Raw genomic sequence first — 132,282 nt, 5'->3', positions numbered from 1 at the left:
CTTTTGATGTGTATTTTGGTTGGGTGGGAAATAGTTTTGGAAATACTACTTTTTTTGGGCAAGGGGTTAGCCCACAATTTTCTCGAAAAACTGAAGAAAAATAACTATTGACATTTATGCATCAATTGAAAGGTGGGTCGATGCTCTGTATTTTAGTGAAAACCGCATCATGTTTGGAGGCTTGGTTCAGGAAATAGAGCAATCGAAAGATAATTTGTGGTGGGCTGGGTCGAAATTCTGTAATTTTACTTTTTGACGAATTTTTCGGAAACGAGAGATCGTAGAACATTTTGGTTTGCAGTTGTGGGTAGAGCATTTAAATACTTTCTTTTGATGTGTATTTTGATTGGGTGGGAAATAGTTTTGAAAATACCACTTTTTTTGGGCAAGGGGTTAGCCCACGATTTTCTCAAAAAACTGAAAAAAAAAATCATTTTTGAGATCTATGCATCAATTGAAAGGTGGGTCGATGCTCTGTATTTTAGTGAAAACCGCATCATGTTTGGAGGCCTGGTTGAGGAAATAGAGCAATCGAAAGATAATTTGTGATGAGCTGGGAAAGGGTCGAAATTCTGTAATTTTACTTTTTGACGAATTTTTCGGAAACGAGAGATCGTAGAACATTTTGGTTTGCAGTTGTGGGTAGAGCATTTAAATACGTTTCTTTTGATGTGTATTTTGGTTGGGTGGGAAATAGTTTTGGAAATACTATTTTTTTTCGGCAAGGGGTTAGCCCACGATTTTCTCAAAAAACTGAAAAAAAAATCATTTTTGAGATCTATGCATCAATTGAAAGGTGGGTCGATGCTCTGTATTTTAGTGAAAACCGCATCATGTTTGGAGGCTTGGTTGAGGAAATAGAGCAATCGAAAGATAATTTGTGATGAGCTGGGAAAGGGTCGAAATTCTGTAATTTTACTTTTCGACGAATTTTTCGGAAACGAGAGATCGTAGAACATTTTGGTTTGCAGTCGTGGGTAGAGCATTTAAATACCTTTCTTTTGATGTCTATTTTAATTGGGTGGGAAATAGTTTTGAAAATACTACTTTTTTTCGGCAAGGGGTTAGCCCACGATTTTCTCAAAAAACTGAAAAAAAATCATTTTTGAGATCTATGCATCAATTGAAAGGTGGGTCGATGCTCTGTATTTTAGTGAAAACCGCATCATGTTTGGAGGCTTGGTTGAGGAAATAGAGCAATCGAAAGATAATTTGTGGTGGGCTGGGTCGAAATTCTGTAATTTTACTTTTTGACGAATTTTTCGGAAACGAGAGATCGTAGAACATTTTGGTTTGCAGTTGTGGGTAGAGCATTTAAATACCTTTCTTTTGATGTGTATTTTGATTGGGTGGGAAATAGTTTTGAAAATACTACTTTTTTTCGGCAAGGGGTTGTTAGCCCACGATTTTCTCGAAAAACTGAAGAAAAATAACTGTTGACATTTATGCATCAATTGAAAGGTGGGTCGATGCTCTGTATTTTAGTGAAAACCGCATCATGTTTGGAGGCTTGGTTGAGGAAATAGAGCAATCGAAAGCTAATTTGTGGTGGGCTGGGTCGAAATTCTGCAATTTTACTTTTTGACTAATTTTTTGGAAACGAGAGATCGTAGAACATTTTGGTTTGCAGTTGTGGGTAGAGCATTTAAATACCTTTCTTTTGATGTGTATTTTGATTGGGTGGGAAATAGTTTTGAAAATACTACTTTTTTTCGGCAAGGGGTTGTTAGCCCACGATTTTCTCGAAAAACTGAAGAAAAATAACTGTTGACATTTATACATCAATTGAAAGGTGGGTCGATGCTCTGTATTTTAGTGAAAACCGCATCATGTTTGGAGGCTTGGTTCAGGAAATAGAGCAATCGAAAGATAATTTGTGATGAGCTTGGAAAGGGTCGAAATTCTGTAATTTTACTTTTTGACTAATTTTTTGGAAACGAGAGATCGTAGAACATTTTGGTTTGCAGTTGTGGGTAGAGCATTTAAATACCTTTCTTTTGATGTGTATTTTGATTGGGTGGGAAATAGTTTTGAAAATACTATTTTTTTTGGGCAAAAGGGTTAGCCCACGATTTTCTCAAAAAACTGAAAAAAAATCATTTTTGAGATCTATGCATCAATTGAAAGGTGGGTCGATGCTCTGTATTTTAGTGAAAACCGCATCATGTTTGGAGGCTTGGTTGAGGAAATAGAGCAATCGAAAGATAATTTGTGGTGGGCGGGGTCGAAATTCTGTAATTTTACTTTTTGACGAATTTTTCGGAAACGAGAGATCGTAGAACATTTTGGTTTGCAGTTGTGGGTAGAGCATTTAAATACCTTTCTTTTGATGTGTATTTTGATTGGGTGGGAAATAGTTTTGAAAATACTATTTTTTTTGGGCAAGGGGTTAGCCCACGATTTTCTCAAAAAACTGAAAAAAAATCATTTTTGAGATCTATGCATCAATTGAAAGGTGGGTCGATGCTCTGTATTTTAGTGAAAACCGCATCATGTTTGGAGGCTTGGTTCAGGAAATAGAGCAATCGAAAGATAATTTGTGGTGGGCTGGGTCGAAATTCTGTAATTTTACTTTTTGACGAATTTTTCGGAAACGAGAGATCGTAGAACATTTTGGTTAGCAGTTGTGGGTAGAGCATTTAAATACCTTTCTTTTGATGTGTATTTTGATTGGGTGGGAAATAGTTTTGAAAATACTACTTTTTTTCGGCAAGGGGTTAGCCCACGATTTTCTCGAAAAACTGAAGAAAAATAACTGTTGACATTTATGCATCAAATGAAAGGTTTTTCGATGCTCTGTATTTTAGTGAAAACCGCATCATGTTTGGAGGCTTGGTTGAGGAAATAGAGCAATCGAAAGATAATTTGTGATGAGCTGGGAAAGGGTCGAAATTCTATAATTTTACTTTTTGACGAATTTTTCGGAAACGAGAGATCGTAGAACATTTTGGTTTGCAGTTGTGGGTAGAGCATTTAAATACCTTTCTTTTGATGTGTATTTTGATTGGGTGGCAAATAGTATTGAAAATACTACTTTTTTTGGGCAAGGGGTTAGCCCACGATTTTCTCGAAAAACTGAAGAAAAATAACTGTTGACATTTATGCATCAAATGAAAGGTGGGTCGATGCTCTGTATTTTAGTGAAAACCGCATCATGTTTGGAGGCTTGGTTGAGGAAATAGAGCAATCGAAAGATAATTTGTGATGAGCTGGGAAAGGGTCGAAATTCTGTAATTTTATTTTTGACGAATTTTTCGGAAACGAGAGATCGTAGAACATTTTGGTTTGCAGTTGTGGGTAGAGCATTTAAATACCTTTCTTTTGATGTGTATTTTGATTGGGTGGCAAATAGTATTGAAAATACTACTTTTTTTGGGCAAGGGGTTAGCCCACGATTTTCTCGAAAAACTGAAGAAAAATAACTGTTGACATTTATGCATCAAATGAAAGGTGGGTCGATGCTCTGTATTTTAGTGAAAACCGCATCATGTTTGGAGGCTTGGTTCAGGAAATAGAGCAATCGAAAGATAATTTGTGGTGGGCTGGGTCGAAATTCTGTAATTTTACTTTTTTGACGAATTTTTCGGAAACGAGAGATCGTAGAACATTTTGGTTTGCAGTTGTGGGTAGAGCATTTAAATACCTTTCTTTTGATGTGTATTTTGATTGGGTGGCAAATAGTTTTGAAAATACTATTTTTTTTGGGCAAGGGGTTAGCCCACGATTTTCTCAAAAAACTGAAAAAAATCATTTTTGAGATCTATGCATCAATTGAAAGGTGGGTCGATGCTCTGTATTTTAGTGAAAACCGCATCATGTTTGGAGGCTTGGTTGAGGAAATAGAGCAATCGAAAGATAATTTGTGGTGGGCTGGGAAAGGGTCGAAATTCTGTAATTTTACTTTTTGACGAATTTTTCGGAAACGAGAGATCGTAGAACATTTTGGTTTGCAGTTGTGAGTAGAGCATTTAAATACGTTTCTTTTGATGTGTATTTTGATTGGGTGGGAGATAGTTTTGAAAACACTACTTTTTTTCGGCAAGGGAGCCCACGATTTTCTCGAAAAACTGTAAAAAACAATTCTGAGATTTGTGCATCAATTGAAAGGTGGGTCGATGCTCTGTATTTTAGTGAAAACCGCATCATGTTTGGAGGCTTGGTTGAGGAAATAGAGCAATCGAAAGATAATTTGTGATGAGCTGGGAAAGGGTCGAAATTCTATAATTTTACTTTTTGACGAATTTTTCGGAAACGAGAGATCGTAGAACATTTTGGTTTGCAGTTGTGGGTAGAGCATTTAAATACCTTTCTTTTGATGTGTATTTTGATTGGGTGGGAAATAGTTTTGAAAATACTATTTTTTTTGGGCAAGGGGTTAGCCCACGATTTTCTCAAAAAACTGAAAAAAAAAATCATTTTTGAGATCTATGCATCAATTGAAAGGTGGGTCGATGCTCTGTATTTTAGTGAAAACCGCATCATGTTTGGAGGCTTGGTTCAGGAAATAGAGCAATCGAAAGCTAATTTGTGGTGGGCGGGGTCGAAATTCTGTAATTTTACTTTTTGACGAATTTTTCGGAAACGAGAGATCGTAGAACATTTTGGTTTGCAGTTGTGGGTAGAGCATTTAAATACCTTTCTTTTGATGTGTATTTTGATTGGGTGGCAAATAATATTGAAAATACTACTTTTTTTGGGCAAGGGGTTAGCCCACGATTTTCTCAAAAAACTGAAAAAAAAAATCGTTTTTGAGATCTATGCATCAATTGAAAGGTGGGTCGATGCTCTGTATTTTAGTGAAAACCGCATCATGTTTGGAGGCTTGGTTGAGGAAATAGAGCAATCGAAAGATAATTTGTGATGAGCTGGGAAAGGGTCGAAATTCTATAATTTTACTTTTTGACGAATTTTTCGGAAACGAGAGATCGTAGAACATTTTGGTTTGCAGTTGTGGGTAGAGCATTTAAATACCTTTCTTTTGATGTGTATTTTGATTGGGTGGGAAATAGTTTTGAAAATACTATTTTTTTTGGGCAAGGGGTTAGCCCACGATTTTCTCAAAAAACTGAAAAAAAATCATTTTTGAGATCTATGCATCAATTGAAAGGTGGGTCGATGCTCTGTATTTTAGTGAAAACCGCATCATGTTTGGAGGCTTGGTTCAGGAAATAGAGCAATCGAAAGATAATTTGTGGTGGGCTGGGTCGAAATTCTGTAATTTTACTTTTTGACGAATTTTTCGGAAACGAGAGATCGTAGAACATTTTGGTTAGCAGTTGTGGGTAGAGCATTTAAATACCTTTCTTTTGATGTGTATTTTGATTGGGTGGGAAATAGTTTTGAAAATACTATTTTTTTTGGGCAAGGGGTTAGCCCACGATTTTCTCAAAAAACTGAAAAAAAAAAATCGTTTTTGAGATCTATGCATCAATTGAAAGGTGGGTCGATGCTCTGTATTTTAGTGAAAACCGCATCATGTTTGGAGGCTTGGTTGAGGAAATAGAGCAATCGAAAGATAATTTGTGATGAGCTGGGAAAGGGTCGAAATTCTATAATTTTACTTTTTGACGAATTTTTCGGAAACGAGAGATCGTAGAACATTTTGGTTTGCAGTTGTGGGTAGAGCATTTAAATACCTTTCTTTTGATGTGTATTTTGATTGGGTGGGAAATAGTTTTGAAAATACTACTTTTTTTCGCCAAGGGGTTAGCCCACGATTTTCACGAAAAACTGAAGAAAAATCATTTTTCACATTTATGCATCAATTGAGGCTTGGTTGAGGAAATAGAGCAATCGAAAGATAATTTGTGGTGGGCTGGGTCGAAATTCTGTAATTTTACTTTTTGACTAATTTTTTGGAAACGAGAGATCGTAGAACATTTTGGTTTGCAGTTGTGGGTAGAGCATTCAAATACCTTTCTTTTGATGTGTATTTTGATTGGGTGGGAAATAGTTTTGAAAATACTACTTTTTTTCGGCAAGGGGTTAGCCCACGATTTTCTCAAAAAACTGAAAAAAATCATTTTTTAGATTTATGCATCAATTGAAAGGTGGGTCGATGCTCTGTATTTTAGTGAAAACCGCATCATGTTTGGAGGCTTGGTTGAGGAAATAGAGCAATCGAAAGATAATTTGTGATGAGCTGGGAAAGGGTCGAAATTCTATAATTTTACTTTTTGACGAATTTTTCGGAAACGAGAGATCGTAGAACATTTTGGTTTGCAGTTGTGGGTAGAGCATTTAAATACCTTTCTTTTGATGTGTATTTTGATTGGGTGGGAAATAGTTTTGAAAATACTATTTTTTTTGGGCAAGGGGTTAGCCCACGATTTTCTCAAAAAACTGAAAAAAAATCATTTTTGAGATCTATGCATCAATTGAAAGGTGGGTCGATGCTCTGTATTTTAGTGAAAACCGCATCATGTTTGGAGGCTTGGTTCAGGAAATAGAGCAATCGAAAGATAATTTGTGGTGGGCTGGGTCGAAATTCTGTAATTTTACTTTTTGACGAATTTTTCGGAAACGAGAGATCGTAGAACATTTTGGTTAGCAGTTGTGGGTAGAGCATTTAAATACCTTTCTTTTGATGTGTATTTTGATTGGGTGGGAAATAGTTTTGAAAATACTACTTTTTTTCGGCAAGGGGTTAGCCCACGATTTTCTCGAAAAACTGAAGAAAAATAACTGTTGACATTTATGCATCAAATGAAAGGTTTTTCGATGCTCTGTATTTTAGTGAAAACCGCATCATGTTTGGAGGCTTGGTTGAGGAAATAGAGCAATCGAAAGATAATTTGTGATGAGCTGGGAAAGGGTCGAAATTCTATAATTTTACTTTTTGACGAATTTTTCGGAAACGAGAGATCGTAGAACATTTTGGTTTGCAGTTGTGGGTAGAGCATTTAAATACCTTTCTTTTGATGTGTATTTTGATTGGGTGGCAAATAGTATTGAAAATACTACTTTTTTTGGGCAAGGGGTTAGCCCACGATTTTCTCGAAAAACTGAAGAAAAATAACTGTTGACATTTATGCATCAAATGAAAGGTGGGTCGATGCTCTGTATTTTAGTGAAAACCGCATCATGTTTGGAGGCTTGGTTGAGGAAATAGAGCAATCGAAAGATAATTTGTGATGAGCTGGGAAAGGGTCGAAATTCTGTAATTTTATTTTTGACGAATTTTTCGGAAACGAGAGATCGTAGAACATTTTGGTTTGCAGTTGTGGGTAGAGCATTTAAATACCTTTCTTTTGATGTGTATTTTGATTGGGTGGCAAATAGTATTGAAAATACTACTTTTTTTGGGCAAGGGGTTAGCCCACGATTTTCTCGAAAAACTGAAGAAAAATAACTGTTGACATTTATGCATCAAATGAAAGGTGGGTCGATGCTCTGTATTTTAGTGAAAACCGCATCATGTTTGGAGGCTTGGTTCAGGAAATAGAGCAATCGAAAGATAATTTGTGGTGGGCTGGGTCGAAATTCTGTAATTTTACTTTTTTGACGAATTTTTCGGAAACGAGAGATCGTAGAACATTTTGGTTTGCAGTTGTGGGTAGAGCATTTAAATACCTTTCTTTTGATGTGTATTTTGATTGGGTGGCAAATAGTTTTGAAAATACTATTTTTTTTGGGCAAGGGGTTAGCCCACGATTTTCTCAAAAAACTGAAAAAAATCATTTTTGAGATCTATGCATCAATTGAAAGGTGGGTCGATGCTCTGTATTTTAGTGAAAACCGCATCATGTTTGGAGGCTTGGTTGAGGAAATAGAGCAATCGAAAGATAATTTGTGGTGGGCTGGGAAAGGGTCGAAATTCTGTAATTTTACTTTTTGACGAATTTTTCGGAAACGAGAGATCGTAGAACATTTTGGTTTGCAGTTGTGAGTAGAGCATTTAAATACGTTTCTTTTGATGTGTATTTTGATTGGGTGGGAGATAGTTTTGAAAACACTACTTTTTTTCGGCAAGGGAGCCCACGATTTTCTCGAAAAACTGTAAAAAACAATTCTGAGATTTGTGCATCAATTGAAAGGTGGGTCGATGCTCTGTATTTTAGTGAAAACCGCATCATGTTTGGAGGCTTGGTTGAGGAAATAGAGCAATCGAAAGATAATTTGTGATGAGCTGGGAAAGGGTCGAAATTCTATAATTTTACTTTTTGACGAATTTTTCGGAAACGAGAGATCGTAGAACATTTTGGTTTGCAGTTGTGGGTAGAGCATTTAAATACCTTTCTTTTGATGTGTATTTTGATTGGGTGGGAAATAGTTTTGAAAATACTATTTTTTTTGGGCAAGGGGTTAGCCCACGATTTTCTCAAAAAACTGAAAAAAAAAATCATTTTTGAGATCTATGCATCAATTGAAAGGTGGGTCGATGCTCTGTATTTTAGTGAAAACCGCATCATGTTTGGAGGCTTGGTTCAGGAAATAGAGCAATCGAAAGATAATTTGTGGTGGGCGGGGTCGAAATTCTGTAATTTTACTTTTTGACGAATTTTTCGGAAACGAGAGATCGTAGAACATTTTGGTTTGCAGTTGTGGGTAGAGCATTTAAATACCTTTCTTTTGATGTGTATTTTGATTGGGTGGCAAATAATATTGAAAATACTACTTTTTTTGGGCAAGGGGTTAGCCCACGATTTTCTCAAAAAACTGAAAAAAAAAAATCGTTTTTGAGATCTATGCATCAATTGAAAGGTGGGTCGATGCTCTGTATTTTAGTGAAAACCGCATCATGTTTGGAGGCTTGGTTGAGGAAATAGAGCAATCGAAAGATAATTTGTGATGAGCTGGGAAAGGGTCGAAATTCTATAATTTTACTTTTTGACGAATTTTTCGGAAACGAGAGATCGTAGAACATTTTGGTTTGCAGTTGTGGGTAGAGCATTTAAATACCTTTCTTTTGATGTGTATTTTGATTGGGTGGGAAATAGTTTTGAAAATACTATTTTTTTTGGGCAAGGGGTTAGCCCACGATTTTCTCAAAAAACTGAAAAAAAAAATCATTTTTGAGATCTATGCATCAATTGAAAGGTGGGTCGATGCTCTGTATTTTAGTGAAAACCGCATCATGTTTGGAGGCTTGGTTCAGGAAATAGAGCAATCGAAAGATAATTTGTGGTGGGCTGGGAAAGGGTCGAAATTCTGTAATTTTACTTTTTGACGAATTTTTCGGAAACGAGAGATCGTGGAACATTTTGGTTTGCAGTTGTGGGTAGAGCATTTAAATACGTTTCTTTTGATGTGTATTTTGATTGGGTGGGAAATAGTTTTGAAAATACTACTTTTTTTCGGCAAGGGGTTAGCCCACGATTTTCTCAAAAAACTGAAAAAAAATCATTTTTGAGATTTATGCATCAATTGAAAGGTGGGTCGATGCTCTGTATTTTAGTGAAAACCGCATCATGTTTGGAGGCTTGGTTCAGGAAATAGAGCAATCGAAAGATAATTTGTGGTGGGCTGGGTCGAAATTCTGTAATTTTACTTTTTGACGAATTTTTCGGAAACGAGAGATCGTAGAACATTTTGGTTTGCAGTTGTGGGTAGAGCATTTAAATACCTTTCTTTTGATGTGTATTTTGATTGGGTGGCAAATAGTATTGAAAATACTACTTTTTTTGGGCAAGGGGTTAGCCCACGATTTTCTCGAAAAACTGAAGAAAAATAACTGTTGACATTTATGCATCAATTGAAAGGTGGGTCGATGCTCTGTATTTTAGTGAAAACCGCATCATGTTTGGAGGCTTGGTTCAGGAAATAGAGCAATCGAAAGATAATTTGTGATGAGCTGGGAAAGGGTCGAAATTCTATAATTTTACTTTTTGACGAATTTTTCGGAAACGAGAGATCGTAGAACATTTTGGTTTGCAGTTGTGGGTAGAGCATTTAAATACCTTTCTTTTGATGTGTATTTTGATTGGGTGGGAAATAGTTTTGAAAATACTATTTTTTTTGGGCAAGGGGTTAGCCCACGATTTTCTCAAAAAACTGAAAAAAAAAAATCATTTTTGAGATCTATGCATCAATTGAAAGGTGGGTCGATGCTCTGTATTTTAGTGAAAACCGCATCATGTTTGGAGGCTTGGTTGAGGAAATAGAGCAATCGAAAGATAATTTGTGATGAGCTGGGAAAGGGTCGAAATTCTATAATTTTACTTTTTGACGAATTTTTCGGAAACGAGAGATCGTAGAACATTTTGGTTTGCAGTTGTGGGTAGAGCATTTAAATACCTTTCTTTTGATGTGTATTTTGATTGGGTGGGAAATAGTTTTGAAAATACTATTTTTTTTGGGCAAGGGGTTAGCCCACGATTTTCTCAAAAAACTGAAAAAAAAATCATTTTTGAGATCTATGCATCAATTGAAAGGTGGGTCGATGCTCTGTATTTTAGTGAAAACCGCATCATGTTTGGAGGCTTGGTTCAGGAAATAGAGCAATCGAAAGATAATTTGTGGTGGGCTGGGTCGAAATTCTGTAATTTTACTTTTTGACGAATTTTTCGGAAACGAGAGATCGTAGAACATTTTGGTTTGCAGTTGTGGGTAGAGCATTTAAATACCTTTCTTTTGATGTGTATTTTGATTGGGTGGGAAATAGTTTTGAAAATACTACTTTTTTTCGGCAAGGGGTTGTTAGCCCACGATTTTCTCGAAAAACTGAAGAAAAATAACTGTTGACATTTATGCATCAAATGAAAGGTTGGTCGATGCTCTGTATTTTAGTGAAAACCGCATCATGTTTGGAGGCTTGGTTGAGGAAATAGAGCAATCGAAAGATAATTTGTGATGAGCTGGGAAAGGGTCGAAATTCTATAATTTTACTTTTTGACGAATTTTTCGGAAACGAGAGATCGTAGAACATTTTGGTTTGCAGTTGTGGGTAGAGCATTTAAATACCTTTCTTTTGATGTGTATTTTGATTGGGTGAGAAATAGTTTTGAAAATACTATTTTTTTTGGGCAAGGGGTTAGCCCACGATTTTCTCGAATGACTGAAAAAAAAATCATTTTTGAGATTTATGCATCAATTGAAAGGTGGGTCGATGCTCTGTATTTTAGTGAAAACCGCATCATGTTTGGAGGCTTGGTTCAGGAAATAGAGCAATCGAAAGATAATTTGTGGTGGGCTGGGAAAGGGTCGAAATTCTGTAATTTTACTTTTTGACGAATTTTTCGGAAACGAGAGATCGTAGAACATTTTGGTTTGCAGTTGTGGGTAGAGCATTTAAATACCTTTCTTTTGATGTGTATTTTGATTGGGTGGCAAATAGTTTTAAAAATACTACTTTTTTTGGGCAAGGGGTTAGCCCACGATTTTCTAAAAAAACTGAAAAAAATCATTTTTGAGATCTATGCATCAATTAAAAGGTGGGTCGATGCTCTGTATTTTAGTGAAAACCGCATCATGTTTGGAGGCTTGGTTCAGGAAATAGAGCAATCGAAAGATAATTTGTGGTGGGCTGGGTCGAAATTCTGTAATTTTACTTTTTGACTAATTTTTCGGAAACGAGAGATCGTAGAACATTTTGGTTTGCAGTTGTGGGTAGAGCATTTAAATACCTTTCTTTTGATGTGTATTTTGATTGGGTGGGAAATAGTTTTGGAAATACTACTTTTTTTCGGCAAGGGGTTAGCCCACGATTTTCTCAAAAAAACTGAAAAAAAATCATTTTTGAGATCTATGCATCAATTGAAAGGTGGGTCGATGCTCTGTATTTTAGTGAAAACCGCATCATGTTTGGAGGCTTGGTTCAGGAAATAGAGCAATCGAAAGATAATTTGTGATGAGCTGGGAAAGGGTCGAAATTCTGTAATTTTACTTTTTGACGAATTTTTCGGAAACGAGAGATCGTAGAACATTTTGGTTTGCAGTTGTGGGTAGAGCATTTAAATACCTTTCTTTTGATGTGTATTTTGATTGGGTGGGAGATAGTTTTGAAAACACTACTTTTTTTCGGCAAGGGAGCCCACGATTTTCTCGAAAAACTGTAAAAAACAATTCTGAGATTTGTGCATCAATTGAAAGGTGGGTCGATGCTCTGTATTTTAGTGAAAACCGCATCATGTTTGGAGGCTTGGTTCAGGAAATAGAGCAATCGAAAGATAATTTGTGGTGGGCGGGTCGAAATTCTGTAATTTTACTTTTTGACGAATTTTTCGGAAACGAGAGATCGTAGAACATTTTGGTTTGCAGTTGTGGGTAGAGCATTTAAATACCTTTCTTTTGATGTGTATTTTGATTGGGTGAGAAATAGTTTTGAAAATACTATTTTTTTTGGGCAAGGGGTTAGCCCACGATTTTCTCGAATGACTGAAAAAAAAATCATTTTTGAGATTTATGCATCAATTGAAAGGTGGGTCGATGCTCTGTATTTTAGTGAAAACCGCATCATGTTTGGAGGCTTGGTTCAGGAAATAGAGCAATCGAAAGATAATTTGTGGTGGGCTGGGAAAGGGTCGAAATTCTGTAATTTTACTTTTTGACGAATTTTTCGGAAACGAGAGATCGGGTTTGATTGGGTGGCAAATTTTGGTTTGCAGTTGTGGGTAGAGCATTTAAATACCTTTCTTTTGATGTGTATTTTGATTGGGTGGCAAATAGTTTTAAAAATACTACTTTTTTTGGGCAAGGGGTTAGCCCACGATTTTCTAAAAAAACTGAAAAAAAATCATTTTTGAGATCTATGCATCAATTGAAAGGTGGGTCGATGCTCTGTATTTTAGTGAAAACCGCATCATGTTTGGAGGCTTGGTTCAGGAAATAGAGCAATCGAAAGATAATTTGTGATGAGCTGGGAAAGGGTCGAAATTCTGTAATTTTACTTTTTGACGAATTTTTCGGAAACGAGAGATCGTAGAACATTTTGGTTTGCAGTTGTGGGTAGAGCATTTAAATACCTTTCTTTTGATGTGTATTTTGATTGGGTGGCAAATAGTTTTGAAAATACTATTTTTTTTGGGCAAGGGGTTAGCCCACGATTTTCTCAAAAAACTGAAAAAAAATCATTTTTGAGATCTATGCATCAATTGAAAGGTGGGTCGATGCTCTGTATTTTAGTGAAAACCGCATCATGTTTGGAGGCTTGGTTCAGGAAATAGAGCAATCGAAAGATAATTTGTGGTGGGCTGGGTCGAAATTCTGTAATTTTACTTTTTGACGAATTTTTCGGAAACGAGAGATCGTAGAACATTTTGGTTTGCAGTTGTGGGTAGAGCATTTAAATACCTTTCTTTTGATGTGTATTTTGATTGGGTGGCAAATAGTTTTGGAAATACTACTTTTTTTCGGCAAGGGGTTAGCCCACGATTTTCTCAAAAAAACTGAAAAAAAATCATTTTTGAGATCTATGCATCAATTGAAAGGTGGGTCGATGCTCTGTATTTTAGTGAAAACCGCATCATGTTTGGAGGCTTGGTTCAGGAAATAGAGCAATCGAAAGATAATTTGTGATGAGCTGGGAAAGGGTTGAAATTCTGTAATTTTACTTTTTGACGAATTTTTCGGAAACGAGAGATCGTAGAACATTTTGGTTTGCAGTTGTGGGTAGAGCATTTAAATACCTTTCTTTTGATGTGTATTTTGATTGGGTGGGAGATAGTTTTGAAAACACTACTTTTTTTCGGCAAGGGAGCCCACGATTTTCTCGAAAAACTGTAAAAAACAATTCTGAGATTTGTGCATCAATTGAAAGGTGGGTCGATGCTCTGTATTTTAGTGAAAACCGCATCATGTTTGGAGGCTTGGTTCAGGAAATAGAGCAATCGAAAGATAATTTGTGGTGGGCGGGTCGAAATTCTGTAATTTTACTTTTTGACGAATTTTTCGGAAACGAGAGATCGTAGAACATTTTGGTTTGCAGTTGTGGGTAGAGCATTTAAATACCTTTCTTTTGATGTGTATTTTGATTGGGTGAGAAATAGTTTTGAAAATACTATTTTTTTTGGGCAAGGGGTTAGCCCACGATTTTCTCGAATGACTGAAAAAAAAATCATTTTTGAGATTTATGCATCAATTGAAAGGTGGGTCGATGCTCTGTATTTTAGTGAAAACCGCATCATGTTTGGAGGCTTGGTTCAGGAAATAGAGCAATCGAAAGATAATTTGTGGTGGGCTGGGAAAGGGTCGAAATTCTGTAATTTTACTTTTTGACGAATTTTTCGGAAACGAGAGATCGGGTTTGATTGGGTGGCAAATTTTGGTTTGCAGTTGTGGGTAGAGCATTTAAATACCTTTCTTTTGATGTGTATTTTGATTGGGTGGCAAATAGTTTTAAAAATACTACTTTTTTTGGGCAAGGGGTTAGCCCACGATTTTCTAAAAAAACTGAAAAAAAATCATTTTTGAGATCTATGCATCAATTGAAAGGTGGGTCGATGCTCTGTATTTTAGTGAAAACCGCATCATGTTTGGAGGCTTGGTTCAGGAAATAGAGCAATCGAAAGATAATTTGTGATGAGCTGGGAAAGGGTCGAAATTCTGTAATTTTACTTTTTGACGAATTTTTCGGAAACGAGAGATCGTAGAACATTTTGGTTTGCAGTTGTGGGTAGAGCATTTAAATACCTTTCTTTTGATGTGTATTTTGATTGGGTGGCAAATAGTTTTGAAAATACTATTTTTTTTGGGCAAGGGGTTAGCCCACGATTTTCTCAAAAAACTGAAAAAAAATCATTTTTGAGATCTATGCATCAATTGAAAGGTGGGTCGATGCTCTGTATTTTAGTGAAAACCGCATCATGTTTGGAGGCTTGGTTCAGGAAATAGAGCAATCGAAAGATAATTTGTGGTGGGCTGGGTCGAAATTCTGTAATTTTACTTTTTGACTAATTTTTCGGAAACGAGAGATCGTAGAACATTTTGGTTTGCAGTTGTGGGTAGAGCATTTAAATACCTTTCTTTTGATGTGTATTTTGATTGGGTGGGAAATAGTTTTGGAAATACTACTTTTTTTCGGCAAGGGGTTAGCCCACGATTTTCTCAAAAAAACTGAAAAAAAATCATTTTTGAGATCTATGCATCAATTGAAAGGTGGGTCGATGCTCTGTATTTTAGTGAAAACCGCATCATGTTTGGAGGCTTGGTTCAGGAAATAGAGCAATCGAAAGATAATTTGTGATGAGCTGGGAAAGGGTCGAAATTCTGTAATTTTACTTTTTGACGAATTTTTCGGAAACGAGAGATCGTAGAACATTTTGGTTTGCAGTTGTGGGTAGAGCATTTAAATACCTTTCTTTTGATGTGTATTTTGATTGGGTGGCAAATAGTATTGAAAATACTACTTCTTTTGGGCAAGGGGTTAGCCCACGATTTTCTCGAAAAACTGAAGAAAAATAACTGTTGACATTTATGCATCAAATGAAAGGTTGGTCGATGCTCTGTATTTTAGTGAAAACCGCATCATGTTTGGAGGCTTGGTTCAGGAAATAGAGCAATCGAAAGATAATTTGTGGTGGGCTGGGTCGAAATTCTGTAATTTTACTTTTTGACTAATTTTTCGGAAACGAGAGATCGTAGAACATTTTGGTTTGCAGTTGTGTGTAGAGCATTTAAATACCTTTCTTTTGATGTGTATTTTGATTGGGTGGGAAATAGTTTTGAAAATACTACTTTTTTTGGGCAAGGGGTTAGCCCACGATTTTCTCAAAAAACTGAAAAAAAATCATTTTTGAGATCTATGCATCAATTGAAAGGTGGGTCGATGCTCTGTATTTTAGTGAAAACCGCATCATGTTTGGAGGCTTGGTTCAGGAAATAGAGCATTCGAAAGATAATTTGTGGTGGGCTGGGTCGAAATTCTGTAATTTTACTTTTTGACGAATTTTTCGGAAACGAGAGATCGTGGATCATTTTAAGATTTATGCATCAATTGATAGGTGGGTCGATGCTCCGTATTTTAGTGAAAACCGCATCATGTTTGGAGGCTTGGTTGAGGAAATAGAGCAATCGAAAGCTAATTTGTGGTGGGCTGCTTGGAAATTTTGTAATTTAACTTTTTGACGAATTTTTCGGAAACGAGAGATCGTAGAACATTTTGGTTTGCAGTTGTGGGTAGAGCATTTAAATACGTTTCTTTTGATGTGTATTTTGATTGGGTGGGAAATAGTTTTGAAAATACTACTTTTTTTCGGCAAGGGGTTAGCCCACGATTTTCTCGAATGACTGAAAAAAAAAATCAATTTTGAGATTGATGCATAAATTGAAATGTGGGTCGATGCTCTGTATTTCAGTAAAAACCGCATCATGTTTGGAGGCTTGGTTGAGGAAATAGAGCAATCGAAAGCTAATTTTTGATGAGCTGCTTGGAAATTTTGTAATTTAACTTTTTGACGAATTTTTCGGAAACGAGAGATCGTAGAACATTTTGGTTTGCAGTTGTGGGTAGAGCATTTAAATACCTTTCTTTTGATGTGTATTTTGATTGGGTGGCAAATAGTATTGAAAATACTACTCTTTTTGGGCAAGGGGTTAGCCCACGATTTTCTCGAAAAACTGAAGAAAAATAACTGTTGACATTTATGCATCAATTGAAAGGTGGGTCGATGCTCTGTATTTTAGTGAAAACCGCATCATGTTTGGAGGCTTGGTTCAGGAAATAGAGCAATCGAAAGATAATTTGTGGTGGGCGGGGTCGAAATTCTGTAATTTTACTTTTTGACGAATTTTTCGGAAACGAGAGATCGTAGAACATTTTGGTTTGCAGTTGTGGGTAGAGCATTTAAATACCTTTCTTTTGATGTGTATTTTGATTGGGTGGGAAATAGTTTTGAAAATACTATTTTTTTTGGGCAAGGGGTTAGCCCACGATTTTCTCGAAAAACTGAAGAAAAATAACTGTTGACATTTATGCATCAATTGAAAGGTGGGTCGATGCTCTGTATTTTAGTGAAAACCGCATCATGTTTGGAGGCTTGGATGAGGAAATAGAGCAATCGAAAGATAATTTGTGATGAGCTGGGAAAGGGTCGAAATTCTGTAATTTTATTTTTTGACGAATTTTTCGGAAACGAGAGATCGTAGAACATTTTGGTTTGCAGTTGTGGGTAGAGCATTCAAATACCTTTCTTTTGATGTGTATTTTGATTGGGTGGGAAATAGTTTTGAAAATACTACTTTTTTTCGGCAAGGGGTTAGCCCACGATTTCCTCGAAAAACTGAAGAAAAATAACTGTTGACATTTATGCATCAATTGAAAGGTGGGTCGATGCTCTGTATTTTAGTGAAAACCGCATCATGTTTGGAGGCTTGGTTGAGGAAATAGAGCAATCGAAAGATAATTTGTGATGAGCTGGGAGAGGGTCGAAATTCTGTAATTTTACTTTTTGACGAATTTTTCGGAAACGAGAGATCGTAGAACATTTTGGTTTGCAGTTGTGGGTAGAGCATTCAAATACCTTTCTTTTGATGTGTATTTTGATTGGGTGGGAAATAGTTTTGAAAATACTACTTTTTTTGGGCAAGGGGTTAGCCCACGATTTTTTCGAAAAACTGAAAAAATACCATTTTTGAGATTTAAGCATCAATTGAGAAGTGAGTCGATGCTCTGTATTTTAGTGAAAACCGCATCATGTTTGGAGGCTTGGTTGAGGAAATAGAGCAATCGAAAGCTAATTAGTGGTGGGCTGGGTCGAAATTCTGCAATTTTACTTTTTGACGAATTTTTCGGAAACGAGAGATCGTAGAACATTTTGGTTTGCAGTTGTGTGTAGAGCATTTAAATACCTTTCTTTTGATGTGTATTTTGATTGGGTGGGAAATAGTTTTGAAAATACTACTTTTTTTGGGCAAGGGGTTAGCCCAGGATTTTCTCAAAAAACTGAAAAAAAATCATTGTTGAGATCTATGCATCAATTGAAAGGTGGGTCGATGCTCTGTATTTTAGTGAAAACCGCATCATGTTTGGAGGCTTGGTTGAGGAAATAGAGCAATCGAAAGCTAATTAGTGGTGGGCTGGGTCGAAATTCTGCAATTTTACTTTTTGACGAATTTTTCGGAAACGAGAGATCGTAGAACATTTTGGTTTGCAGTTGTGGGTAGAGCATTTAAATACGTTTCTTTTGATGTGTATTTTGATTGGGTGGGAAATAGTTTTGAAAATACTATTTTTTTTCGATAAGGGGTTAGCCCACGATTTTCTCGAAAAACTGAAAAAAAATCATTTTTGAGATCTATGCATCAATTGAAAGGTGGGTCGATGCTCTGTATTTTAGTGAAAACCGCATCATGGTTGGAGGCTTGGTTGAGGAAATAGAGCAATCAAAAGATAATTTGTAATAAGCTGGGTCGAAATTCTGTAATTTTAGTTTTTGACAGATTTTTCGGAAACGAGAGATCGTAGAACATTTTGGTTTGCAGTTGTGGGTAGAGCATTTAAATACGTTTCTTTTGATGTGTATTTTGATTGGGTGGGAAATAGTTTTGAAAATACTATTTTTTTCGATAAGGGGTTAGCCCACGATTTTCTCGAAAAACTGAAAAAAAAATCATTTTTGAGATCTATGCATCAATTGAAAGGTGGGTCGATGCTCTGTACTTCAGTGAAAACCGCATCATGTTTGGAGGCTTGGTTGAGGAAATAGAGCAATCGAAAGCTAATTTGTGGGGGGCTGGGTCGAAATTCTGTAATTTTATTTTTGACGAATTTTTCGGAAACGAGAGATGTAGAACATTTTGGTTTGCAGTTGTGGGTAGAGCATTTAAATACCTTTCTTTTGATGTGTATTTTGATTGGGTGGGAAATAGTTTTGAAAATACTATTTTTTTCGGCAAGGGGTTAGCCCACGATTTTCTCGAAAAACTAAAAAAAAAAATCATTTTTGAGATTTATGCATCAATTGAAAGGTGGGTCGATGCTCTGTATTTCAGTGAAAACCGCATCATGTTTGGAGGCTTGGTTGAGGAAATAGAGCAATCGAAAGCTAATTTGTGATGAGCTGGGTCGAAATTCTGTAATTTTACTTTTTGACGAATTTTTCGGAAACTAGAGATCGTAGAACATTTTGGTTTGCAGTTGTGGGTAGAGCATTTAAATACGTTTCTTTTGATGTGTATTTTGATTGGGTGGGAAATAGTTTTGAAAATACTATTTTTTTCGATAAGGGGTTAGCCCACGATTTTCTCGAAAAACTGAAAAAAAAATCATTTTTGAGATCTATGCATCAATTGAAAGGTGGGTCGATGCTCTGTACTTCAGTGAAAACCGCATCATGTTTGGAGGCTTGGTTGAGGAAATAGAGCAATCGAAAGCTAATTTGTGGGGGGCTGGGTCGAAATTCTGTAATTTTATTTTTGACGAATTTTTCGGAAACGAGAGATGTAGAACATTTTGGTTTGCAGTTGTGGGTAGAGCATTTAAATACCTTTCTTTTGATGTGTATTTTGATTGGGTGGGAAATAGTTTTGAAAATACTATTTTTTTCGGCAAGGGGTTAGCCCACGATTTTCTCGAAAAACTAAAAAAAAAAATCATTTTTGAGATTTATGCATCAATTGAAAGGTGGGTCGATGCTCTGTATTTCAGTGAAAACCGCATCATGTTTGGAGGCTTGGTTGAGGAAATAGAGCAATCGAAAGATAATTTGTGGTGGGCTGGGTCGAAATTCTGCAATTTTACTTTTTGACTAATTTTTCGGAAACGAGAGATCGTAGAACATTTTGGTTTGCAGTTGTGGGTAGAGCATTTAAATACCTTTCTTTTGATGTGTATTTTGATTGGGTGGGAAATAGTTTTGAAAATACTAATTTTTTTTTGGCAAGAGTATTTGCAAATACGTCCGTAGTGGAAAATCTCATACAACTTTGCATTACGAACAAATTTTCGGAATTCGTAAAAGTTTCTCACAGTCTCATTTGTCGTTGTATACGAAAATGGTACCATAGGCGCTTTTGGTAGCCTACCGGACTTTGCATCTGTATATACAACAGAAGCTTGCTATTCTGCAAGCCCCAAAAACAGCAACCAGAAAACGAAATAAGCTCGAAGAAAACGAAGTTACCAATCCCAATAACAACACTGACCTTTTTTCTGAAATAAGTTATGAACTTACAAGGTCCTAAAAAATTTTAAATTGACGTGAAGGTGGACTCCTGGAAATGTTGAAATCATAATTTTCTTTGGACCGGAAGTCATTAGTATCAAGTGTAGTTTAACTTAGAGTGGCCGTAAGCTGGTTGTAAGTTATGATAGTCTGATTTTATGAATTTTTCTCTAGTATTAAGATTGTTTTAAGAATGAATTAAAAACATAGTTTAAAAAAATGTCTCAGCCAAAAACTTACCCGTTTACAATTTTAATGTCTTCACTAAAATAAAAAATCAAAGCTAAATACAATCCATAACTGCTACCACTATCAGTATAATAAAGTTATTCCCAAAAAAGCCGCCATATATCTCACAAAACAAGGTCTATTGGCTATACGAGTATAAGAGCTTATAGTCCCAAAAGCTAAGTTCGCTTTTATGCCATGTAATTTTTATAACTTGTTAATAAATAATATTTTGAAAATGTTTCAAATCCTGTGAAAAAAATACTTGAAAGATGAATTTAAAGACGCTTCTAGTGAAAAGGAACAAACTCAGTTGATTTCCGACACTTTTTTAACCAATAAAGGTAGTTAGGTCGTCAGACCTGTTAAGTCCGTTTGAAACCCTTTAAGGGGCATAGGGCCTCTACTGCGCCTACGCGCCATCGTGTACGACGTTTTCCGGAGATGTGACGCTCATTCCGCCTTGACTGTCCTGCTCCATGTGCTTCTCGGTCGTCCAGCTCTTCTTCCTTCTTGTGTGGGTGGATTCCACTGCATTGCTTGGCCTGCAATGCAGTCGTTACCTGTTTAAAGCGTATGTCCAATCCATTGCCAATTACGTCTTCGTATTATAGATTTTATAGGTTCCTAAACTGTCCTTCTATGAAGGACCTCATTTGAAATACGATTTGGCTAGAAAATCCTTAGGATGTTACGAAAACATCTATTCACGAAGTTTTGCAGCCTTCTTGGCTTATGGCTGAAGTAACCTTCCAAGTGCTGCACCCATAAAGAAGCACAGATTCGATATTTGTGCGAAACAGTCGTAGCTTTGTTCTTAAGCTTATAGAGTTATTCCTATAAATTTTTGACCGATGTCTCTTTGCCGATGCGGCAGATGACGTCTTGTTCGGTTTCGCCTACGATGAAAACGATACTTCCAAGGTATTGAAAGCTCTCCAATTTTTTCACCGGTTTCGAGAAAATATTTATTTGAGAGGATGGTCGGGTTCCGAAGCTTTTTGTTTTGCGGGAATTAATTTTCAGCCCCACAACTTTCGCTTCTCTCTCCATCCTTGTTGTCATTTGATGGAGATCCATGATCCTATTAGAGAGTAAGCAAACATCATCCGCGTAATCCAAGTGCCTTCAATAGGATGTCAAAGTCCATTGGATCCCTCCGCTACCTGACAGAGCTGAGTGCAGTACATTGCTTATCACCAACAAAAACAATATTGGCTACAAAATGCAGCCCTGACTGACTCTGCTTCGGATTTCAAATTCATCTGACAACTTACCATCGTGCAGAAAGTGACACTTGGATCCATCATATGCTGCTTCAATAATAGCAATTAGTTTTCCTGGAATGCCTCTCCTCCGCAAAGCTAACCAGATGCACTCCCTGTTAACGCTATCAAAGGCCTTCTCGAAGTCGATGAACAGCAGGTGTAGTGGTGAATTTAATTAACAATTAAAATTCCTAAAACTTACATTTTAAATACTTTGGCGTGGTATCAAACAACTTTTATTAGATTTGTTGTCGATTTTTCGATTCGGTGAAGCGGTTGAGAGATCTGATGACATCTTAATTTAAGAAGGTTTAATATAAATTTATGTTCAGCAGTCTTATCGAGGCAGTTCTTTATAGTGGCAGATATTTCCTACTAAATGCTAACTGTCTACACTTTCCACAAAAAAGGTTTAAAATTTGGATGTCCATGGATTTGGACAAATGTATAAAAAATATAATTAAATAAAACTTATTTTCAATTATTTATTTATCTTAACTACGTCTATTTCAACAATTTTAAAAACTAAAACTAAGAAAATATGTATAATACGCTTTGGAATGTATCTTCTCTAATGAATTGCTCCAGCGAGATTCCTGATGCGTCGGCTCTTCGATTCCAGCATAGCATGTTCCAATACATCAATAATATGCAAAAGATTATTAATATCTGTTTGGACTATAATATCCTTTCGATTTTTCGCCTCATTCTCATGAACTATTTTACTGTCTTCAAAGTTTATCAATTCGCGATTTTCACTTTTAGGTTCTGTGTGTAAATTAAGCTTCATTGTTACCATAACTGTATTCTGATTTAACAAACTCCTCGATGATATTTTTACTTCAAGTCTCCATTCTAAATTTATCAAGCGATATGCTTTTATATTGGCCCATTTTATTGAACTCTCAACAAAAGATCTTTTGCTTGTGACGAATTGCATTAAAATCGCAACATGATCAGAAGAAAATCCGTCCTTTCTCAAATTGTCAAAGTCTTCATCGGTTACATTTGCTTTGGTTGCATCAATAAGGAGGCATATAAGAGCTTCGATCGATGCACGTACTTTCTCTGCGGAGGTTGAGTGCTTTTTGGCCAACAAATCGTACTTGGTGCTGTTTGGACCATTTGTTAAATATTCGAAGGCAGACTTGCATAGTTCTACAACATCTTCGGGCGATTTTTCACGTACAAGCTTAAGATGTTCACGTTGTTCGTTTTTGAGATAAAATGCCGACATTATTTTTAATTTAATTTTATTACGGAATCAAAAAAAGAAAATTATTTTAATAATCGGCTATTTAACACCCACAAAATTGTTGACATTAAATTTGTGTGTTTATGTTGACATTTCAAATGTCAATTGTCAACTTACTTATGAACTGTTCGATTAGAACTTAATTATGAAAATGCCTAGGGATACCATGAGTTCGTTTTCTATAATACATAGGTACAAGAATATAATAAAACTAATTACTTAAAACAACGAAAAACCTGGACAGTGGAGGATGAAATCGTTTTGTTGGAGTTGTGGGCCGACAAACAGGCTGAATTTATCGGCCAGAGAAAAATCTCTCACGTTTACAAGGAAATTGCAGAGAATTTTGTGGAATATACTCCAGAAGAAATTAAAGTGAAAATTCACAACTTATCGAATCGGTTTAGGTAAAGTTCTTTTTTTGTTTTCTTTTTAGAATTTATTATTACATTTAGAATTTATTATTAATTCACTAACAGAAAGGAAAAGAAATTGGTTGGCCCTTCTGAAGGTTCTCCGTCTCAATGGGGTCTGTATTTGCAAATAAATGCAATACTGGGAGAAAGACCCCTGAGTAACCTTGAAAATCTACAAGAGGACATCCATATGGGTAAAACAATATAACTTCTTTAAAAAAAATCATTTTGTTAAAATTTATTATGTATTTCAGAATCAATTTACTCCACTGAAGATTCATCTCAAAACTCATTGCCACTGCCGTTGTTTCGTCGGCTGCTTTGTCCGCGTCAACTTCAACCGCTGCTTCATCCACTACTCCTGCTGCATTATCCAGTCCGGATGTTCCATGTTCAACAAATTCAACAGCTGGAAAAAAGAGGTAGGGAATTCAAAGGGATGAGGAATTTCAAAAGCAGGATGAAATAATATTGGAAAATTTCAAACTAATAAGAGAAACTGATGAAAATTGATTTTGATTGAGGAGAAAAGAAACGCAATATTGGAAAGAATTGCAAAATCTTGCGAATCTCTTCAACAAGATGTTGCACTTTCAACCCAGAGGAGTTTCTTGGGATACATTTAATACTTATTTGTAATGTTTTTTAATTATGTTGTGTAACAAACGTTCTATATTGAATTAATAAATTTATGTTATTTATGTACGAGTATGTATGCAATTTATGTATATTTTTTTAAGTTCTCGCTTGTTTTTGTTATGTTTTTTGTACCTACATTTTTATGAATTAAAACAATGAATTAAAAGGCAAAGAATATAAACCAAATTAAGTGTTTTACTTTAATGAAAGGGGTGTGGGAAAACTTCTTGTCGGCTTTGTTAATGCTTTTGTTATTAAAAAAAAGAGATTTTTTGAAGAAGACGACGATTACAGTTAAAGTACTTGGAATGGTGGGCCACAGAAAATAATTAAATGAAATTTATTACTCACATAAGTAGGCACTTATTGCATTTTCTAATGGTTCCTGCTGTTGGGTTGGTATCGTTGATGTGAATAGTAAACTCTGGCTGTTCCCTCACAATAATTTCCTTTGAATGTTGTATCCAATGGTTATTAATTTCATCATTATGGACATTCAAAAAATTGTGCAGTACGCAACAAGATTTGATGATAAGGTTTGTGTTTTCAATTTGATTGTCTAGCCCTTTTCCGATTTTCCGAAACCTAGCCTTTAAATGACCAAAGGCATTCTCGACAACTCTACTGTTCTTTGATAGATAGTAGTTGAAATTTTTTTCAACTGGAGTTAAGGAAATGCTAAATTTAAATGCCGAATCTCCGATAAGAACGACAGGAGCACTAACATTGCAAAGGTTCCTTGACATGTTCTTCAGTAATGGATTCTCATGCTGTATTCTAACGGAAGAATTTTCAAAAATTTGGGAATTGTTGCACCGGCCTGGACTACCAACATTTATGTAAAGGAATCTTTATCTAAATTAATTGAACATAAGAATAAATGAAGGTTCTTTTATTAAATGTTTACCTAAAATCGACAACAGCTAGCAGTACCGTCGAGTACCAAAACTTATAATTATAGTAATCGACGGCATCTTCAGCAGGAGGGTGTATCTCTATATGACAGCCGCCTAAGAAATGGTAAAATTCATTTATTCGTTATTAATCTTTAGATATTATTTTTTTTTTCAAAGATTTGTACTAATCTATTGCTTCAAAACACTGTGGAAGACCAAGTTCATAATTAAAAAATATTAAATTATCAATCAATAAAATCAATGCAAATTTTATATTTTTTTTTCGTTTCGAAAGGAGAATTATTTGACGTTTGGTTGTTATGACATTAACCAAACGCCAAATTAATCTCCTTTTCTTTGGTGGAAACACTTCATGATTTATTTTAAATCACTTGCCCTGAATCTCGGATTCTTTTTTGGTGGAAACGTGCTATTAGATAAACATTCAAAATAGCTTCATTTGCTCAAACAGTTATACTATATTCCTTGAGTAGCCAGGATTCGGTTTCAACATTAATATGTCAGAATTTGTCTGTCAGATACAGTGTAAAGTGAAGTTAGGTATAGTTTTATACAGAAATGTGTGTTAAAAAGTATTTTAAGAAATAAATTGTTTATTATTTTTAAAGTGGGTATGTTTTATTTGAAAAAATTAATTCTAACACACTGAGGAAAACTATATTTCATGGATTTTTGTTCCATAAGAAATAAGTTCATTACAAAGTAATTTGTGAAATGATCTGAACGGAATTCATGCACCTTTTTATGGAAGAGGAATGCTATAAAGGGTATAGCGAAGAACTTCAACAGGACTCTATAAGTTAGATTTAAAATTCATGAAAAAACACAATTGTCATTCCTAAAATATTTGAAGGGTATCATGATAGATAAAAATTGATCTCAGTGAGGGGAAAGTGTTATCAATCGACATTTATAATTAAATGACTCACATGTGTCATATACTTATCCACAACTTACGTCAGGATGCGAGTTGTGCTTAACTGTTAAAGTGAATGGTTTGTTAGAAACCAAATATTTTGTTCACTTTTAAGAAAACAATACAATTAAGAAACACAAATTATTGTCATTTCTTTTTATTATGGAGTGCTTTAATTATGTATGGAACAAGATATCAGCTAAATGACCCTTGGGACCTTGGCAGCACACCTAAATCCTATGGTCTAAATTTTCGATGACGCTGAGGTATATTTCACACCCATTTTCATAATAAGCCCGAATAACTTTAACGCGTTCATCGATTGTGTATATTTACATAGTTCAAATTGAATTAGTCTAAAATTGAAAAATGTCAAATGACATACAGACAAAAAATTTACTTTTAGTTGTGGTTCACATTTAACATCAGTCCTTAAAATTTAACCACACTTAAGTATACAAATCAACATTTTGTTTTGACATAACAACAATTATAGTTAACTGCAGTTAAAGATAAAGAACGACCCACAGTTAGATTGTGCCAAAATGCTGAACGATCTTCTGAATGTTACGAAAATTAGGTTGAAGTTAAATACTTTTAAAAAAATATAAACATTTCAAACAAAAGTTCAAATTCCAAATTCAAAAGAAGTTTCGAATCAAACATACTTTGTTATGATCTAGCCCCTATTAGTCTAAAGTGTAAGCACTGGTAACTGATTTTGTTGTGTTTGTCAAAATTGACAGCTGTTTCAGTTTGGACTAAACATTTTATAAATTTGCATGTTTTTTGTGAAAAATTAACAATATTTTGGAAAAGGAAATGGAATTCGATAGCCCAGATGTTGAAAAAGATTTTCCTGGACTCTATGCTTCGGAAACAGGAGCTGGCAAAAAGAAAGAGGAAAGCGATTGTAAGTAAAACTACGTTTATCTTTTTGAATACCTTCTAAAAATAAATGTTATCAACTTCTGTAGTCAGCGAAGGAGACCATGATAAGTTAAGTAAAAAAGATCTCCTAATTGGGCGTCGAAAGGACAAAAAAGATAAAAAAGATCGCGGCTATGCTGCTCTTGAGGGTGAGAGTTCCCCCGAGGACGACTTGGATGCTAAGTAAGTGTAAGGTTTTTCCATTTTCTAACAAAATTCGCTAATCTGGGTTTTCATGAGGAGTCCATCGAAATCTTCAAAGAAATCCAAGGCCTTTAAGTTTTCATCTTCGAAGAGCAAAGAAAAACGCGAAAAATCACGGGACAAAGAAAAGGTTGAAAAAGATGTTAAAGACAAAGATGAGAAAGAAAAGGATAAAGACTCCAAGGAGCCCAAGGACAAAAAACGTGATAAAGATAAAAAGGAGAAAGACAAGAAAGATAAATCAAAAGATAAGGAGAAGAAGGACAAAAAGTCCAAGGCCGCAGTGAGTGAAGAGGTCCTGGAGCTTGGCGATGTTCAGCCAGTTTTTAGTGTATCAGTTAGTTTGGCCACTGAACGAAGTCGATGTCATGATGGAATTGATTTGCCCCTTGTGGTTCGAGATTGCATCGACTATCTGCAAGAGCACGGTTTGCGAAGTGACCAAATTTACAAAGTAGAACCGGTCAAAACGAGACTTCAACATTTCAAACGACTCTACAATAATCGAGAATCTCAAGGAACTGATGATATGGATGTTCCTACAGCATGTGGATTGTTGAAACTGTTTTTAAAGTAAGTAATTGGCATTTATCCTAGGAACTTCGTAACTATTTTGTTTTTACTATTTAAGGGAATTGCCTGAACCCATCTTGACTACAGACTTAATAGCACGTTTCGAAGAAGTTTCCTCGCATCCGCAAGTCACCCAGCAAGAGAAAGAACTCAAGACACTTTTGTATCAGCTTCCTAATTGCAATAAGACTTTATTGTCTTGGATTCTCTTGCATTTTGATTCAGTTATACAAAATGAGAAACAAAACAAGATGAATGCGCAAAGTCTGGCCATGCTGCTCAGTCCACCTTTGCAAATGTCACATCGTTTATTGGTTACTTTGCTGTGTCATTGCCCAAATTTGTTTGCTGGAGTTGAACTAAAAAAGTAAGTAGATTATTATATGGTTAAAAAACATTAAAAATTTTCTAAACATAGTTTGCTATGGCATGCAAAAGTCTGCAAGGATTGAAACAAAAATGTACGTAAAAATCGGTGCTTAAAAAACTTGTATTTAGTCCATTCTTTGAGTCGGGACTGTTTTAAGCACTTAATTCAATTGAGTAGATGTTGTGGCTTGTGCAACTTCTGTTTTTTTTTGTTTGTTATTTTTCAAACGAGTGCAGCTGCCTGTATTTTATTTATAAGTTTGCAACCCACAATATAAAGGTTGGTGTACCCAAAGGCTTCTTATTATCCCTGATTTTGTACTTATTTTTTTAGAGAAAACCTCATGAAATGTATTGCCTCGAATCCCAATGCTGTCTTGTATCGTTAAAGCTTGATTTATCTTTGCCATTATGCATTAGTGGTACTTGCATCTACGAAACTAGACATTTCAATATTCTTGGTATGTTCATCATCAACCACCTGTTGTGGAACATCACATATCATTTATGTGTTGTTGTTAAAAACTCTGCAAGACGTTTGATTTTTCTGAAACGATGATCTGGCTACAATTGCCATCCCTTAACTCAATAGTCGTAATGTTTTTGTCCTTTCCCATTCAAGAATTCAAACCCGATATAAATCTCGTTTTCACCTCTCCCTTTTTCCAACTGCACAGTATGTTTTAGACATATAAAGGGTATAAACAAAACTTTTGAAGCTTTAGGTATAAATAGCTGTAAGAATTGTAAATAAAAATAATTCCTTACTTGAAAATCTTCGGGGTAAAATCTAATTATTTTAACTGCGGCTCTCTAGACACTGTTTAAAGCGAGCTGCGCTTAATAAAGCAATATAAAGCGTGCTACGCAACATAGCTTAGGAATTATACCACAGAGTCCTCTACCCAATCATGACACAAGATGTTATTCTGCCTTAAATGCAATAAGTAGAACTGTGTAATGTTTGGTTTCACTCATAATCACTAGAGTTGACTGAATTGCGTTCCACCAACACTTGAAATGAGTTGTGAAATGTACCAGCAATTGAATTTTTGTATGCTACTAAAAAAAAACATTAATAAACTTACGATTCGTTCTATATTTGTTATTTTTTGACCGTGGAATACCAAATAGCTGGGTCTACGAGTGTTTTGAATACAATTTTTATCATACAAACCAGAATCGAAAGTGATATATGGGACCTCCTGCCCAGCTTATAAAAACGAATTAGTAATAAAAAGTGCACCAACTAACAAGTGTCTTATTTTTGCCCTAAACAATTGCAGACAGTTTAAATAAGCGATCAAAAACATCAGGAAAAGCCTTTGCAAAATATAATTCTATATTTTAACAAACCTGAACCAAATATACTTATCAGGTGTTACCTTTCCAAACTATAGACCTGTTAAGCTCTTACATTTTGATTCAAGCTTAATGCGGAATAAGAGTATACAATCTAAATACTCTTTAAAATGCCCTAAAAAGTGTATTACTAACTTTGACGAAGAGACTAAGCTTTTTTTTGCAAAGAATTTGCTGAGAAAACTAAGGTATCAAGACGCAGAAAAAATATCTTTCCTCGTTTGAGAGAAAATGTTTTATAAGTAGACCTTTGTGTATAAAATTTTTAGGGCAAAAGATGCCGAGCTATTGGCGCTAGTATCGAAATTGGAGACATTTCGGGGGAGCGAGAGAAAAATATTATTTCCATTTCCATAAGCAGCCAGCAGAATAAGGGAGATAATAATTGATTCTATGCTGACTATGAGTTTTGTTCAGTTCAATGGAATCCGTAATAGTATTGGCCGTATTTTAGACTAAGTATATACATATGAAGACTTAATTTTAACTGAAGCTACTTTTTTATTGTCAAATAATAGTATTCATCATAAAGCGTTGCTCATCTCTTTTGATATTTCTTTTTTAAATTGTTATTCTGACGATTCTAATCAATATGATTGTATTTATGATTTTTTGAAAGCAGATTATAACTATATTAATTATTATTTATCCTTGATTGATTGGGAATTAAGTTTATCGGGATCATCTGATTTAAATTATATGTTTGCCTTGTTTATGAATATAAAGAAGACGTTTTCTCTAAGTGTGTACCTCTCAAAAGAGTGGTGAGATCAAATAAGCCTGTATGGTTTAATAGAAGATTGGCCAACTTAAAAGGTGAAATGAAACGAATGTATAAGAAAAGTTTAAATGATTCATCACATCATGTAACATTTTGTCGACTGAAAAAAGAATATGAATTTTTAAAAAGATTTCTTTATCGCCAGCATATTTTATCTGTAGAATCCAAAATTAAGAGCAATCCTAAGGCTTTTTGGACTTTTCTGAATACAAAAAGGAAATCGCTCGGTATTCCTCTATCTATGAAATACAATGATGTTCTGAGCAACGATTTAAAAAATATTTGTAACATGTTTGCGAACTTTTTTCAATCTAACTACGTTGCTGAGGCAGAATCTGCTTTTGAACCAATTCGTGATGTCTCGTCTGTAAAGTTGGGAAATCTTTATGTCTCTAAAAATGATATTTTATCTGAACTATCATCTCTTGATGGCTCTCCTACTCTTCCACCTGACAACATTCCAGCTATTTTTGTTAAAAATTGTAGATATAATCTAGTAATCCCGTTTCATATAATCTTTAATCTTTCGCTGTCTACAGGTGTATTTTTGGATTGCTGGAAGTACTCATTTGTCACCCCAATTCATAAGTCTGGTTCTAAGCAAAATATTGAAAATTATAGGCCAATTGCGAAACTACAATTGGTCCCTAAAGTCTTCGAAGCTATAGTCAAGCGAAAACTCTATTCTGTCACTCGGTCTTTTATATCCGAAGATCAACATGGGTTTGTAAGTGGTAGATCTACGGTAACAAATTCGGCAATTTTTACCAACTTCTGTCTTCACAGTATGGAACGACGCTTTCAAGTGGATGCTATCTACACAGACTTTGCTAAGGCCTTTGATCGTGTTCAGTTTCATATTTTAGAGCGTAAATTATTGTCCAAGCTACTTTACTGAGTTGGGTAATGAGTTACTTAAAAAACCGTAAGCAATATGTGAAATTAGGTTCGCATTTTTCGAAAACGATTTTCAATCATTCGGGTGTTCCACAAGGAAGCCATCTAGGTCCTCTTTTGTTTCTTTTATTTATCAATGATTTGCCAAATTTTATTTTAAATTCAAGTGGATTACTTTTTGCGGATGATTTTAAGATTTTTAGACAAATTTAAACTGTGTCTGATTGTACTCAACTTCAACTTGATATTGACAGGCTTACAAATTGGTGTGATATAAATTGCTTGTATTTAAATATTCGTAAATGTTCGGTGATGTCATTTACTCGAGCTAGAAATCCAATTTTGTTTGCATATAACATCTCTCAGAGTGATCTTAATCGCGTTACGGTGCAACAGGATTTGGGGGTTATTTTTAACTCTCAGTTGAGTTTCGCCTTGCATATGGACTTTTTGATCTCAAAATCGAATGCTATGCTTGGTTTTATGTTTAGAAATTCTAAGGAATTTAGCGACCCTTACACGTTAAAGACTCTGTTCGTATCCTTAGTTCGGTCTAATCTTGAATATTGCTGTACAATATGGTCACCCTACTACAACAAAGGATCATTACGGCTGGAACGTATTCAAAAAAGATTTACAAAATTTGCTTTGCGTAGAACTTACTTGCATTCTGATATGCCTAGCTATAATATAAGATGCCAATTAATTCAATTAAAGCCACTCCAAAACAGACGAGATTGTTATTTCGCAATTTATGATATGTTTGCCAGGGACATTCTGTGTAACCACATTGATAGCCCTAAGTTGCTGTCTTTATTTAATATCTATGCTCCTGCGTGTTTCCTACGACCTAGAGAAAACGACTTCTTTTATATCCCAAGACACAATACTAATTACGGTTTGAATAATCCTATATGCAATGCTGCTTCCTGTTTCAATCAATTTGAGGATTTATTAGATTTCCTTTTAAGTCGAAATGAATGTAAGACTACTTGTAAATAATATATAATTAATTAGATTTAAGTTTAGCTTATAAGATATTCTATGAAAGTCAAATGTGCTTTTTAGAGTTAAATAAATAAATAAATTATTTTTCCACCCAAAATATCTACACAATTTCCTTCATTCTATTTGAGTCTATCCTTGTATATGTTTTCATATACAAAGCTTCCATATGAAGGCCAATGAATTTGTTTTTGTTTTTTCTTTACATCAATGCACTTTTATATGAAAAACGATAGAGTAAAACAAAAATGGCTGAACATTATGTCCAATAAGGGGATGAATGAAATTTGTGTTTGCTTACATCACCTGTTAAGGATCTTTTAGCGATTTTTGTTTTTACTTACATTCATAAGGCTGCTGCTCCTAGTGTGCGATCTTTATACATACATATATGCACAATGGTTTGTACTATGAATACAATGCGATGCGATTTTTGTATTGCAGATCTTTGTAGTTTAACTAATAACTTTTTTAACAAAACACCAAAAAACTACAAGCATTTTTATGAGAAATCAAATGGCATTAACATTTTTGAAAACAACATTTTTCAACAGGTGGTTCAAAATGACCAAGGTGCAGAATTGGCTTTGCTAGCAATTTAATGCCTTAAATCTTGACTTAATTTAAAAAAAAATGAATAAAATAGTAAAACTAACCTGTTTTGTGTGTCCATCAAACAATAAATTTATTAATAAGGTGAATTTCAAATGTAATCAACATACACGCATAGAACATAATTTTGGAAACGCGCCTTAATTTACAATCTTCAACAACAAGTCCAAAATATAATTGAAAAAGTTAAGATATTTAACCCCGTTCATTACTTAATACACCGTATATATTTTCTGTGCGCTGCCTTGTCAAAGTTTATTAATATACAAATTTTAAAATAGTATAAGGTAAAAGCCATCATTGCAGCTTCAATGATTTAATGATCTATAGCATCATTAAATGTGTGCTTTTTTCGTAAATTTCTCTTGGAGTTAAATTTTATTATTAGTACCTATATTTTAAAACAGTAGTTAAACTTTATGTTTATTCCAAATGTATAGACAAATTACCCCAAATTTAAAAACTTTGCTCTGACAGAAAAAAATTGCATTTGCTTAAATTTAGATATGTTACGACTGAGACAAAGTCATCAAATTTATGTAGGTATGTAAAATTACAAAGTCTAATATTTCTCTAAAAAATAAAGACCTAAACAAAGTTTATGTAAGTTTAAAAATGAGCCAGGGTAGGTTAGGTTATAGTGGCTGTCCAAGATGGAAACGGACACACTTAGGCCAGTTTAATGGCCCATTGTGATACCACATGAATCTTGAGGCTTCCTCCTAAGCTCAATGGAACCAGTTAGAGTCCCTTACGAAACGTGAGAGGCTGATTATACCGATATGATTTAGATCGTTTAGATCGTTAAAGAAGAACTCTCCTAGGTAATTCTTGCGTTTTCGAGCTAGAGCAGGGCATGTGCAGAGAAGATGAAGAACCGTTTCTTCCTCTTCCTCGTCCATACAGCTTCTGCAAAAGTCATTTGAGAATACGCCTAGTCTCGTGGCGTGCTGTCCTATTAGACAGTGTCCGGTTATGACACCTATTATCGAGCTTATAAGCGATCTGCTTAGAGAGAGCAAGCACCTTGAACGTTTTAAATCCATTGTTGGCCAAATGTTTTTTGTGACTTGACACGTGGTGATGTTGTTCCACCTGGTGCCTGCCCTCCTCACAGCGTCTTGCATTAGCAGCAGTTTACAAGTAGCGATTGATATGCCAGTACTTGCCAAACGTGGTAGGATGGGCTGTACTGTACCGTTCCTGGCGAGTTCATCTGCCTTACAGTTTCCTGGAATGTCTCTATGGCCCGGCACCCAGCAAAGGTGAATATTAAACTGTTGCGCCATCTCCATTAGAGATGATCGACAGTTATGGACTGTTATAGAGTTTGTAGAGACAGAGTCCAGAGATTTGATAGCGGCTTGGCTGTCGGAGAAAATACGGATATCAGATGTTGATATCACGTTTTCTTTGAGCCAAGACAAGACTTCCTTAATCGCCAAAAGTTCCGCCTGGAACACGCTACAATGATTGGAAAGGCGGAATGAGAGACTTAATTTCAGTCGTTCAGAGTACACACCACCACCAACCCCTTCTTTGGTTTTTGAGCCATCTGTGTAAAAGTGGATTGACTCATCCTCCAAGAATGTCCTATCCTCCCAAAAAGATCTGGTAGGTATAGAAATCTGGAAATTCCTGTCGAATTGTAGTTGGGGGATGGTGTAGTCTGTGTGCTTTGGAATTGATTCTAAGCACCTTAGAATTACGGAGTGGCCAATGTTGTTGTTAGTCCACTGCGACGAAGCAATGAGGCGAATAGCAGAGCTTGCAGCTATTTGTTTACTAAATATGTCAAGAGGTGTAAGGTAGAGCAAGGTGTCCAGTGCCGCAGATGGGGTCGTGCGAAGCGATCCGCTTATACATAGGCAGGCTGAACGTTGGACATTATTTAACTTATCCCTGTTTATACCTTTCTCTAAAGCAGTCCACCATACTGCTACACCGTACGTTAAAATTGGTCTGATTACTCATGTGTATAGCCAATGCGTGATTCTGGGTTGTAAACCCCATTTATTACCAATAGCTTTTTTGCAAGAAAAGAGAGCTACAGTAGCTTTTTTGACCCTTTCCTGTGCGTTGCGTTTCCAATTAAGTTTTTTGTCTAAGACAAGACCCAGGTATTTAGCCTCGTCTGAGAATTTTAATTGTATTCCTTTAATGCAAGGAGGGTTGACAAATGGAATTTTGTATCTCCTCGAAAATAAGACCAGATCGGTTTTATGTGGGTTAACACCCAGTCCACACCGATCAGCCCAAAGTATTAGTTTGTTCAAGGCATTTTGTAAGAGTTCTTTTAGGATATTAAGATGCTTTCCTGAAACTGCTATAGCAACGTCGTCCGCATAGGCTATCACTGTGAAACCCTCCGCATCCAGACTAGTTAGGATTTCATTCACTACTAGGTTCCAGAGGAGAGGGAATAGAACACTACCTTGCGGTGTCCCTCTACTAACGAATCGTCTGCAAGAAGAGTTGCCCAGTTTTGAGTTAATTATTCTGCTAGTAAGCATTAAATGAATTAACTCCCGAAGCGAACTCTCTACATTTAGAGATGTCAGTGCAGAAGTGATTGCAGATGTGTCCACGTTGTTAAAGGCACCTTCGATGTCAAGGAAAGCAACCATAGTGAACTCTTTATAATGGACTGAATATTCGATGGTGCGTACTAAAGTGTGTAACGCTGTTTCCACTGATTTACCCTTACAGTACGCATGTTGAGACGAAGACAGAAGCGAACTTGTATCTTGTATCGATACGTGCCCTTAAATGGATATCAATCAATCTTTCCAGGGTCTTAAGAAGGAATGATGATAGACTTATAGGTCGTAAATCTTTAGGATTGACTTGGGAGCATTTACCTGCTTTAGGTATAAAAACAACTTTAACTTCTCTCCATGCCGAGGGAACATGGACCAGGTAAAGACAGCTGGTAAAAATTGCCTCAAGGATTGGTGCAATTATATCAGAAGCTTTTTGTAATTCTGCTGGTATTATTCCATAAATAAATCTATAAAAATAAAATTATAGGAAAAGCTTAAGATCTATAAATAACTAACATACCAAATGTACACGATTGAAATATTCATTAAATCACATTTTGTTAATTATCTCAGCAAAAATGTGACTTCTGTTCTTAGCCAGCTAAATAATAAACAAAAAACATTGGTCGAGACGGTTTTCTTCTTCGATGGCCTTAATTCAAAAAATAAGGTATTTTTATCTAATATATAAAGTTCCCCTGTCACAGTGTTAGTTGCCATACTCCTCCGAAACGGCTTAACCAATTTCAATGAAATTTTGCATATACATTCGGTAGATCTGAGAATAGGTTATCATCTATTTTTTATATTCCTGCTATGGTTTAATTGCATCAACATCGTACACGGTGCAACGATTTTCATTGACGCTATGTAAAATGACGCATTGATTGCTATTGAGAATCTCTGCATTATCGTTGTCAACTTATTACTCAGTCATTTCGGCAGTCATTCACCAAATCAAAATGCGTCTGATTTAATAGGCACTAAATTGAATCGTGAACTACAGACAATACAATAATGGAAATGGCAGCGATTGTTGCTCGCAATGTCCCACTAAAGAATGAAGAACAAAGAACCATTTATGACCACATTATGCTAGCAGTTTCGGCAGGACAAGGTGGATTCCTTTTCTTGATGCACCAGGTAGACATTCCTTATTTTGCTAATTCCTGCTAAAATACTATTAAATAATGATATCGCATTGGCTGTTGCATCTTCTGGTATTGCGGCAATCATCCAAGACCACAGTGCTGAAACAGTGTAAAATTATTATCTTAGATGAATGCACTATTTCACACAAATATTCGCTTGAGGCGTTAAACAGGACATTTCAAGACATACAAAACAAGGCAGACTATTTGGCGGCACTCTGTTACTCCTTTCAGGTGATTTCAGACTAACGCTTCCCGTTATTCGGTGTTCAACGAACGCTGATGAGATCAAGGCGTGCTTAAAATCATCGCTACTGTGGTGTTATGTACAACTGGAAGTAAATATGCGTCTTCAAATGTTTCAAGATTTATACGCTGAAACATTCTCAAAACAACTGTTAGATATAAGCGACAAAAAAGTTACTACAAATAAAACTCGATGCATAAAATTACCGGTCGATTTCTGCACGATTTTAGATTCACAAGATGCTCTCATTGGCCAGATATTTCTCGATATACACAGACAATATGCAAATCATGAGTGGCTGGCAGAAAGAGCAATTTAAGCAGCAAAAAATGTGGATTTTAACGAATTAAATCTCAAGATACAACATTTGTTACCAGAAGACTTGATGTCATACAAATCTAATAATACATTTTGTGCTACCGAAGCTGTAAACTATATAACTGAGTTTTTGAATTCGTTGGAGTTACAAGGCATGCCACAAAATAATTTACAACTGAAGGTTGAATCTCCGGTAATTTTGCTTCGTAATTTGAACCCACCACGGTTGTGCAACGGCACGGTGTTCGTAGTTAAAAAATTATGAAAAATGTTATCGAAACCATAATTCTAAATGGCAAATTCCGGGGTGAAAATATATTATTACCGAAAATTATATCCACAGATGTGATTCAAACGCTCTCAATTTCCAATTAGATTAGCATTTGCAATTACTATCAATAAGTCTCAAGGCCAAACGATGTCTGTGTGCGGCTTAAATTTGAGCACTTTATGTTTTTGACACGGACAATTATGCGTGGCGTTCTCTCGGGTGGGCAAAGCATTCAGTTTGTTTGTATTAGCAAAAGATGGGATACCAAAAAATATTGTACACTCTGTTGCAGTCAGCTAGTATTAGATATAATATAAATTTAAAATGTTTACCTTCAATTTCGAGAACGTTTCTCGTAAAAGATAAAAGAACTCAATTTTGAAATTGCTGCTGTTACTTTTTTGTATATGACCACTTAGTCTAAAAAACAAAAATAACAGTAGTAATATCCAACATTCATCTGCTTCCAGATTTCTATACCTTCCAGATCTTTCTGGGAGGATAGGGCATTCCTGGAAAACGAGTCAATCCATTTTTACACAGAGTTCAAAAACAAAAGAAGGAGTTGTTCGAGGTGTGTACTCTGAACGACTGAAATTCAGTACCTCATTCCGCCTTCCCGATAATTGTAACGTGTTCTAGGGAACTTTTGGCGATAGAAGAAGTCTTGTGCTGGCTTAAAGAAAATGTGATATCAATATCTGATATCCTTATCTTCTCAGATAGTCAGGCCGCTATCAAATCTCTGGTCTCTGTCTCTACAAACTCTAAAACAGTCCATAACTGTCGATCATCTCTAATGGAGCTGGCGCAACAGTTTAATATTCACCTTTGCTGGGTGCCGGGCCATAGAGACATTCCAAGTTACTGTAACATCCGCTTTACTCGCCAGGAACGGTACATTGCAGCCCAAATGCTGAAATACCAATCGCTACTTGTAAACTGTTGCTAATGCAAAACACTATGAAGAAGGCAAACACCAGGTGGAATAACATCACCACGTGTCACGTCACAAAAAACATCTGGCCAACACTAGAAGGCAGAAACTAGCGAGCCTCAAGACTCATTTGGTATCACAATGGACCCATAAACTGGCCTAAGTGTGTCCGATTCCATCATGAACAGCCATTTCAACCTAACCGAACCTACTCAATATTATGTGGATCAGCACCACTGGACATGACACCCTGTATATACAATGTAATAATATAAGTATTCTACTTTTTTCAATGTCTAATGTGTTTGTTTACTAAAAAAACCCAAAAAGGTTAAAATTTAAGTAGAGCAAATTAAAGACGCAAAGCTAAGAGATAAACGCATCACTTAAGATTATCATTCAATGTGTGTTATCTTATTTTTATCATGTTTGAGATAATTTTTGATTAATGCCCTACATGTGATTAGAATTGAATCTAGAACTTTGTGTAGCTGCTAAACACATCATTTAGAATAAAATATTTCTATTTATAAGATATTAAATAATATGTCAGGTCGTTTTGGAAAGCTAACTAAATTTCTTATGAAGTATGAACAAAATAATAAATAAAAATATATACAATGTTTTTTGTTTGCAGATATATCCCACCGATTACATCGACAAGTCCCAAACTACCAGAGACGCCAAATGACATTCAAGCTGAACTATCTAAACAAGAGAGTCTTCTCGCACAAATTCATTCCGAAATGAATGCTGGGTTTGTCTCTAAGAAACGCGAAGAACAACTCTGGGAAGTACAACGTATCATCACACAACTCAAAAGGAAACTAAGAGTCTTTGAGAAACGTTTGGAAAAAAGCATAGAAGATCCAGCTGCGGAAATAGCAGAATCATGCACTTCCACTATTATTCAAGCTCATGCACAAAATCGAGAGCAAATTTCTTGTGCCGCCACCACAACCGCCGCAACTAAGGCAACTTCAGATGACGAATCAATGAAAACATTAACCATTCCCTCAACAGAATCCGGAACAAACACTGATACAAAAAATACTCCACAAGACACAACCGACTATCCGTCTATAATTCCTGAAGAACAACCTCCCATTAAAGAGATCACTGCCGCCGACGAAGGCATGTACCTTCACGAGAACGGCATGCTTATGCTACCCAAAACTCATCCAGACTATCACACCTTGATACGTTTACAACTGGAAAATCAAGAACTAATGAATTGGAAGAATCAGTTGCAAGCAAGAATCAGTGCTGAAAGGGCAGAAATCTTACGCTTAAAGAAATTCCTTGTCGTCTCGAATACAGATCAACCGAAAAAGTGCTGCGTGAATGACGAAGTTGGTGACTATGATAAGATAATTGAAAATTATATGAAAGAAAATAATTTGCTTGAACAAAAGAAGAATATTTTGGCAAAGCAGATTTTTGAAGAAAACAAAGAATTGATTGCATTGCAAGTGGAATACGCAATGCAGAAATTTTAGTATTAACATGAATGCAAACGAATTTATTTATTATTTTAAATATTACATGAATGCATGTATATGGTTGAAATGGAATTAAATTCCTATATTAAACTATTTATGAAAGCTTATTGAAATAACGTTACTTACCTTTACACAAATTAAGTGTTAAAATAAAATTAATTTATAACTAAATGTATTTATGTATATTTTTCATTTTTTGGGAGCAAAATCGTTTCAGAAAACAAAGAATTGTTCTCTTTATTAGTTATGAAACATTTCAGAAATTATGTCTCTGTTCTTTTTCGACATGATATGATATTTTTAAAGGAAATTTTGTCCTGGTATCTAAAATTGTATTTACTTACTTTAGGTGGCGCTTCAATCTCATGTGAACTGAGACCCTACCCAACCATCTCATTCATTTAGCTCCGAAACTGGCTTGATTCAGTTTATCTCTGAATTAGTTTTTTTTATAGTTAGCGAACACTAAAAGGGTATACCTTTAATATGCCAAAGACACAGTGTGAGCAGTAGGAAAAGAGGGAAGGGTTGGATAGGAGGTGTCAGTGTACATTAGTTTTAAATTTCTGAACATTGCAATGACAGGGAAAGATAGAGCGTGGCAAGGCTTTCCACATTCTCGCGTAGTACGGCTTAAAAAAGAATCTCTGTACTTCATAGTAGCCGAAGTTGGACTCACGGGTAAACTGATGGGCATTCTTAGAAGCGCGGGTATTACGGTTAAATTTTTTAAGGCGACGAATGCTACTGGCTATTTCACTAGAGCATAGTCCGTTAAAAAAACGGTAAAAAAGGGTGAGGCAAGAAACCTTGCGTCGATGTAATCAAGTTAATGATGTTAATGTCACCAATCATTTTAAAAGCTCTTTTTTGAATACTGTCCAAGAGGCTTAAATAAGTTACTGGAGCACCAGCCCAGAGATGAGAGTTATATTCAAGTTTCGGACGTATATAGGTTTAGTAGATTGTAGCCAGATCAGACGGAGAGACAAATTTCGAAACAAGGTATCGGATTAGAAGTAGCAGACAGAAGATCATTTTAAAAATGAAGAAGATGGTCTGAGACAAAACGGAGCCCTGGGGCACACCAGAATTTATTTAATGAGTTTTAGACTTGAATCCGTCCAAAACAACTTGTATTTAACGGTTCGAAAGAAAATTTCTAATAAAACGAAGAAGAGATTCGTCGATACTGAAATCAAGCATTTTCGATAAGAGAGCAAGATGCTAGACTTTATCAAATGCCTTTGGAATGTCAAGTGTAATAATCTTACTTTCTCCAAAACGATGTAAAGATTTGTTCCACTGTTCGGTGAAATGAACCATGAGATCACCAGTGGACCTATTGCTACAAAAGCCGTATTGCCTGTCATTAAGAAGATATTTCTTAAGCTGATAAATAATCAGCGTTTCCATGACCTTAGAAAGAAGGGACGTTAGTGCTATCGGTCGGTAATTTGTGGGAGAAGAAGATTCGCCAAATGCAGTTTTCCAACTACTCGGAACGAGCCCAGAAGAATAGGATAGATGGAAAAGCTTACGCAGTGGTTTTGCTAGCGTGGAAGAACACCTCTTCAGAATAATAGCGGGGATACCATCTGGGCCAGCGGATTTATGAATGTTGAGATCTTAAAGAACTCTCGCCATAGTTCGAGTACGAAAAAAGATGGGTCCCATAGAATCATTTTTGCGTTAAAGAACTGGGAGAATCATGACACTATCTGGTAAGGTGGAATTTTCGGCGAACTGCCTTTATCAATAGAGCTAACTAAAGGAGTGTCATTGACAACAAGCGTAGAAGTCGAGGAAGAGGAAGAATTCCTCATGTTTTTTTACAAATGACCAAAAATTCTTACTGCCTTTTTGACATTGCAGTATTTTTCGCCGTAATTTTAGGTCATGTACAAATTTGGTCCTTCGAATATAGGCGTTGCAGGCCTTCCTAGCTTGCTTACACTTTTTCCGGTTTTCCTAAGTTAGGTTGGCTTTAAAACACCGGAAGCTCACCTCTTTCTCCTTGATAACCTCTTTGCAGCTCGAATCGAACCATGATTTAAACTTGGGTTTAATACTTTTAACCCTATTCGGGATAAACGTTTCCATTCCCAGATGAATCATACTAGACATCATATCTGCACTGGAGCCTACGTCGCTACCGAGGAAGCAAAGCGATCAGTTAAAGATCCTGAAGAAATTATTGAGACCGTCCCAGTTGGATTTCTAGTACTGCCAAACGGTTCTCTATGGAGCTCTTTCTTTACCTGGATTTGTTTGACACGAGAAATTAGTAGATATGACACTGTGGTCCGATGTGCCTAGAGGCGTCAATACAATGATTGTGTACTTATCAGGATCAGAAGTGAGAAACAAGTCAAGTGTATTTTCTGCTCAGCCGTTAACGTCTGATACACGAGAAGGCTCATTGACAAGCTGAGTAAGATGGTTAAACTCAGCAAAAATCTCAGAACACATTCCTTCGGGCGTTGTCTGGCCCTGGAATGGCGAAGCCACGAAGTATTGTGAACATTATAATCGCCCGTTATAACGATTTCAGTGTTAGGATACAGGGAGGCAATTCCCGAGAAGTTGAAACTCTGTCCAGGTTTGGGCTCCGATAAAGAAAACAATAGTGAATGATGTGCTTATTCCAGGAAAGTTTTAACCACATGAATTTAAAAAGGGTAAAAGTTGATATACAACATCATTCTTAATATATATGGCGAGACCATGGTGTGAGAAGAATAATGGCAACAAGCAATACCCATGAATATAAAAATTAGCAGGATCGAAATCTTCACCCACTTGGGTTTCACTCAATGCCAAAATAGCTGGTCTGTTATTTTTAATAAATATGATTTAAAATCATGTTACCGCGTTTACAAGAAGAATTGAATCCGAATTGAATCAGGATTTAACGCCTTATAGACCTGGATCGGATCGAAATAGGATTACTCGATCCAATCCCACTGAAATAGGCGAATCGAATCGAAAATTTGTTTGTAAACCTGAATCGGGGAATCGAGTTATTGGTGTGTGAGGTTTTGCTTGTGTGCGTGCGATAAGACAAAAAGACTCCATTTAAATCGAGTATTTTTGGATCTAAGCTGAATTTAATTTGGCGCTCGTCTTTGTGTTTAGAGCATTGTTCCAAAATTGTAGGTTTATTTAAAAATAGCAGTACGCACACAAATAAAACCGAAATGTCATTTCGATTCCATTTGAATTCGATTACTCGATTCAGTGCCACCATATACCTGGATCGAAATCTCAATTCGATTCGAATCCTCGATCTCGTCTTGTAACCAGCGTATGTTAGAATTAATGTGGGTGCATACAGACAGAAAATTCGATCTCAGCCCACAAACATTGTTGAGCTTCTAGCTGCGAAGAACTACCCCTCTATAATTAATTTTATACATATACATTTATATAATGGTTTCAATTTCTAAGAGAATATCATTGATCTTAATTATATTTAACAAACTTGGGTATCTCAGCGTTTGGATAATGTCGTTTCCGTTTAGAATTTTCTCTATGATTGTTCTTAGTTTTGGAGCAGGTATATATATTTATTCGATGAAAATGAGTGGCATTTTTTACTGCTTCAGAGTCAACTAAGCGCACACGCCCTTATCTATTCGAAAAATTATAGTCTGCGAAAAGCTCAGTCTTTGTAAGCGCCGCGAAATCGATTTCTGTACTCATTTGACGACAGATGCAATGTTTCAGGTTAATATTGTGGGTGCGGATTCAAAGACTTTCCGGGCCGGAGCATTGGTTTCCATGCGCTCTACGTGACCCAGCCATCTTAGTCGTTGGACTTTTAATCTTTTTGCTAAGTCTACGTCGCTGTACAGCCCGTACAGTTTCTCGTTCCATCTTCTCCTCCACTCCCCTTCGATGCATACGCAACCGTAGATCACACGACAAAACTTTTCTCTCGAAGCGACCCAAGGTGCTTTCATCCGCTTTTGTCATAGTCCATGCTTCTGCAACGTATAGCAGGACGGGGAGGATAATGGTCTTATATAACGACACTTTGGTCCCTCGAGAGAGGACTTTACCACTTAATTGCTTTCTTAGCCCTAAGAAACAGCGGTTAGCAAGAGTTATTCTGCGTTTGATCTCAGCGCTGGTGTTGTTTTCTGCGTTTACAGCGGAGCCTAGGTAGACGAAGTCCTTGACTACCTCAAAGTTACGTCTGTCGATTGTGACGTTTTGACCAAAACGTCGGTGTTGTATGTCCTTTCTAGACGACAGCATGTACTTTGTTTTTCCCTCATTAACCGTTAAACCCATTTTTGCCGCCTCTGCCTCAATACTCACAAAAGCCCCATTGCTCGACCGCACGCTTCTCATGCCCTCTCTTTTTCCTTCTGAGAAGTCGGCGTTCCTCTCGCCTCTTCTGCTCATAGAGCTCACGAGCAGCTCTCGTCCTTTTATGCAGCGCTGCCTTGCGTGCCTGTTGTTTGGCTTTATTTGCCTGCCGTAATTCCTCATCAAACCAGGGGCTCCTTGTTGGTGGCTGTTTGAAACCCAGCACATCATAGGCGGCTTCTCTTATTGCATCTTGGCAATGTTACTTCGAGAGAGGTTACTTGTAACTCGGTCGGAAAAGGATTTGGCGATCTCTGGCGATTGTAGCCGTTCGACGTTGTATCTTCTCCCAGCACCTCTCTGTTTTGCCTTGGGTCTGGAAATCCGAAGTGCTACCTTGGCTACAACGAGGTAGTGGTCCGAGTCGATGTTAGCTCCTCGGAAAGTTCGTACATCCATAATGCTGGAAGCGTGTCTGGCGTCGATCGCAATATGGTCAATCTGGTTGACGGTAGATTGATCTGGAGAAGCCCAAGTTCTTTTGTGGATGTTGAGGTGTGGAAAACGCGTACTGGCTACCATGACGTTTCGCCCCGCAGCAAAATCTATGAGCCTGAATCCATTGTCGGAAGTGTTGTCGTGCAGGCTGTTCCTCCCGATTATTCCACCAAAGATGTCTTCCCTTCCTAGCTTGGCATTAAAATCGCCCAGGACTATTTTAATATCGTAGCTAGGGCACTGCTCATATGTTTTGTCTAAGAGCTCGAAGAACATATCTTTGGTGTTGTCGTCTTTCTCTTCTGTGGGGGCGTGCGCGCATATCAGGCTAATGTTGCCGAATTTAGCCTTGATGCGTATGGTCATGAGGCGCTCACTGATGCACCTATAGCTCAAGACTTCTTGCCTAAGTCTGGCTCCGATGACGAATCCGCATCCAAATAAGCGCTGTTGGTTTTCGTGGTAGCAGTCACCATAATAAATATCGCAGTTTTTCATCCTCTTTTTGCCCGGCCCATCCCATCGTATTTCCTGGATGGCGGTGATATCTGCTTTATATCGTTCTAGGGCCTCCGCTAATTCTTCGGCCGCACGTGGTCTGTTAAGGGACCTAACATTCCACATGCATATCCGAAATCCGTTGTCCTTTATTCGTTTGCGTTGGTTGTCAACAGTAAATCCGTCCGTATCCGAGGCTTGTTGGTGCTTCGCAACTTTGAAAGCTTTTACGTGGCCAGGAAGTCACCCCGACGCACAAACCCCAACCTGGAGGGCCAGATCCTAAGTATAACTCCAAGCATGGGGAGCCGGATAAAACCGCTCCTTACAGGCCTGGGCTCCGAATAAGTCGAAGAAGCCCTATAAGGTGTTCACTAAGTAGTTCAACCTTACTGGAACTGTAGACGCCACCGTTGATTCCATCTCGGGAATTCCTCCGCTGCCGTCTGGATAAGGAGAGGAGCCTTAGTGGAAACACCTCTCCCCACCTCTCTCGTTTGCTGCCCCCAACAACTTTCCACTAGGGTTGGAACCCAATCTCCAGTTGAGGTACTAGGCACCCGATGTTCACCACGTGGAGGTCAGAGTAGGAGTTGATAGACAGAGGTTGGTTTTAAGAAAAACCTGTGGACGCTTGTGTCCTCTTGAATGCACATGTCTACCATTTGAACATCAGACTATACTTCACAGTTACTAATCCAGTGAACTCAAATTTGTTCATCGTGATTTTGATGAAGAGTGAGGCACGTTAGTTGAACAGAACACCCATTTTGTTAAAAAACAATTTTATAATAATGTGAATGCGAGATTGACTGTTCCGTTTCTTTTTTTTATAATAAACGTGAACTCAAGGGGTTATTAATACCCTTAACATGTTTAAAGTTTAAACACAGTGCGAGCTTTAGGAAAATAGGGAAGGATTAAAGATGAGATACACATTGGTCTTAAAGATTTGAATAACAAAATGATAGGGAAAAAACAGAGCTGGGTAAAGCATTCCACATTCTCGATGTGCGGTTAAAAAAAGAATTGCTATACTTGACAGTACGTCCGAAAAAGAGCTCAAGGTTAAACTGATGTACATTCCTAGAAGTACGAGTATTAAGGCTGAATTGTTTGAAGGGAGGAATGGAATTGGCTAATTCGACAGAATACTGTTTATAAAAATATCGGTAGAACAACGAAAGGCATAAAACATTGCGGTGGTGTTCAAGTGACGTAATTGTTTCGGTTATAGTTCTATCGTCTATGATTTTCAAAGCTCTTTTTTGGATCCTGTCCAAAATACTTAAACTTGTTTTATGGGCACCTGCCCAAATATGCGAGTTATATTCAAGTTTTGGACGAATGAAAGCTTTGTAAATTACAGCCAGATCAGAAGGGGTGAAAAATGTCTTGCACCGTCGGAGAAATCCTAAGCACCTATTTTTGGCAATATCGAATATGTGATCATTCCATAAGAGTTGATCTTTGATACACATACCGAGTACTAAAAGTTGATTAGTTTCCTGGATGCAAGTGCCGCTCATGGATAGTGGCATCGGGGAAGGGTTACGCTTTGACGACAGGACACAGCATTGAGTTTTCGGAACGTTAAATTCTACACGGTTTTTGATTCCCCATTGTACAATGCTGTCGAGAGCAGAATTTAATGATCTTATCATACGCTGCCGTTGAAGTTCCACATCCGAAGGACAAGGATGAGAATCTAAAAACGAATATGAAAAGATGAGGGTACTGTCACCCGAAAATCAATTTAGTGGGTTAGATGTTTCAGACAAAAGATCATTTACAAAAATAAGGAAAAGTGTCGGAGACAAAACGGAGCCCTGGGGTACACCAGCGTTTATTTTGTGAATATCAGATTTGAACCCGTCCAATACTACTTGAATTGAACGGTCCGAAAGGTAATTTCCAACCCAACGAAGAAGGGATTCATCAATACCAAATGCACGTATTTTCGATAAGAGAACTTGATGCCAAACTCTATCAAATACCTTTGAAATATCAAGCGCAATAATCTTACTTTCTTCAAATCAATCTAAAGATTTGTTTCACTGTTCGGTAAGATAAACTATGACATCATCAGTGGATCTATTTCGAAAGCCATATTGCCGGTAGTTAAGAAGCTTCCGTTCTTCAAGATATTTCTTAAACTGATAATTAATCAGCGTTTCCATGACCTTTGAAAGAAGGGACGTGAGTGCTATTGGACGATAGTTAGAGGGGGAGGATGATTCGCCTTTTTTAGGGACAGGCTGTTTTCCATCCACTCGGAAAGAGACCTGTAGAGTAGGAAAGATGGAAAAGCTTAAGCAGTGGTTTTGCCAGCGATGAAGAACGCCGATTCAGAACAATAGGGGAATACTTTTGAGATGCTAATGCAACTATAGCGTTTTAAGGAAAAATCAACTTTGCTCAAATATTTCTAGAGAAATGATTACATTAAAACCAAATTACTAGTTTAGATTTGTTTAGTTTATTTATTTTTAAATGCTCTATAACATTCATTATAATATTTTATTTTAACCCTTTGTTGACCGACGGTACTTTGAAGTACCACAATGTTTTACATGAACTAAAAACTATATAGCGGTAAATTTTGGTTCTGTTGACCAACCGTAATTACAAGTACCATAATAATCTCTATACATTTTATTGTTTGTGATTTTTTAATTTATTTTAGTGAGTGTTATAACTGTTTCTTTAATAGATATTAAGACTTAGAAGAGAGTAGTTTTAGTTGATTTTTGCGTTTGAAGATCTTAGTTGGCTTGGTAGCTTTTTTTTAAATTTATAAGCTTATCTGCATATCTAACTTTCTAAAAAACAATACATCAATTGAATTTATAAATATTTTTTATATATTTTCGACAAAAAGTAAAAGTGGACTGGTAAGTACCGTCGGGCTGTGGAGTGTGTTTGTAGTGTTTTGCAGTGATACAATTTTCATATAGGTATATCCAGATAAATTGAATTATGTCGGGTGTAAAGAATGTTTTATTCAACGATGATGAAATGTTGGCTATGGTTGAAGATTTGCCATCAGATAATAATGAAAACACTGATCTTGAAGATGATGATGAAGTGGATTTACTAACGATACGTTCAAGAATACGCGCTAGAGCCCAATTCAATATGGATCCTAATGAAGCTGTGCTTCAAGATCAGCTTGAAGACCTACCGGGTGAGGAAATTTTAGACAATCGTCCGGGATGTAGCCATTGGAAGAAAAATATACGCGAAGACGAAAAACATCGCCAATGGAAAGCTAAGGATAGTGTTTCACAAATTCCTGAATTCTCATTACCCGAGGGTCCTGTTCCTGGTCTGTTTGAAAGCTGCGTAACTACTACTGATTTTTTCGTCAGTTTTCTTGAAGGTGCTCTTGATAATATTGTTTATCAGTCCAATCTGTACGCCGTTCAGAAAAATAAGTTACTAGATTTGAAGAAAGGTGAACTACTGGCTTTCATTGGTATAAACTTCCTTATGGGATACCATAAATTACCAAGTTGGAGGCACTTCTGGAGTGAAAGTCAGGATTTGGGAGTTTCCTTAGTGGGCAAAGCGATGAGCCGTAATAGGTTTGACGCTATTTTGAGCAATTTGCATGTAAACGATAACAGCTGTATACCAAAAGATAATAAAGATCGTCTTTTCAAACTTCGCCCATTGATTGAATACTTGAATGAAAAATTCGGAACTGCCTACCATGGAAGAAGACAACTCTCTGTTGACGAGTCAATGATTCTTTTCAAGGGCAGAAGTTCCATGAAGCAATATAATCCAATGAAACCAGTAAAGAGGGGTTACAAGCTTTGGTGCCTGGCTGATCAATATGGATACATAAAAAAAATTTCCATTTACCAAGGAAAGGACGAAAAGCTGGAAAACAAATATGCAACGTATGGGCTCGGTGAAAGAGTTGTTCTGTCATTGACTGAAAAGGAGTGGGGAAAAGAGAAAATTATTTGCTTCGATAACTACTTTTCTTCAGTCAAACTGCTGGAAAAACTAAAAAATGAAAATACTCTAGCTTGTGGTACCATTCGTGCTAATAGAAGAGGCAACCCAACAAATTTGAGGGATGAAAGAAAAATGAAAAGGGGAGATTTCGACTACCGATCTTCGACACATGGAATCAGTTTTTACAAATGGAAAGACACAAAAACAGTACTGTTGGCTTCAAATTACCATGGCAATGAGCTTACAACTGTTGCTAGAAGAGATAAATCAGGAGTGCAACACGAAGTCAGTTGTCCTACAGTCGTAAAAGACTATAACACATATATGGGTGGAGTGGACCATGCTGATCAACTTCGGGCTGCATATGGCCTAGACCATAGGTCAAAAAAGTGGTGGCATCGGCTCTTTTGGGGAATTATCGAAATATGTTTTGTTAACTTCTTTATCGTTCACGGCCAAATGAATGAAAAAATATCTCTTCTGGAGTACAAAAGATGTGTCACCCTTGGACTTTTAACGCAAAAGGATTTACCTGTTGACAAACGGAGTCTGAGCAGAAAATCTAATAATGACGAGCCTGCGCAATGCACCAAAAAACGAAGGGGCAAAGGAGAATCCGTTTCAAAGGACGTGCGACTGGGAAACCTAGGTGTTCACTGGCCAAAATTTGTTGAAACACGGGGAAGATGCGAAGTCTGTAGCATAAACAAAATACAATCAAAGCCTCATTCAAAATGCAGTCATTGCAATATTTACCTTTGCTGCAATGATAAAAAAAATTGTTTTACTCTGTACCATGGAATTAATTTCGGAAAATAATGTGTGTGCATACATTCCATTTTATATTGAAATAGAAACGAAAATAAATTTTAATTTCTTAATACTTTTTTTCTGTACCCTACAGCCCAACGGTACTTTTGAGTACCACTATCATCTATGGTCCTTTGAGGGCCTTGGAAGAAAAAAAAATGAGCTATACTTTTTAAGAAACCCTAAATTTAAAAACATATCGACAAAAAAATATTTTGTGTACCATTTTTAATAGCTTGGTCCCCATTGTACAATGCTGTCGAGATCAGAATTTAATGATCTTATCATACGCTGCCGTTGAAGTTCCACATCCGAAGGACAAGGCTGAGAATCTAAAAACGAATATGAAAAGATGAGGGTATTGTCACCCGAAAATCAATTTAGTGGGTTAGATGTTTCAGACAAAAGATCATTTATAAAAATAAGAAAGAGTGTCAGAGACAAAACGGAGCCCTGGGGTACACCAGCTACTTGAATTGAACGGTCCGAAAGGTAATTTCCAACCCAACGAAGAAGGGATTCATCAATACCAAATGCACTCATTTTCGATAAGAGAACTTGATGCCAAACTCTATCAAATACCTTTGAAATATCAAGTGCAATAATTTAACTTTCTTCAAATCAATGTAAAGATTTGTTCCACCGTTCGGTGAGATAAACCATGAGATCAACAGTGGACCTATTGCTACGAAAGCCATACTGCCGGTCATTAAGAAGCTTCCGTTCTTCAAGATATTTCTTAAACTGATAATTAATCAGCGTTTCCATGACCTTGGAAAGAAGGGACGTGAGTGCTATTGGATGATAGTTAGAGGGGGAGGATGATTCGCCTTTTTTAGGGACAGGCTGTACAAATGCTGTTTTCCATCCACTCGGAAAGAGACCTATAGAGTAGGAAAGATGGAAAAGCTTAAGCAGTGGTTTTGCCAGCGATGAAGAACGCCGATTCAGAACAATAGGGGAATACTTTTGAGATGCTAATGCAACGATAGCGTTTTAAGGAAAAATCAACTTTGCTCAAATATTTCTAGAGAAATGATTACATTAAAACCAAATTACTAGTTTAGATTTGTTTAGTTTATTTATTTTTAAATGCTCTATAACATACATTATAATATTTTAATTTAAAATAACATACTCATGTTTAATTTGTTTTAATGCATAAAGATATAGATTGCATATAATATGTTATTTTTTTGCCCGTATATTTAAATTTTTAATTGCTTATATATAAATTTTAATTTATTTATGTATACATAGATATATCTGTGTAGAATTAATAACATTGTTTCGTTTTTAGTTGAAAACACGACTTTTTTCCTACTTTAAATAAAACAAAAAAAAATATTTAAGAAAATTAAAATTAATCACAAAAGAAATTTGATGACCAGCTCTATTGCACTTGGAGAATGTTATGTATTATTTCCATACAACAATAGGTAGGTCTTTAATGCTAATAAAATTATGTTCAATTTTTGTTTTCCACTTTAGGAAAAATTACTAAAATCTGTCTTTAGCTTGATAGTTGGTTTCTGAACATTTGATCCCGGCTTATTACCATTCTGAATATCATTGTTGTTACGATTCGTAATTGACACTGATTGTTGGTTATTTATGACGGCAACTTCAAGTTTTTGACGCAACTCAAGTGATTGACTCATAAGGGATTTGAATTCCTGGGGATATTTCGGTCCGATTTTCATAAGCCATTGAAGTGATTGCTCGTGTAATTGACGTTGAGACTTGGGAAGAGTACGAAGTTTTGTTGGTTCTGCTAGATAATTGATGAGAACAGGTACTAAGAGAGTCAACATCTGTATTCCTGGGAGTAGAGTTAAGCATTTTAATTATTAGAATCAATTTTAAAGGAAGAAGGGTGGAAAGGTGAGGTGGAAATGATCTTATGTGCGAAAATAGATTATACACAGTGCAAAAAGTTTATTTCAAATTTATTAGATTGTTGTAACCAACTTATTGAAACGTCTGAAGTAAATACACCATCAATTTAAATCACGTTGCAACTGGGTTCTTCTATGCCAGTAAGAATTGACGAAGAAACGTCGTCGGGGTCTTTACTCCATTTTCAGATCTTTAAACTATAACTTTTCGATGTAAAGCAGCTTTTTTCAATACGGAGGTTGTATTTTAAATTTTAAGTCCTGATAAAATAATATATGCACTTTTGACGTGGCAAAAAGCTTCATGTTTCGTGTTGAAGTCCAATACGGGCATAATTAAATCCTGGAGCTTGTTTGAGTTTTGTAAAGAATTTCGTCGAGCTAAGGGCAATAACGGGGGTGGTTCAAGGCCTGTGCATTGCACACAGGTATCGTTAAATAAGAGAAATAGTAATAAACACATGACACCTATTGACAAATTAAATACTCATTTTTATCTAAATATAACTTTAAATATAAATTTTAATAAGATTGATGGTGTATTTACTTTCAAAATATGCTGATAATGACATTTTTTTTCCAAAATTCAATGTCTATATCATACAAAGAATAACAATAACAACAACACAACAAATATATATATGTATTTTTTAAATTATCTACATTTTAATGAGTTGAATTCAAAAACCCATCATTACCTTGCATTAAGTTCCCTAATAATATCGAAGTGACAAAAAAATGTCGGTAATGCGAGAGAGAGAGAAAAAGTAAAAACAAAATACGGGAGGGATAAACAAATTTGTTTTTTTAAGTGAATTCTTGATGAAAAAAAACTTACGATTTTGTGGTTCGGCTAATTCAATCAATGTCTCAACAGTCATAACACTTTCCAACACTATAGACAACTCATTTTCGTTGCGTGGTGTTTTGGCTGTTTCCACATAAAGTCCTTCGATGATACGTGGTGCTAGAGCATGAATGTAAGGTGTGGCAACTTTAAGATCGGCTTTGGCAAAAATGGAGCGGATTGTTTGGATACACTTGAGTCGCACAACTTGATTTTCACTTTGGACACATTGGCGGAAATGATTTATGCAGGGATATTGTAATGATGGCGCTGCAACAACACTAGTCGGAGTATGGAGTATAAAAACAGCAATAGCCAGCATCATTGTTACTTCGTCGACTTTGCGTTCTTCGCTGCCAGTCTTTGTCAAATCAAGAATACTGGCCAAGGAGCTTTGCAGAAGTTTATACCATTCGGTTGCTGCACGTTCATCACTTGCCCATTTGTCGGTGCAGACAGATTTCAAACAGTGCAAGGCTGACTGAACCGGACCGGTATTGGCAAGGATAGCCGGGTCGTTGGCTGACTTTGTTGCGATCTCTTTGATTATACTGGTGGTCATGTAGAGAATCGTTGGAAGAATAGACAGAGCTCCTCTGGGAGAACACAATTCAGTTAGTACTTCGGCACACTGCAATCCACTGGCCACTAGCATTCCATTGTCTTCGGGCAACAAACTGGCTCCTGGGATGGCACTTCTCAAAGCCATTTCTTTTTTTAATTGTTCCGTTGTAAGTTTACTATTGCTGCTTGGATTCATCGATGGAATTTGCCGAACAAAAACACACAGACACACCTCAAGAACAGCATAGACATGCGATTGTCCGGGTACTATATCACCTTGCTCGCCACCTTCTCCATAGTTGTCCAGCTCTTTGCCAAGATCTGTTTTTGCTTCATTATCGTTCTGACATTTAGACAACTTTTCGTTTTTCTTTTCATCCAATGACTCCTTTGCGGCGGTGATACTCTGTTTAAGAATTTCCATGCACAGCAATTGAACAAGAAGATCATCTCTGGTAAGAATCTGTCGATGAAGCACGTTGCAGAGTTCTATTGTTAGGGATTTGTCTTTGACAAGCATTTTTCTTGCCCACTGAGAATCGAAGATTGTGTACAAACTCTGCAGACAGCTTATAACATTTTTGGGCTTTTCACTTGTTCTTGTACTACACAGAGCTTCCATACAAATGCCAAAAATCATGTGGAAACGATCGGCCGACAGGGAGCCGTGTGAAATTGCATTGTTGTTTTCGAAATTCGATTTTTCGTTCTTGGCATTTTCTTGCTCATCAAATCCACCACCTTTTAACCAGAGTGCAGCCGCATATAAAATTGGTGGCCAGGAAGTAAGATAGTGTGGCTTTGAGGAATTGATTGTGTCTGTTGTGTAGAATGCACCACCATCATGTGGCAATTGACTTTGAAACTCTGAAGGTAGTAGCAACAACGCGTGATCCTTCAATGCAGCTAGCCAATGCGTCGAGAGATTACCCAGTTCCGGTTTTACTAAGTTTAATAAGCTTTCACCACGGCTCTCGAACTCCCCGAATTCTCCATCCTCCGAATCGCACCCGGGGCCAGCCATCAGCATTATATTATTTGCATTGCTTGACAGTTTTTTCTGCAATAAGCTTGCTGGAGCAGACCCATTTCCAATCATAGCCACAATATACACTTCCGCCCAAGCCTTCAGAATGCTAAGTTTTTCAAGCGTCGCCATACTTTCGTTATACAGTTGTGTACTGTTTGTCTTTGTGTGTAGCTTGTCCAAGCTAGACACAAGCAGCTGATGTACCCGACGTAAATCGTTCAAATCTCTGGCCACACCTGATCCTATCCATGCAGAGCAAACCTCACACGCAGCTGCGGTGACATGAGATGGGGTATCAGAAGAGAAAGCTGGTCGAAGGGCAGCTCCAACCTAAAGGAAAACGATATATTATCAATAAAAAAATCAAACTATCAACATTTAACTACTTACTTGAGCTTGGAATTGTTCCAACAGTAGATGCCCCGGAAACTCTGGTTCAGGAACACCAGCAAATTTATCAATGATTTCTTGCAAAGTTCGAAGTCCCTCTAGCCTAAGCTGGTCTGAATCACTTGTAGCAGCCATAAATGACATACGAATCAAATCGGATAGATGAAGGATCAAATAGTCTCCACGACTCTTGATCATTTGCATTTCTTTAGCCTGGATAAGGTCAAAGTGAATTGGATTCGCAGACTCACAGGTAGATATAATCTTTCGCACACATTCTGCAGCGAATACTCTAGTAGGCCAACGTGGCTGAACGGCAGGATGTGTGCTTGTATTCTCTTCAGCATGATACTCCGTCACATCATCATCATCATCGTTTTCGTTGTCATCCTCGTTATCGTCAACTAGTTCGACCTTCTGAGTTTCATCGGTAGACGTTTCAACGGCAACTGTCAGGACATTCTTGCAAAGACTCAACCAAGAGCTTAAATTATCAGATGCCAGCATTTGCAACATCGAAGTTATTGTGTCGTGGATATTTTTTATCATCTCGCTGTCAGATTCGGAGTCAAGCATTCCAAAAAGCACTCCCGGAAGACCAGAGTCGGTTATAAGAAGACCTGGACATTCTTCTGCTGTCAGGGTCAAAGCGTGTTCGCAGATCTCTTTGGCTTCTCGTTGAGCCAACTGTCTTAGGCATGCTACTGCGGCTTTTCTCAGCATCAAGTAGTTGCTCGACAATGTCTTTACCAGAGTCGGCACCAATGATGATAGATTCACATGCCTTGGGGCAAACAAATGCAATTGCTGTAGGCAACCAGTTGCTTCAGCCTGCACAAGAGGATCAGCATGCGCTTGCATAACAGCTGCAGCACACATGAAAGAAGAACGCATTGTTATGATGGAAGACATATTGCCTTGCAGTTCCGGTCCCATGGTAGTGATAAGAGCATTCAAAACTCGACCAATACATTGATGTACATCTACATTTGAATGTGGCACCGAAAGAAGCAACTTTAAACTAAGGGACAGTGTTGCCTCCACATACCCACGGAACATGGGGCCACCTGAATCGGCTATCAGTGAAAGAGCATAAAGTGACCACACCTGAACCACCGGCGAGCTTGTGTCTTGGGCCAGGGCCAGAAGAATTGATACACTTGTGTTTAAGTGCTGAGAGGATCCCATTCCACCAACATACCTATGAAGACATCCCAAAGCCAACGAATGTCCAGTCCTTGTGACAACATCTCGAGCCGATTTCAACTTATCAAAACTATTTTGTGCCAGCTCCGCAGTAAACCGTGAGTCTCCGACAACTTGGGCGATCCTTCCTAATGCTTCCCCTGCTGCACATCGAAGTGTTGAATTCGAACTAACCAATGCACCAATAATTAGATTGGTTGCACTCTTCTTAACATCTTCCTGTCCCATTCCACTCTTGCTCTCGGTTAGACCTTTCAATCCACTCAGAAGAGCAGTGAAAATGTTCATCTGAACTGCTTCTTGCCGCGAACTCTTGGCTTGTTTGATACATTCACCAAAATGATCAAGCATCTGCAGGCGATGCTTATTAGCAACTCTGGGGAAAATCAATCCGAACAAATGCACCGACATATCGATGACTGCCACTCCAAGAGGAAGTGGCCCCGGGCATTGTTCGCTTTTCGGTACCGGTCGATATAAGCAACAAGAATCGTGTTCCAAGGCACCAGAACCGGCTGCACTATTTGGTTGCAGCTGAAAAACAAAAATTTTCAATTGTTTCAAATAATACAAATTTTTAATGATTTTCATAAGTAAGCAAAAAGGACAAACACAATAAAATAATATTAATCAATAGCGGAGCGAAAAAAACAAATAACAACAGGCCAGCGGCAAATAAAAAGTTTTTTATTTGTTGAACCAAACTTACATGTTCGCCGTCTTGTCTTCTATTCGGTTCCATCTGGTTACAAGCATGCGTAAAGTTAAGTTTAAATGTTTAGTTTGTTTTTACAAATGAAATTGTAAACATATATATTTTTAAAGTATTTAATTTTAAACGAAGGGGTGAATGAGATGCCTAATGTCCTGTTGGAAATTCATTCCGCAAGCTTGAGTTTTCTGTGAGTGTAAGGTGCATACCGATAAGGAAGTGTACTTGGAAAACTATTCACACTTTCGGAACTTGATTCTGATTTTTAAATTAGATTCATTTTTGTTTTTAAAGCAACATAAGTGTTTTTAATTATCAATGTCTCTTATTATTGTCTATGTAAGGAATGATTCAGATGTTTAGTTAGGGAGGGGAAGGGGTTGCTCACACAGTTAGAATAACATACAATTTTATTAAAATAAACGCCTACAAATTTGATTCAATGCCTTTTAGTTAAGTTAAAAAATACGTATCCATCTAAAGGATATAAATATGTATCAGATTCAAAAGCTAACTAAGGACAGTTTAAGCTAAGGTTAGGTTAAAGTGGCTGCGGATTCAGGCTAAAAGAAAATCTCCATTGTGATACCACATGAATCTAGAGAATTACTTCTTACTAGTCGAACCATTTTGCGCTTTGTATAAAGCGAGGAAGATATTTGATATCCTTTTCAGCTAGTTCACTGGGATTATCAAAAGAGAAGTCTCCCAGATGAAGTTTGCGTCTTAGTGAAAGAGCAGGCAAGTGAAAAGAAGGTGAGAGGTTGTTTCCTCTTCTTCCTCGTCCATACAGCTCCTGCAGAAGTCATTTGAGGCTACACCAAGTCAGTGTGGCGTAAGGACACCTATTAGGGAGATAATATGAAGTCTGCTTTGAGATAACAAGTATTTAGAGCGCTTTAGGTCCAGTGAAGGCCATATGAGTTTTGTGGCTGCGCATGTTTCCTTGGGTTTGTTATCCCAAAAGCCGTTTCTTTTAGAAGAAGTTTATTTGTAGCTATCGGTATACCTATCTTCTCCCTTTCAGGTGAAAAAGGTATGACGGTTCTATTTTTAGCGAGTTCATCGGCTCTACAATTTCCTGTGATGTCTCTGTGGCCCGGCACCCAACAGATCGATCGACAATCGAGGGCCGTTCGAGATTTGGTTGAGACACCGTCAAGAGATTTAATAGCAGCCTGACTGTCAGAGAAGATGCGGATATCAGAAGTTGATATGACGTTTGCTCTTAGCCAGGAGAGAACCTCTTTGATCGTTTAATGTCCGCTTAGAAGACGCTAGAATGATTAGGGATGCGCAATGAGATGCTTAGATGAAGCTTTTCTGAGAACACACCACTACCAACTCCCTCATTTGCCTTCGATCCATCTGTATAAAAATTAATGTTTTTGTCATCCAGGAGTTCCAGTTTAAGCTTTTTCTCAGATGAATGCAAGGCACAGTATACTTGTGAAAGTATTCCATTAGTTTTTTAAATACGCTCCATTTTAGCATTAACATACAACATCTTAGATGAATTTTGTAAATTGAACTCATATGTTTTAGGAGTTAAAAAAAAAACAATAAAAAGAGGCTATTAGTCTGTCGATTTTTCCAAAACTTTAACAAAATATTCAAAATCAAATGGGGTGGCGCAACATTCCGTTGTGAACCAGGGCCTAGTGACTTACAACTCTCAACCATTCCTGTGTGCGAGTACTGTTGTCAGGAATGGAAGGGACCTACAATTTAAGGCCGAATCCGAACGGCTAGTTTGAGAAAGCACTTTTTCATGACAAGAATTACTCTTGAAGGATTTGTCAATTCCTCGCAAGAGGTAGTACCCACGAAATATTAGTAACAATAAATTGTTGAGATAAAAAAAATATAAGACATTATCATTCTTTGTTCTAATAATACTTAGTCGAAAAATAATTCTTATAAGTTATTTATTGTTTTTGTGTTTTGTACAAAAATGTCAGTAACATTTTACGAAAAAATTAACTAAAAGTTAGCAATAATATTTTACATAATGATAGAATAAATTTGATTTCAATATCAGTTTTTGTTTCTGATATTTTTGGTCCAAAACCGATTTTTCTCAAAACTTTACCAGATTCCAAAAACAGAAAATTATTCAGGATATTATGAAATGTTTGTTCGTAAAATATTCGAGAAGACAAAACATTTTTGTTAAGTTTTTATTGATTTAAAAAATAATCGTCAACCGAATTTTGTTAAAAATTATAAGAGTTTGGTAACAGTTTAAATTGTATAGTACAACATTTTATTGAAGTCGCTAGAGTTATTGGCTCGCGAGATATTTTGGGTCAACCAATATTTTTACTTTTTAAAAATTGCTATGGTAGAAGAAACACCCACTTAATTTTTTAAAGTACTTCTGAGTCTTTCGATGTTATTATCTGTAAAATAAGATTGATTTAGATTCTAGGGACCTTGATACGTCGACAAATGTCAAAATTCTCAATACTGGAATTTGAAAAGTTCTTGTGTGAAGCTTTTACGCATATTATGATCAAAACCGAGTCCAATGTAAAAAATGTGTTTTTTGTTGTCCAATGTAAGAAATGATGACCAAAAAATTATGTTTTTGAATGCAAAGAATATTTTAAAATAAAATTATAAAAGTAAGAGTTCTGATGGATTCAAATAAAAACTCATTTCAAAGTTTATTAAAGGGCCAATCCGTTTTGTATGAAAAACGCGTATTCTAAATTTGTTTGACGTAAAAATACTGATATGTAAACGCCATATTTGCCTTTGAAGGGGCCAACAAAATTTAATCATTATGAAAAGCATGTTTAAACGGCAATCAAAAATATCCTATCCTTACACCCAACAAAGGAAAATGGGCAAAAATATATGGGAGCTGGTGTCCTAAGAGCCCAGAAACGACAATTATAAAAATAAAAAGGTATAATGTTATGTGTCCTAAATAATGGGAGCTGTGTTCTTAACAATGGGAGCTGTTAAATTGTTCATATTGTCAACTAGGGCTACGAAAGAAATAGTTAGAGTGGATTATATTTGATTATATTTGAAGAGAGAGAAAACCTTCTCACATAAACGTTTAAATTCATAAGATTTTTTTTTTTTTACACTTCAGAATTTTCAGAAAGTAGTAAGCTTATAGCAAGCGTCAAACTACGATCAGAGGCTCATCATAAGTGCATGTGTTAGTTGTTAGTAAAAAATAATACAAATATAGCCTAACACACGCACAAAATACAAAACAAAATTAGCATTTAACTATTACAGAACAAAAAATTACGATAGTGGAGCGCTGGTTCTAAACAATGATTTTAATCCCACCTTATTTAAATTTAAATCTATCGATGAACAGTTTAAGTTATATAAAATGCTCATTCGACTTAAAGCTTCATTCTTGCCATAGTTAGTTCTATGGAAGTCAATACCGTGCGCAGGTGATGAGTTCCGCCCCGGTAATTCAAATGTACACAAGATAGCAAATAAGGTGCATCAATTTCACCATTAATGAGTTGATGAAAAAATACTAAGTCATTATTAACACGTCTTTTGATGGAGAGATTGCATTTGAGAAAGTAGAATACGATGTTCATAGGGAGGCAGAGCATAGGGATCTTCCCAAGGAAGACCTTTTAGGGCAAAGCGAATGTAATTATGTTGAATTGATTCAATACGTTTTCTATGAATTTCGTAATAGGGAGTCCATACCTGCGAAGCATATTCAAGATGAGGACGAACATGGCAATTATACAAAGAAAGGGTAACATAGGGATCATTGAACTCCTTTGCCCAGCGTTTTATAAAACCAAGCATAGAACTTGCCTTATTAACAATAACATTAATGTGATGTGTAAACTCTAAGTTGGAACAGAAATGTACACCTAAATCTTTAAATGTGGAGACACGATAGAGTTTTTGCTGTAATATACAGTAGTCAAATACGTTACTGATTAGTTTTTTAGTGAAAGTTATAGTCTGGCATTTTAAAGGGTTGAGTAAAAGGCTATTTTTCCCACACCAAAATGTGAAACTATCAATGTCGGCTTGTAAAAGAATACGATCATGGTTTGACTTTATTATTTTGAAAATCTTCATATCGTCAGCAAAAATAAGAAGTTCACTTGAGCGTAGACATGACAATACGTCATTAATAAACAGGATGAACAGAAAAGGGCCAAGATGGCCTCCCTGGGGAACACCAGATTGAGCAACAAAACGTTCTGAAAGACAATTTCTAAATTTTACCTCGTAGGATCTATTTTCAAGGTATGACTTAATCCAAGCTAAGAAAAATGGTGGAAAACCAAGAGCCTTAAGCTTAAATAAAATAATTTCGTGGCTTAGTTGGTCAAAAGCTTTAGAAAAGTGAGTGTATACACAGTCAACTTCATAACCTTGTTCTAAAGCGTTTGAACATATGTTTGAGAATGTGAGGAGATTAGTAACGGTTGATCTTTTTTTCACAAAACCATGTTGCTGTTCGCAAATGATATTTTTACTCAAATATGCTACGCTTTCACAAACAACTTGTTCAAATACTTTAGGAATGCAAGAAAGCTTTGCAATGGGCCTGTAGTTGCTTATATCCGACTTGTTACCTTTCTTGAAAATTGGTGTAAGAAATGACTTCTTCCATATACTGGAAAATTTGCCTGTTTTTAGGGAAAGTTTGAATAAAAACGTAAGGGGTTCAACCAAAACATTACTACACTTTTTTAGTACTATCGGGGGAATACCATCAGGACCGGCTGAGCAGTCATCATTCAACGAAGATAAAAGATCAAGGACCGTACTCTGTAGCACAGCTAGTTTGCGAAAAAGTGTGATTATTATGAAAATATACTTCATCAACTTCTTGAGGGCTATTAACAAATGACTCACGGAAATTCGTCGCGAAAGCGTTACAGATATCAAAAGTAAGATAAGATAGAGTTAACGGAAGCAGTATCAAAAGTAACGGATTATCCACTTTTCGGTTTCAAAAGTATTGGGCTGGAATTCGACACCTGTCAAACTAAGTTGTTAAACCAATTTTTGTTTGTCGTTTGCAAGGCACTGGACAAATTTCGATGCCACCATTTGTGGGACTTCCTGCTGATGGCATATGTACTTTTAAGTTGGTAAAATGTATGCACATGGTTCATACAATTATTATATTGCATCACGGAGTCAGGTCATGAAACTTGAGTCATGACCGCATTGCGTTCTTACGACATACAACTCCTGTTTTTGCCGAGTCTTAATAGTTGGTTAGAACTAAAATCGATCTTTTATCTCTCCATTTTATAGCTGCGACATTCGTATCGCTTACCCTATAATCAAACTGGTCTCGTGTCAAATTTGTGTCTTCTTTCAGTTTCGGCCGATTTATACGATTCGAATGCACAGTTCCACTTGCTAATCTTTCAGTAAGTCTACCTGTAGAGCGTAGCTTTTAAAATAATTATCAAAGAATACTCTATTATTCTTCGATTCTAAATTTTCGCCAAATTTTCGAACCACCTTGCCGCTGAGATCAGTCTAAGCTATGTTTCCTATTTTTCCGGTGTATATTTCAAAAACTAAACAATAACCAGACTCCGAACATTTCATCCAAACCCTTTATCCTCGCTTGATTGGCTTTTTTGGCATATACTGCTTTAAAAATTTGTGATCTTTGAATTTGATTATACTTTCATCAATAGCAATGTTTTTTTAGGAGTAAAAGTTTTAATCAAAATTTTGTTTTAGAATGTCTAACATTGGCCTTACTTTATAGTTTGCCAAAACTACCATTGGTTCTATTAGGCAAACTCTTGTTGAAGGTTGATAGATATGTCACCAAGCACCATCATTGCTGGAGGCCCATAATTGCACTCGTCGTCTAGGTCTAAATTACAAACACTTTCATCATCTGATGGAATATCTTCTAGAACAAAGTCAGCAATATCACCTTCACTCAGAACACGTGACATTCTGCAAATGAAACATTCAATTGCGTTGAAGACATTATTGAAATAAAACCTACTAAAGTCACAGTGGTCAGTTAACTAACCACCATATTACTCTTGTTTTTTTTTATGAAAAACGAATAATTTGAAATTTAGTGTTATTATAAATCAATCAAATAAACACTTAATTACAAAAAAAATACTAAAATCATAACACCAGATTTTGAATTTGAGGAGACAGATATTGTAAGGCCTGTGCATGATCCTTTTGCTTGAACCACTGAAAATATTGCTGCTGTAAGTAAAAGTGTTGCCGAAGAGCCGATTGTTTTCAAGCATTTGGACTGTCTTACGGCATATTATGGCGTATTTTGCATTTGGATATACACCTACATATACATAAAGTTCAGCTCAAACAACAACTGAAGCCAGCTGACCATTCACAACGTCGTAGATAGATCGAATGGGTTCTGTAACAACAGGCGGTGGACGGGATTTTTGAAACAAATTTTTTTTCAGCGACTAAGCACATTTCTCCTTCTTCTCAGGCAATACCCGTAGCATGATGGTTAGTGCGTTGGACTGTCATGGAAGAGGTCTTGGTTCAATCCCTGCCTGTGCCACCTTAATTAAAAAAAATAATTTTCACGGGTACTGCCTCTTGCGAGGAATTGACAAATCCTTCAAGATTAATTCTTGTCATGAAAAAGTGCTTTCTCAAACTAGCCGTTCGGATTCGGCCTTAAATTGTAGATCCCTTCCATTCCTGACAACAGTACGCGCACACATGAATGGTTGAGGGTGTAAGTCACTAGGTCCTGGTTCACAACGGACTGTTGCGCCACCCCATTTTTTTTTTTTTTTGAAGCACATTTCTCACTCGGTGGCATGTTAATAAACAAAATTGTCGTAAATGGGGTTCTGAGAATCCTAAAGTAATTGAAGAGACGCCATTACATCTACAAAAAGACACTGTTTGGTGAGCTTTTTGGTCCGTAGGTGAGATTGGTCCTTACATCTAAAAAAAACGACGATCGAACGACTGTCACAATCAATTCGCAGCGATGTGGTTATATGATAACCGATTTTTTTGCCTACTATTAAAAAATACGACTTGGAGAATATATGGCTTCAATATATGTGGCCACACAACTAGAGCGAATGTGGCTTTATTGCAAAAGACATTTCCTGGTCGCGTAGTTATTCGTCGTGGCGATATCAACTGCCCACAATGATCATTAGATTTAACACCTCTGGGGCTATGTGTTTTTGCAGATAAACTTGTTGAGCACTTAAAAACCAACATTCGTCAAGTTATGGCTGAGATACCGCATAATATGTGTCCAAAAGTGGTCGAAAATTACCTCAAAAGAATTGATGCTTGCAACAATTCGCGTGGTGGTCATTTTAATAATGCAACGTTTCACACATAATGGCAACGTTTAAACTTTATAATGAAAAATGTATTTTATAATGTTTTATTAACTTCCCATAGGAAGTTATTGTAATGGGTCCGATTTGTCAAATTGAAAATTTTGACATTTCTCGACGTTTCAAGGTCCCTAGAGTCGAAATAAAAGATTTTTAGAAAGATGTCTGTGCGTGCGTGTGTACGTACGTTTGTACGTCCGTACGTCCGTACGTTCGCGACGTTTTTTTCGTTGTCCATAGCTCAAGAACCAGAAGAGATATCGACTTCAAATAAATTTTGTTATACAGATAATAAGGCAGAAAGATGCAGAAAGGGCTCTCAAGAAAATTGCGTGGGTGGTTTTTTTACTATAGCAGTTTGAAAAAATGGTGAAAATTTTGGTTAACCCTAAATATCTTACGAACCAAAAACGCTAGAGACTTGAATTAAATTTTATATAATAGATTGTAACGTGATACCAAACAGGTATATTTTTTGAAAAAAATCAATATAACGGTTTTTTTTTTAAATCAATAAAACTGAAAAAAAAATTTGTCACCTCCAAAATTTTACGACTGAAATATGATTTTATCTCTAAAACAATTTTGTGCAACGAAGAATAATGTTTTTGATATCTGATGAAATTTTGAGAAAAATCTAATTGACAGTTTTTTTATAAAAAATTAAAATCTAAAAAAAAACATTACTCAAAGTTCGTAAAAATTGAATATCGATTCAAATATCTTTTCAAAAACTTGAAATTAAGGCTTCAATTTTATTTTATCTTATAAGAAATATTGTTTTCAACATTCTGAAAAATTTTGAGAAAAATCGAATTGACAGTTTTTTTTACAAAAAATAAAAACCTAAAAAAAAAATTTATAAAAGTTGGTAAAAATTGATTTTCGACTCAAATATCTTTTCAAAACTTTGAGATATTGGCTTTAATTATCTTTTATCTTTCAAAAAATCTTGCTGTCAACATTCAATTAAAGTTTGAAAAAATCGAATTGACAGTTTTTTTTACAAAAAATAAAAACCTAAAATAAAAACAATACTAAAACTTGGTAAAAATTTACTTTCGGCTCAAATAGCTTTTCAAAACTTAAAAATATTGGCTTGAAACTTTAATATAAAAATCCAACAGTCCGTTTTTTCATATAAAAAATAAAATCTACAAAAAGAGTACGCAAATTTGGTAAAAATTGATACGAGTACATAAAGACAAACTTTTAAGCAAGACAAATCGACAGACGGGATGGGAAGTTATCAGTGTGGGTCGCATCCCAGCCTCTTTTTTACGTTTAATTTTAAAACCACAAAATGGATAACCCTGTACAACTTAGCACTATGAACTTTATGGCTCATGTAGGGGCACGAACCCCTCCCCTCTCTTGGAACCACTATTGTGTCAATAACTGAATTTCGGTTATCGAGCCGATGATGATAGATCTCTCGGTATTAATTAGTATCAGGAAACAAACTTCCAGGGGTTTGCGATACCAGAAAATATTTTGTAGAGAAAATAGATCTCCCTGGAGTTTCCCAAAAGGGTTGCTCAAATTAGGTCTCCGTTTGTGTCATCAATCTGATTATTGGATTCGCTACTTTTGTTGAGTTTTAAATGAGTACTATTGAACAAAAATCGGTCTAATTTATTGACTCTTCCCAAAGAAGGTCAACCTAATATTTCTGACTTATGAGTATGACGATATCAAATTCAAAGGTTAGTAATCGAAACAGAAAATAAGATTTGACAAAGAAAAGAAATAAAAATACTGAATGATAAAATCACCTGACTATTTTCATAAAACTTGTCAATGTTGTAAAAGAACTTTTAGATTTTGATTTTGATTTATACCTGATCTTCAATTGTACGATGATCGGTTTCTTGCAACCACGTGCCCAAAATTATGGAATCATCACCGTGACAAAGTGCCCTCAACAATGAATTGGTTGTATTTGCTGGATTTTCAGAGAGTGTAAACTCCGAGACGAGCATTCTCAATAAATGCGTATATGATGATTCCAATGCATTTGGTGGAAGTAATGCCAATGTTTCATATAGTCGCAATCGAACCATAGCAGCTGGGGCTTTCAAATGTGTTCCATAGCTTTTCAAAACAGGAGCCAGACTAAAATTAAAGAAAACAAAAATATAAAGATTTAAACAAAACAATTGTAAATTTATTCAAATTATAAACTCACTTCACAAGCATAGCTAGAGCACTTTCAATCGGTGTGAGTAACCGCCGGGTAATATCATCGCTTACCAATTCTGGGCAATGTAATAGAAAACTGTGCATCACGGACAGAGCTCCAGCTCTACCCTCTAGAGTTACTTGCCATGTAAACGAATCTCCTCTCGCTTTTTCTGATTCCAATTCTTTATTGGATCTTGGGAATGAATTTCTCCACAAAAGCAGCATTCTTGGTAGAAGGCCCTTAACAACAGGCGAGCCTAGTGTCATTATTGCTCCAATTAACAACCAACCAGCCTGCGTTCGATTCAACGACATGCGGCTATTTTGACTTGCCGATCTCAAAAGCTCTTCGGCACAATTGAATACAACTTTGCCTTTGGTGTGAGGAATACCCAAAGGAGAAAATCGTACGCTGCCCAAAATAGCAGCTAGCGCACAGCTGTATCCAGCAATGGCTTCTGGTGAGGATCGCATTTGTTCGATGGCATCGACGAAGCGATCAATTAATGGAGTTATATGACTTGGCACTGCAACACAGAAGCTTCTTAAACACCAAGCGGCAGCAAGTCGTGCTGCGGCACATGGATGTACCAACACCGCGCACGTTGCGTCAATAGCATTCAGAGTATGATCGTTCAACAGATTCAAGGCTGTGGTACCTAGACCAAGAACAAGACTTCCCAGCTCTTGCAGGGCGCACACAAGCAGATGTTGACTGAAAAGTGTTTCCTGATTGGAATCCTTCGCATTCTCTGGATTGAAGTCTATAGAATTCATTTTTTTGGCAACAATGTGGATGAGCTCCTTACACGCCGACGTTTGAGCCTTTTCACCAAGCATCTTGCCGATGATCGAACGAAGAATAAAATTGATACATTTCCGTGAGTAAACAGCATCTACATGCGACGAAGCTGCTTTCGGGTTAGCCACTAAATCGAGCACATGTGCCAAAAAAGTGGTTTGATTACGCTCCAGCCACACACTTCCCATATGTTGAACAAATACCACATAGGAATGTGTTACTCCTACGCGAACTTCCCGATTAACTCCAGAACTTCCTTTTATTATTTCACCAGTTCCCTTTAAAAATGACACCCCACCACGCAAGAAACCCGACATAAGTATTCCGAATGCTTCATCCAACGAAGTTGATCTTGGTTGGTTCTTACTTGCTGACATAGCTGGTTTCTTGTTGCCATCTGGGGGAGCTTGAGTAAACGCCAACAGAGTTCCCAGCAATTTAGCAACCGCACAGCGAACTTCATAGTTGCTACCATCAAATGAACGGAAGCATAGTGTTGCAAGGCTCTCCAATTCGGTTTGGTATAAAAATGGTGCATGATTAATCATTTCAAGCATGCATTTCGCTGCTGCAACACGTACCGCCATCACACGATCGGTCAGACAGTGTTTGGTGGCCTTGTAAATGTCCTTGTGGACATTCGATATAGCTGTATCCATTCCTGAACAAATCTAAAAAAACAAAAAATAATTCATTTTAGCTAAAGTGAAAAGTAAACACAAAGCCAATATACCTTTTCCAGTGTTATCATTATTTCGATTCTGGTCTGTGATTCAGCACTCCGTAAAGTCCTTAGCAGTATTTGAACTGTTTCTTCATACGACCTGCCCATCATACGACCAAGTTTCTCGTACATTGAACCAAGAACGCAAATGGCAGCTCTGTAAAATACGTATTTTGAAAATTATTACACCATCTACAAAATTCAAATGAGAAGAACTTACAATTTGGTTGGCAAATAGCTTGGAGAATCATCTTTGTTCTTTAGAATGTCATTACACGCATTAACTGTATCAAACAGCAAGAATGTATCTCCAACAGAGAACAACGTCGCTAGACAATTGGCAATGAGTTTTCTTGTTGGTGGTCCAGGGGAGCCTTGGATGTGTGCGGTTAATTGTTGAACTAGTTTCTTTTGGCATGATTTGATGTCAGATTTTTGTGCGGTCACCAGGACCTTTTCCAAATACCGTAGCCATTCAAAAACGAATACTGGCCGTTTTTGTTCAGGAAGCTGTTTGAGGGCATCCTCATTCAAAGTTAAACTATGTGAAAGTTCCATTTCGGGAGCCAAATCAATTTCTTGACGTTGTTGAAAGGACCTGAAATGAAGAAAGAAAACAAAGACTTAGACTAGTAGATATAGTAAAGCTTTCTAATTTTATGGGCAATGGCAAAAGTTTTTAGCTAAGACCAGGATGACACAGCAATACAAATTTGGCCTAAGTATAGCAGTTGCTTTTTTGGTATTCAAAAACAATACAGGTTCTTAAAAGTAAGGGATTCTTGCAACAAAAAAAAAATGCCTGCTCAGGTGTAGTCTTAACTTTTCCATAAATGTTTTTGTAATCGCTGACGAATATTTAGATAAATCTAATAAAATAACAATTAAGGTTTTAAAAAGAACATAGCTGTGGATAGCAGTCTTGAATGTTACTTCGGGCTGCGGAGCAATAAATCGTAAGGAGAAGTTTAGTTTATGTCGAAACTAACCTGGAATTTCTAGCCCATTATTTGTCAATACAGGTGTTCCCCAAGAATCTGTTTTAAGTAGGTACGCTTCTTTTTTGAGTCTTCATCTTTTCTTTTCGACTTTATATTTGTCTAGGAATACAATTTACAATTTTATACAATTTTCTTGTTTCTTCTTAAATTGACGCAGTGCAGATAAGGTTAGTTTTAAAGGTGTGATGCATCGGCAATGGCTGAAAAGCATTTCACAGATCCGAGGGAACTTTGGGTGCATTTCCCAATAATTTGCTTCAATAGTGTTTAAATCAGTGATACAGTTTGACCCGGATACAGTACAAACGATCTGCTCTTATATTCCCTTGAGTGTCTCTATATCCTAGGACCCAACGATGAGAAATCTTATCAGTTTCGCTAAGTAAACGTAGCACCCTATGGGACTGTCTCACCAATACGCGCAGTAAAAGTATTCTATGACATAAGTTCCGAAAGATTTAAAGGTAAATTTGTAGCATGAGGATTTTTTTTATTTCAGAGAATACATAACTCTTCAAGAACTTAGAAATGAAGCGTTGAGAAAAAGAAGGGTTTAAGTGACAATTGTAAGGTTCCTAAAAACAAGGCTTCAAATTTTATCGATGGTCCATTTTTTTGGTTAAGAACTACAACTTTTTAATAATGTTAATAAATAAAAATTAATAAACACAGATTTTCTTAAAGATGTTCAAATGGTAGACATGTGCATTGAAGAGGACACAAGCGTCCACAGGTTTTTCTCTGTCTATCAACTCCTACTCTCACCTCACCTCGGGTGTCTAGTACCTCCACTGGAGATTGGGTTCTTACCCCAGTGTTGGGAGCAGCAAACGGAGGAGGAATTCCGGAGATGGAATCAACGGTGGCGTCTACAGTTCCAGTAAGGTTGAACTATTTAGTGAACACTTTTTAGGGCTTCTACGATATATTCGAAGCTCAGGCTTATTAGGAGCGGTTTTTCCGGCTCCCCGTCTTTAAAGTTATACTAAGAATGTGGCCCTCCAGGTTTGGGGGTTGTGTCACGTAAAAATCGTTGCGAAGCACCAAATTGTATTAAAATGTTTCTATAAAAAGATTCGCAAACAAGAAATCTAGCATATTTGCTAGGGCCCCGATTGACGTTGTCGATAATCAAACGAATCAAAATGTTTCGAACGTTTCCATTAGTTATTTTATGTGGAATTGTGTAATGTAATAGATTAAACAATGCCTCATATAGAAACGCATATTATTTTTTTAAATGGATAGCCACTTTTCCCGAGTAAGCATCAGGAGAGACATGCTGATAAGACAGAAATCTAAGCCTCCATTAAGTAAAGTGGCCAATTCTTGGATAACTTTATTTCTTTTTTGATTATCCATCTGTTTTCAAGTGTCATTGGGTCATTGAGGTATAGACAGCATAAGGGCTGCAGACAAGCTATGTTACGTTACTTTCGAGTCCCTGATATCGTCTGAACCCACCTATTGCTACGAATTTGGAACTGAATTTTTTAGAATCGACAATTGTTAAAAATAGTTCATCTGTCAAACTATCAATATCAAAAATGAAAAAAAAAACAACATTTTATATTTTTAATTCCAAAATAAATTACGAGAAAAATTGAAATAGCTTTTAATTTTCTTGAAAACTTCAAAACAAATTGATGAGATAAATAATAAAATATTTCTTGAATGAAAAATTAATTTTTTTAATAAAAGGATGAAAAATGAATGTACAATGAAAATATGTGATTCGATTTACTCGTACATGAAAAATGTCTTTTAAATTTATAGCTGAATCACAAACACGCTTCAGCTTCGACTTCGTCTGCGATACGGTGCTCCTGCTTCGAGGTTGCTTTGAATGACATTTCTATTACTTCATCCCTACAAAGAGCAAATATTTTGTTTGTGGACATTTTTTCACAGCTGTTGAGCTGTCAGACAAAGCAAATGTTCAGAAATTGAACCGGAGCTTCCGTTTGGAGTCACATTACGTTCTTTTCTTTACGATTGTCAAACGAAACGTGAGGTCGAAGCTACATTGATAGCATACATTGAATTCCTATGGCCGAAGCTGAAGCGTGTTATTGATTCAGCCATTATTGGTTTCTTCAAAGCAAACAAAAAAAAACTTGTTTGTAAACAAATCTTTCACTTGACAGTTCAACACGTTCAACTCAACTTCTGAGCTGAGTTCCGGCAAGTTACAAATCGTAACTATTTCACACTTCAAAAATAAGTTTAGGAGCGAATATGATGCTAAATTGGGCTGGTTTAGATAATATGAGGGACTTTATTTGCAGTGTCATACATTTTAAACTCAGTACTTTATTTCACTACATACTACTTTCATTTCAGAGTACAAAACCACCAAAGACATTATTGCCTAGAAAACAATCTTCAGACAAGCTAAAAGTCCATCAAGAATTGTAGTTTGTATTGTAAAGTAATTTTACTTATTTCTATTTTAATTTGAGAAGGAACCCTTTTTAACAAAACAAAAATGGAACTGTGCAGAAAATTAATAATTCATAAAGAAATAAAGTTTAGCGTTAAGTTGAATAAAAAAACATGATCAACTGTCATTTTGACATAAGTAGAGTTGACTTCATAGTTATGGAGATTTTTCTTGATGTTTTCTGAACCTGTCCATTGTTACAAATCTTGACAATCTTGATAGTTGGATACCTAAATTGAGATAGCTGCAAAAAATAAAAACAACTTTCAGCTGTTCACAAAAAGCAGGCTAAAATTTAGACTTTGAGGTACAAAATTATTGTAAAATATAAGTTTCAAAAGATTATTTAAAAAATTCATCCGATTTTTACCAAAAATATACAAATTTGACATTCATTTTCGAGTTCCTTTAAATTTAAGCATAATGTTGTATCAGCTGTTCTGTCAGATACCGACATATGTGAGAAATTCTTGGAAACTTTTGGATTCCTTTTTTGACATATCAGCTGTTCTATCACACGTTGAGATTGAACGCAACCAATGGAACATAGGTTAGTTTAGGTTAGGTTATAGTGGCTGTCCAAGATGGAAACGGACACATTTATGTCAGTTTAATGGCCCATTGTGATACCACATTAATCTTGAGGCTTCCTCCTAAGCTCAATGGAACCAGTTTTAGTCCCTTACCAAACGTGACAGGCTGATTATACTGATATGATTTAGATCGTTTAGATTGTTAAAGAAGAATTCTCCTAGGTACTTCTTGCGTTTTCGAGCCAGAGCAGGGCATGTGCAGAAAAGATGAAGAACTGTTTCCTCCTCTTCCATATAGCTTCTGCAAAAGTCATTTGAGAATACGCCTAGTCGCGTGGCGAACTTTCCTATTAGACAGTTTTCGGTTATAACACCTATTATGGAGCTTATATGCGATCTGCTTGGAGAGAGCAAGCACCTTGAACGTTTTATATCCAGTGTTGGCCAGATGTTTTTTGTGACTTGACACGTGGTGATGATGTTCGACCTGGTGCCTGCCCTCCTCACAGCGTCTTGCATCAGCAACAGTTTACAAGTAGCGATTGGTATGCCAGTACGTGAAAACCGTGGTAGGATGGGCTGTACTGTACCGTTCCTGGCGAGTTCATCTGCCTTACAGTTACCTAGAATGTCTCTATGGCCCGGCACCCAGCAAAGGTGAATATTAAACTGTTGCGCCATCTTCGTAAGAGATGATCGACAGTTATGGACTGTTAAAGAATTTGTAGAGACAGAGTCCAGAGATTTTATAGCGGCCTGGTTATCTCAGAAAATATGGATGTCAGATTCCAGGAATGTCCTATCCTCCCAAAACGGTCTGGGAGGTATAGAAATCTGGAAATTTCTGTCAAATTGCAGTTGGGGATGGTGTAGTCTATGTGCTTTGGGATTGATTCTAAATACCTAAGAATTACGGAGTGGCCAATGTTGTTGTTAGTCTACTGCGACGAAGCTTTGAGGCGAATAGCAGAGCTTGCAGCTATTTGTTTGCTAAATATGTCAAGAGGATTAAGGTGTAAAGTGCCGCAGATGGGGTCGTGCGAAGCGATCCGCTTATGTATATGCAAGCTGAACGTTGGACTTTATTTAACTTATTCCTTTTATATAACAGCGTTTATTAAAATCGGACTGATTAGTGATTACCCATGTGTATAACCAATGCGTGATTATGAGTTTTAAGCCCCATTTATTACCAATAGCTTAATTGCAAGACAAGAGAGCTACAGTAGCTTTTTTGACTCTTTCCTGTACGTTGCGTTTCCAATTTAGTTTCTTGTCTAAGACAAGACCCAGGTATTTAGCCAAGTCTGAGAATTTTAATTGGATTCCTTTAATATAGGGAGGTTGACAAAAGGAATTTTGTATCTCCTCGAAAATAAGACCAAATCGGTTTTGTGTGGGTTAACACCCAGTTCACACCGATCAGCCCAAAGTATTAGTCTGTCCAAGGCATTTTGTAACAGTTCTTTTAAGGTGTTAAGATGCTTTCTTGAAACTGCTATAACAAACGTCGTCCGCATAGGCTATCACTCTGACGCCCTCCGCATCCAGACTAGTTAGGATTTCATTCACCACTAGGTTCCAGAGGAGAGGGGATATATAGGGGAATGGAACATAGAAACTGGCAAAATTATAAATAATTTAAAATATATACATTACATACGAGTACATATATACATTTTCATTTTAGAAAACGAAATAACCTTGATTTTAATTATATGCTCATGTGTATGATCCATAGATTAAAAAAAAGAGGCTTGGATGCCACTCACACTGATAACTTTCCATCCCGTTTACCAATTTTTCTTCTTTAAAACTTTAACAAAATGTTCATAACAATATTTTGGGTGAGATAAATAATTTGAAGTCAACATTTGTCTGTGTTCTCTTTATCTCTCTTGAGTAAAAAACCGTTTCCTGATTTGTTAAAAAAGTTGTAAGTTGAATTTTTCTAAGAAATTAACTAAAAATTACCAAAAATATTTTAAATATGAAAACCAATTTTAGTAGCATTTCTTGAAAGTTTTTATTTCTTATATAAACAAATACATATTAGGCTTTTCAGAATAAGATTATTTTGAAGGCGAAACCTTTATTTATTCACGATCGAGCATCAATTTTTAACAATTTTGCGTAGGTATTATTTTTTGTAGATCTTAATTTTTATGAAAAAACTGCTATTCGAATTTTTATAACAAAAATTAACTGAATGTCGAACACAATATATTCTGTAAGATAAAATTAGTTTGAAGCCAATATATTAAATTTTTGAGTCGAAAATCGTTTTTTACCAACTTTTATAGTAATAGTTCTTTCTGGTTTTTATTTTTTGCAGAAAAAACTGTTAATTCGATTTTCTCAAAATATGTCAAAAAAGAGATAAAATGGTTTTTTTCTTCGTAAAATATACAAGGTGTTCATTATTTTATTTCAGTTTTGATTTAAAAACAAAATCGTTAGTTGAATTTTCTTCTAAATTTTATTAGTTTGGTATCACGTTGCTGATTCGCGAGATATTTTCGATAAAACAAAATGTTCAATTTTTTAAAATGCTATTGTATAAAAACCATCCACTCAATTTTACAGAGTCCTTTCTGCATTATTATCTGTAGATAGATAGATAAATGGATACAGATTTTATTGAATTAAAGTAAAATTTACATTACATATCTTTTTGGTACGACTGCGTCGCACGAACTTGCTCCCGTATGCAAAAAGTCTGTTTAAAAAATTAAATATATAATATTTTAAAATATACCTGTAAAATAAGTTTATCTTCAAAGATATAAATGCCATTTGATTTGCCAAAAAAAAACGCACAATTCATCAGAAGACACAACTCATCCTTGGTCATTTCATCCCGGAAGTTAAATATACTTGTAAGCGTACTTAACGAAAACAATTGTTTGTGTATTTAACTATTTCGTTCAAAGCCTTTTCCTTTGGATAGCCTTATTTTAATGTCATATAAGAAGAACCAGGATGGAAAGTAAATTATTTGAAGATAAGAAAGGAGAAGACATGTATGTTTAAATTGTAAAGCAGCCTATTGGTTGTGTAGTCAGGTGCCTAAAACGAACATGAAATAGTTCACTTAGCGTGCTCAGCTTTATGCAGATAGATAGATAACATGTTTATGATGATAGTGAAAGAATGTTATTGGTAGGTAGAAAGTACCTACTTTAATCCAATCACATTCATTCTTTCCTACAAGTTTTCAGAGCAAACATGAAGTTATTACGTTCAGGGGAGTCATTCCGTAATTTCCGAAACGATAATCGTCAAAACGATTGTCATTAACGATATCGTCAATAATTTGCTTCACGTAACTTTTACCCTGGTTACAAGAGGAGATCGAGGAATCGAATCGAATTGAGATTTCGATCCAGGTATATGGTGGCACTGAATCGAGGAATCGAATTCAAATGGAATCGAAATGACATTTGGGTTGTATTTGTGTGCGTACTGCTACGTAAATAATTTTCAAATTTTAAAACAATGCTCTCAACACAAAGACGAGCGCCAAATTAAATTCAGCTTATAACCAAAAATACTCCATTTAAATGGAATATTTTTGCTTAGAACAAACAAGATAGAAAAAACTTATCGCACGCACACAAGCAAGACCACCAATAACTAGATTCCCCGATTCAGGTTTACAAACAAATTTTCGATTCGATTCACCTCTTTTAGTGGGATCGGATCGAGTAATCCTATTTCGATCCGATCCAGGTGTATACGGCGCTAAATCCTGATTCAATTCGGATTCAATTCTCCTTGTAAACGCGGTATTTATCACTATCGTCTCGTTCAATCGTTTTTAGTATAAGTTCGTTGAGTATATTCAAAATGTCAAAATGAACTCAACGAAAGATAATGCTTGTTCAATAACTTGAAAATATTATTAAACTTGGTTTTTCTCTATGGGAAATTTTAAAAATTTGCAAAACATGTATTGTTAATAAACATTCCAACTATTTTGTCATGTTTATTGTTATTGTCACTTTTTGTGTTTTCATTTGTTGCCGCCGAAGACAAAACTATAATATCAAAATGTTTGTTCAATGTCTGATATTTTTGTAAATCAGCTGCAGTAATAAACCCAATTTTGTCCAAGGCAAGGTAGTGAAGACTCATTTTATTCACAAGGAACATAACTTGGCCTTAAAAATATTTTTTGTTTTCAAAACTACTTTGGATTAGTGCTTTGTGCAAGAGCTATACTAAAATTGTTGCCTGTCGAATAAAATAAACTACACCGAAACTTTTTTACTTCAGTTTGCTTAGTTATCAATGGAAATTAATAGTAGACGATACCTACTTAGCTGTCGTGCAAACGCTATCGTTTTGACGATATCACTTCGACGATTATCGTCTTACGTGAAGTGAGACTATCGTCGAAACGCTTTCGTCTAACGATTATCGTTTTACGGAATGACAACCCAGTTTATTTTGTTCGTTGCAGTACAAGAAATTGCTATTCATGTGTTGGTTACAGTCAGGCTCTTGTGCGTTTTAGATTTTAGTTATGAAGTGACACGTAAGCAGTAGTTGTAGAGGTTCTACGTTTCTTTAACTAGCACTAAGTATTTATTATTTTATATAGGCGAAGGCAAGTAAAATATGTTTTAAACAACCTCATTCTAAAAGAATAATATTTTTAAATCGTATATACAAAAGTACCACGATATTAATTCTTGATAGACACTTTAAAATAGAGTGTAGGTTAAATATATCATATTCGTTAATCTGGCGCAACACGGCCATAGTTGGTATTACAATAGTTGGTATTTACAATAGTTTTAGTTACATAAATATGTCTTCTACTCTGAACGTCGAACTTGTCGAGTTGTAGAAGCTGAGTAAGGTCAATGATTCTCGAGAATTTTCTCCAGATGAGTCCTGAAACTAAAGGACGTTCTTATCCCTCTACCCAAAAAGGTAGCGATACCTAATTTCAGTAGTGGCAGGGTTGTGAAAAATGGCCCTACCACTACTACTGAGAATACTTCCAGAAATGGAAAACTCTCTAAACGTCTTTATAGACAAAGGCGGCAAGCGGCGAAAATATTGAAGGCCTCTGGTGCATCATCGGGGGCTGGAAAGACACCGCAGCAAAGGCCAAAAGCATAATTGCTACAACAAGATCCAATAAGGACTCTACGTCCAAAAGAGAAACATCTCTTGAGGGGGCCGCACCGACACCAAAACGGCCTCGGGTGCATAACACCAGCACCCCCCTCAATCCCATCAGGAAACAATCCAGTTTCAGTGACGTCGCGAAGGGCAAAGTCGTGGTTGTGGTCATTGACAGGAGCGATGATGATGGCACAATATCGGCTGATCGTTGGCAGTTGGTCAAGGTTAAGCTCTCGGGTGGCTTTTTGAGCATTTTGAGAGAGCTTCCAGGACCACTTCCTTCCATAAGCGATGGGGGTTGGCATCAAGGCCATGTCAAACTCATGGTTTGTGGCACCCAGAGATCTTGTGACCTTTACAAGCTTGCTGTCAGTCGGTTAGGTGAAGTTTGGCCAGGTGCGAAGCTCGAGGTTGTCGCTGTGGAAGACATTCCTAGCAGACCTAGAGCCCGCATCTAGATACCGATTAAACCTGCTGGTATCGAGGACATTCTCGAGATGGTCAAAGTGTGTAACCCGTCCCTTCCGACGCATAACTGGAAAATAGCCAAGCTAGAGGAAGTGAAGGGTCTTTATAGGAGCGCCATTGTGGTACTCAATAAAGAATCCTTGGCTCCTCTAGCCCTAAACGAGGGCTCCATAAACAATGGTTTCGAATCCATTAAAATTCGAATCTATAAAAAAGATGAGGAAAGCGGGCCTCCAAAAACTACCGATGGTGAACTAGCGGTTGGTGAAACCTGGGACGTCGTTCGTTCTCTCCTAACAGAGGGTGACGATGCACCCTTGTCCTCTCCAATCGCGACTGCACCCTCTACAAAAGTCGTGGACAGTCCATCCTTAATGGAGACTGAGGACGACCTTAACATGATCCTTCTGAGCGAGGACGAACTCTTGGAACCCTCTCCTCTGGAACCTAGTGGTGAATGAAATCCTAACTAGTCTGGATGCGGAGGGCTTCAGAGCTATAGCCTATGCGGACGACGTTGTTATAGCAGTTTCAAGAAAGCATCTTAACACCTTAAAAGAACTCTTACAAAATACCTTGAACAGACTAATACTTTGGGCTGATCGGTGTGAACTGGGTGTTAACCCACACGAAACCGAAATTTCCAGATTTCTATACCTCCCAGACCGTTTTGGTAGAATAGGATATTCCTGGAAAATGAGTCAATCCATTTTTATACAGATGGGTCAAAAACAAAAGAAGGGGTTGGTGGAGGTGTGTACTCTGAACGACTGAAATTAATTCTCTCATTCCGCCTTCCCAATCATTGTAGCGTGTTCCAGGCGGAACTTTTGGCGATAAAAGAAGTCTTGTCTTGGCTCAAAGAAAACATCTGATATCCGTATTTTCTCTGACAGCCAGGCCGCTATCAAATCTCTGGACTCTGTCTCTACAAACTCTAACAGTCCATAACTGTCGATCATCTCTAACGGAGATGGCACAACAGTTTTATATTCACCTTTGCTGGGTGCCGGGCCATAGAGACATTCCAGGTAACTGTAAGGCAGATGAACTTGCCAGGAAAGGTACAGTACAGCCCATCCTACCACGTTTGGCAAGTACTGGCATACCAATCGCTACTTGTAAACTGCTACTAATGCAAGACGCTGCGAGGAGGGCAGGCACCAGGTGGACCAACATCACCACGTGTCAAGTCACAAAAAACATCTGGCCAACACTGGATTTAAAACGTTCAAGGTGCTTGCTCTCTCTAAGCAGATCGCATATAAGCTCGATAATAGGTGTCATAACCGGACACTGTCTAATGGGAAAGCACTCCACGAGACTAGGCGTATTCTCAAATGACTTTTGCAGAAGCTGTATGGACGAGGAAGAGGAAGAAACAGTTCTTCATCTTCTCTGCACATGCCCTGCTCTAGCTCGAAAACGCAAGAATTACCTAGGAAAATTCTTCTTTAACAATCTAAACGATCTAAATCATATCGGTATAATCAGCCTCTCACGATCCATGTTGTATCACAATGGGCCATTAAACTGGCCTAAGTTTGTCCGTTTCCATCTTGGACAGCCACTATAACCTAACCATAACCTAACCTACATAAATATGTACCAAATGCATTAATTTGGATAAAAGATAGGAATGTAATTAAAATTTTGTCAAAATAATTTACTTTAAATATATTTAAAATAATTAAAAAAAATATTTTAAGACTCAAAATTCTACCTGAAAAAATAAGTTTGTCTTGAAAAATTTAAATGCCATTTTATAAATCAAAAAACTGTAGATTTTCGATTTTTTTGAAAATCGTTAGAGCGGTTTTTTAAATTATTTTTTATATATAAAATTTTTCAATTTTGTTCTAAAAATATTTTTGGTATGCAGTTAGTTAGAGATTGAAAATATACGCTATAAATTTGAATTTCGTAAAATAATGTTGACCCGTTTTTGAGATATCGAGTTTTGAAAAAAAAAAATCAATATTTTTTTAAAAATCCAAACAATAAAAAATCGTACTTTTGATAATCAAATAGTGTTAAGGCAATGTAAGAGCTTATTCAGAAAAAAATTATTGAAATCGGTTCAAAAGTGCTGAGAAAATTAAAAAACAAAATAACGGTTCTATGAGCGGTACCTTTCCTGAGCAATACAAAAATATGTTTTTCTTATTAAAAGAAGCCAAGTTAAAAAATAAAATTTTAGAGAAATTAAAAAAAAAAATCCATCGGTTTGTTTTTGAGAAAATTCGAATTTTCGTTTTTTGACCAAAAAAATTGTATGGGGGCCCTTGTTAGTGTTGATCTTAAAAAAAAAATGAAAAAAACGCCTAACGCGAATCTGCTGAAAACCTTAACTTCGAAGTTTGAACTCAATCGACCCAATGGTTTAGGCTGCAGGAGCGTGGACACTGGACAGACAGACAAAACAGATCGGACGGAATTGTGGGACCCTTTTTTTTTCGACTACTCTACCATCGTAATATCATGTTTGACTAAAATCTCGAGTTCAAAATTTTGCACGAATGCAAAACTTGCCATATAGTTCATATATGTCGCAAGTAAATAGGTATTTATAATTTTTGAACTATATACATATATATAGATTACAAATAATTTAAAAACAGTGAATAGAAACACAATCAGAAATGTTCGTTCTCATTATAGCACTGCTATGTATACCTAAGCGCAGTTTTGCAAAATTCGTAAAGATTGACAACATTCATTTCATTCAATAAACTTATCACTTGATCTTCCGATAAAAAGCCTTTTTCTGAATACATTCATTCTCATTTTTTTGAAAATGGGGCATTTTCACAAGAAGTGTACAGTATCTCCTCTTTCTGATAGGTGGCACATATTACACTCTAGGGGTAAATCAGGTCTGTGTGGAATGAAATTTAAATCTATTAGCTCACTATTGGAATATTTAAAATATTTTTACTCTGCAAGGTTATGATTTAATCTGCTGTAAGTTGTTCTGTACAAGGAATAAGACGCATCAGCAATATAGTCAGCTCTTCATTTCTCATCAACCTTTAAAATGACTTCATACAAGATATTTGTATGGCTTTTATGGCCACTTTTTTCACGACCCGTAAATCATTCATTTTAAAAAACGTTTCAAGAAATTGTCTTCCAAGCTCCTGAATATAAAAATGTTATCTATTGCTGAATATCCTGGTCTAAATCCGGTCTGGAACCCCCTCACCAAGTTTCCGGTCTCAATCCAACTAACAAAACGCTTATGCATCATCGTTGAAAATATCTTGTAAGATGCATTTAAAAAGGAAATCCTTCTGTAGTTAGCTGCTTCAAATAACGATCCTTTTTTTGGGATTGTAAAAATAATAGCATCTCGAAATTCATCTGAAGACAATTCTCCCTCAAAAAACTGTATTAAAAAGTTTTAAAAGGTGCATTTTGAGCATGACAATCCCATATTTACAAAATTCCACTGGAATAGCATTCGAACCGGTTGCTTTTCCACCTTTAAGCGTCCCCAGCGTTTCTTCCAATTTGCTAAATATAAATGCGCAGTCCAGAGAGTCGACTTCGAATTCAGGTGCTGCGAATTGCAACTTTGTCGGCGTTGCGTTATTGAAATGGGAAAGAATTACATTTGAAGACAGTTTTGTGTGAATAGTAAAACGCTTTCCATTCAGCTCCCTAGCCAGTTTCCAAAAAAGCGGAGTTTTACAAGATTCTTATTGAACTGTTTGCTTTTAAGCGACAAGTCGGACCGATTGCAATAACTTCCTATGTGAAGTTGATAAGGTTTTTAAATTGTTTGATGTAAATTTTTTTTCAAAAACGATAAAACTTTGATGTCAATTTTATGCTCATGTGTATGATCTATGAATTAAAAAGAAATAAAACAACCATTCGACATTCTTCGATAAGTTATCATTCAGCAAAACAGAAGGGACATTACCCTTTCCCACACATAACATAAAAGTACCCATAAAGAAAATAAATAATTTCCAAGAAAAGCGCCGCCGCTAAGTCTAGAGGAAAATTTTCTACTCCAAAATCGATTTGCTTATTCAATTCAAGCCCTGTTGCTGTTTGTTTGTTGTTGTTGTTTTTTTATTGTTGGTAAAAGTTGATCGCCTCTTTTGGCAACACTTCAAATTCAATTCTCTAAAATATTATGATAATCTGACATAGGCACAACTAAGGGTCGACAACGGAAGCACGGTGCGGCGACTGTCGTTGGAGATGGAACATTTCCAAGAATTACGCTATCGCATGCAATGACAAAATATTTCACTGGATGTTTAATGTTCATATCTATAAACGGTAGCAATTTGTCACACTTTGCTAAGACGGCATAGCACAATTTAATTCATTTGAATATAATTTAATTAATTTCGCTCATGTTGTGTTTGTGTTCCAACCAAAAAAGTAAAACAATGCAAACAAAATTGTGTTTTATTCAATTAAACCAGCAACATCATCATCATCCCTCATCAAAATCATTGTGTTCGTCATCAGAACCAGATCTGGGAAAGTGATTCACTCATTCCATTCATTCCATTTTATACAATATCTTTTTTGTTATTTGTACTGCAGAAAGAACAAAACCAAAAGTCCAAAGAAAATAACAAACAAAATAAAAGAAATAGAAAAAAAGAAAAGAAATAATATAATAATAATAATCAATGGACGACGACGATGACAAAAACAACAATGACGAGGCCGATTGTGTGGAGGTGTTCGTCGTCGTAGTCGTCGTCCATAAAAAACAAGTAGAACACGAGTCCTACCGAGTCTCGTACAAAAGGATACAAGTTTTAAAAAATAATAATGCATGACATACAGGACGAGTTCCCCAAGCACCTTCATTCAGTTGAGCCTACATCAAAGAATTGTGTTGTTTTATGAGGAATCTCTTATCAAAAAGGTCATATGAAGGATGATTCTTAACATACATTAAAATGTTTCTTTTGAAAACAGTGATGTTATGATAAGTTTAGTACGTTGCAGATACAAAATTGTTAGATAAGGCTTTTCTTGAGCACTAGTTAAAGTCGACTTAGCTTCTTCACTCATCCTATAGCCAAAAAATTCCCTATGTCTTGAGATTTTTGAAATCTTCTCGATCTAGGCTCTTTGCTATGGTGAGTTGATAGTTATCAACTTTAAATTAGTAATTATATGGTTAGTGCGTTGGACATCAAACAGCAGAAACCTGAAAAATGCAGAAATTGACCAATATTTACAACAGATGGACGAAACAGTAAAACGAACGATGGAACGGGCAATACGAAAGTACAAAGAACGGGACCAAATGGACGCTTAAAGAAACGCACTGCGTAGGCACAAGAGTGGCTTACTGACAAGACTCAACAACTTATACAGACGACTTACAGACCAACTGGAGGTTAGGACACTGAAGTCGTCAATAGTTAGTTAGTTAAAGAAACTTTATTTATAATATTTCAATTATATCTACAATAAATTTCATAGTTTAATATGGTTTGGCTTAAAGCCGTCTACCAGAATGACATTATAACAATATTATACATTTCTTACTAAAATAGAAAAATAAAATAAAATTTAAAAGTCGCCTTCGACTATTCGGGTTCTATAATTCAGTGCCATCGTTGTGTATTTATACAATTTCTCCCAACCAAGACTTCCATTCAAAATACTTAAAACTTCGCTCATAGTCATTATGGATTTACCGAAGAATCTGACTCGAAATTCACTTAGAATCGGGCATCTGGCAATAAAATGATAAATATCTTCTCTTTCCTTGAGGTTGCAAATATCGCACAAAATAGGTAGGTCCGGACGATGTGGAATGTAGTTAAGGTTGATCATTTCCCCTCTTACTTTAAATATCGTACTTATCATTGAAAGCGGTAATCTGTTTAAGAAGTAGGAGCTTCCTTGTAAGTTGTAGTCGAGCTGGCTATATATCGTCCTATACTGAGAAGATTGAGCTTCCAAGGTATAACCACTGTAAGCTGAGCGCGCTACACCACCCAGTAAATTTTGAAACATGTTTCTCAGAATAGTGGGTCCGATACCTGGTTGAATCTGTAACCTTTCTCCACACTCAACGCCTATTTCTTCCCATTTTTTGACGAGGTTGCCTCTTAAAGTAATTATCGCCTTGAGGATCAATTTGGGTAGTCTTGTTTCATTCATCTCCAGCAGCTTCATTATATAATCGAAGTGTATTTTTAGCGTATTTAAGAATAACGGCGGCATTGTAGTTTCAAGGTGCACCATGTATTTTGGAGTACAGGCCGGCAACCGAAAAATGCGTTTAAGAAAATATCTTTGAAACTTTTCAACAACCTCAAACTGCCAGCAACCCCACACTTGAGCACCTAACAACATGATGGAAGAAGCAGTGGCACGAAATATCTGGATCTTTGCGCTATGGTCCACAAACCTACTCTCTATACAACGTCCCCAGATGGAAGAAATAGCTCTCTTTGTCTCAGCTAATTTAGTTTCGAAATGTTTTAGTTAAGGTTAGCACAGATCAATACACCGAGATACTTATACTCTCGAACAATTTCCAAATTCTGACCCTTGTAGGTCCACCTTTCGTTTCTCGAGTATCTTCCACCTCCATCCCTGAAGATCATCATTTTAGACTTTCCAAGGTTTAACAGTCAGGTTCCAAAGATCACAGTAGCGCTCCAGACGGTTGATCATGAGCTGCATTCCGTCAACTGATTCCACGAGAAAAACTATGTCGTCAGCGAAAATGAGGCACGGTATTCGTAAACTTCCGAACTCAATACCCCCTCCCACTTCCTCGACAATGTCATTTATAAACAAAATGAACAGCAAAGTACTCAACACACAACCTTGCCTTACTCCCATTTCCGCTTCAAAGTCCTCTGATGTAAATTGTCCGTCCCATACATAAGACACATTGTTTTCATACATTGCTTTCAGCAGATTCACAACTTTGCTTGAGATACCCAAGGTATAGAGCTTATAGAATAACGCTGCACGGGCAATGAAATCTACGAAGAAAGCATATAGCTTCTTCTTTTTGCTTTTAAAGTAATCGGCAATGTGAAATAAGGTGAAAATCTGATCTACAGTCGAGTGGTTTTTCCTAAAACCAGCTTGGAACATGTTGAGTATGTTTCTGTCGTTAACCCACTCTGTTAGCCTTTTAAAAATAAGTGCACTGAATAACTTCACTGAAGAATTCAAAAAAGAAATGCCCCTGTAATTCTCGCACCTTTCTTATGCAGCGGATAGATAATTGCTTTTTTAAAACAGGCTGGCACCTCTGCGGTTTCGAAAATTCTATTGAATTCTTTGGTGAGTGAAAACAGGTACTCGGACGTACAGTTTATATAGAATTCTGAAGGAATCCTGTCATCTCCTGGGGCTTTACCAGATCTGGTTTTTTCTAAAGCAGTCCGAAGTTCCAGCACTGTAAACGGTAAATCAAGGATATCGTCTAAGAAAACCGGAGCAGCATATTGAGGCAGGGGTGAAAACAGCGCAGTGTTAAGTAAACTTTTAAAATAATCCTGAAGCTCGGTTGCGTGCAGTGAAGATCCTATTCTACTGGGCCGTCCGTTAATTGCTTTAGCCGCTTTCCAGAATTCTGCCGAAGACATGGCTGAGTTTAAGCGTTGTATGGATTGTTCATCGTTTTGCTTACGCTTGGCAGAGCAGATGTGTTTGTACTCTTTGTTCGCAGACGCATACATAGTCTTAAAGACATGCAAGTTATATTTTCTCAGAAGCTTTAGTAAAGTAAATGATTTTTTTCTTGCCTTAAAGCATTCCAAGTCAAACCATTCTTGTTTAAAATCATTCTTCTGCTTCCAGTTTTTGGTTACTGGCACTGCAGTTTTTATTATGTCAGTAAGTCTGGTCATGTTTAAATTATCACCCTCTGAACTATGTTTTCTCAGTTCCTCATTTAAATTAGTTTGGTAAGCCCGTACAAAATTTGAACTATTACTCCAATATAGCTTTGGAAGGAGCTCAAGCGACTTGGAACAAGATAATTCATCTGCCGGCCTTAAATTGCATGTGATTTCTAAAGGCATATGCTCCGAAAAAGTTTGCTGCCCAACACTAAAACTTCTCAAAAGATCATTCCACCTTCCAGAAACTATCCCATAGTCGATGACTGAACACGCCGTTCCTCGGATAAATGTGTATTCACCCTTAACATCTCCTGCACAACTTCCATTCAAAACTCTAGCATCTAAAGAGTCCGCTAAATCCAATATCTTAGTACCTTTACCATCGCATACTTCATCTTTTGACTGACGAATTGAATTAAAAATAACTCCAGCTGATCCGCTTAAAAAGTTATTCTGTGAGCAGCCAATCCTGGCTTTAAAGTCACCGACAAGTAATAGATCCCCGGAGTTTAAGGATGAAAGTCCGTCGCATAGTTTGTCGAAATCTCTCTGCCAGTGATTACAATTTAGATATATAGGAGTGATATACACTTTCGAACCGTTATACGTGACCTCCAATATATTAATTTCTTCCCTTTGCACAAAATTTAAGGATAATCCACAAAGTCCTTTTCGGAAACCAAGAACCTGCCCTCCACTTCCTCTCCCATACGTATTTGTTTTCACCGCTGGCACCCATTTTAGCTTAAAATTATTAAAAATACCTTCAAATTTCTCTATCTCATTATCTAACACATGCGTTTCCACAAGTAAAAATATATCAAAGCTTTTAATATAACTAAAGAAATTCATAACAAAAAATTTATTTTTTAGCCCTGATATATTATATCCCAATATTCTTAAATCTAAAGTATTAATTTGATTCTGGTAGACTTGATCGCTTCATTCTCTCGCACTCATGCTTGTGTTTTGACCCAAAAGCTTTACAGCGGATGCTTTCACATTATGATGTGGTGGAACATTGCTAACTTCGTGTACATTCCCATTTGACGTTTTGGGACTGACATAAACGTTGACATTTCTTACTTTGTTTACTTTGTGCACTTCATTCATAAAAATTTCTAAATTATTTAAAATCGAACAATTACTGCCGAATATTGTTTTTAATGCCTCCATAGGATCAAGAGTACCACACTTTAGCCCCTGCTCCAAATCCCAGGTGAAAAGCTTGTCGGATATGTCAAGCTTATCGTCTTTGAGCATAGCTTTAACTTGTAGAAAATTAGCACGCAAGCACCTGTGGATTGGGACCAAATGGCTTCGCCTGCATCGCATTTTATATGGGAGATCTTTATGAATGTAAATTTGAGATCCCTTTAAATCCTTCGCATTCTTAAGAACTTTCCATGCTGCATTGCGGCTTTTCATTTAAACAACTATTATTGCTGATCGGGAATCTTTAGCTGATATTGGACGCGCGTAATCAATATCGGAAACATCTGCAGATGAAAGCAAGCCAGCACAAATTGATTTAGCTTTCTCAGTCAAATCAGCATCTCCAACCGCCGGCATATGTACCACGACATTAGACTCCGTGCCTTTTTGCAGTAATTTTTCAAATTGGTCTTCGAGCAAATTGTTTTTTTTCTCCAACTCAAGAACTCTAGCTGAGATGCGATCGTTCTCCTGCTTCAACCCCATAATTTCGGCGTGGAGCTCCAGAAAGTCGGCCTTCGAAGGCAGCTGTTGGTAAAGCTCCTTGTTGTTGTCGCGCAGAATCTGCACAAGATTCTCTGTAGTAATTTTGTTGGGGGCGGTCATTGTAGGTTTGGAAGATACTGTTGGTGATATGTTTATGCGCTTTTCTTCTCGTTGTTGTTCGGGTGATATTTCAAGCAGACCTCTTTTGCTCATTTAGTGAGGTTAACTTTACATGCTAACTAGGCAATTCTATTTTTAGCTTAATAGCATAAACTTACTCAGTTGTTTTGATTTTTTGTGGAAGCACACTAGTTAGTTACCAAATTCAAAATATTTTTGAAGCACTTTAATGAAATTTTATTACTTTAAAACGACTTTTTTCAGGAGCTTTCTTAACAAAGACACTTTATTTTTGACAGTTCAAATATCGTTCCGTCGTCAATAAAAAATGTCAATCTGTTGATTAAATAGAACTGCAGGTTATCAATTAACAAGTACTAGGACCGCAAGATCCGGTCAGTTTATTCGAGTGACCCTAGTATGTTCCTTAAAATCAACAAGATATTCAGGAAAAAGAACGATAGTGACCTTCCGTTTGTGAAACTCCAAAGAACTGAAGAGAACAGAGACGTTCTTAGGACAGCGCAAATAGATCCAGAAGAAGCCATCTTTGGCGATGACTTTTTTATAATTGAAGATCCGAAGGAAAAAGTGGAGGCGGTGGGAGCTGCTTTCCACCAAGTATACAAGGTGAATGTTAGCATTCGCCCCAACCACGACCTGGAAAACAGAGCCCTACTTAATCACTTTTACCTTTGGAATGATATGACACAATGGCGATCTGAGAACCGCGGCTTCATGCGGTTCAATGACGATTCCTTGGCAAAAGCCATAATCGCCGAGCAAACGGGACCAAGTCCCTTGTTAGTGAAGAAGGTTGAGCTTCAGCTCATCTTCAATTCAATAAAAAACAAAAAGTCAGCAGGCGTCGATGGTATATCCAACGTTGTACTAAGACATTTACCGATGGAAGCAATTGATATTTACACCACGCTCTTCAATAATGCACTGAATAATGCATATTATCCAGTGCATTGGAAGACCGCTGTAGTTCATCCTCTCCCGAAAAAGGGAAAGGACAACTCCAACCCGTCAAATCTTCGGTCGATAAGTCTTCTTCCGAGCATCAGCAAAGTTTTCGAAAAAATCATTAATAGGGCTCTGACTAAGTGGGCTACGGACAACAAAGAAATTTCGGATAAAGAGTTCGGGTTCAAGGCCGGTCATGACACAATACATACTCTACTAAACTCGTTTCTGATATCCAATGGAATAAATCAAAACAACAATGCACAGGTGCTGTTCTGATTGATTTGGAAAAGGCCCTTGACACCGTATGGTTAGAAGGTCTTTACCTAAAACTCAGCAGGCTTGGCATAAGCAAGACATTGTTGTGTATACTTTATGATATGCAATTTAACTTCTACCACAACATTCTCAGTTAAAAATGGTCTTCAAAGGGGAGCGGTAAATTCGCCGATTCTCTTCAGCATTTACAAAAGCGATCTGATAGGTAGTCTTACAAAGGCAATTGCGTACGTTGCCCCTTCCCAGATGTAGAAGTTTCGGGTATTCGAGCGGCAATCTTAACGACGCTGTATCGGTATCGGTTTATATCTAACAGTCGAATCTTCTTACGTGCATTACTATTCCAACGAGATCCGTCGAACGACGAGTATTTAGAGAGTGCACGCTTGAGCCAGAGGCATTCCTCTTTTCAGATAGATGCGGTCTGATACAGGATAGATTGGCAGTTCCGCTACCACGTCAGACGACGAACCGTAGATAGGCGACTCTTGTAGAATCGGGACGTCATGGCACAAGGCGAAGCAGAGCTCCTTCGGATCAGTAAGGCTGTGTCCGAACGGGACCGAACTGATAGGGTGAAGCCGGAGAATCAGTTTTGGTGGCTTGATAGTGGGTAGTCGGGATGGGGTTTTAAGCCTTGGCCGGCTTACATACTTGTTATATAGTTTGAGGGTTTAGTTTTAAGTAGAATAGACATGGTGGCACATAAGAAATAATATAAAACAAAAATGAAAAACAAAAAATATTTGGTAGTTAGATTTGTTGTTGGGGTTGTTCTAGTTTTAAGTAGTTTTATAGAATAGGAAGTTTAAGTTAGTTTCAAGTTTTATTTTAAGGACCTAATTTTAAGTAGTTTTTAAGTAAAAATAAAAAAGGATTTTAAAATTAGTTTTTTTTAAATTTTCTAATAAACAAAATATTAATAAAATGTATTACAGTAAAATAGATCTTAGGACCGAAAGGGATTACAATTAAGTATTATTGTTTAACTAAGAGTGTCTGAATGGGACTAGTAAGTTAGTTGTAAGTTGTGGTTAATTTATTAGGCTAGTTTTATGAATTTTTGTCTAGCTTTAATATAGTTTAAAAAAAAAATGCGTTGGACAGCCATGCATGAGATCTTTTGTTTCACGGGTACTACCTCTTGCGAAGAATCGACAAATTCCACAGAGTAATTCTTGTCATGAAAAGTGCTTTCTTAAATTAGGCGTTTGGAATCGGCTTATAACTGTAGGTCCCTTCCATCCCAGACAATAGTACTCGCACACAGGAATGGTTGAGAGTTGTAAGTCACTAGGCCCTAGTTCTCAACCGTCTGTTGCACCACCCATATTTTTTTTATTATTATCATTTGAAGCTTATTATTGTTGACAGTTTTTAGAAGTATGACAAATTGGCTCCGTTCAATCTCGTGCTGGACACGATAGAAGTGTTATCCTGGATAAGTGATTTTTAGATACCTTATTTAACGTGTTGGATACCTTAATTGAGATAGTTTGCAAAAAATAAAAACAACATTCAGCTGTTCACAAAAAGAAGAAAAATATTTAGAGTTCAAGCTAAAAAATTTTTTTAAATAAAGTTTTCAATTGATATTTTCATTAATTTACTGCCTTTTTGCCAAAAATCATACAAATTTGAAATCAATTTTCAAGTCCTTTCAAATTTGATCAGTTGTTTTGTCAGATGACAGATACCCGTGTATACCAAAAATTGGGCAAGTTTAGGCGATATTACGGACTAAACAATAATGCAATTTTCTTATATTTATTTTGCCAGCTGTGAAAAAATTGCTTTCAAATTAAGTGAACTTTATTAGCCAAGAAAAATCTTCCTAATTATCAGTCAACTTATGTCAACATGAATATTCGTCATGTTTTTTTTTCATTCAACTTAAAGCTGAAATTTATTGGATTATGGTTTATTTGTTGTCTGCACAATTTTATTAGACAATAATGTTTTTGACAGTTTTCATACGATGAACTTAAGGTGTTGGAAGTAAAGTTCCAATTTTGAAATGTATGACACTTGAAAAACTAACTAGCTGCATAGGTCAAAATGTACGTTCAAAGAATTCAGTTGAATGCAAATGTAAGCACTTATGTTGTCTGAACTTGTCTGTTCTTGGATACCTTTAGAATTCTTTTTTGACATCCCAGCTATTATTCTTACACGTAAAACATTAATAAAAAGTCTATTTGTCTAAGATTTAATGCAACTATTTCATTTACCATCAGCAGCGAACTGCTTTTGATCTTAGGGCTTTTAGAAAAGTTCATAGTTTTGCAATTTCAAAATGGCACAGGTTTAAAAGGTAATTCGTCAAAAGCATGAACTAAGGGGAGACAACAAATAGTTTATACTAAAAAATGGTGGGGTATGTATGTGGGCCAGCTGTCCCCTTCTTGGGTTCACCATGGAATTTTGAATAGACAAGAAATTGGGTTGCATAACGTTTTAAAGTTTGTATTCACAGTTTTGAAATAGAATTGTTTAAAAACAAAACAAAATTGCATAACCTAACCTCGCACTTACCCCAAATCCTAATGTGTGCCTAGGAAGCAGGATTGCAAGATTCTGAGTGCTATTATCATTTTATTTTTTAAATGTGTTTCGCCAATCTACGAGTTCTTAATTGTTGTCTTTTCTTTGTTTATTGATATTTAATAAAGTGTAAAAGCAGTAAGTAATAAACGACGCGACAGTTAAAACTATACTCTTATTTTTGTTTAGACAAATTGAAAAAAAAATCCATAAAACTCTTATAAATTGAAAAGTTTTCCGACATAAACGCCGAGGCTTCGGAACACCCTGTACAATTTCTAGTCTTAAAATTTGAATATATGACACAAATATTTTCAGAACCTTAATTGATATAAAGCAGGATTAATATGGGGTCTTAGAATATTTTGGAGCCTCAACAAAGAAATGAAGTTTAAAAGGGAAATTAGATAGACATTAGACAAGCTTCATCTGCGTTATCGAGATGAAACATCTTACCACAACAATTCAGCTCAACATCCTAAATTACATTTGATAAAGATGTTTTCAAAGTCTGTACAAATTTTCATCAATATGGAAATTATTTTCGAAGTTTTAAAAATTGTATGTTAATTTTCAAAATTAAACTGTTTGGCAAATTAAGTGTTACAAAGATAAACCGTTAAATTATGCACAATTTCCAGAAATCTTTTTAAATAAAATGCACGACTGGGTCGAACGTATTCATGTATCTAAAGAGTTTGTTTACAAATGTTTAATATATTTTAAGATTTAAAAAATGTTCCTGCAAAAAAGTTTGGTTGTAAAAAATTTAAATGTATTTTAAATCCACATAAGACATGTCTAAATTCAGATTTCTTTAAGAAATTGATTTTTTTTTTGGTGGCGCATGGAACAAGGTTGGATTTTTTTTTGTTTCAATGTATCAATGTAACTTCGTGTACGTGTTAACGAGTACGGTAGAAGAGTCAAATTTCCAGATTAACATTTTTTAAAGTATTTTAGTTCTGGGCAAAAAGGGATAAATCTGCTGATCTGCAGATTTGACCTTATATCTAAATAAATCAATTTATCTTGCCCCATGGAATGCAAAAACAGGGAAAATATCTGTTTTGACATATTTAGATCAAGAGTAAACTGATTTATTTTTCCCATGGAAAAGACGTTAAATTCGTTTAAAAAAAAAAAGGATTTTCAGTCAAAATGTAGCACGTACTATTTCAATTGATGTTCTTGACAATTCTTTAGTTAATTCTAGTTTAAGAATTTTAAAAATTCTTTGTGAAGTTTTTCATCCAAATCTGACTACAAGAAATAATCTTAAGAATGAATATATGGACATCCAGAGAACCACTCTTAAGCTTCTCTAAGACCTACGAAAGGTCTTTGCCAAATCCTCTATCACGATAGTTACGTTTGACCCTTAGAACAACAGTTTTAGTTTGATATATTGATGTCGCTGTATCATTTTCTTTGTTATAAACTTCTTCTTTACGCAATTTTAAAGCTCGTTGGAAATGAAGACAAAGGTAGAACATTGGGAACATGGGAAGAATTTTATGAATCAAATAAAAAACCGAAGCAAAAAAATCACCACTTTTTCATCCCCACAACCTGCTTTTTCTAAGATGCTTAAAAATGGAAAGATACATTTTGTATATCCACTTAGAGAAGCATTAAAAGTCATATAAAGATAATTAGCGGCGATTGGAGCAATCGTTTTGTAGTCTTTTAAGTTGAAGAAAACCCGTAGGTTCAGATTTCAATTTATTATGGAAACATTTTTTAAAGTTGTTTGCTGAACGTATCAAATTATTGAATTGTCAGTTTTAAATGTTAAGTAATTTCTTATGAGGATGAGTCTTCACTTTAATTACGTTCAGACGTTTTTTAAATCTCGTAGAATTTACCATTCTTATCTTAAACAATTCAAAAAAGGTCAGGTTCAAATTTTCAAAGACATGAGCGGAAAGTTATTTAAATTGAATAATATTTCTCAAATGCATTATTTTTATACAAATTAATAAACATTTAAACAGCAAAAACAGAGTTTTAAGTTAGTGTTCAAAATTGATCCATATTTAACAAAAAAAAGGAAATACAGTCAAACCTCTTTATAATGACCTTAGTTCTAATTTTATTCCCTCTATAGCGAATTTCATTTTGCCCCCCCTTTTCATTGAGAAATAACCCATATGAATTAGGTAACTTATGCCGAAATTCTCTTTTAAAAGAAACTAATTTTTTGTCTTGAAACCAAAGTTGATTCTTTATAACAAAATGACAATTTTTAAATTTGAAATTGTAAAAAAAAGCTGGGTTTGGTACTTTTGATAGTTGGTCCGAAAAAGACGCGGATTCAATATCAACGAAAAGATCATAAATAATTGAGAACAACTGCAACTTTATAAGAGTCTTAAGAATTATGTTACAATGAATGAAAATGTTGCTACTATGGACTTCTTTCAGACGAAACAATTTTGAATGTTACATCTGGGGAATCGGACTGAAATCGTATCTATTCGAAAATTTGATTTGATAATTTTGGAAATTTTATTGAAAAATTTTTAACTGAAAGATTTTCATAATAAAACAATAACCAAAACTTCAATCAAAAACTAATTTTTTTAATTATATTTTTTAAAAGCGTGGATAGTAATTCGAGATCGTTGTTACGGGCGATTTCAACTTTCAGAATTCTTCGCGGGTGCGCTTTTCTGGTCACACAACATCCGAAGGAAGGTATGTCGAGATTTTTTTCTGAATTAAACCATCTGACTCAGTTAGTTAACGAGTCTATTCGGGTTCCTGGCGTTGCAGGTCAATACGCCAACACTCTAAACTTCTTTCTTACATCTGATCCTAATATATATGCGGTTAGTATATTATCGCATTTTGGCACATCAGACCATTGTATCATTTCATACCTGCAAATTTCTCATGATAAAAAACAGTTATAGTAAGAATCCCTTGGAGAACCGTTTAGCAATATGAGATAGCCAACTGGGAGGGTCTCAACGACTTTCTCAGGAACTTTAACTGGTCACTATGCTTCCTCGAGTAGTACCCGTGGCATGATGGTTAGTGCGTTGGACTGTCATGCGAGAGGTCGTGGGATCGATCCCTGCCTATGCCACCTAAAGTTTTTTCACGGGTACTGCCTCTTGCGAGGAATTGACAAATCCTTCAAGAGTAATTCTTGTCATGAAAAAGTGCTTTCTCAAACTAGCCGTTCGGATTCGTCCTAAAATTGTAGGTCCCTTCCATTCCTGACAACAGTACTCGCACACAGGAATGGTTGAGAGTTGTAAGTCACTAGGCCCTGGTTCACAACGGACTGTTGCGCCACCCCATTTGATTTTGATGCTTCCTCGATTGTCACGTGAATTCCAGCGTAGATTTGGTTACAAATATAATTCTTTGTGGAATACAAATTTTATCCCGAATAGGGTAACATCTATCAAACCCATAGAAAACTAAAGATTTAATTCAAAATGTAAAGAGATTATTAAGATCAAAAAGACGTTTCCTGATATACAAAGCCAACCTCAACGAGGAAAACCTGAATAAGTTTAAACAAGCTAGAAAGACCTATAACAGACATATTCGACGCATTCAATTTTTGCATGACCATAAATTACGGCAAAAATACTACAATGTCCCAATGGTAAAAAATGTGCGTAACACTACGTCGCGGTGGTTCCAACGCTCGTTTCCAATGACACTCCTTTTGTAAGCTCGATTGATAAAGCCAATTTGCTTGCAGCATTGTATGCTGACATGACTCTTTTTTTATAATTTGCAGGCACTCAAGGAGTTATTAGTACCCTTTATATGTTTATATTTAAACACAGTGCGAGTGTTACGAAAATAGGGAAGGATTTAAAAAGAGATACCGGTGCACATTGGTCTTAAAGTTCTGAACATCAAAGTGGGAGGGAAAAACAGAGTTGGCTAAAGCATTCCACATTCTCGATGTGCGATTTAAGAAAGAAACTCTATACTTGACAGTACGCCCGAAATTGAGCTAAAGGGTAAACTAATGAACATTCCTGGAAGTGTGATTATTAAGGCTGAATCGTTTAAGGGGTGGAATGCAACTGGCTAGTTCAACAGAACATTGTTTGTAAAAATATTGATAAAACAACGAAAGGCATGAAACATTGCGGCGGTGTTCTAGCGATGTAAATGTTTCGATTATAGTTCTATCGCCCATCATTTTTAAAGCCCTTTTTTGTATTCTATCCAAGAGATTTAAACTTGTTTTAGGGGCACCTGCCCAGATATGCGAATTGTATTCAAGCTTTGGACGGATGAATGCTTTGTAAATTACAGCCAGATCAGAAGGGGTGAAAAATTACTTGCACCGTCGGAGAAATCCTAAGCACTTGGCAGCATTTTTGGCAATATCAAATATATGATCGGTCCATAAAAGGTGATCTGTGATACACATACCAAGTACTGACAGTTGATTAGTTTCTTGGATGCAAGTGCCACTCATAGATAGTAGAATCGGGGGTGTGTTACGCTTTAACGACAGGAGACAGCATTGAGTTTTCGAAGCATTAAATTCTACACGGTTTTTGATTCCCCATTGTACAATGCTGTCAAGATCAGAATTTAATGAGCTTATCATACGCTGCCGTTGAAGTTCCACATCCGAAGGACAAGGATGTGAATCTATAAACGAGTATGAGAAGCTTAGGGTTCTGTCGTCGGCGAAACAGGTTAAAGTGTTAGAAGTGGCAGACATAAGATCATTTATGAATATAAGAAAGAGTGTCGGAGACAAAACGGAGCCCTGGGGAACACCAGCATTTATTTTATGAATTTCAGACTTGTAACCATCCAATACAACTTGTATTGAACGGTTAGAAAGGTAATTTCTAATCCAACGAAGAAGATGTAAAATAGCATTTTTCCAGCCAGTCCCTAAAAAGGCGAATCCTCCTCTCCCTCTAACTATCGTCCAATAGCACTCACGTCCCTTCTTTCCAAGGTCATGAAAACGTTAATTAATTTTCAGCTTAAGAAATATCTCGAAGATCAGAAGCTTCTTAATGACCGGCAGTAGGGCTTTTGTACCAATGGTTACACTGGTGATCTCATGGTTTATCTCACCGAACAGTGGAACAAATCTTTACATCGATTTGAAGAAAGTAAGATTATTGCACTAGATATTTCAAAGGTATTTGATAGAGTTTGGCATCAAGCTCTTTTATCGAAAATGCGTGCAAGTAGTATTGGAGAGGGGTTCAAATCATAAATTCCCAAAATAAACGCTGGTGTGCCCCAGGGCTCCGTTTGTTTTCGACACTCTTCCTTATCTTTATAAATGATCTTTTTTCTGAAACTTTTCACCTACTTAATTATTTCGATGATGACAGTAACCTCAGCTTTTCATATTTGGTTGTAGATTCTAATTCTTGTTCTTCGGGCAACGGAAGTCTATGATAAGCTCTTTAAATTTTGATCTTTACAGCATTCTCAAATGGCAAATAAAAAATTGTGTAGAATTTAATGTTTCGAAAACTCAATCCTGTCTAAAGTTTTCTGAAAGGTTCGTTATAAAGGAGTTTGACTGTAATTTGTAATTTTTTAAAAATTGTCACTCTTTGGGTTTTTACTTTTACAAATATTAAAATAAAATATTAAATACTGCAGCATTATTTTTTGCTAACTTCATTAAAACTTATCAATGTCAAAAAATCGAATGCAATTTAAAATGAAAAATAACCCCCACTGAGAAAACATTTTAATCTCAAAGTTTATTTACTTCATGACCTTGAATACTTGAACCATATGAACATGAATAAGTATCGTGAAACCATTATACGAGTACATTTGGTTTTTCTCAGCAAAGAGTCTGTTTTGAATATATGGTATAAAATCATCAGGGCATCATGAACTCTCTTATTGATTCCAGATTTAAGATAATTTTGCACAAAAATTAACCTTCGGCATTTTCAAGACATTGACTTATCGCCTGAGTACTTTGACCATTGATCACACATCGCTCATAAAATATATCATGTAAACTAAATCTGATGTTGAATAAAGAATTAAAACAACTATTTTCTATATAACAACACTGAGCTTTAAAGGTTTCGATTTAATAGTTTGCATAGGTTCATCACTTCATATTCTTCATCAACACAAGGCTAGGTGTTTTGTAAATACAAGAAACTGAACTGAGGCACGCTCTCGACTCTTGTTGAGGATGGGTATTCATCATTATCATCATCACAAGAACAAGGGTGTTATGTTGTATACAATTTAAAAAACAATATTTTGCAATCTACTGCGGCTTACATAAGCGTGCTTTCTTCTCTTCTTCATGTAAATGTGATTTATTTTCATTTTAGGAATTTAGCTCACCTTCGGGCATCGCTTAGAACCTTCCGCAAGAACATGGGTGTTTTTGTAAAATTCTCCATAATAGTCTCTGGTTATGGAGGTACCCTCTTTAGCTTTAGCTTCTATGCTGCTTGCTTTTATGGTAGGAGGGGTTGCTTTTTAAGTGTAACACGATTCGATTTAGTGGCGATAGCGATTCATGAGGAGGACATTACATCACACGCACAAATATATATATGAATCACGGTTGACATCTGTTTTTTTTTATTTTATGAATCGATAAATATTATTTTATTTCCAGAACTGATTTTGATGAAGAATAATAATTTATACTTTGTTTGGAATAAACTTCCGGACGGAAAATGTAAAGTGAACTGAGGAAATGGAAACACCGACAAGAACTGAAAACTATAATGGTATGTACCTACTTAACGCTCATTAAAATGAAATGTATGCACTTCTACAGAACATTTTTCTTCTACTTTATTTTCTTTTTCTTGATACACTAAAACAAATGGAAGAAAATTATGGAAAACTATTTTCTTTTGTACACATTTTGTTGTTGTTATTATTTTCTTTTTATTTTTGTTCCGATTTAATTTTTCTATGGAAAAGAAACGTTACGATGCCGCATCAACAATAATATACAGAGGCGATGTATGAACTGTGAAGAGACAGAGAGCCAGACCTCAGCCACGGGGATGTTGTTCCGTTGACTATAGAGAAGAACTTTTTCGCCGGTATTAAGCTTACGCTCAAAGTTCACCCCCAAGAGAGGAATAAAGAGTCAAATTTTAGTGACAAAGTTTATCATTCAAAATACCGCTATATCTATGATTATGACGTAGGATGTATTTAACTCAATTTCTTCTTCATTTGGGGGATTCAAAATCCAAAACTGAATTATTTTAATAAGATAGAATAATATTATGGTAGGTTTATTCAGTGGGGGAATTATTTAAGCTTTTCATTGATAGAATTTGTCGAAAGCCAATGAACGAAAAACAGAGATATGTATGACTAAGCTTTATTTCAGATGGATTTATTTTGGTTAACTACATAAACACCAGAAATCAGCATTGAGTACATAATAATTTAAAATTTAAATACAACGTTGATGAAATATATTGAAAGTTTAAATAAATATCGGGAGTATTTAATTCTTATATTTACAACAAGACTTGTACATACAGTGTCGAGCAAAAGTCTTGGTACCCGTGTGGGTATTCTTGAAAAATGAGTTGTGTATGTTTTATGTTTTGATTTATTCAAGTTTAAGTTTATTTAACAAATTAACACAAGAAAAACAGAAAAATATCCTTCAAGGATCTCAAAAAAGTTAAAATAAAAGTATTAGTCCCTAACAACAATAGTGCAAAAGTCTTGGTACCCTAGAAGGACAAAAGAATTTAATTCGGTTTCGAATGTTTTATGTTAAGAATATAATTACCTAATATTTTGTGGGAAAACCTTTGAGCTAAATAACCTCTTTTAAACGATTTGGCATAGAGTTCACAAGTTTTCGCGTGACATCTGACCCTATTAATTGCCATTCTGATACCGGGAGCTCTTTAAGGTGGGTTTTGCTCGTTATATGATGTTTTCGAAGTCGTTTCTCTAAGACATCCCATAAATGTTCGATTGGGTTAAGATTTGGGGAGGGGGAGTAACTAGCATGTGGGGCGTGTTGTAGGAGAACCACAACTTTACATTTGTAGCCGTATGCTTGGGATCGTTATCCTGTTGGAAGTAATATGTGTCTACGATCCCAAGTTTTTCTGCACTTTGTTGTAAGTTTTGTTTTAAGATGTTCAAATAAACTTCCTTACTCATAATTCCATCAATTATTGTCAAATTCCCGACACCACTGGATGACATACACCCCTATACCATTACACCACCGTCACCGTGTTTCACATTTTTAATTATGTTTTTAGGATTCAAGGCTTCGCCTTGTTTTCTCCACACTGTAATCCTCCCATCTGAACCAAAAATGTTGAATTTCGACTCATCGGAGAATATTACGTTGTCCCAAAATTCATTTCATTTATTTTTATAATCCTTTGCAAAGTCCAGGGGGGTCATTCCGTAAAACGATAATCGCTAGACGATAGCGTTTCGACGATAGTCTCACTTCACGTAAGACGATAATCGTCAAAGTGATATCGTCAAAACGATAGCGTTTGCACGATAGCTAAGTAGGTATCGTCTGCTATTAATTTCCATTGATAACTAAGCAAATCGAAGTAAAAAAAGTTTCAGTGTAGTTTACTTCTGTTAAAAAATGAAAATAAAACCTCAAAAAATACAATGAATTCGGTTACGAAGAAAATTAAGAGATGAATGGGACCTTCTATCTATTCTAATCTCTCTTAATTGTTGTTAAATAAATAAAACAATTGTAGTTTTGGAATTGAGGACTTTATAATAAATATTATAAACAATAAACTTTGGGATGTAGGAACATTGGTATATTCGACAGGCAACTATTTTTGTATCGGCCTTGCACAAAGTACTAATCCAAATTAGTTTTGGAAACAAAAAATATTTTTGAAGCCAAGTTATGTTCCCTGTGAATAAAATGAAGTCTTCACTTCCTTCCCTTGGACCAAATTCAAATTGGGTTTATTACTGCAGCTGATTTACAAAAATATCAGACAATGGACAAACATTTTAATATTATTGTTTTATCTTCGGCGGCAACAAATTATAGCACAAAAAGTGACAATAACAATAAACATCACAAATAGGTGGCATGTTTATTAACAATACATTTTTTGCAAATTTTCAAAATTTCTCATAGAGAAAAACCAAGTTTAATAACATTTTCAAGCTACTGAACAAGCATTATCTTTCGTTGAGTTCATTTTGACAGTTTAGTCATAGTATAATATACTCAACGAACTTATACTGAAAACGATTGAACGAGACGATAGTGATAAAGTTACGTGAAGCAAATTATTGACGATATCGTTAATGATAATCGTTTTGACGATTATCGTTTCGGAAATTACGGAATGACTCCCCAGTCTTTTCTTTTTATTTATTTCACTTACGAACGGCTTTTTACGAGGTGTGCACGACTTAAACCCAGATCTCTGGAGCGATCTTGCAACTGTCCACGGAGAAACTGTTTTATTTAAACTAATCTGTATATCGGTAGCAATCTTTGGAGCCCTTTTGAATGGATCTTTTTTTATTATACTCGCGATTTTTCGTTCATCTCTTTCTGTAAGCTTGCGCGGACGACCAGACCTGACTTTATTTTCGATTCGGTTTTCTTTATTGTAACGGTTAATCACATTTTGTATGGTAGATTTGGGTCGTCCAACTATTTTATTAATATCCGCATAACTTTTAACTTGCTCATGGCAATTAATAATAATTTGACGCTCATTCACCGTTAATTCTTTTCTAACTATCGCTTTTTTGGTTTTAAAAAACAAAATTTCTTTAACCTTAACCTGCACGACCGATCGCTTTGTATTGATTGACACACACATGTCATATTACAAGCTTCATTTAAAAAAAAAAAAAAAACAAAGCCAACAGGACCGTTACAAATTTAAACATTTAAAACTAGTAAAGTGCAGAAGTACCTAGACTTTTGCACTACTTTTTTCATAGATTTAAAGGTTTTATTATTTTTTGCTAGAAAATAGAATTTGTTTTTGAATTTTTTCTATTGGTAAAACAAAGAATAAGGTTTTATCATAATAAATAACTTGATGCATGAAAATTAAGTCCTTAAGTTTTCTTTTCTTTCAAAGCTTTTAATGTCATGGCACTTTGAGTACCATGACTTATGCTAGACACTGTATGTTCGTTTTTAAATTCTACATGTACGTAATTTTTGTTTCAGAAAATTTGATTTTTAAAAAAAGGACACACATGACACATCAAAGGCGAAATGTTTTAAAATCAAATACCTAAAAGAATAAAGAAAAAATTATATTGCTATTACTTTACAAAGTGAATCTTGTTAGATTACGTTTCGAGCTTTTATCGTCCACTAGAGAGTAAATTCAAACTTATGGTGACACGTTTTTCCCTAAAAACAAATATCAAACAAAAACAAAAAACTGGACTTTACACAAAAAAAGCAAAATTAATCGATTGGTACGTTTTTAAATTGAACTTAAATCAAAGGCTCTCTTGTGGATCGCACTTAAGGTTCATGTGACTTAACTTTAAGGGAAGTTAAGATTTTAAGGATTATATTGCAACGGGGAGGGGGGGGGGCAAGGCAACGGACAATTGTACCAAAATTTACACTTTGTATATTAATAATTGACACCCACTTATTTACAACCAAATGTATAATCTTAGAAGAACAACCAACACTGAAAAAGTACGACAGAATGTAGTACAGGAGATATTTAAATAAAAGAAAGATTAATAAAACGAGTGGCCGTAACAGTGCCGGATGTAAATATGTAAATGAAACTAAGGGCTTTGCTATAACCAAGACTTAACCCCCCCCCCCCCCCGCAATTCAAAAAAACAAATAGGGTGGCGCAACAGTCCGTTGTGAACCAGGGCCTAGTGACTGACAACTCTCAACCATTCCTGTGTGCGAGTACAGTTGTCAGGAATGGAAGGGACCTACAGTTTATATGCCGAATCCGAACGGTTAATTTTGAGAAAGCACTTTTCATGACAAGAATTACTCTTGGAGAATTTGTCAATTCCTCGCAAGAGGCAGTACCCGTGAAAACATTTTTTTTTTCAAATTAATCGATCGATCCCACGACCTCTCGCATGACAGTCCAACGCACTAACCATCATGCCACGGGTACTACATTTTTGGTCTTAAAAAGGGTATATTAGAATGCTTTCATATGGATTCAAATTAAATAGTTATACCATATCTTCCTGCAAAACATTGTTCTACTAAATTCTAGTAACTAAAATTATTATTTTAGGCCTTAAAATATGAAATATGATTAATATTACGACAGCGGAGGAATTGTCAAGATGGAATCGGCGTTGGCCTCTAAAGTTCCAGTTAGGTTGAACTACTTAGTAAACAACTTATAAGGCTTTTACGGTTTTTCCGGCTCCTCGTCCTTGGAGTTATACTAAGGGTCTTGACCTTCAGGTTGGGGGTGGTGGTGCCGTCGGGGTCAATTTTAGACCACGTACATATATCACGTGTTTTCCAATAACTAGCAGAAGTCTAAACTACTATAAAGCAGATATTACCGCCATCCAGGGCTAAGCAAAGATGATGAAAAACTACGATAAAAAGGTTGATTTTTTAGCTATTATCTTTTTGGCAACACTGATCTTTTTGGCTGACGAACGTTTCGTGTTTTGTTTCATTGTTAAACATCTTCAGTTTGGTCTGCAATTTAACCATAAATCTTACAAACTAACAACGCTTGCAAATTATTGAATTTTATTATCAAAATGAGTGCTCTGTAAAGAAAGTTCATCGTGCTCTTCTTCCATTTTATGGTCAGCTTAATCGACCAACTCAAGCGGCTATTCGGGGCCTTGTGACCAAATTTCGCACATAATTTACATTGTCGGACATTAAATCACCAACACGGTTAGGTAGAGTGCGAACTGAAGAAAATATCGCAGATGTATCGGCAAGTGTTAATGATGACCATCAATTATCGATTCGTCGTTGTTCGCAGCAATTGGGCCTCTGTTACTCAATAACGTGGAAAATTTTGCGAAAGGATTTAGGTGTGCCGAACGAAGAAGATCCACTTTTTTTGGCTTTGTGTACGTAAATAAGCAGAATTGTCGATTTTGGAGTGAATATCAGCCAGAAGCATTGCAAGAGCTACCAATGCATCCATAAAAAGTTTGGTGCAGTTTATGGGCTGGTGGCATCATTGGATCATACTTCTTCAAAGATAATGCAAATCGTAACGTAACTGTGAAACGTGAGATGATATCCAACTTTTTTTTGCCCAAAATGCAAGAGCTTGACTTGCACATAACATGTGGTTTGAATAAGACGGTGCCACATGCGGAATTCCACACAACACGCGCAACAATGGTATTATTGAGAGGCGAGTTCGATGAATATTTTATTTCACGTTCGGGACCGGTTAACTGGCCGCCGAGATCGTGCGATTTAACGCCTTTAGACTATTTTTTGTGGGGTTATGTTAAAGTACATGTCTATACAGACAAGCCCGCTTCAATTGAGGCATTGGAAGACAACATTGAAGAATTTATTCTTGAGACCGGCCAAAATGTTGAAAAGAGTATGCCAAAATTGTACTAAGGATGGACGATTTGAGGTCAACTTTTGAATGAAATAATGTTCAAACATTATATGGACGGTATTATCGATTCATATAAGGATTTGATTCATTTTTCGGAATTGTATGTATTTTTTTTTTGAAAAATTTTCTTATATCTTTTAAAAAATCACCCTATATAATACTATCTAGACTGCTTACAAGAAAACCTATTTGAATGAGGCTTTGTCATTGAAGCTAGACTTAGACAACAAGTCTTGAGTTGTAGGTGCACCAATGAGCCCCTGATTACCATTCGTATAAAGCTAAATTCGGCAAATTTAGCCTAATATGCTCACTTACCCCCACCGAAGAGAAGGATGACAACATCAAGGATGTGTTCTTCGAGCTCTTCGACAGAGCATATGTAGGAGAAGTGCTCTACCTACGATATTAAAATTATCTTGGGAGATTTAAAAGCCAAGCTAGTAATTGAAGACACCGTTGGTGGAAGTTTCATGGTAGCCATTACGCGATTTCCACAACTCATCCCACATTCTTTAGATCAGTGGTTCTATTGTTTAGTTGCGGAGCACTTTTTGCGTGAGAAATTTCATGCGCATAAGCCATTTTTCGCAGTTATGTGTATGTATCACTCAAATCATTTATTTATTTTTAAATATATCTTACATATACGCCAATTTCAATAAAAAAAACGCTCATTACACAACATGTCCTCCAAAACAAAGTTGTCTTCAATGAAGAAGGTTCTATCTTCAGCTCTCCTTTGAAAAGGCTCGTTAGTGTTTTTCCGCGAAAAATCCAACTTACTTCTGCGTGAAGAAGTAAAGACGTATGTAGACTACCCATGTTATCGCACAATACTTTAAAAAACCTTGTATTCCTTGGCCGCGATTTAATAAAGTTAATTATTTTCACGCTTTCGTCTAACACGTCTTTAAGGGAGACCGGTGTAGAACACAATGGCTATTGGTGCATACATCCACGAAGTTAAGTCATTTGCAATACAAAAAATGTTCAATCAAATTAAAAATATCATCACCAGTTGTAGCAGTTGGCAACGGCGGCTTGCAGAATAGCAGATCTTCTTGAAAGGATTGTAGATATTGGTAGCGTACAAATACTATTAAAATAACCAACCCTGCAACATTCCTTCATTCATCCATTTGCAGCGCAAATTTTGTGACTTATTCGAAAAGTAAAGTAGCTTTCACATTCTCCGCTAAGTCTCCGATTCGTCTTGATATTGTGTTATTTGACAAAGGAACGGTGTCAACAAATTTGTAAGCCTTTTCACCCAATAAACGTTTAACAATGTCTTTAACACATGGCTTTATTAAGTTTTCAGTAATGGTATGTGCTTCAACAGTTTGCGCTACTTGGAAATTTAACAAGTAGGATGCCATCAACACATTTTCGTTTACTGCTTTTGAGTGATAAGGAATAATGGTTTGAGATTTAGTAAGTTTAGCATACTTTCTTTTGAAGAAATCAGTTAATTTCCTTTTGCAATCTGGATGAATCCCTGCAAAGTGACGTTTGATTTTTGCTGCAAACATTGCACTGTTCGACAACAATTTGCGGCAAATCACGCATTGAGGTTTGTTGCTACTTGTCTCAACAAATCCAAAATTCAAATATGATTGGTGGTACATCCTTTTAGCTCATCTTTTTTCTGTAGCATCAAACACCGTTGCACTAGTAGGCAAACTATCAAACTCAAAACCTTAAGAAATCTCTAACGCAACGTCTCAATTGCGTCATTTTTCTTCGCACTAAAATAAGTATATGGAAAACCGAAATTGAACAAACAAAATAAAATTATTAAAACCATTTTGTGCAGTTAAATGGATTACTATTTTACGGAAATTATGATTTTGTTTGGACATACCCGTCAGTTGGAGAGTCTTCGGCAGCTTTGGGTGCTTTTGCGGAGCATTCAATTGATTTTTCGATGATCGAGACCTAAGTCAGCGATTCATTCGGAAATGTAATGCATTAGAACAAAATAAATTAAAACTCACGCACTTAAAGCACCTACAAATTAACTTCACCGTACAACGTTTAAAAGTTTGCATGAGTTCTAAGAAAAAACTGTTTTTATTTCAATCGGCACTCTCTCAATCGTGGTATTGTATGTAAATTCATCAATTATCAAAATTACAAGATCAAAAGCTTAAAATTAACTAGTTACTAGTCCATCTTGGATTTTTTTACTTTTTCAAATATTTTCAAGGAGCACTTGGATATTATTCGCGGAGCACCAAGTGCTCCGGGGAGCACACTTTGGGAAACCCGGCTCTAGATCAATCTGCTGAACCAGAGATGGAAAGTGTGAAAATATAAGAGTAAAAATAAAAAAAATGATTGATTATATTACGATCGACATTAGACACGTATGCAGCATCTTGGATGTTCGAAGAGCTTACATCGACTAGGAAAACTGCCTAGTTCTAGCTAAGATAGAACTGTGGCAAACCAAAAACAGGGAGATTCTGGGAGAAGATACAACGTCGAACGGATCACAAGTGATCGCCAAATCCTTCTTCAACCGGCAACACAATGTATTGAGAACTAGTAGTAACATTGCCTAAATGATATCAGAGAAATCGCTTATGACGTCTTGGGTATCAAACAGCCAACAACAAGAAAGCCCAGGTTTGTTAAAGAACGTCGGGAGAAAAATGCAGACAAACAACGGAGACTTAGCCAACAGGATAAATGTCCAAAACCAAAGCCGGATGGCTCACGCATGGAAACTAATGCTCCGGCCCGGAAGGTCCTAAAGTAGATTTTAACATGCAATCTTTGTTTTAAAAAAATAAACAAGGGTATAAAGATACATTTTTCATATATGTAAATGTATGCAAAGTTTTGTGGTTAATATCTTAAGCCATTTTACTTTTTTAGATTAGTATCGAACATAAAAACAAAATAAGATATTTTAACAAAATCATTTCTGCCTTTTTCTGATGATTATAAGAAATTGATACATAAGTCGTATCATCCTATACTTAAGTTGTTTTACCTTTTGCAAGCCCCGCGAATTAAACATAAGCTGTTTTACAAAAAGTGATAACGTTCTTGTATTCAAAGATTTATCAACGATGGTAAGAAAAAAAAATTGTTTGTAAAGAGAATATATTAAAAAAGGATAAAGAGCTAAAACTACTTACATAAGTCGACCTAAGAGCATTTATATTTTGAGCGCAGAAATTTAAGTCACGCTTAAAAAATTATATTAGAAATACCCAAAGTAAAAAAGCTCTTATCTTTGCAAATCAAAATATTTGATACTTTAAACGGTAGAAAAGCCAATATTTCATCTGTCTGAGGTTTTCATATAATAAAACCGTATATTTTCGAGCTTTTGCTCTTAGCTGATTTGTAATATCGTTGATACCATCTAAAGCTGGGAAAAAACTCATAAAACTTTTAAAGAATACTTCCATATAACTAAAATTATACCTGTTTTTTCTTTACCTATACGTACAAATTTTAATATCGGATCCTAGACTATTACTTAAACTTCTGATTTTTGTTTGTGGCTTTATGGACAATAACATGCATAGATTTTAAAAACTCCCCACGCACACGTGTATAAAAAGAGATGTATGTTTTTAATGTGCGAATATGATATTTGATTAATTGACTCCTTCTGAAAAAAATGTAAACAATAACATCGTTCTACTGTGATGTAGCTAGGTACTGCGTGATGTCATCCCTGAACCAAAACAAGTATATTTTTTTTGTAAAAACAATTTTAACAAAAGTCTGCATAAGGACAATAAATAATATTTGGCAAGCATCCAAAACCCCACCACCAATATTAATTCAAACACCAAAAATGTTGAAAAGGACAAAACTTTCCATCGTCATTGCCCAAAGCAAAAACAAAAACAATCAAATGCTTAGAATACTGTGCTAGCTTTGGATATAAAAGTTCAGTGACTTTTTAATTCATAATCCTACATCTGGATTTAATAAATTTAATTTATATTTACAAATAAATACTTAGTATAACTTATATATGTTGTGCTACAGTAAGAAAAAATACATATTATAGATTAAATTACACAAAATAATATGTAAGAATAGATTTTGTAATGTATCCGATGCGATTATTTTATCGGAAGACAAGCTTGTTTCGAATGACCCAGTTTGGAACTTTCCTTTATACAGTTCGGGTGAAATTGCTGTCTATTTTTATATAATTTAATGAAATCTTACTAAAACATTAGTTTTTATATTCATAATAATAAGTTATTGAATAAAAAGAGACATTTTTGTTCTTCCAAACTTTTTCACTCACCTTTTTTTTTGCTGTTGAGATAATCACTTGAAAGGAAAATATTTAATAACCGACCATTTTAGGGAAATTCTTGGAACTTTTTGAGACTTATTGATTTGTGTTGTTTTTTTTTATTACGGATTCACTTAATTTTGTTTCTATTTTTTAGTAGAATTCACAGAAAATTGATTTTTAAATTGAAGAATTCACACAAAACACAATTTTCTTATTTAGGAAAAGTGGACATTTTGAAAACGACTGGACGATAATGACAGATAAGTGACATATTCTTCTTTTTGTGGATGTTGACTTTATGATAAGGGAGCGTTTGTAAATGAAGTGTAATAACACAAAATTAATGGTTGAGTTACATGCATCTGCATTTGGGTTTTGGAAAAATGCAGAAGATATTCATTTATGCATTATAGGAATCCAAATTTCTATTTTCCAACAAATGATGCTTGTTGGTTACTGGTTACTAAAATATTTTTCGATATTTTTACAATTTTTTAGAGTTTGGTAGGTTTTCGATTTATTTTATTTCACTTTATTACTGTCAAAAAGTTAAATGATTTTATAAGAAGTAACCGTAGATCACGCGAAGAACTTTCCTCTCGAAACGACCCAAGGTGCTTTCATTCGCTTTTGACATAGTCCATGCTTCTGCACCTTATAGCAGGTCAGGGATAATGAGGGCTTTGTTGTTCTTCGTTTGATCTCAGCGTTGGTGTGGTTTTATTTGATCATAGCGCAGCATTGGGACACGAAGTCCTTGACTACCTAAAAGTTACGTCTGTCGATGGTGATGTTTTTACCGAGACATCGGTGTTGTAAGTCCTTTCTTGATGACAGCATATACTGCGTAATTTTACCTTCATTAACCGTTAAACCTTTTTTTTGTCACCTCTGCCTCAATACTCACAAAAGCCCCAATGACATTACGCTGAGTTCTTCCGATTATGCCAATGTCATTAGCATATGCTAGTAGTCGGACAGATTTTTGAAAGATAGTGTCTCTACTGTTTTACTATTCCTTTAAAGACGATGTTAACAGAATCGCATGACAGCGCATGCATGCATTTTTTGACATCGAAAGGTTCTGTAAAGTTGTTTCCAACCTTTATGGAGCAGCACGATTTCTGCATGGTCATATTGCACAAACGTAAGAGTTTGGCAGGGATGCCAAAACTAGCTCTTCTCTGAAGATGCTACCATATGCGGCCTTGGAAACGACAGAGAGATAGATGGTGAGTGTCAATTTGATGTTCTTGGATTTTTTCCAGTATCTGCCGTAATGTGAATATTTTATCAACTGTGGACTTTTGTGGCCGTAATGTGAATATTTTATCGACTGTATACTTTCATGGTCTAAAACCACATTGATAAGGACCTATCAGGTTGTTGGCGATGGGTTTACGACTTTCACATAATACGTCAGACAAGATTTTGTAAGCGATGTTAAGTAGATTGATTCCTTTATAGTTGGTTTTCCTTCTTCAGTATCGGGCAAACTGAGGTTCCATTCATCGGGCATGTTTTGAAGAGCTCGGCATTTAAGACATCTTCCAACTTCTAAGTCAGAAAGACGCTATTGTTAGTTTTAGTCATCTATGATTAATGGATCATGCTTCCTGAATTCTTTCGTCGTCGGTGTTATACAGTCTGCAGAAGTGGTCCTTCCATATCCCCAGATTGATGTTTTGGAAAAATTTTATTCGAATCTGGGGTAATTTTAGACCGATTTCTGAAACGTGACATTGGGCTAAAATTACCTCCGCAAATGGTTAAACAGGCAGAAGGTGGCAATATCTTTGAAGTTATTCTAATTCTACAATAATGTCCAATAAAATGCAAGTTCTTTCGAGATTGATAATATTTTGTTTGTGAAGAAATCAACTCAGCTACAAGTTTTATTCTTTCAAATGTAAGTCTTTAGTTTATTTAATTGTGATTTGTGTAAACTCAAATCGGTAGGTATGACTCTTTGCCTATTAATAGAAAATCAACATAGAAATGCAAAATTTTATGTTGATTTCGAAACAATCAGAGTTGTTTTCGTTGTATTGATCCTTATTAAATCTACCTGTAGGAACAATTTTAAATCCTTGAGGACTGAGGCCGAAAACATGTTAAAAGTTGAAAGTTAAACTTTTGTATGATGCAAGTACAGCATTTAAATCGATATACTTTTCATAGCAACTTTCAGCAAGGATTTCATTTGCCTCTGCAGCTCCTGTATTTTTATGTTAAAAAATTTACTAGGCTTAACTCGATATTCCTTATGCTTTGTTTCAAAATGTCGCTTTAATTTGGAGGGCTTCATTGACTTCTTGCTCAAAACAACCAACCACAATGTGTTTACTTTGGTTTCTCTTCCCCATTTAATTTTACGTACATTTTTCTCCTGCTTTATAGAAAAAGTGCCGCAGACCCGCTTAAATTTTTCATGGACCCCAGGGTTCGTGGATCACAGGTTGAGAACCGTTGGTCCACATAATTAAAACTTTTGATTGAAAAAGAGTAAACAGTGTGAAATGAAAATTATTAACTATTGAGGAATCGAGACAAAAAAGTCACTGTCAGGCTCATTCTACTTAAAAAAAAAAGTTTTTTTTCTGTTATAATCATCGATTTAATTCAGCTAAGATTTTAAATTTAGCAGTTTAAGAAATAATTTTTGCATTTGTTGTATTCATTTCTAATCAAAAATTAATTGTTAAATTAAGTCCTGCAGCCTTTTTTTAAATTTAACTCGTCTTAAAATAACTGGTCATTGGCCCATTCGTGTTTGCCCACCTTAATTAAGCAAGATATAAATAATTGGTTCGTGCTGTGAACGCACATTTCTACGTTCCACAAAAGATGTCTTTTTAAATTGAAATTGCCTATTTTTAGGCACTTAAGTGGTGTTATGTCAACTTTTGTTTTGACAGATAAATTAGTTTCTTTAGAAAACATATCAAAATCAAAACATTGCAAATTTTATTATTATTTTTATAAACATGTCAAAAGAAATAAATAATGGAATAGCTCAATCGATCTGTGATAATTTAACCAAAGTCCGTGATATTATTTTGCAAAATAATTGCAATTCAAATTCTCCAAACGGATTACCCACAGACACAGAGTCTCTCGTCGAGGAATTGTATTCGGAGTTTTTTCAAAAGTTCTTCATACATTACGATGATAACATCTTCTGCAACCGACGCTCTTGTGGAACCGTTTATCCTTCTTCCATTCCACCTACCGATGAGGATCTCTGGATATTTGGCTACGGTTCATTAGTTTGGAAAGCTGATTTTTCTTTCATCGATAAAAAACAAGGTTATATCGAAGGCTATCAGAGAAGATTCTTCCAACACAGTATTGATCATCGAGGAACACCTGACCGACCAGGGAGAGTTGTGACACTGGTGCCGTCCAATAACCAACAAGATAGAGTTTACGGTGTTGCTTATAGAATAGCTAAGCAGGAGAAGAATGAAGTCCTTGCACACCTGGATTTTCGAGAGAAGAATGGCTATCAGAGGAAAACGCTTAAGTTTATTGAGTTTGGTACAGGTTATACCAACGATATCATAATATACATTGCCACAAATGACAACGACAGTTTCGCTGGAGGAAATGAAGATGACCTACAACCAATTGCCGACCAGATTTACACGACCGCTGGACCGAGTGGCCCCAATCGAGAGTATTTGTACTACTTGGCCAATGCAATGAGAGATCTATTTCCTGGTGTCGTTGACGATCATTTGTTCAAACTAGAAGAAATAGTAAAAGAGCGCGAACGAAAAGATGAGATGCTGATCGGTATGATAAAATCAAAAATTCGCACAATTTTGATGCATGATAATATCGATGTTATTGTCGAAAAATTCCACGAGCTATTCCTAAGTTGTAGCACGATAAACAATTAGAGACGACATATGTTAAAATTAATTGTGATAGATGAGTAAATTTTTCAAATTGATTGTTAATAAATTGTTGCAAAATTAAAAGCTTTAAAAATTAATAAATTTGTTTGTATTAATTTAACTCCAGATTAAATTTTAAAAAAATCTACACATTCAAAGAAAGATCTTGGAAGGTCCCTCCTGATGTGTAAATTAAACCTTAAAAAGGTACGATAGGCTCAAATAAGGAACTGGTAGAATACCTGTTTGTCTAAATAAATCTGCAGCGTTGCATATTTTTCTTAGGACATGTTTTTGAAGAACTGTTAATTGTTGGATTTTGTTTAAGTGTGCACCTCCCCAACAACTGATATTGTAACTTCGAGTGGAAAATACCATAGTAAACTTTTTTTTAACGTGGAGAATGAACAATATTTTTTAACCGACAAAAGCATCTTACGGTTGAAAGAAGATATTGCTTTAAATCCATAATGTGGTCAGACTATTTTAAATGTTGGTCAATTTTGACACATAAATACTTAAAATCTTTCACTGCTGTACTGCAGCAGTTTACTTCAGAATTGAAGGTATTTATTAAATGAGATACTAGACATTTGCTATTGTGAAATGAGAGGCAATAGGTAGGTTTGATAAGGAAGGGATTTAGGATAGGATAGGAGCGCGGAGGATTCAATGACCAGCCCATAAGGGTAGGCCAGAACTAGGATGGGATAAGGGGTACGGGAGTTGGGATAGAATGTCCACTACGAAGGCGATGGCATGCTCGCGATGCTCGGCTAAGCTCGCCGGATGAGGGGGGGATCTTACCCTCGTAGATGGACCTCACCTCTTTCCAAAACTAAAATTTCATGCCATTACACAAAAACTTAAACGATCCCAAAACAAGACGATTACAATACCACATAACTCTAAAGAAACAAAAACATATACCGACTTACACACTACAACCAAAACACGACTTCCAAGCTAGCACTACAAGTAAAGAACACCAAACACAAGACAACCTACACACCGCCACCAGACACAGAACTATCGACACACTACGACCGACACACCATCACCAGACACACCAACACCAGACACACCATCACCAGACACACCATCACCAAACAGCACTACGTTCACGCTCGACCTGACACACTATCACCGGATAACACGACATTCACGCCGGACCTGACACACCTCGGGAACGCTGCGGCTGTTGTTGCAGCATGGCCGTACCCACCCAACCTGGAGTTCGACTGGCCTTTACTTTCGAACTCCCCTTACTAGTCTTTGAAGCTGAAGTTTACGTTGTAGAACCCGGTTCACTGAAGAGCATTATCCAGCCCTACCACACCTCCTCTGAAAATTGTAATCAGCACTCCATAATATTTAAGTTCTGAACACCAAAAGTTGATAAAATCAAAAAATAACACAACAAATCGACTACACTGTAACGTGACTTACATTTTATTTAAATAGACTTGTAACAAACAAAAATGGAATATATAAAAAAAAATATAAAGGATAATTTCGAAATTTGAAAATTAGAAAATTGGTAAATTTAAAAGAAATTGAAAATTTGAAATAACTTAAATATAAAAAAATCAAAGGAAAACACAGACTTTCTCCTCAGAAGTATATATGTACCTAGTGTACCTAATCCAAAAACAAACAAAAAAACAGGGACTTTCTCCGTATGGAGGAGACTTAAGTTCCCTTGTTCTCCCCGGAAATCTACGCCGTCTTCCTTTTATGAAGCAGCTGTATAAATTCCTCTTTTATCCTACCTACCAAGAGCTCTCTATAGGTAGCTAAAGGGATGCAAAATGTTGCCTCTACTTTGACAGGGAGGGGTATGGGGAACCTACGCCGCCCCGACGAACTTTACCCGTAATGCTTACTCGACACTAACAAAAAATAACGACGCACTCTAGACACATATACCGATACAAGGAGTTACAAAATAAAGTCGTTATAAATTTGAATATTTGTTGTTTCAATGTCACGTTACTAATTTTTCCTTTGTTATTTGTTGGACAGCTAGGTATACGTATATATCTATATATATATATAAGCAAATCCTAGAATCGATTCGCCAGGAACCGAATCCTTTTCTCCTATCCCGCCGGATTGGCGTAAATGTTAACGAGAATGCACAACGATATATATATATATATGTATATGTAGTTAAAACTTATATAAATATAGGGGTGAGATTGGTTTTGGCTAGTAAAGTTACTTGGTGATCCGGGTCTCTCGACGGATCAATCTTATGTTAAGCACAACCTCCACATCACCTTGGGAATGAAATTTTCTTGCTCTAGGACTGTCGGTCACTCCTACGCTAACCACCGCGCCGGCCGCCAAAACTCAATCTCACCTCAGCTATTATTTTAAATATTTTTCCTCTTTATGGATTTATCTGCTTTCTTTCTTCACTGAACATATATTAGTCGTTACAAAAAAACTTATACAAAAAAACCTATTTCCTTTTTTTTCTTAAGTTTTTTTTTTTTTTTTTTTTTTTACTTCTTTTGTTTTATGCCACTTTTAAATTTAAATACATAGATGCTTTCGTCACCCACTCTGAACTACAAATGACTTCTAGTCAAGTTCCTTTAGCGGTTACGATCTTCAATTACCGCATAGATTATTATTTCCCGCAATGTTCACAAAACTACTCTTTCAGCATCGTCTGGACCCTTGCTTTAAAGCTTAATTTCACTCCTATCTAATCCTTTCTTATTTTCCCCACCTTTCCCAATTCGCATAAACTTTTCATTAAATATTTAATATTAAGGGTATTGTTGTTTCTTTCATACCTATAAACATATATCCGTCGCTTCTGCAATTTCTTCGTCCTCCTTTTATACCATCTTCTTAATCCCTATTCTTTACTTCTGTCTCTTTTTCATGACATATGTCTATTTCGTCCCTAATTGTCATGTCAGATTGTCAGTGATTCGAATTACGAAATAGAAGTTGCGTGCGCCGCGCCGGTAAATAAATAAACATAAAAAAACAAGTATTAGGAAAAACACAAAACTAAAAATAAATTAACTAATTGCACTGGATGCAAACCAGAGTCACTAGGTAAGTAATTCCTCCTGCTATTCTGACCAGAACTATCGATCTGGGTCTTACCCAGTCTATGTCCCTGGTCAGCATTGTAGGTATTCTCTATTATTTTTCCTAATATTTTTGAATTTTTCTTGCAGGAATAGTGACTAACCTAGGACAACTTTGGCCTATCGGTGGCCACAACAAAACTCCGGCATCAGAAGTGCCGATATTTTCACAAGGATGACGGTGAAGGCCGACGGCTGGTCGTATCGATTTAATTGTGAAGGACCTATGGCAATCTCTAATACGAGTGCCATTGCATGTGGTGAAGGGCCTCTGCTTAAGCCGGGCGGAGCAAATGCATTTCCTCCTTGTTGGTTTTGAGTGGGGAAGAACCCACACTGTTTGAGCCGGGCGGAAGAAATATGAGTCTTTCAAGCTGGTATCAGGTGGGGAAGAACCCTCGACCATTCAGCCGGGCAAAACAATGCTACAAGTAAATTTTAGAAATGATTTAAACATAAATTTAAATTCTTGGTACAGAGTAAGTCCATATTCATTTTGTTATTGATATTTGCATGAATTTATAATTTACTCGTTAGTTTGTTTTTTTTTTTTTTTTGGTGTATCTACCTACTATTCGGATACGGGATGTTTGATTTCTTTAAAAAGAAGTAGTAGGTATCATATGTACATACTATATCTATAAAATCTATAAAATATTTATCAAATCAGTTGTTGTTTTATTGTAAGAGTTGATGTACTTGGGCACAATTTCAAAAAAAAATGTATATACATATGTATATAGTTTCTGTGTTGTTATAGGTAGTCATTTAGTCCACATTAAAGCGATTGTTTCTTGTCGATGTCCTGGTTGTATTTACTACTAATTCAACAACATTCGTATTGTAGAATAAAGACTCCAATGACTTACGTCAATCTCTGGATTGTACAAGTTAATATTGCTAAGTTTGGTTATTGCTTAAATTGTTTATATACTAACTTAAGCTATAATTAAAATATCACAGATTGGAATTACTTATATCTAGGTTATCACAGTTGTTGAGTCAGTCGAGATGTTTTTTTGTTTTCGTTTACTCGAAATGAAAAATATCACAGATGTTTGCCCAGGTTGTTAAGGAGCTTAACGAATTACGACGGCATTAAATACAATCTTTTTTTTTCAGTTTTCATGCTTTGTACCTACTTTCGATCACAGATGGTTTGTCATTTCTTGTCCTATATTCTATATCACAGTTGTTCGTTTCGTCTATCATATCACAGGTTTATAAATATTGGTCATAAGACTCATTTGATTGTTTCGCTTCCATTGTCTATAATTTGCCTCTTACATTCTATGTTTATGTGTCCTGCAAAAACAAACTCAACAGTTATCTATTGTTTGAGATCTTTCGCATGAAAGATCCCAATCTTTTTCCCAACTAGGTTCTCCAGCTCGTACATGCTTTTTCCTACGGGTTTGACAATTCGACATTTAACATATTTAGGACAAAGTTTAGACGATAAAAGTTTCGAGGAGTCACTTAGTATGAAGTTTCGTTTGTAAACCTCTTGACCAGGCAAGTATCGGACATTTCGAGACCTGGTGTTGTACGTTTTCCTCCCCTTCTCGTTAGCTATTGTTATATTTTCTTTCAGCTTAGCACGTATTAAGTGCAATCGCTCTTGCCGCGGTAAGGTCGCCAACTCGCCATCCTCAAGGACGTTTAACTTTTGTGCCAGTGCATATCCGCTCGCGTGTGTCATCATATTTGTTCCAAAAAGAGCAAAGTATGGTGAGACACCGATGGCTGAATGCACTGAACTCCTTAAGGCACATGCGATGTCGCTCAAGTGGCTATCCCAATCGCGCTGATCTTCTTTCAGATAGGAACGTATGGCGGCTAATAACGTACGGTTGACTCTCTCGGAAGCGTTAGATTGTGGCGAGTAGTTTGCTGTTTTGAAATGACGTATTCCATATTTTTCCAAAAAACTTTGAAATTCCTTTGACACAAACTGTTTTCCATTATCGGAATGTAAAATTTGTGGAACGCCATATGCATTAAATATGTCGTTTCGCAAGTAAGTTATTATGTTACTTGACGTTGCTGAACGAAGCGGCTTTAGGAATACAAATTTAGACATATGATCTAGTACAACAAAAACATACACATTTCCTGCTTTTGACCTAGGGTATGGACCAATAAAATCAACATATAACTTCTGAAACGGACGGTCGGTGACATAACCATTCTCAATAGGTGGACGTTGGACTTGACTTGAAGACTTAGACTTTTTACACGTTTCACAATTACTTACAAACTGTCGAATTTGTACTGTCATGTTAGGCCAGTAAAAATACTGTCGTACACGGTACAATGTTTTCGCCATTCCACCATGGGCGGCTTTCGGTGGGTTATGGGCATTAGCAATCAAATTTTCGGTTAAGGTTGCCGGTACCCATAACCGCCAAGAGTTCTCTACTAATAGATTTTCGCTATTAATAGGGAAGGTTCGTTTGTATACAAATGAATCTACTATCTTAACGTCGGGTAATTCTTTTTCATGCTCTCGTACGGTATCTATGAGGTTTTTGTACTCCTCTGATTTAAATTCGTCGGATTCTAAATCTATCCAGGGAATTATTTCGCCCATGTCCAAGCTATCCAAGTGTGCTCGAGAAAGAGTGTCTGGCACGACATTCAGCGATCCTTTTCGGTGCTCTATGTCGAAGGTATATGATTGCAACTCAAGAGACCATCTAGCCAATCTACCACTGAGATCTTTCATGGTCATTAACCATTTTAAGCTAGAGTGATCAGTTATGATGGTGAAATCCATACCTTCAACATAAGGTCTGAACTTTTTCACTGCCATCACCGCGGCCATACATTCCTTCTCGGTCACACTATAGTTTCGCTGGCATGAGTTAAGTTTTTGGGAAAAATAAGAAATAGGACTCTCTTCATCAGCCTCTCCCTTCTGAAAAAGAACGGCCCCGATTCCGGAATCGGAAGCATCACATTGAACATAAAATCGTTTCGAGAAATCTGGGTGTGTCAGCACCGGAGCTGTCGTAAGAGCTCTTTTCAAATTTTCGAACGCGACTTTAGCTTCATCTGTCATGACAAACTTCGCGTTCTTTTTCTTGAGAGTATCCGTCAAGGGAGCTGTTAAGTTTGAAAAGTCTCTTATAAAACGCCTATACCATCCGGCCAACCCAAGTAACCTTCTCACCTGCCTAGCATTTTTCGGTATAGGAAAGTCAACTACAGCCTCTATTTTTGCCGGATCTGTTTTTAATTTTCCACCACCAACAATGAAACCCAAGTACTTCAGTTCTTTAAAACAAAACTTGGACTTCTTGACATTGATAGTGAGATTAGCCTTTCTGAGACAATCGGCTACTTCTTCTAACAGTGCAACATGTGTTTCAAAGTCTGGCGCGATAATTAACAGATCATCTAAGTAAACAAATACGCGATCTCTAAGTCGGCTCGGGATGACTTTATCCATTAGTCTGCACAACCTTTGGGCAGCATTACACAACCCGAAAGGCATCACCGTAAACTGGTACAGAGGTCTTCCCGGTACCGCAAACGCTGTTTTCTCTCTGCTATCTTTCTCCAGTGGTATCTGCCAGAATGCTTCTTTCAGATCTACACTACTGATGTAGTAAGTATCTGGAAGACGACTGATCAGACCTTCGATACTGGGAAGAGGATTGGCGTCCTTTTTGCTCACCGAGTTGACCTTACGGGAATCCAGGCAAAACCGGTATTTTACGGTACCATTTGGACCTGGTTTCTTTATAAGAACAACTGGTGAACACCATGGACTTTCACTCTCTTCAATAACTCCAATCTTAAGCATCCTGTCGATCTCCTGGTACAACACGGCTTGGACCACTGGAGAAACAGGATAGTGCCTCTGCTTAATCGGTACCGCGTCCCCGGTATCAATAACGTGCTCCATGAGCGTCGTCTTCCCGAGACCGTGCCGATCGTAATCTAAAAATTTTTGCTTTACCGTTTCCAATACCGATCGCTGTTCCAATGAAAGTTCATGAGCATTCATCAAATCAGCGTCCTGTTCTAGAACCGAAACAGAACTTAAAATGTTCGGAGCGATCTGGAACGCCTTCCAAAAGTCCACTCCTAAATACAATTCTTGGTCTAGATTGGGAACTAGGTATAAGGTGACATTTTGTTCTACATTCCTGTACTGGATTAACACATTTATTTTCCCTATTATTTTCTGACTTTGACCGTCAGCTGTTTTAACGCCCGAACTGTACGGTTGTTGTCGTATTTTTAAATCTTTTATAAACTTAAGACAATTTTTTCCTAAGATACTTATACTGGCCCCGCTGTCCAAGAGTCCGGTTATCTCTCGGTCACATATTTTTACCTTCGCGTAAGGCCTAGGGTCAGTTTGGGTATCAATGACAGTTGACGCGATTTTATGCCGAGTTTGTTTTCTTATTTCATATCTCGATCTCGCTTTCTTAATTCTGCTGGATATTTCGCTAACTCTTCCTTGAAAAATTTTATCTCTCGCCTCATAATATTCTTTTAACCTAACGTGTAATGGTTTTATTTCTCTTTTGTTTCCTGGTTTCTTCTCTAATTCAACATCTTTCTTTTTTTCTCTAGCTAAAATTGTAATTCTTGTCTCATCAATATTGGATTTTGAATAGTCATTCTCTAAAGGTTTGTCTGGGGTGTCTGAGTCGAACGCGACTCCCCCGGAGTTGTCGCGTTCCGATGGCGGTTTTCCGGATTACACCGAGGACATTTGGGAGTGATAACACCATCAAGCCCACACCTGTAACAAAATATATTTCTTTTGTTGGAAGGACAGTCCACGAAAGAGTGACCTTGGATCCGACAGTTCCAACACTCTCCGGCCCTGCCTTCACCTTGGCCTACTGAAGTTTTCGGTCGAGCTCCCGAACGCTGAAAAGCATCTACGTGCTCACCTACTGATGAAACCACTTCTGGATCCGCAACAACATCTAACTCATTTGCTACGAACCGATGTGGAGCTCTATTCGGTTTTTGACCTTCTCGGTCCTTTTTCGGAAAAGCGTACTCCGCCTCCTTACAAGCCATCCTCAGTTGGTCCATTGAGAAAATGGTTTGAGGATATACTAACGGCTCCAATCGTTCGTTCAGGTTTCTCTTAATCATTCTTACCAGCTGATTTTCGGGGATCTGGACTTTTAATTGAGACCGTAAACGAGTTATCGCCGCAAAATAGTCGTCGCTTGACTCCCAGTTGCCTTGCTTACGATCCCTTATTTCACCAGTTATCTCGATATCCGATTTGGAACTCTCGAACTGACGTATTAAGGCATCACGTAGCATCGGCCAATCTGGCTGTCCATTTGAGCGAAGATACCACCAGTACCATTCACTCGCAGCCCCCGAGAGTAAGAGATGAAAGTCTCTTAGAATCTCAGCCCATGCACACCTATACTTATCTTGTAGCATCTCGACTCTGAATACAAACTCTTCTACTCTAGGGTCAGCGGACTTCCCGTCAAACTGTAGCTTCCACTTGTCCAACCGGATGGGCGTTTTCATCACCGGTGGTGGATATACCGGAGGAGGGTTGAAGTAGAGAGGCTGAGGGTATCTCGGCGTGAACCCATTTGGTTCCTGGTATGGGTTTGGATGGGACATGCCGTTTGCCTCAGACGTACTAACAGGACCTTGGTTCACACTCCGATCCCTTGTAGTATACGACGGCCTCGGATACTGATCGGCACTGAAATTATTAAGCTGATCGTTCGACTGACGCGTTTGCCCACCAGAATCCCCTATCAAATTCTGAACTCTTCCTCCCCCAGTTGGTGGACCAGGTTGAGTTGGGTTTGTTTCTTTCAAAAGATCTAAAAACTGTTTCCTTATTTCATTTCTTAGCGATTCGGTTAGTTGCCTACTAAGTGTATTGTTGTAAGACGCACACGCGTCACCTACGGCCTGATTAATCGCCGACCTAACTTCTTCAGTGATTCCAGAGTTAATGGCTACTTGAGCCCCCGCGGCATGATTGTTCGATTGACCCCCGCTATCGGATGACCTTGCCATACCGTTGACCCAATTTGACGGCTCCGGTGATAATCCTCCAGGTGGAGTCAAATTACTATACGAAGGTGCCGATAATGTATCGATCACACTTCTCCCATCCCCCGAATCTAAACCTACTAAACCTCCCTCAATTGGGTTTGCACCTTCGGTTAGTAATAAACCCTTTGACCGACCTTGTATTTCCTGGGGATGATGGTCTTTATTTCTAGCGATATTGTCAATAGGTCCTACCCCAATAGGTTTAGTTGCAGGTACTTCTTCATTCGGAGAGTTTCCCAACCTTGGACCAGACTTGTCCTTAGGAGAGTGCTGAACTCGAGACATCTCGGACGGAACTTGTAAAATCTTTTCACGTAAGGAGCGGGTAAGTCTTTGATCTGGCAATAAGTTTTGTACCTTGATTATTTTCCTTTCTAATTCTTCTTCCTCTTGTCTTTTCATAGGTCTCGCACAACAAAAACAAAAACTATACAACTATACACTAGACGCTATACAACAAAACCCTAACCTAAGATACAATTATTCCTATAATCTATAAACAAAAAAAAAATAAAACCTAAAACTATAATTGTGTACAAAAAAAAAATGAATTTGCTATAACTATTCTATAAAATCTAATTCTAAGCTAAATTATTCAAAAAAAATGTAAAAAAAATATATTTATGTAAATCCTTTAAAATCTACAACCCTATTCTAATACACTAAGCCTAACTAATCTAAGTAACACTACAAATATCTATCAACTAAATGTGGTACTTAACTTACTAATATTTATATTTATCTTTTTAATCTACCGATACCTATATCTAAAAAAAAAAAAACTATACCTATGTCTTTTTTTTTTGTTTTGGATTTTTCTTTTAATTTGTTTTATATATTTTTTTTGACTGTATTTTATTTTTTTTTGTATGTATTTAACTATTCTACCTAAACCTTAAATTCTTAATTGCTAGTTAAAACGAAACTGATTAATTTAAAAAAAAAACTTAATTCTAAAAAACCGAAATAAAAATTGAAATTAAACAAAACGAAAAGAAACAAAAAATATATAAGTTTACGCCGATACAGATTTTAAACTGATAGAAAAATTTGTATACATTAATAACTTAAACCTATCGTAATTACTATATTACTATTACTATACACCTAAACTGATAAAAGAAAAAAAACTTCATGTTAAAAACGTAAATAAAATTGAAATAAAAAAAATATATGTATGTATGTATGTATCGATTATAAACTGAAGGAAAATTTGTAAAACATCAATACTTAAACCACTTGTAATAGAAAAGCTAAAAAAAAATGTATCACTATCTGACACCGCGAACGTTGAACACTATTAAGACTGAACGAAAGACTTCTACAGATTGATAAAATAAAATTTTTGCAAAAAATTCAAATTATTCATAAAACAATTCGGAGGTGTTTCAGGCGGATTCTTCAGTTACTTCTCTTTTTCTTCGTACATGGGACACTAACGAACTTCGCTTCACTTCCTAATCTCACTTTATGTTCCCGAGAAATGTCCAACATACAACTTACACTCATTCACACCGCTCAATCACTACCATGAACACACACACAACATTCTTTAATTATAAAAAGCCTGTTTTTATTTTTGCTTTTTGGGGTTCTTACCTCCTCGTCGCAATTGGGTGGGCATTCTATAAAGCTATCCCATCCAAGACTTACGATTCGACTAGAACCTTACCAAAATCACCGTCTTCAAATTGATTCTGGAACTCCAGTCGCGATTCATTCGGTACGTAAAAACCTTCCGAAAGAAGACATACTGGACTCCCTTAAACGTTTAGCAAAAATATTTCTTCCTTACTCGTTCCGACTGTCCTCTCGAACCGATCTTCAACACTTCGTCGCAAGTATGCAAGCATTCTTAAAGCTATCTTGCATACGACATACGCTGCAATTGAAAACGGCTTCGAAAACAGGCGAATACGGTTCACAGAATCTTGCATAATCTTTATTAATGGTTTCCGTTCACATCTCTTAGTCTTTGCATCGCAAATAACCGAGTTTTCTTACGAGCTATCTCGTTTATGTCTTATGCTCCGACCAAGATCTGGGCCCCAAACCACTGAAAAGATTAAAAAAAAACATACTATCACATTCATACACACAAACACAACTTTGGTTGCAAACACGTTTCAAACGTTGCAAATACGTTGGGCGCCATTTGAAATGAGAGGCAATAGGTAGGTTTGATAAGGAAGGGATTTAGGATAGGATAGGAGCGCGGAGGATTCAATGACCAGCCCATAAGGGTAGGCCAGAACTAGGATGGGATAAGGGGTACGGGAGTTGGGATAGAATGTCCACTACGAAGGCGATGGCATGCTCGCGATGCTCGGCTAAGCTCGCCGGATGAGGGGGGGATCTTACCCTCGTAGATGGACCTCACCTCTTTCCAAAACTAAAATTTCATGCCATTACACAAAAACTTAAACGATCCCAAAACAAGACGATTACAATACCACATAACTCTAAAGAAACAAAAACATATACCGACTTACACACTACAACCAAAACACGACTTCCAAGCTAGCACTACAAGTAAAGAACACCAAACACAAGACAACCTACACACCGCCACCAGACACAGAACTATCGACACACTACGACCGACACACCATCACCAGACACACCAACACCAGACACACCATCACCAGACACACCATCACCAAACAGCACTACGTTCACGCTCGACCTGACACACTATCACCGGATAACACGACATTCACGCCGGACCTGACACACCTCGGGAACGCTGCGGCTGTTGTTGCAGCATGGCCGTACCCACCCAACCTGGAGTTCGACTGGCCTTTACTTTCGAACTCCCCTTACTAGTCTTTGAAGCTGAAGTTTACGTTGTAGAACCCGGTTCACTGAAGAGCATTATCCAGCCCTACCACACCTCCTCTGAAAATTGTAATCAGCACTCCATAATATTTAAGTTCTGAACACCAAAAGTTGATAAAATCAAAAAATAACACAACAAATCGACTACACTGTAACGTGACTTACATTTTATTTAAATAGACTTGTAACAAACAAAAATGGAATATATAAAAAAAAATATAAAGGATAATTTCGAAATTTGAAAATTAGAAAATTGGTAAATTTAAAAGAAATTGAAAATTTGAAATAACTTAAATATAAAAAAATCAAAGGAAAACACAGACTTTCTCCTCAGAAGTATATATGTACCTAGTGTACCTAATCCAAAAACAAACAAAAAAACAGGGACTTTCTCCGTATGGAGGAGACTTAAGTTCCCTTGTTCTCCCCGGAAATCTACGCCGTCTTCCTTTTATGAAGCAGCTGTATAAATTCCTCTTTTATCCTACCTACCAAGAGCTCTCTATAGGTAGCTAAAGGGATGCAAAATGTTGCCTCTACTTTGACAGGGAGGGGTATGGGGAACCTACGCCGCCCCGACGAACTTTACCCGTAATGCTTACTCGACACTAACAAAAAATAACGACGCACTCTAGACACATATACCGATACAAGGAGTTACAAAATAAAGTCGTTATAAATTTGAATATTTGTTGTTTCAATGTCACGTTACTAATTTTTCCTTTGTTATTTGTTGGACAGCTAGGTATACGTATATATCTATATATATATATAAGCAAATCCTAGAATCGATTCGCCAGGAACCGAATCCTTTTCTCCTATCCCGCCGGATTGGCGTAAATGTTAACGAGAATGCACAACGATATATATATATATATGTATATGTAGTTAAAACTTATATAAATATAGGGGTGAGATTGGTTTTGGCTAGTAAAGTTACTTGGTGATCCGGGTCTCTCGACGGATCAATCTTATGTTAAGCACAACCTCCACATCACCTTGGGAATGAAATTTTCTTGCTCTAGGACTGTCGGTCACTCCTACGCCAACCACCGCGCCGGCCGCCAAAACTCAATCTCACCTCAGCTATTATTTTAAATATTTTTCCTCTTTATGGATTTATCTGCTTTCTTTCTTCACTGAACATATATTAGTCGTTACAAAAAAACTTATACAAAAAAACCTATTTCCTTTTTTTTCTTAAGTTTTTTTTTTTTTTTTTTTTTTACTTCTTTTGTTTTATGCCACTTTTAAATTTAAATACATAGATGCTTTCGTCACCCACTCTGAACTACAAATGACTTCTAGTCAAGTTCCTTTAGCGGTTACGATCTTCAATTACCGCATAGATTATTATTTCCCGCAATGTTCACAAAACTACTCTTTCAGCATCGTCTGGACCCTTGCTTTAAAGCTTAATTTCACTCCTATCTAATCCTTTCTTATTTTCCCCACCTTTCCCAATTCGCATAAACTTTTCATTAAATATTTAATATTAAGGGTATTGTTGTTTCTTTCATACCTATAAACATATATCCGTCGCTTCTGCAATTTCTTCGTCCTCCTTTTATACCATCTTCTTAATCCCTATTCTTTACTTCTGTCTCTTTTTCATGACATATGTCTATTTCGTCCCTAATTGTCATGTCAGATTGTCAGTGATTCGAATTACGAAATAGAAGTTGCGTGCGCCGCGCCGGTAAATAAATAAACATAAAAAAACAAGTATTAGGAAAAACACAAAACTAAAAATAAATTAACTAATTGCACTGGATGCAAACCAGAGTCACTAGGTAAGGAATTCCTCCTGCTATTCTGACCAGAACTATCGATCTGGGTCTTACCCAGTCTATGTCCCTGGTCAGCATTGTAGGTATTCTCTATTATTTTTCCTAATATTTTTGAATTTTTCTTGCAGGAATAGTGACTAACCTAGGACAACTTTGGCCTATCGGTGGCCACAACAATTGAAGAGTTTAAAACTGTGTAGAACAAGACGGAGCATGAAACAATAATTTTATGTCATTTAGTCTATTGCTGAACATCATAAGTTTGGATTTGTTACTGACTAAAAGTTTATGGTCCGAAAACCATAGCCTTAATAAGTGTACATCATGGTTAATATCTGAAACCAAATTAAATGGACTAAGTGAATTATATCCAATTGCTATATCATCAGCAAATGCGTTAACTTTCCCTAAAAATGGCAAATTGAAGATGGAATTTATATAAACCAAGAAAAGAATGGGCCCAAGCACTGACCCTTGTGGGACACCCAAGTTAATATCCATGGAATCACTTAGAACAATACTTACGTTGACTATCTGAGACCTTTTACACAGGTAGGATTTAAACCAATTGAAGATGAATCCCCGGAAACCAACATCATGCAATTTTTTCGAGAGGATAGAGTGACTGACCATATCAAAGGCTTTTGTAATGTCAACAAAAAGCGCAGCACTCCTTGTTGTATTGAACAGCATAAATTTAATAAAGCATCTTCTGTTGACTTTCCCGATATAAATCCAATCTGTATACTATATACAGGGTGGGCCTTTAATAAGTGCACTTTTTGTCTCGCTCTAACTCCCGAACGAAATAACCGAGACTCGCGGGGATGGTATCTCCTTGCATCGAGATCTAAATTTTTAGTCGCAATGAGTCCGTTCACGGGAGAGCAGCGCGCTTTCTGCGTTCGCGCCTTTTATGAAAACAATCGCTCATACGTGACTGTTCGTCGGCTTTTTCGGGTAAAGTTTGGATTACGCAACATAACCGAGTGTCCAAGTACGAATGTAATCAAAAAATGGATCGTAACATTCGAGGCAACGGGATCAACGCAAAAACTTCGACCTACAGGACGCCCACGTTCCAGGCGGACTGCAGAAACAATTGAACGCGTACAAGCTTCTGTGCGCGAGGATCCAAGAAGCTCTACATGGAAACGCGCTGCGGCCCTGGGAGTACCCAGAACGACTTTACGTCGCATTTTACGGGATGATTTGAAGTTATACCCTTAAAAAATTCAGATTGTCCAAGATTTGAAAGAATCCGATTTTGTTTCACGGTTCAATTTCGCAACAGAAATGTAACGGAGATTCCCTCACTTCAATAACATTATCTTCTCAGACGAAGCTCATTTTCATTTCAATGGATTTGTTAATCGACAATATTGTCGATACTGGGGAACAGAAAATCCACTCTTAAATCATGGACGACCGTTACACTCTCCCAAAGTGACCGTTTGGGCCGGAATAGCCAAGTGGGGGATCATAGGGCCGTATTTTTATGAAGATCGATACGGGCGTAATGTTACTGTTAATTCAGAGCGTTATGTTTCGATGCTTAGAGATTTTTTAGCTCCAAAACTGCAAGAATCGAGTGGTTACACTATTCACACCTGGTTCCAGCAAGATGGCGCTACCTGCCATACAAGTAACGACTCTCTGGAGGTCGTTAGAAAAATGTTTCCTCGAAGGTTGATATCGAGGAAGGGTGATATTGCTTGGCCACCCAGGAGCCCTGACTTAACGCCACCGGATTTCTTTTTATGGGGCTACCTCAAGAGTAAGGTGTACTCTAATAATCCTTCAACGACGGCTGAATTAAAAGCGAACATTGAAGAAGAAATCCGCTTAATCCCTCCGCAACTTTTGACAAAAGTGTTCCAAAATCTCAGAGTCAGATTGGAAGAGTGCTGTAGGCGAAATGGACAATATTTGGATGATTCAATTTTTAAAAAATAAAAATTCATTTCGTTTTTATATAATTTAAAATAAATATTTCATTTAAAAGCGCTACAGTTGTATTAATATAATTTTTTTTTAAGTGCACTTATTTACGGCCCACCCTGTATTACTTACTTTACTTAAGGTGGCGCAACAGTCCGGGGTGGATCTGGGCCTCAACCAACATGCGTCCCCAGCCAGCTCGGTCCCTAGCTAGCTGTCTCCAGTTTCGCACGCCAAGTTGATTGAGGTCCTCTCCCAACTGGGTGCGCCACCTGAGTCGCGGTCTTCCTCTACTGCGCCGTCCCTCGGGATTGGATTCGAAGGCCTTCCGGGCTGGAGCATTGATGTCTATTCGCTCTATACGACCTAGCCATCTAAGCCGTTGGACTTTAATTCTGTTAACTAGGTCAGTGTCGCGGTACAACCCGTACAGTTCGTCGTTATATCTTCTCCTCCATTCTCCATCTATACGTACGGGACCAAAATCACCCGAAGAATTTTTCTCTCGAAGCATCCTAAGACGCTCTCATCTTTCTATGACAGGGTCCAGGTCTCAGCGCCATAAATGAGAACCGGGATGATGAGTATGATGATGATTTTAGATGCTCGAGAGACGACTTTCTTTCTGAATTACCTTCTAAGTCCAAAGAAGCAGCGATTTGCAAAAGTTATTCTTCGATTGATTTCAGCGCTGGTGTCGTTATCAGTGTTAATAGCGGTGCCTTGGTAGACAAAGTCCTTAACTACCTCAAAGTTATAGCTGTCCATGGTGACGTTTTGTCCAAGAGGTCGTTGTTTAATGTCCTTTTTTTTTTCTTCTTCGCTTCCGTCGCAATGCTCAAAAACGCTCCACTGACATCACGCTTTGATCTTCCAATTATGTCAATATCATCTGCGTATCCGAGTAATTGGATGGATTTTTGGAAGATTGTGCCTCTAGTGTTGACGGTTGAGTTTTGCACAATTCTTTCCAGAACGATGTTGAAGAAGTCGCATGACAATGCTACATATATATACAATGCGTTTCTATGACCCAAGGTTTAGAAATTTGAATCCAGATACGTTTCTATGACAGTAAGCTAATACTGTTAGATCTGCAATTCAATCACAGCGTTAAAATTATTATTAGATTTCGAGATTATAACAATAAATTTGTTAGTTGGGTTTCGCCGTACTAATATAATAGATCATACAGCGAAGTTTTTAGGAATGAGCGGACATTATATTTGTATACCAACTCTGGCATACCACAAGGTTGCCACTTAGGACCTTTACTGTTTATTTTGTACGTTAAAGAATAACATACCATCTATAATAAAACCCTCATCTGTTTTAATTTACGCTGATGACATTAAAATTTTCAAATGTATAAACTCACTTGACGACTGTTTACTCCTAAAAGATGATCTAAATAGTTTTCGCGAATGGTGTTTTGTAAATAAGCTTTTACTAAAGACAGACAAATGTAAATCAATGTGTTTTACACGCAAACAAAATGTTTTGACTTTCAGTTATCAATTAGACTCTTCTTATTTGTCTAAACTCTCTACTTTTTCCGACCTAGGTATTCTTCTTGACTCAAAATTATCTTTTACAAATCATTATGACTATATTATTAAAAAAGCAAATAAGACACTCGGATTTATAAAACGATTTTCGCGACCCTTATATTCTTAAACTTCCTTATATATCATTTGTAGGACCAATATTGGAATATGGCTGCATAATATGGGCTCCCTTTTATTCAGTCCATTTAAACAGAATAGAAAGAGTACAAAGAAGATTCATACGCTTCTGCCTCCGTTTCTTCCCATGGTCCAATAGGCTCGAACTTCCACCGTACAATCATAGGCTCACGCTCATAAATCTTCCATCGCTTTCTTAACACAGAGATTACATTCAGCTATGCTTTATTATAAAATAAATCAATGGTTCAGTCATATCACCATGAATTTTGGAACAATTAAACTTTATTTATAGCCGTACAAGTATAAGAAGACAAGTTCCTTTACGTCCTATATCAAGCCGATCGAACTATGGAAAAAACAGTCCCCTCAACCAATTAATTTCAGTTTACAAGAAGTATTACTTTTTAGTATATTTCGTAAGCGATGATTTTAAAAGTAAAACATTAAAGTAAATTTTGTTAATACTTCAGTTTATCTTTTTTTTTTGCAAATTTCTTAAAGCATTGTACATCTATAAATCTAAGAATAAATTTAATATTAGTCTTAAGTTCAAAAGTAGTCTTCATTCCCAAAGCAGGGAAACCCTCACACGTTAACCCTAAAGATCTACGACCAATCAGCCTATCATCCTTCCTTCTTAAAACCTTGGAAGAGGGTTTCAAGGTGATTGCCTACGCTGACGACGTTGCGATATCCGTATCTGGAAAGCACCCCCAAGTTCTCTAGGAACTCCTACAAAATGCCATAAACAGGCTAACTAAATGGGCTAAGCAATGTGGATTGGACGTCAACCCACACAAAACAGAATTAATACTCTTCTCGAGAAGATATAAAATTCCTCAGATTAGCCCACCCAAGATTAAAGGAATACCATTAAGCTTTTCCGACAAGCTAAATATTTGGGCCTCATTTTAGACAAAAAACTAAATTGGAAGGCAAATATTGATGAAAGAGTCAAAAAGGCTACTGTAGCGCTTTTTCCTTGTAAAAAGGCCATAGGATCAAAATGGGGCTTCTCCCCAAAAATAACCCACTAGCTATACACTTCGGTAATCAGGCCGATACTCATTTATGGAGCCGTCGTATGGTGGACCGCACTGGACAAGATGGTAAATCTAAATGAACTCATTAAAGTCCAGCAGGTATGTGCATCACAGTAGCACTTCGCACAACACCAACCGCAGCACTGGAAGTGCTTTTAAACTTAACACCACTTGACATCTTCTCTAAAAAGGTGGCTGCCAACTCATGTGTAAGGCTTAGAGCCACCTCTCAATGGACCAGTAATAATACTGGACATACAACTATTCTAGACAATTTCAGATCTATCCCAGATCGCTTAGACTATACCACCCCAAAAATGGTATTTGGTAAAAGATTCCATGTGTCCATCCCTTCAAGATCCTCCTGGGAAGAAGAGGGACCCCTGGAAGACGATGCGGTACACTTCTATACTGACGGTTCAAAGACCGATCACGGAGTTGGAAGTGGTATCTTTTCAGAACAACTGAATCTCAGTCTATCCTATAGACTTCCCAATCAATGTAGTGTATTCCAGGCAGAAGTAATGGCGATTAAAGAAGCACTATCCTGGCTCAAAGAAAACGTTATATCTTGTAAGGATATACGAATCTTCTCGGACAGCCAAGCCGCTCTTAAATCTCTCGCGTCTGTCTCCACAAACTCTCGAACAGTCCATGATTGTCAATCATCTCTGAAGGAGATGACGGAACGGTTTAACATCCACCTCATTTGGGTGCCGGGCCACAGAGACATTCCGGGAAATTGCAAAGCCGATGAGCTCGCCAAAAACGGAACACTTCTGCCTTATGTTAGACAAAAACATAACATAGGAACACCACTTGCTACATGCAAATATCTTCTCAAGCAATATGCTTTAGAAACAACAAATACTAGATGGTCACAAAGTACCACCTGCCTGGCAACCAAGCAAATATTGCCAAGTATAGACTTAAAACGGTCAAAAGGCTTGATATCACTGAGCAGACAAAGTATAAGCTCTACAATTGGAGTAATAACAGGACACTGCCTCATAGGAAGACATGCTCTTAGGCTAGGGGTCTACACAAATGACTTCTGTAGAAGCTGCATGGACGAGGAGGAAGAGGAAACGGTCCAACACCTTCTATGTACATGTCCAGCACTCTCCGTTAAAAGAGATGACTTTCTCGGTAGTCACTTCTTCGATAACACCAGTGAACTGGCAACGATTGACACAAAACGTCTCTCTAACTTTATTGAAAGTACAAAATGGTTTGTTTGAATTCATTACTCTCCCATGAGTAACCTCATTAGTGGTATCACAATGGACCCTTGAGGTCTACGTGTGTCAATGATATCTGGACAGCCACTCCAACCTAACCTAACCTAGTCTTAAGTTCTAACGTTAGTTTGTTTACTTACTTACTTACATAAGTTGGCGCTACAGTCCTGTGTGAACTAGGGCCTCACACAACAAACTTCTCCATCTAGCTCGGTCCCTAGCTAGATGTCTCCAGTTTCGCGCTCCAAGTTGGGTGAGGTCACCTTCCACCTGTGCGCACCACCTGATCCGCGGTCTTCCTCTACTGCGCTGTCCTGTGGGTGTGGATTCGAAGACTTTCCGGGCCTTAGCATTGGTTCCCATGTGCTCTACGTGACCCAGCCATCTTAGTCGTTGGACTTTTACCCTTCTGGCAAAGTCTACGTGCGTCGCTCCTCCACTCCCCTTCGATGCATACGGGGCCGTAGTCACACGAAGAACTTTTCTCTCGAAGCGACCCAAAGGTTCTTTTAAGTTGTTTCCAACCTTTATGGAGCAGCGTGAATTCTCCATAGTCATCCTGCACAAACGGACGAATTTGTCAGGGATGCCAAAACTAGACATGGCTCTATACAGCTCGTCCCTGTATATGCAGTCATATGCGACCTTGAAATCAATGAAAAGATGTTGGCTGTCGATTTGGTGTTCTTGGGTTTTTCCCAAGATCTGCCGTAATGTGAATATTTGATCAACTGTGGACTTTCCTGGTCTAAAACCACACTGATAAGGACCTATCAGGTTGTTGACGATGGGCTTAGACGTTCACATATTACGGTAGCGAAGATTTTAAAGGCGATGTTAAGTAGACTGATTCCTCTTTAGTTGGTGCAGTTTAGAGGGTCTTCTTTTTTCAGGATCGGGCAAACAATACTGAGGTTCCATTCATCGGGCATGCTTTCTTCCGACCATATCTTACAGATAAGTTGGTGCATGCTCCTAACCAACTTATTTCCAGCTGCTTTAAAGATCTCGGCATTCAAGCCATCCGCTCCAGCGGCCTTATTAGACTTCAACTTAGATATGGCAATCTTTAGTTCGTCTAAGTCGGGAGGACGGGATTGTTGGCTTTCGTGGTCTATATTGAATGGATCATCCTGCCTGACAGCGGAATTCATTTCGTCGTCGCCGTTATACAGTCTGTAGAAATGGTCCTTCCATATCCTCAGTATGGACTGCGGTTCCACTATGATGTTTCCACTTTCGTCTTTGCAGTCTTCGGTTCTAGGTGTATGTACCTGTGAATTTCGTTTCACCTGTTCATAAGACTTTCGAACTTCATTCCTGCTTTTAAACCTCTCAACATCATGAGGTCATGAGGAGCTCATTGATGCACCTATAGCTCAAGTCTTCTTACCTAAGTCTGGCTTCAATGACGAAGCCGCATCCAAATAAGCGCTGTTGGTTTTCGTGGTAGCAGTCACCATAGTAAATATCGCAGTTTTTCATCCTCTTTTTGCCCGGCCCATCCCATCGTATTTCCTAGATGGCGGTGATGTCTGCTTTATAGTAGTCTAGGGCCTCCGCTAATTCTTCGGC

The 132,282-nt window shown here is 36.5% G+C and overlaps 5 protein-coding genes and 2 long non-coding RNA genes across 12 annotated transcripts; 5 read left to right on the top strand and 2 right to left on the bottom strand.

The window, feature by feature from the left end:
- Positions 1–21,995: 21,995 nt before the first annotated feature.
- LOC129939469 (uncharacterized) lies at positions 21,996–22,881 on the bottom strand. The gene has a single exon (XM_056047493.1). It carries the CDS (start codon positions 22,770–22,772, stop codon positions 22,107–22,109), a length of 666 nt encoding a protein of 221 aa, XP_055903468.1. The 5' UTR covers positions 22,773–22,881; the 3' UTR covers positions 21,996–22,106.
- Positions 22,882–23,047: 166 nt separating this feature from the next.
- Positions 23,048–23,859, top strand: LOC129942960 (uncharacterized). Its single transcript, XR_008781134.1, has 3 exons — positions 23,048–23,191; positions 23,246–23,400; positions 23,461–23,859. It is a non-coding gene; the product is annotated as an uncharacterized LOC129942960 (long non-coding RNA).
- A 2,570-nt stretch (positions 23,860–26,429) lies between these two features.
- Positions 26,430–39,551, top strand: LOC129941962 (ralA-binding protein 1). Of its 2 annotated transcripts, none has more exons than XM_056050743.1 (5): positions 26,430–26,591; positions 26,656–26,791; positions 26,852–27,385; positions 27,444–27,752; positions 38,516–39,551. In XM_056050743.1, the coding sequence occupies exons 1-5, from the start codon at positions 26,501–26,503 to the stop codon at positions 39,375–39,377; spliced, it is 1,932 nt and encodes a 643-aa protein (XP_055906718.1). In that variant the 5' UTR covers positions 26,430–26,500; the 3' UTR covers positions 39,378–39,551. The 2 variants fall into 2 exon arrangements, with proteins under 2 accessions (XP_055906718.1, XP_055906717.1); XM_056050742.1 differs by having other exon boundaries at positions 26,849–27,385.
- Positions 39,552–47,672: 8,121 nt separating this feature from the next.
- Positions 47,673–49,583, top strand: LOC129945857 (piggyBac transposable element-derived protein 3-like). Its single transcript, XM_056055799.1, has 2 exons — positions 47,673–49,311; positions 49,567–49,583. The coding sequence occupies exons 1-2, from the start codon at positions 47,673–47,675 to the stop codon at positions 49,581–49,583; spliced, it is 1,656 nt and encodes a 551-aa protein (XP_055911774.1).
- Positions 49,584–50,918: 1,335 nt separating this feature from the next.
- On the bottom strand, positions 50,919–107,315 carry LOC129943466 (HEAT repeat-containing protein 5B). 5 transcript variants are annotated; one of them, XM_056052946.1, is made up of 10 exons: positions 107,086–107,315; positions 67,399–67,776; positions 67,188–67,335; positions 65,657–67,125; positions 65,310–65,583; positions 56,117–56,149; positions 54,202–55,941; positions 52,209–54,141; positions 52,069–52,083; positions 50,919–51,294 (listed from the first exon to the last, which is right to left on the bottom strand). In XM_056052946.1, exons 2-10 carry the CDS (start codon positions 67,734–67,736, stop codon positions 50,960–50,962), a joined length of 6,285 nt encoding a protein of 2,094 aa, XP_055908921.1. In that variant the 5' UTR covers positions 67,737–67,776; positions 107,086–107,315; the 3' UTR covers positions 50,919–50,959. The 5 variants fall into 5 exon arrangements, with proteins under 5 accessions (XP_055908921.1, XP_055908917.1, XP_055908918.1 ...); XM_056052942.1 differs by lacking the exon at positions 107,086–107,315 and adding an exon at positions 96,571–97,171; XM_056052943.1 differs by lacking the exons at positions 52,069–52,083; positions 107,086–107,315 and adding an exon at positions 96,571–97,171.
- A 2,420-nt stretch (positions 107,316–109,735) lies between these two features.
- LOC129939077 (putative glutathione-specific gamma-glutamylcyclotransferase 2) lies at positions 109,736–111,083 on the top strand. The gene has a single exon (XM_056046943.1). The coding sequence runs from the start codon at positions 110,067–110,069 to the stop codon at positions 110,982–110,984; it is 918 nt and encodes a 305-aa protein (XP_055902918.1). The 5' UTR covers positions 109,736–110,066; the 3' UTR covers positions 110,985–111,083.
- A 2,257-nt stretch (positions 111,084–113,340) lies between these two features.
- On the top strand, positions 113,341–124,970 carry LOC129941062 (uncharacterized). Its single transcript, XR_008780808.1, has 4 exons — positions 113,341–114,059; positions 114,185–120,491; positions 120,571–124,797; positions 124,923–124,970. It is a non-coding gene; the product is annotated as an uncharacterized LOC129941062 (long non-coding RNA).
- Positions 124,971–132,282: the final 7,312 nt, after the last annotated feature.

This window comes from Eupeodes corollae, chromosome 1 (assembly GCF_945859685.1).
Source record: "Eupeodes corollae chromosome 1, idEupCoro1.1, whole genome shotgun sequence".
NCBI classification, from domain to species: domain Eukaryota; kingdom Metazoa; phylum Arthropoda; class Insecta; order Diptera; family Syrphidae; genus Eupeodes; species Eupeodes corollae.
The sequence above is the reverse complement of the archived record's forward strand: the minus strand, read 5'-3'. Positions and strand labels throughout refer to the sequence as shown.

Bases quoted from the DNA above. Each gene is read 5' to 3' on its own strand.
- LOC129945857 (XM_056055799.1), top strand. From the start codon at position 47,673: ATGTCGGGTGTAAAGAATGTTTTATTCAACGATGATGAAATGTTGGCT.
- LOC129939077 (XM_056046943.1), top strand. From the start codon at position 110,067: ATGTCAAAAGAAATAAATAATGGAATAGCTCAATCGATCTGTGATAAT.
- LOC129941962 (XM_056050742.1), top strand. From the start codon at position 26,501: ATGGAATTCGATAGCCCAGATGTTGAAAAAGATTTTCCTGGACTCTAT. The intron at 26,592-26,655 runs GTAAGTAAAACT...CAACTTCTGTAG, and splicing joins AAAGAAAGAGGAAAGCGATT to TCAGCGAAGGAGACCATGAT. The intron at 27,753-38,515 runs GTAAGTAGATTA...TTTTGTTTGCAG, and splicing joins GCTGGAGTTGAACTAAAAAA to ATATATCCCACCGATTACAT.
- LOC129943466 (XM_056052942.1), bottom strand. From the start codon at position 96,629: ATGGAGAATTTTACAAAAACACCCATGTTCTTGCGGAAGGTTCTAAGC. The intron at 67,336-67,398 runs GTAAGTTCTTCT...CGTATTTTACAG, and splicing joins AGCTATTTGCCAACCAAATT to AGCTGCCATTTGCGTTCTTG. The intron at 65,584-65,656 runs GTGAGTTTATAA...CTTTAATTTTAG, and splicing joins GCTCTAGCTATGCTTGTGAA to TCTGGCTCCTGTTTTGAAAA.
- LOC129939469 (XM_056047493.1), bottom strand. From the start codon at position 22,772: ATGTCGGCATTTTATCTCAAAAACGAACAACGTGAACATCTTAAGCTT.